Source organism: Argentina silus (genome assembly GCF_951799395.1).
Source record: "Argentina silus genome assembly, chromosome: 2".
Lineage (NCBI taxonomy): Eukaryota > Metazoa > Chordata > Actinopteri > Argentiniformes > Argentinidae > Argentina > Argentina silus.
This window is the reverse complement of record NC_139656.1, coordinates 12,622,135-12,766,313: the sequence shown is the minus strand read 5'-3', so window position 1 is coordinate 12,766,313 and position 144,179 is coordinate 12,622,135. Positions and strand designations below refer to the sequence as shown.

The 144,179-nt window shown below is 40.8% G+C and overlaps 1 protein-coding gene across 1 annotated transcript; it reads left to right on the top strand.

Annotated features, from left to right (window-relative positions):
- Positions 1-42,602: 42,602 nt before the first annotated feature.
- Positions 42,603-132,174, top strand: ntm (neurotrimin; the record flags this gene model as incomplete). The annotated part of the gene is made up of 9 exons (XM_083689259.1): positions 42,603-42,766; positions 87,085-87,317; positions 108,097-108,222; positions 125,417-125,545; positions 126,438-126,558; positions 126,994-127,145; positions 128,145-128,180; positions 131,645-131,722; positions 132,074-132,174. The coding sequence occupies 9 exons, from the start codon at positions 42,603-42,605 to the stop codon at positions 132,172-132,174; spliced, it is 1,140 nt and encodes a 379-aa protein (XP_083545385.1).
- Positions 132,175-144,179: the final 12,005 nt, after the last annotated feature.

Sequence of the window (144,179 nt, the reverse complement as noted above, 5' to 3'; positions counted from 1 at the left end):
ACACTCATTCAATTAAAAGATATTAAGCTATTAGTTATCTCACTGCAGCTATTACTTAAATCTCACAGCAAAACGCAGTGACATCTATTACAAGAGTTTAGATCCATTACCATTAAATCAATAACTGGGACTACGCTGCATCCTGAGATGCAAGTAAATGAGCGGAAAGCAAGTTTGGGATTAATCACATTCCCAATGGGGCCTGGGGACATCCTCTTGTAGCACGCTCTCTCTCTCTCTCTCTCTCTCCCCTTTCTTTAATGTTGGTTATTTATATTGGCGGCCCCCTACTCCAGGAGCGTGGGAGGGGAGGTCTCTGAGGAGTGCTCAACAGGGATCCCTCTCCATGATTCCTGGCAGGTCTCTCCATCCCCCTGCTGTCACCATATGGATGTATGCCGCAGCATAAAGAACCCAGTCATGTCACTGTCACAAATGCTTTATGGAGTGGAAACCTGTGCCTTGTATGTCAGTTCGATGCCTCCCATTGGCTGATGTTCAACTGAACAAACCTCCTGCTCCTCAACCCTCTTGCTGAGCACAAGAAATAGGGTTGTTTCAGTCTGAGCACTCATAAAAGATACATTTCTATTCAGGAACATTGGCCCTGATAGGAGATGAGTTATCAGTTAAGACAATGTTCCATTTCATTTAAAATGGCTGACAGCAGTAGTCAAATAAACCACCAGAATGTTGTGTACATTTTTCCCCCTCTCTCTGTGTAACTGGTTATGACCCACCCACAGATGACTACAGGGACAAGCTGTAGAGTCACAAACCCCAGGGCCACAATGAATAAAACAATGTGTGTGGGTGGTAATCACAGGCTCCAGTGTCACATGGGGCAGCTACTGTAGTCCATGGCTGTAAAATGCTGTATTATCTCAAATGAAGGGCAGTATGAGGCTCTAATAAGAAGCTGATGTGAAAAGGCTTAAAGAGGTGCTTTATTCCAAATCGATTGTTCTTGTTGTTTGCCTTAGTCCACTCCAGATGCCTTCTACAAACATTCAATGCAGTTCAAAATGTCCACATTTTTAAGATATCTTGCTTATACCTCCTTTATACCAAAACTTACCCATCTGATTATTAACTTAGTACAATACCCACAATTCCTGAATCATAACCTGGTCCAGATGCAGTAGCTGTTTTGATAGTCTAACTAGCTAGTAGTTGTTGGAGATGTCCAGATCAACATCAATTCCCTGCGATCTATTTACCTAGTGCAAGAGGCAAAGTCATCAGCACAGAGTTGGCAGGCAGTGCTCTCTGGGACCCGCAGGCAAGGTCGAGCAGGGTCAAAAGTTCATTGAGTGATTTGATGACTACTCCAGGATGTTTTGCATGGTGGAATGATCAGACATATACATAAATATTGATTGAGTAAAGTTCCCCGTTTACAAAGTCATCAACCCCTAGAGCTATTTATTTTATTCAAGAGCATGTTTTAATAGTTTTAATAATAATTAGAATTACATGTACATGGAACAGAACGATCTGTGGATGGCATGTTCGCTATAGAGTAAATATAACAAAAACAACAAAACTCGAAAATGTCCCCTATCATCTTCAGCTTCCTGTCCGTAATCAATACTTTGTTCAATGATATCCTAATAAACCACTGTCTCTTGTCCATCCATCTCTACTCCAAGGCAATTAGCCCTATATACAGTACATTAGCCCTATTAAGCATTCCCCGAGTCTGTGTTTGGTGTAGATGACAGGGTTGATTTTGCTCCACTATCATCAATGAGGTTGTTACCTCACAGCTCCATGTTGGGTTTCGGTCATATAATTGAGCATGTAGGATGCAACTTTTGCCTCTGTTGCTAGACTAAAACTTGGAATTCTATCTTTTTCCTCTTTCATAACCCACCTCCCTTCTGCCTTTCCTGTATAACTATGTAAAAAATAACAGTTTCATGTATCAGTAAATGGGCCTTCGCACTGAGCTGAGGAGGATGACAGTACTTCTTTCTATTAGAGTGACAGGAGATGTACGCCAAAGAAGGAATATCCAATTCAATTACTCTGAGAGACACTGGCCACGGCTGGGATGTGTCTGAAGGGGAGAAACGTTTAACTATCCCTTCGGAAGGATCAGCCATTGTCCTCAGACAGTCCCAGCACCTGCTACTGGCCTATATCACATATACTATATGCAGATGACAATTTCTCTTTGATCATTCAAAGAATCCCCCACTCAGAATAAAACATATTCTAATAATGTGTATGTCTCTTTAAAATGTACGGCATACATGAAAAATGAAAGTAGAAAGGCAAAGAAGGAAGTCAGAGGCAACAAAGAGACTTATGGGAAAAACAGATCGATAAAGTCAGATGAAATATGTTGTGGATTATTCAGTAGTTTCACTAGGTCATTAAGAGGGTGTTTATTGACAGCGTTATCAGGGATCAGTGTCAGAGTTTGACTCTAATACACAAGCCTGGACCTCACCTTGGGCTGACTTTGTTTGGGGATTTATTACGCCGGGATTGCTCCTGACTCCATTTTTTTAATTGAACATCATCTGACCTTAACTCACCCTGTTCTCCATGAAAGAAGCCAGCCAGAAGGAAGAAAAATAGGTCAAGGTTGTGGGAAGTAGGAGCACATTTAGCATATTGATAGTGTGGAGGAGAAGTGCTTCCTCCTTCCCCGTTTTTGCGAGTAATGAAAGATACAGTGCCTTCGGAAAGTATTCAGACCCCTTCACTTTTTCCACATTTTGTTGTGTTATAGACTCAATTTAAAGTGGATTAAATTAAAATAATTTGCCAGCAATCCACACAATACCCCAGAATGACAAAGTGAAAACACGTTTTTTGAAATTTCAGTAAATTTATTAAAATTGAAATACAGAAATACCTCATGTACATAAGTATTCAGACTATTTGCTATGACACTCTTAAAATTAGCTAAAATGCAAAACATCATCAACAAATCACTTAATAAGTTGAATTGAGTCCATCTTAATGCAAGGATAATAAAGTTCATGTCATTTTGGAATTAATATATTTGTTTTTATAGGGTCTCTGATTTGCATAGGAATCAATTTCACACTGTGTAGATTAGGATTTAATTTATTTTAAATGTAATCCCCCCCCCCCCACACACACACACACACATTTAAAGCATAATGGGAAGATCTCATGAATTTCAGATACATTTCAACTCCTTATTAATGGAAGTAGTAATTTAATTGCAGGTGGTGGTAGGGAGAAAGTGTTGTAATTCATCAGAAAACATCCAATACAGTTGTATTTAATTTAAGAAATGGGCCATATACATATACTGCATAAGTAATGGGACAGTGAAGCATTTTTTCTTCTTTTGGCTCTACAGTCCAAAAGTTTGGATTTTAAATCAAACAATTACTATGATTTAAAAAGAGATTAAAGTAGAGATTATCAGCTTTTATTTGATGGTATTTGTTTACATATTAGTTTCACCATGCAGAAATTACAACACTTTTCATGCATTGTCCCCCTATTTTAAGGTATCCAAAAGTAATGGGACAATTGGCTTGACAGGTGTCTCTGGTAAGTCAGGTGTGTTCTGTCACATCATTTGTGCAGGCATATGAGAGCTGTCAATGTGTAGTATTGATTTTTGGCTTTGGATTTGCTTTTGAAGTTTGCTATTGGTGTCTGTCAACATGAGGACCAAAGAAGTGTCAATGAAAGTCAAAGAAAAAGGAAAACCGTTCAGTACCACAACTACTGTATGTCATAAAATTACTTCGGGAACAAATGTGGCGTTAGGACGTATCTTCACCCAAGAGTCACCAGGGGCAAACTGAGTACATGAAGGATGAACCGAGACCAACAGCCTAATCATTGCCTCTTTGACTATTATTGACACCTCATGTTGATAGACATCAATAGCAGACACTCCAATGGCAAGAGCAAAGCCTCAAATCAATACTAGACATTGGGATGGGGCGCACTCCCCCCCCCCCCCCTTTTCTTGGGGACCTATCAAGAAAGGCTGTAGAAAGGCTGCCGAGGGATGAAGCTGGGCACCAGACGGACAGCTCCCTTGTCCACAGGGACTGTATTTAGTCACTGAGGACTCGGGCAGTGTTCCCCTGCGCAGTGGACTGCACAAAACATGTGAAATGCAGTGGAGGGCAAACTGTAGTCAGTACCCCTGGTCCACTATAGGACCCAGGGAGAGACTGTGCACACACACCACTACTCTGTACGGAGCATCAGGGTAGCCACTCATTCCCCATGGGAAACAATGGGTACCTGCAGTGACTGCCCCCTTGGCAGGGTCGTGCGAACAGGCAGGCTGACCTGCCTGTGAGAGTTCGGCAACAAATTATTCTTTTGCAGAAACTCTTGTTTGCAGAAGCTCCTCTCACCAATGGCCTGTGCACCTCTGGTGTGCGCCCACCTACACAAGGCCTAACAGGGCTTGGGGGTTTGTGAATTACACCGGAACAAACAGTGTACCTGTGTCTGGGGAACAGTGTCTGGGTTGGGGGAGCTGGGGAGGTCCCAGCAGTGCGAGAGGCAGAGTGACACCCATGTCCCAGTGTGTCCTGGCATGGCTGCTGGGTGGTCTGAGCCGGTCCCTGTGCCACTGCTGTCAGAGATGGTTGCGGCGCCTTGGAGATCTTGAAATATGGGAGTGGACTTCATAGTCACTACCTGTGCAGCCCGAAGCATGCAAGGTTGGTGAAAGGCCTCTGCTCCCCTCTTCCTGGATTCGACTCTGGGGTCGAGCTACTCAGCCATGGTCTCTACTGGAGGGAGTTCCAGCTCACTGACTCCGCATCACTCATGTCTATGACATTGGTGGTGGAGAGGGGCTTTAACCCACAGAGACTTAACTGATGATCTGGGAACAGGCAATCTGGGAAGCCAGGCATACGCATATGCGTGGATGGGGGCTCGTCTGCAGAGGTAAGACCAACCAGCCTGTTTTTGTATTTTTAGAATAATCTCTATATATAATATAAAAAATAAAAAATAAAAGTGTTCTTTACACACATGTTGAGTGGAGGGGAGGGGCTTCTACTCCACCGTCTTATCCACTGTGAGGTGAGGGGTGAGACCTGTAACACAGGTTTTCAGCAGCTCAAAAACACTCCACAAAGCTGGGTCTCTCAGTTACCAAATGCTGTGAGGTGAGGGGGAGACCTGTAACACAGGTTTTCCAGCAGCTCAACAGTCCACAAAGCTGGGTCTCGTCACAGTTCCAGACCCAACAATTTGGAGCAAGCTCACCAACTGAATGATATAGAAGCTGTCCTCACGTACGTAAACGTTGAGGCAAGCAAGACACGAAAGATGAAAAACCCCACGGAGCCTCCGCTATAAGGAGAGCATATGTCTTCTTCAATCTGTTTCTCTGCCGCTGATCGCATTACCAGGTGGCGAATTTGATTGACCCGGAGTATGAGAATACAGAGAAATATGAGTTTCGAAGCAGATAGTCCTGTCAACAACCCACCCCTAACCATTTCGTAAGCGACCAATCGGACCACGATAGGAGGAACAGCGAAGACAGAAGCTTACCACCGATAAGTGTAAAGCCCCCTATGGCTAGGCCCACAGTGACTCCTATGCTAGCTAGCTTGAATGCATGCAAACTAGTAGCAACATATGCAACATGTCGAAGTTGAACCTGAAAGGAACGACGAGAGAAAGTAGCGGTAGTGGTTCATAGTAATTACCTTGTGTGGGTTTATTATTAGCCAAGCACTCTCCAGCTAGCGTATCAAATGCTAACGAGCCAGGCCAATAACAGTAAAGTAGGGGAAGCAGGCTAACGGTTGTGTACCATTGGGTAGCTAGTAAAGTTTTTCAATGCTGCAACCAAGTGTTCACACATGCAGAAAACATGAGGGGGCAAACTAGGCTCTTTCAGAATCAGAATCAGAATTCTTTTTTTTGGCCAAATATATTTGCACATACAGGAAATTGACTTGGTGAAGTTGGTGCATGGACATAAAAAACAAATAGCAAATATTGACAAGAAATTTACAAAATAGCAAAGTATTAACAAAATAGCAATAACAAATTTACAAATTTACAAAAAAGAGCAGCAGAATAATACATCTTGTAGGCTGTGTGAGACTAAATGGCAATGAGGCTAGAGGCTGTGAAATGGTTGTGGGGCATGTACACTATAAATTAGAATAATTTTAAATAATTATATATTACACTGCCATGGGGAAGAAACTGTTCAGGTGGCGCAAGGTTTTAGTCTTGATTGACCGGAACCTTTTGCCGGATGGAAGTCTCTGGAAGAGGTTGTGACCAGGATGGGAAGGATCAGCGATGATCTTTCCTGCTCTCTTACTGGTCCTGGAGTGGAACAGGTCCAGGAGAGATGGCAGGTTGCAGCCGATGACCTTCTCGGCTGACCGAATGATCCGCTGCAATCTGCCTTTGTCCTTGGCAGTGGAGACAGCGAACCAGACGGTGATTGATGAGCTGAGGATGGACTCAATGATGGCCGTGTAGAACTCAACCATCACTTTTTGCGGCATGTTGAATTTCTTCAGCTGCCGCAGGAAGAACGTCCTCTGCTGGGCCTTCTTGATGGTGGAGGTGATGTTCTCCGCCCACCTGAGGTCCTTTGAAATTATTGTCCCCAGGAATCTGAATGACTCCACAATGTTAAAAGGTGAGTCACACATGATGAGGGGGGCGGTTGGGGCTGGACTTCTCCTGAAATCTACTACCATCTCAACAGTTTTTAGGGCGTTCAGCTCCAAGTACTTCTGGCTGCACCAGGAAGCCAGGCTGTCAACTTCCTCCCTGTAGGCGGCCTCATCACTGTTAATTAATCCAATGAGGGTAGTGTCATCCGCGAACTTCAGGAGTTTGACAGAAGGGTGGCTAGAGGTGCAGCTGTTGGTGTAGAGGGAGAAGAGGAGAGGAGAGAGCACACAGCCTTGTGGGGCTCCGGTGCTGATGGTCCGGGGCTCAGAGACAAGCTTGCCCAGCCGTACCTGCTGCTTCCTGTCTGTCAGAAAGTCAGTGATCCACCTGCAGGTGGGCTCAGGCACGCTCAGTTGGGATAGCTTGTCCTGGAGGAGAGCTGGGGCAATAGTGTTAAATGCAGAGCTGAAGTCCACAAACAGGATCCTGGCGTAAGTGCCGGGGGAGTCTAGGTGCTGTAGGATGAAGTGAAGTCCCATGTTGACTGCGTCGTCTACAGACCTGTTGGCTCTATACGCAAACTGCAGTGGGTCAAGGAGGGGGTTGGTGATGGCCTTGAGGTGAGTGAGCACGAGGCACTCAAAGGTCTTCATTACCACAGAGGTCAGGGCGACTGGTCTGTAGTCATTAAGGCCTGTGATCCTCTGCTTTTTGGGAACTGGGATGATGGTGGATGTTTTGAAGCAGGCAGGTACCATGCATTCAACCAGTGAGGTGTTAAAGATGTCCGTAAACACTGGAGACAGCTGGTCTGCACAGTGCTTCAGTGTGGAGGGAGAGACAGCATCTGGTCCAGCTGCCTTGCGGGGGTTCTGTTTCTTTAACAGTTTGTTGACGTCTCTCTCCTTAATGGAGAGAGGTGCGACGGGGGGGAGGGGGCTGTAGAGGTTAGTGTCTCTGTTCAGGCTGGGAAGGAGAGGTGTGGGGAGGGTTGGTTTTGTGGGTCAGTCAGGGCTGCTCCATTGTCTGTCGAATCTACAGTAGAAGTTGTTCAGCTCATTTGCAAGTCTGAGGTCTTCCATAGAGTGGGGGGAATTGGTTTTGCAGTCTGTGATCACTCGAAGGCCTTTCCAGACTGACGAGGAGTCGTTGGCTGCAAACTGTTGTTCTAGCTTCTTTGAGTATTGTCGTCTGGCCTCCTTAATCTTCTTGCCAAACGTGTACTTAGCCAGTCTAAACCTTTCCTTGTCTCCACTCCTGAAAGCCCTCTCCTTCTCCAAACAAAGCTGTTTGAGTCTTGCTGTGAACCAGGGCTTGTCATTGTTGTAACTCACCCATGTTGTAATACATCTGTCCTCACAGAAGCTGATGTATGACGTCACAGACTCTGTGTATTCGTCCAGGCTCTTAGAAACAGTCCTAAAAATGTCCCAGTCTGTGGTGTCAAGGCAGTCACGCAGCTGCTCCACTGCTTCTCTGCTGCTCCAATTGTTTGATGTCCACACAGCAGGTTTAGAAAGTTTTAGTTTCTACCTGTATGCCGGGATCAGATGAATAAGAGCGTAGTCAGATAGTCCCAGAGCCGCGCGGGGAACTGCGTGATAAGCTCTGCTGATGGTGCTGTAACAGTGATCCAAAATATTCTCCTCCCTGGTTGGCCATTTGATTAACTGTTTATATTTAGGGAGTTCGTGAGTTAAGTTGCCCTTGTTAAAGTCCCCAAGGACAATACGTGGGGAATACGTGTTCACTCTCTTTCTCTCCACTCCTAATATTTGGTCGGCGAGCTGACGTTGAGCCACTTTCACGTCAGCTTGCGGTGGGGTGTAAACTCCAGCTAATATAAAAGAAGTGAATTCACGTGGAGAGTAGAACGGTCTGCAGGTGATGAAAAATGATTCCAGGTCAGGAGAACAAGTTTGCAAAATTACTTTCACGTTGTTGCACCAGCGTTGATTTATATAGAAACAGATCCCACCTCCTTTCGCCTTGCGAGTAGAAATCGGGTCGTGATCTGCCCGTAACAGCTGATAGTCGGGCACATGTACAGCAGAGTCCGGTGTCGATTCCATCAGCCACGATTCCGTGAAACACAAAACAGAAGAGAGGGAAAAGTCTCCATTTGTTCTGATAAGAAGACGCAATTCGTCCATTTTGTTGCACAGTGCACAGATGTTTGAGAGGACTATTCCCGGTAGAGGCGAGTGTAATGCTCTCTCGCTGAAGCGCACTAAAGCCCTGGCGCATTTGCCACGGCGCCGCCGCCTTCGTCGCACTAATTTGCCAAGGGCCAGCGGACCCAAAAACAAACAAAGAAGTGCGCACCAACACACCGTGGCAGCCGTATGAGGCGCCATCTTGGTCTTTCTTTCATTAGTGTAGTAGAAGACATCTTTCACTTTGTGGAGTAAAAGAGGGGAGCACCTCGACGGTCATGTATACTATGAGAGTTCACCCATCAGCTAGCAACAAAACTGGCATGGCACCCGAGGGGCAGAAGAGGAAGTAGTGTGGTGGAATTCTTAAAATACTTTGAAATAAAATGTCAAAGACTAGAGCTGATGGTTTATTCAGAGACTTTCATCACAAGTAACAAAAGCAGAGGTGGTTCGCGAAGCATCTCCTGTTTGTCTCTGCGTAGACCATGTTTATACAGTTAAAATGTAGGTTCCATCCCCCATATGCAAATCTTTTTACACTTCCTGGGTGTTCGCCACCAATATCATTCACCCGGTTTCTATACCTCGTCACGGCCTGGTTTGCCCTCCCATTTCTAAAGATAGTTCTCGGGTTGCTACAATATTGGTGGTAAGCTCATCGTATTATCACAAGAATAATAGTACTGTGTCTAGTGCTTGGTACTGATGAACCTCCCTTCACTTACCGACCGCACTGTTATCAGTGTCTCCATAAATCGTCACTCCCTCTATCCCTTATTCTGTTTTCTCATGGAATATGTGTATTTGGTTTCCATAACTCACGTTTGGCTTCTTTGTCCTGTCCCACATGGAATGTCCACAATTGGTTAACATTACATCACCCCCTGCACTCCTCACCACCAACTCCTGCTCTCCATGCTCTGGTCATCTGCCTCCTCCAAGCTCCGATCCCCCCATGTAACCTCCAAGAACCTCTACACATCACTCCCCTCACAAATCAACCTCTGGCCATCTCCCGGTCCTACTCCCTCTCTACATCAACCTATCCTCCCATGGGACATCCACAGTTGGCCTCCTTGTCCTGTCCTATGTGGAATGTTCTCTCTTTATTTGCTATAGAAATTTACCATAGTAGCTAGGCTAGTGACTAATTAAAACTCTTGTTGGCGGACCGAACTTGAGAGAACTTTACTCGATAAAGTGGTGGGGGAAAAGCTGTGAACTGCCAAGCTAGGTAGCTAGGTTCTACACTGCAGATGGGCTTGTGAATAAGCTAGTGGAGAGTGTAAAGAATGCAATGGCAGTGCATTGCAGTAGCCTATATGGGCTGGGGCAGGCTCAGCCGTGCAAAGTGCTCCCGGCCTGTTCCAGGTGTGATTGAATAGGGTTTCATCGAATAGGATACGCAGGGGTGCATATGTCATAGTGAGATGTCAAATTGAGTCAACTGAAAGAGAACCACTAAAAGTACACAATGTTTGGATTTCAATTGTGGGTTATTCACCATCCGTTGCCTCCAACCTGCAACCTACCAACGCATTACTTCTTCTGTATCCGAGTATTCCTTTCCTATCAATAGTTATGAGAATTACTTATTATAATATGAGGAATAGGAAGGTACGAGGCTGGCGAGCGCTACGAGGGGGCTCAGTTTTAATTTTGTGCACCCTCAGTTTTGTGCCCCACATTTTTTTGATAAATCTGAAACGTCTTCTGTCAAATCGTTTTATCGCTCCACAAAGGGTTAACTGTCTCAAAATCCCATCCCGTGCTCCTCCCGCCTCCAAAAGCAACGCTAATTTGATTGATTTAGGCTGGACTCTGGAAAGACGCTCATCTGAAATTGACGCTGACCTATCTAAAGACTTAGCCAGCTAACTATAACCTAAATATTTTGGTATATGTTTGAGTACAATAGTTTTAAAAAATTTTGAAATGCGTTCTCTCTTTGTAAAGTGGAACAGTAGCCCACTCTCCGCTGACAAGACAGCTGTCTATGGCTGCACATTGTATGTTATTGTATGATCAAATACACTTAACAGTGTGCCCTGACAGTGAATGCCGCTCATGCGTCGCGCAGTGAGAGAACCTGAAGGATTAAGCGGTGCGGTCGAGACTCGACTCCAGATCATAAAAGATCAAGTAGGTATGCTGCATGCATCGTTAAATTAGCTGATTTCCGCTAGTTTGTTAATTATGCTATAATTGTAGTTAACATTCTTGATAATATTTTGTTCGGGTTATAACTGATGAGTGACTTACAAAGTGAAACAACCTAATTTAGTATTCCATCACAGGCTTATTTGTTAAATTAACGTGCAGGAAAAAGCAGTTTCAGGTGTTTGTGAAATGCAAAATGTCCTTCTCCCCTCTAAAATATTGAATGTATGAGGCCCCCTACTTTTTTTTTTTTTTTTTTTTTTTTTTTTACAAATACACTTGTGAACATGTGCAGTACTGAATACATTAGTTGACAATTAATCTCCCCCAACCTCAGCCATATGTCCTATCCCAGGCCCAAACCACCAATCCCTCAATTGCGATTGCATGCCCTGAAGTCTCTGGGTTTGACCCTGCCAGCTAAAGACTGGTTAGTCTCACCAGTTTGATTGAGCTAGAGGGACGCAAACGTCTTCAGGGCAGACAGGACGGCAGAGGCCTCAGGTAAAACAAGAGGCGGGGGACTGTGCATTTATGTCAACAAAACTTGGTGTACGAACACTGCTTTTACTGAGAGTCACTGCTCTGCCAATCTGGAGTACCTGATGATCAAGTGTAGGCCGTTTTACCTGCCTAGAGAGTTTACAGCTATTGTTGTTACTGCAGCTTACTGTATATCCCTCCGGATGCTAATGCTAAGCTAGCAATGAAAGAACTTGCTTGCTGCTATTAGCAAACAACAATTAGAACTTGCATGCTGCTATTAGCAAACAACAAACTGCACACTTGGATGGAGCCTTTATTGGTGGAGGGGATTTCAACCACTCCAACCTGAGAACTGTACTCCCAAAATTCCACCAACATGTCTCCTGCCCCACTAGAGGAGACAACACTCTAGGTCATGTGTATACAAACATTGCTGAGGCATTCCACCTCGGCTGCCTGCCTGGCACCGCTGCCTCTACGTGGATGCAGTGGCCGCGCCACTCGGTCATGGCTTTTCACTGTCCTGGCGCCCCGCTGGTGGAATGAGCTTCCCACTACTGTCAGGACTGCAGAATCACTATCGATCTTCCGCCGTAGATTGAAAACACATCTCTTCAGGCTACATCTTAACAGTCCCTCCTAAAGACCTCTTCACCCCCACTACCCCCCTGTACTAACCCTACCCCATACCCTAGAGACCTCTTCACCCCCACTACCCCCCGTACAAGTTCTGTCCTGTTAATAATGAAAAAAATAAAATAATAATAAAATAAAATAAATAAATAAAGGCTTCTGGCATTACGACTGCCAATGGCCCCTGGTATGAGCATTGGTTACTTTGTCTTATGATGACTGTTGGATAGATGATTCACTTACTAAAACAAATGTATTTGTTGTAAGTCGCTTTGGATAAAGGCGTCTGCTAAATGCCATAAATGTAAATGTAAATGCTTACAAAGCCATTCCCCTCCCCAACCTGGGACAGTTTGATCATTGCTCATTGTTCCTACTCCCCAAGTACACAACACTCATCAAACGTGTGAAACCAACAGTGAGGACAGCCAAAGTCTGGCCAGAGGGAGCGGACTCTACACTACAGCACCAGTTTCAACACACTGACTGGAGTATGTTCGCCACTCAGGCCACCCTGGACTCCCACACGGACATTGATTCATATGCTTCTTCTGTTCTGGATTACATCAATACGTGTCAACCGTGTCACCACCTACAAACAGATAAGAACTTTCCCCAACCAGAAGCCTTGGATTAGCAGTGAGGTCCGCTTATTGCTGCAGGCACGCAATGCCGCTTTTAGATCTGGCGATGCAGAGGCCTACAGCTCATCCATGGCTAACCTGAAGAGGGGCATCAGGAAGGCCAAACACAACCACAAACTGCAGATTGAGGAGCACTTTCAGAACAACAGACTGCATGCCCAAAAACACAGCATCCCAAACCAGCACTGCGTCCCTCTCCGACGAGCTCAACCACTTCTACGCTCGCTTCGACCGGGACAACAAGGAACCAGCCATCAAAGCTGAGCCCCTCTCAGATGACCAGCCCCTCACACTCTCCACCACTGATGTGTGCTGCGTACTGAGCAAGGTGAATGCATGCAAGGCTGCTGGCCTTGTGCTCAGGGCGTGTGCTGGGCAGCTGGCCGGGGTCTTCACTGACATTTTTAACTTGTCACTGGCCCAGGCAGTTGTCCCCGTGTGCCTCAAGTCAGCAACCATTGTACAAGTGCCAAAGTATTCTGCTGCAGCGGGCCTGAATGACTCCCGCCCCATTGCACTCATCCCCATCATCATGAAGTGCTTTGAGAGGTTGGTCCTGGCTCTCCTTAATGACCACCTACCCCCCACACTGGATCCCCGCTAGTTTGCCTACCGCCCGAACAGGTCAACACAGGATGCCATCTCCACGGCACTACACTCCCCCCTGACCCACCTGGATAACAACCACACCTACGCAAGGATGCTGTTCATTGACTTCAGCTCAGCATTCAACACCATCATCCCCTCCAAGCTGGTCATCAAACTCAGTGACCTTGGCATCAGCACCTCCCTCTGCAACTGGACCCTGGACTTCCTGACCAACAGACCCCAGTCTGTTAGGTTAGACAACCACACCTCCTGCACCCTGACCCTGAACACCGGTGTCCAGCACCTGGCGTTGTGGTGTGCCGACAACAACCTGGCCCTGAACACCAAGAAGGCCAAGGAGCTCATTGTGGACTACAGGAAAGCTGGGGGCTGCAGACACACCCCCATGTACATCAATGGAACGGAGGTGGAGCGTGTCTCCAGCTTCAAGTCCCTGGGTGTCCACATCTCCGAGGACCTCTCTTGGACCCTCAACTCCTCCACCCTGGTCAAAAAGGTGCAGCAGCGCCTATATTTCCTGAGGAGACTGAAGAAAGCCTGTCTGTCTCCTAGGATCCTTGTCAACTTCTATCAGTGCACCATCGAGAGCATTATGACAAACTGCATCACAGTCTCAGACTGGAAGGCCCTGCAATGGGTGGTGAAAACTGCCCAGTACATCACCGCTGCCCAACTCCTTGCCATCGAGGTCCTCCAGCGTAGGGGGTGTCTGCAGAGGGCGTGAGGCATCAGTAGGGATCAGCCTCAGACTGTTTGCCCTCCTCCCATCCGGGAGGCAGTACAGGAGTCTCCGTTCCCGCACCAGCAGGCTCAGGAACAGCTTCTTCCCTGCAGCTGTTACTCTGCTGAACTCAGAATCCCGGCGGTAGCCCAGCCCCCGCCCCCCTCCACCCCCCAGCAAGAGGAATGTTGACTCCCAGTATCAGTGTACCCTCCCCCCATACCTCTACAGGCTGCACACTCATGACTTCAATTTAGCTACTGCTTGTTTGCACATACCATATTTATTATATTGGTCTCTAATTATACATCCTACATATGTAACATACCTCAAGACCTATTGCCCTTGTTCAACTGTACATATCATATTGATATTCATCTCATGTATATTCACTTATTATATTCATTAATTTATACTCACTGTAATACTGTATACTGTAATACCATGCACTGTCTACAATTTCATGTCTTTTGCACTATGCTACTGTTTGCACCTGGTTAGATGTCAAACTACATTTCGTTGTCTCAGTACTTGTACTCTGTGCAATGACAGTAAAGTTGAATTTAATCTAATCTAATCTAAACCAGTCTGTGTGTGTGTGTATGTGTGTGTATGTGTCAGCTGGTGAGGGACTGGGGAATTAACTTGCCCTTTACAGTTTTATGATGTGTAGGTTACAGTATGCTTCTTTAAAAATCCTGATTTTGGCAACACTTCTGTTTTAGCCCACACATTAACGATATACATCCCCTATGAAATCTAACATTATCTAACATTCTTATGAGAGCATGGCCTTTTATTATGGTATAATATAGTAGAACCTTTCTCCATGTTCCTCTCAAAGTGAACCAGAAAGCTGCATTTAGCAGTGTAAATGTAAAAAAAAAGAAAAAGAAAAAGAAAAGAAGAAGATGCCCCTGTACGACCATACAAGGGTTTTTCCCTGAGATTTTATTCTCTCACCCTTTCCACACCTCACCAGTTTGCGTCCCTCATACAACTTCTTTTCCTTCTTTTGTGTGTTCGGATTGTGAGTGATACTCAATCAACACCCTCCTTCATTGAGTGCTCATTGTGCTTGAACATCTTTTAGGTAACAAACATGGAGATGGACATTCATATCTTGTAAACCATACACTATTCTCTAGCATCAATCTACAAGTCTATTCAATAACCCACTGCTATAGCTCTACCCAAAGCCATGGCCACGTGGCCCACTCGTTAGTGACAGCGGCACTTTAGAATGTTTCAGACCGCATGAAGTGCCAATTGGCCACGCCATGTGAAATGCCCTGTGTTAGTAAAGGCCTGTTCTCGGGTCCAGCCTGTATCAGTCCCCACCAGCTTGTACCCTATGCAATATGGATTTGCCCCATCTGCTGAGGGTTTGAGCTGCTCCTCCCCTGTCTGTCTGTTGGGCTGACATCAGAGGACGGGGTGTCAGCAGAGTGATAGGGCTATGTAGGCCACTGAGCTCTCAGCGGCAGTATCCAATGTTAGCTAGTGGGAGAGTATGATTATTTATTTTTATTTTTTTTACTTCTCCTTTATGTATACAGGGAGATCTTACTGAGACCTTTCACAGTAAAAACCCCTGTAAGGCCCAGGCCTTACCAAACTATCAGAAAACTGAAAAGATTTATATCCATATTACCATTTGATTTGATCCGTGGAATTTGTGACTTTTGAAACAACGTAGGAACTGAACAATGCAACATAGCAACTCCATATGAAACTTTTCTAAGTTTTCTAATGTTTGTAATTTGCTAAATGGGCAAACGGACTGTGGAAAGTTAAGCTCCTTAGAACTTTTTTGTCCATAAAAAAACTGCCAAAACTTATGAAACGGACAGACTCCCATAGAGAAACCATTGGCTCAATCCGTAATTAACAGATATCATAGTTTGGTGTGGCTGGGGCCTAGAACAAGGTACATGGCAACAGGAAATACGATAAAAGAAACATCCGACAAAATCACATATCCAGATAAACATGAAACAAGCGACTGAAAATGATAGAGCAAGTCACATATACTTATTTTTAATTGTATTAAGTACCAATTTAAATTTAACAAGGGCTTTCTGAAGAGCAGCCTGAAGCTAGAAAAAATCTGTTCACCTGTAGGGGCAACAGAATATATGACAGTATCATCGGCATACGAATGGAGGTTACAGTTTTGTACAGAAGTCCCAATATTTTTAAATAGTGAAAAGGACTGAACCAAGAAACAAGATTTTGGGACACCCTTTGTTATATCCAAAAACCTGATTTAACACCATCCCATCAGAAGATATAGTGCCCTCCGTTATATCCAAGTATTGGAAAGAGGAAGCATTTAAAAAGTACAGTACAATCATTTTTTTACATAATCCCCCTATTTCAGGGCTCCAAAAGTTTTGGAAAAAATCATATAATGTTCTCAAATAAAGTACTCATGTTTAGTATATGGTCGACAATCCTTTGCATGCAATAACTGCCTGAAGTCTGCAACCCATTGACCCAGTGCTTTCTTTCTCTTTTAATGAGGTTACAAACCGTTGACCGTAAGTACAGTGCATTCGGAAAGTATTCAGACCCCTTCACTTTTCCCACATTTTGTTATGTTACAGCCTTATTCTAAAATGGATTAAATTATTTTTTTCCCCTCTTCAATCTACACACAATACCTCATAATGACAACAGGTTTTTAGAAATTGGTGCTAATTTATTAAAAAAAAAAAACTGATATCACATTTACATAAGTATTCAGACCCTTTACTCAGTACTTTGTTTGAAGCATCATTGGCAACGATTACAGCCTCAAATCTTCTTTGGTATGACGCTACAAGCTTGGCACACCTGTATTTGGGGAGTTCCTCCCATTCTTCTCTGCAGATCGTCTCAAGCTCTGTCAGGTTGGATGGGGAGCGTCAGTGCACAGCTATTTTCAGGTCTCGTTAGTTCGATCGGGTTCAAGTCTGGGCTCTGGCTGGGCCACTCAAGGACATTCAGAGACTTGTCCCGAAGCCACTCCTGTGTTGTCTTGGCTGTGTGCTTAGGGTCGTTGTCCTGTTGGAAGGTGAACCTTCGCCCCAGTCTGAGGTCCTGAGCGCTCTTGAGCAGGTTTTCATCAAGGATCTCTCTGTACTTTGCTCCGTTCATCTTTCCCTCGATCCTGACTAGTCTCCCAGTCCCTGCCACTGAAAACCATCCCCACAGCATGATGCTGCCACCACCATGCTTCACCGTAGGGATGGTATTGGCCTGGTGATGAGCGGTGCCTGGTTTCCTCTAGATGTGACGCTTGGCTCAGGCCAAATAGTTCAATCTGGGTTTCATCAGACTAGAGAATCTTGTTTATCATGGTCAGAGTCCTTTAGGTGCCTTTTGGCAAACTCTAAGCGGGCTGTCATATACTTTTTATTGAGGAGTGGCTTCCGTCTGGCCACCTTACCATAAAGGCCTGATTGGTGGAGTGCTGCAGAGATGGTTGTCCTTCTGGAAGGTTCTCCCATCTCCACAGAGGAACTCTGGAGCTCTGTCAGAGTGACCATTGGGTTCTTGGTCACCTCCCTGACGATGGCTCTTCTCTATTGATCAGTTTGGGCGGGCGGCCAGGTCTAGGAAGAGTCTTGGTGGTTCCAAACTTTCTTCATTTAAGAATGATGGAGGCTATGGTGTTCTTGGGGACCTTCATTACTGCAGATTTTTTTTGTACCCTTCCCCAGATCTGTGCCTCAAAACAATCCTGTCTTGGAGGTCTACAGACAATTCCTTCGACTTCATGGCCTGGTTTTTGCTCTGACATGCACTGTCAACTGTGGGACCTTATATAGACAAGTGTGTGCCGTTCCAAATCATGTCCAATCAATTGAATTTACCACAGGTGGACTCCAATCAAGTTGCAGAAACATCTCAAGGATGATCAATGGAAACTGGATGCACCTGAGCTCAATTTCGGGTGTTATAGCAAAGGGTCTGAATACTTATGTAATGTATGTCATATTTCAGTTTTTTATTTTTAATAAATTAGCTAACATTTCTAAAAACCTGTTTTCGCTTTGTCATTATGGGGTATTGTGTGTAGATTGATGAGGAAAAAAATGAATTTAATCCATTTTAGAATAAGGCTGTAACATAACAAAATGTGGGAAAAGTGAAGGGGTCTGAATACTTTCCGAATGCACTGTATAAGGTTTTGGCTATATTTTTGATAGATTTCAGCCTCATAATGATGTCCTTGACTTTCATTTCAGACGTCTATTTGGTCCTCATGTTGACAGACACCAATAGAAGACTCCAAAGGCAAATGCAAAGCCAAGAATCAATACTAGACATTGATAGCTCTCTTATGCCTCCACAAATGCTGTGACGGAACACACCTGACTAACCAGAATAACCAGAATACTTTTGGTGCCCTGAAATGGGGGGACTGTGTATAAAAAGGGTTGTAATTTCTAAGTGGTGAAACCAATTTTTAAAAATAAAACATTGAATTCAAGCTGTGAATCTCTACTTTTAACCCCATAGTAATTTGATGAAATCCACCTGTTGGGAGTACAGAGCTAAAAGAACACAAAATGCTTCCTCTTTCCAATACTTATGGATGGCACTGTATACATTCTGTTCTATCCATTAAATTGCTTTCTAACCATCCACATCGAGCCTGGTTGAGACCTATTTCAGATAACCTCTGGATAAGTAGATAATGGTCGACTGTATCAAATGCCTTGGAGAGGACTATGAATAAGGCAGCACAATGATGTTTTTGGCCTAGGCAATTTAACACACCATGTAAACAAATGTAGCACCTGATATTGTGCTATGTCCAGGTGTATAGCCAGATTGGTGCACATTTAAAATAGAATGGGAAGTTAAAAATGTTCTTAACTACGAGTTGACCAGGGAAAACTAGAAAGGCAGGATAGCTTTGATATTGGACGATAGTTATCTAGGTTAGAGGGTTCACCCTTATGGAGAGGGAGCACATGGGCTGCCTTCCAAACCTTGGGGATAACACCTGAGATTAAAAATGTCAGATTACAAATATGAGTTAATGACTTCGAATCAACAGAACGTAATGCTGTAACAGCAAAGAATCATGCATATCAGCCCCAGTGGTTTCCTTAACATCAATCTTAAGCAAGGCATTAGGCACATCACAATTAGAAAACTGTTGAATGAAAACAATGTTTCGCTAGTAGTTGACTGAACTCCCGACAAGCCAGCATGGATCTGGGGAAGCACAGAGGGAAGCACAGTCAACTGACCAAACATCATCAGCTATACAACCATTTCTCTCAAACAATAAACCTTCCGAGATAAAATGCTTCACTTATCCTATTTTTCTTAGTAACAAGGCCAGAGTCTGTCATAACTTTCTTAGGCAGGGAAGAAGAGGTATTCCCACCTTTCAAAGTATTAACTGTTTTCCAGAATTTAGTAGGATCCCTGGGGGTACTGTCATAGCCATAGCCTTGTCGTAAAGTGGGATCAATATGGTTATGATCAAAGTTATGGAAATACTTTGGGGCAATGAATGTTGTCTGGGTGCTAGCAGGCTTTTCACCATCCTTGGTGAGAGTGGACAATATGTCACTGATGTTGCTATGTAGGCCTTTAAAACAGACAAGACCAAAGATACTGACGCTGGTTTCTATAGGTGTCTTTCATCTAATGCTGGGGTGGCTGTGTGTCTATTTATTGTTATGTATGTTATGTTTAGGAGACAGGGTTTGAGCATAAGGATTTCTCAAAGGATTTGTATGTCTTGTATTTCAAGTCTCTTAAAATGTTGTTCCAATGAGCGAATGAAAGGTAAATGCTTTTAATTCAAGCATCATATTAAATCAGGAGTGTTTTTAACAGCTTGAGATTAGTCACTGCAAATGTGTCCTTGGTGGCTTTATTATTGGGGAGTGTAAATATTTCTGTCTTCTATTTTAGGATGCATTTTAACACTATATCTCCACTTTGTAGATTTGGATTCAGATAGCCTAGTTAACACAACTTAGTAGGATACAATGTTACGCATTGTTACCCCATGGCATATTTGTAAATACCTGCTAAACAAGGACTGTGAAAGTGTTACCAATAGCATTGTGTGCACATATAATGTGTTGTGTGTAGAGGTTGTGTGGGAGTCACTTCGGTGTGCTCTCTTCCCCAAATGGGATTCAGCTCAACTTGGTGAGGTTGCATTCACATAACCTGTACTATTATATATTATATAGACTTGTGTTAATATTACAGAAGGTATAGGGTTATACTTGAGAGCCAGGTTTTGAAAGACCCCTTGACTTCCGTCACAGAGGTCAAATGGAACAGGGTAGACATACATTAAGTAGGTGCAGGTTGTTGCTTAGGCTTTTCAATATGTGCTCCGAGCTCACTGACCCTTCATAAACATTAACAAATCAGTTTAACACAATTTTTTAATATTATTGGCAAAATGATCGCTAATGTGAGGAAAGTCTCTGAGAGTCTGGCTCACAATCCATGGATTTGATGTAGATTAAGTATTGGGACACACATATACACACACACATACACACATCACAGCACAGCACACCTACAGTGGATTTGCACATTCTGCCCCAGCTCTGTGAGAGGAAAGTGTATTCCATCTGTCTTCCCTTCGCTGGGGCAACTCTGGCTCCTCCAGAGAGAATACAGGTGGGTTGCAACGGTGACACACATCAGAAAGCCACAAGATGCCCCCCGGAGGTGACATGGCTGTCTCAAGTCTGCCACACTCAGACCTAATTCCTCCACCGCTTAATGAGCCACTTGATCATCGTGCCATCTTCAGCCTGATCAGTTTAAAGAACAGAGAATGTTGGTAAAATCTTTCCTTCATTTTAACTAGGCACAGCAGAGTTCAACAGGCCTTGCTGACCCCAATGGCTTTTGTGTACCACTGTGGATCAGTATAAGATGACACAGAGGGCAGAATGGAAGGGGTGGGGGGTTTGTTTGTGTTTTGGGAATTTCTACTGTCTGTAATTCTGGTTAAAAAGAGAAGGCCCCTACATTCTGGAATCTTACTGCATAATGGGTCTGAATTCTTTCTGAAGTATTTAGTCTTACGTAGATGCTACACTATGATTCAGCATTTGCAAAAGAAACGTACCCATCAGTGCAGTAATTTTACCTGCTACACCAGTCTGTTTCTGCAAGGAACTTCAAATGTTGAACTTAGGGTTAGGGCTGTTTTATGTTGAGTGTCCTGTAAAATCTGAATATTTTTGGAATCATCCTACACCTCCAAATATAAACTATACTGTATTTCTGCTAGTTTTTCATACAGGTACAGAACAGCTAGTTTTTCATACAGGTACAGAACTACTATTGTATGCATGTACTTCTATTATTAATGTTTCTATTAAATTGCCATACTATGAAGCTGACCGAATATGTTTTTAAGTGTAGAAAAAACATTGATACCTATCATTTCAGGCACTTTGCCTGGTGTTTACACATGATGCATGTGGATCAGAGAGAAATAGACTTCTAAATTTAATTTTACACTGCTCCTAAGGGAGGTGCGCTTCTGCGCTTCTACGCTTACCCACACGGTCAATGTAGCAGTTACAATCACTACAATAGGAATGTATCAACTGCGTATCACACAAGTTTTACAAACGTGGATTTATGCACGTGGTGTATAAATCCAGTATATATTGAAAGTATATTGGCTCACTGTTTATGAAATAAACATAGTTTAGATGGTTTGAGGTAAACACTCTTGTGTTCTCTTTAAGTCGACTCGGTTCGACATCTCACTATGGGATATGCACCCTCGCGGACCTTATTCGCTGAAACCCATTCAATCATGCCTGGAACAGGCCAGGAGCACTTTGCATGGCTGACCCGGCTGCAGCCAGCTTATAAAAGCTCATAAACAACGTGGCCATTTCATTCTTTTTATTCTTCACTCGCTCATTCGCAAATCTGTCTGCAGTGTTTTCCGATAGGTAGCTAGGTTCTATCTTAACTGTTCCACTGGAAAGTTAACAGCTTTCCCCGGGCGGTTATTCTTCCTCACAGGAATCCTGCTGATCTTACCGAGCAATTCTCTCTAGCTTGGTTCGCCAACAAGATATTACTTTCTGATCCTTTGTCTTGCGAGCATTGCTTGTATTACAAGGTCAGGGATTTGCAGCGGGGGTCCAAGTTTACTGAGAATGTAGAACTGGCAAATAGACCGTGGTCTCACAGCAATTCTCCCCCTCTCTCAGCGACAGCCCTTGTAGCACTGGGCGACCCTGGTCTACGGTGTATGAGAGTGATGAAAGCGACCACTCGCAGTGTACATCCAACAATGACTTCTCAGAGAGAGAGATGGATGAGGCTCTTGGAGAAGTGCTCAACACAGCAAGTGAGTTCCAGGGCACGACTTACAAATATCTAACCTCACCATTCGGTCTGTCTCTGGGCCCATGGACATTCACAAAGTGTACTGAAGGAGCCCTAACCTCCCTTTGGGAAAAGGTTTGAGGGTCCTCACTTCTGTCGATGACATAATGGTTGTCACACCTGCTCATCCTAGGCTTCAGGATAAATTGTGCCAAAAGCTCGCTCACACCAACCCAAAGGATACACTTTGTCGGTTTGACTCTGGACTCTGCCTTTCGTCTATGTCTCAAGGTGTTTCGCCCAGCCACGACAGTCTCCAACTGGATGTGTCTGAGGCTACTTGGGCTCATGGCCTCCTTGATTGTGGTAGTCACGCTTGGCCTCTTTTTCATGCAAGATTTCCAGCATTGGGTCATAGCCCTCCACCTTGCTCCCTCTCTGCATTGGCACAAACACGTCTGTCTCCGCAGTGTGCCTGATGGCACTATAGCATTAGAGAGACCCCTCCCTCCTGCTGATAGGATGCCCCATGGGGAAAGTCCTATACTGCAAAGTTGTGACGACTGATGCATCACTACAGGGATGGGGGGGGGGGGGTTCACGAAGGAAGTTCAGTGAGCGGAATATGGTCAGACTCTATGAGCACGGCCCATATTAATGTTCTCAAGCTCTACATCATGTTACTAGCCCTCAGGCACTTTACCCGTTCCTATGGGGGACTTCATGTGCTGGTCAGGTCAGACAACGCATCCTCAGCGATGTACGTCAACCGCCAAGGTACGCTCCAACTCTAGGGTTACGATATATCCTAACACTGCGTTTGTTACCAAAATAATTTCAATGGCATACAGCAGTCGTGCTTCTGAGCTGTTTGTGCACAACGCATCAACTTTTTGTGTTTTGACAACCTTGCACGGGCTAAGGCACTATCCAAACAGCGCCTTCTCACTGTATTGTGGAGGCGTACAGTTTTAAAAGCCTGCAGCCCCGGGCACATTCCAGAGGAATTGCTATGCCTTTGGCTCTGTTCAAGGGCATCTCTGTTTCTGAGATTTGTGCTGCAGCCAGTTAGGCTTCCCCTCACACTTTCGTGAGATTTGACTGCCTGGATGTCACTACACTTTCTTTGGCACATGTGGTCCTTGGCGCTGGAACAGAGTAGGGTGAACCGGGTACATTTCCATGAACTCACTCAGGCTTTCTGTACGGGCTTGAGTTCTCCTTCAGAGAACCGGGGTTACATAACGTAACCCAAAGTTTCTTCCAATGTGTTACAGTATGACTTGTTGCAGATTGTTTCAATAGATTGTCTGGAGCTCCATCCCTTTGAACGAACATCTACTCCTATTTTTACAGCCATTTTTATGTCAGACTGGTAGCGATAGCCTTTGTGCTTGGCTCATAAGTAAAACATTTATTTTCAAAAGGGAAAGGTTGAGTTTTGATGTCCCTGAATGTAGTCTATTGAAATGGCAACCAAGACCCGTGATGACACCTGCAATAAAAGAAAATGAATAGCTGCCTGAATATCATAAGTAATTGGATGCAGAACAGGTGCTATGACATTTGTTAATCTTTGATTGTTGTACAATGGAATTAGCTCTCACAGTATCACAGCCGTGACACAACTCTTCATCAAAACATACTGGTTGGCCAAGAACGCATGTAGCTGGAGGGAAAAGGTACAATGTAAACAACTATTTTGCTGTGACATCATTTAAATCTTTTACTGAATAGAATATGGAGAATATAGAGATGATTCTCATAACTGCCTGGGTAATATGACAGGAAGAGTAAGTACGTTTATTCTACTCATTAGTCGATTGGATATACCTACATGGCTATGTACTGTAAATACTGCATGTTGATAGTTATGCACATATAAAGCTATATCCAATTTGGTTACATACAGCATGTTTTAGAGGGCTTAACTTTCCCTGATTCCAGCATGGAGTCACTAAGTCATTACCATTCTCTTGGTACCGTAAGAGCTTCATCTGGCACAAGTGCAAGGTTAACAACAGTCAACGCATAGCTTTGACCTGTAATAAGTATGCCAAGGAACACTCACACTCACACTCACAGAAACAAACACACATACACACTCTAGCATCTGTCTCTACTGCCACTAACCAAGGTTACTGTCTAATCGATATGGTCTGCGAATCACCAGAATATGTGAATATAGAGGAAGGTCAGTAGAGAGAAAGAGAAGAGCATTGAGTATCACAAAAGCCTTTGAACATACAGAAACTGCACGCAAAAAAATTCATCTAAATACAATTGACCTGTTTTCTTTCTCTCAGAGAGATCAAAAGACTAAATGGATGCATGTTTTTCGAGAAAGCACTTGCAGTCATGTTGTCACACCTAACAAGCTATTTGTAATGGAAATTCATTAGATTTTTGGCCCCACCCACCATTCTGCACTGTTTAGACAATTTACATGTTTAGAATTCAAGAGAGTTACAAACTAGAATGAGAACCCTGGAATCAGATTTTACTGCTGAAGAGACAAAAAGAAAAAAACATCATGACATTCACGGCAGATAGCCTGGAGGTTAAAGAGGCCGGCCAGCAATCGGAAGGTTGCTGGTTCGATCCCCGCTCCAGGAGGGATCTGGATGTGAGCTGGTGACTGGAGGGTTGCTGGCATCATATCCAACAATCCCAACACTGCCGTTGTGCCCTTGAGCAAGGCACTTAACCCCGAATTGCTCCAGGGGCGCTGACTTGGCTGACCCTGTGCCCAGAGCCCAGTGCTCTGTTCTCCCTGGGGGGGTGTGCACGTGTGTTGTCTCGGAGGGGGGGTGTGCAGTGCGTGTGTGTTGTCTCGGGGGGGGTGTGTGCAAAAAGACCCATTCCAACAATTGATGTGAATGTTTATTTGCCATGCAATCAAGTCTTTCTTTTTTTCTTTTCTTTCACCTGGTTTACAGAGTACGGCATGATATTGTATAATTTTGTGTTGGAATGTAAACCTGTAATTTCATCTAGGTTTTTTTTACAGTATGCCCTCTCAAGGATAATAATCCCAGTGCCCTTGAAGGAGTGTTAAACGATGAGGTGATCAATGAATCACCTGATATTTTAAAGAGTGAGTGTTTTCTCAGATTTTCTTTGAATGAGAGATCCAGATATTCTGTGAAGGAGTGATCCATCCTGAAGTTTTAAGGAAGTTTCTCTCAGAGCAAACGTATCACTAATCAATCAACCATTCAATATGTTCTCCTCCTCTACTAAGAACAAATGGCTAGGTGACATTCAAGTCATATTAGATGATAATAACAACAAGCCATTCTCTAATTACAACCAGATTCAGTGGGTCCATGTTTTATTTGGCATGGTTAAGAGGAATGATGGAAACCAATCACCATTCTAAGTAATTGCAGTTTAAGTGTGTCTGTGCATGCGAGCATGGGTGTGCATGTACATTTGTGCAAACACGTATGCGTATTTAAGCACAAATATCCAAATATGTGAACACCCCAGGGGTGAAAATTACAGACATTTTCACACCTGCTGTTTTCAAAAGAAGCTACAGTGGTGTACTGTATGGATGCAATCTGACCCACTACATTCTCAAGCTTGCTAGGCCCTTGTCCGAGAATAAGATTTAATAGCACTTTCAGCTCTTTCCCTTCTTTGTCTGAAAAGGAGCTCTTTGTTTTATTTGAGGAGAGGTGGAAAGCAGCACTTAATAATGGGATATTTGGATGGTGACAATAGGAGTTTCTTTTTTTTTTATTGTTTTACCTCGGCTGCTGCAGTAGTAGAATGAGTTGTTCTCTCCCTGGGGGTATGACTGTCGAAAATAACAATCACTAAAATAGAGAAAAGCTAAGAAAGGATTTGGAAAGTGGAGATAAGAAAAGAGGTTGTGAGAGACAGATGTATATCCAAGAAGGAATGTTTGAATCAGTAAAAGCATTTAAGAATGACATTCATCTGCTCTCAGATTGGTTTCCCATCCGCAACCCTCTAGGTAAGACACCCAATGTTTGGAACATTACAGATAGAAATGTAATGTGTAAACGTTCGAACACGATCCTCCAGATTGTCTTTTCTACACAATTGATTTCTATGTGAACATTTTATAACGCTGCACCCTACTGAATAAACCTCAGCATACCTGCTTAAAACAAAAGGCTGTCATTATTGTTGTAATCATGTATTTTCACAAAGGTAACTATCCTGCTTTGTTGGAATTAATCTTTACCTACGGGATTGATTTATTCTCAAACCACCCCAAACAAAATGTATTGCTCTGAATGCATAATTTAGAATCATCATTTAGGTTTTACATTTCATGTTTGCACCAAATGTATAAAGGTCTTGATGAAAATTCTTAACAAATAAATTAATTGATTGTAGCGTTGTCATGATAAACAGCATAATCAGCAATGGTTTTGATGATTATTTCTTCCTTTGTTTGGCTGATTAGACTAGATTTTGTTTTATTTATCTGTTTTATATGATACAATTGGATATTTCAATTACCTGTTTTTTTTCATGTGAGATATCAAAAATATGTTCCGTTACATTTGGCAAAACATACATACAAACATTTATTATTCAATCAATACCATCAATCTCATGAATAATGTATAGGTATGAAGTCCCGCTGATATGCTGACATCCATTGGATATCACAGCACAATACTTCAGGGCTTTGATGAAAAATGAATAAGATCACATTTTTATCAAAGAATTAAGGCCATAAACATGGCTTTCACTGTAGTGTAAATATTTGATGATACAGTAGAAAGATATACATTGACTCAAGGCAGGGTAACACCCGAAAGGTTTCTAGGTTGTTGGGTTTTTTCAGTTTGATTGATCAACTCTAGCAACCCATTCCAAATGGATTACAGTTCTCTAAAGAGATTCCTTTATTCCAGTCTTTCAGAAACCTGCTGAAAAGGTGCATTACAGTAGGCGTATGTGATGGCACTAGTGAGTTTTATTTCAGGTCGTTCACCACGGCAAAACAACCAGGAGGCATTGTTGAGCAATTCTAATGGATATGCTTACAATGTGTTACAATATTGTGTTTACAAACATTTCTGCCTGATGAATTATGTGAAGAGTAGCTTATACATTTCAATTGGGAAAAGGACAAATTATTATCTGGTCAGAGAAATTCGAAATGATGTCCTTGGATAATCCTTGATTTAGAGTAAATCAAGTCTTAATGGACACTTCATAACATGATATCAGACATGAAATATGTGCCCATGAAATTGCATATTATTAACTCATAGTCAAATAATGTTTTGAGTTCATGTTGAACGTATTTCACATAATTGAAATGAGATCTTTCTTGAAACAATCAAAAATGTTTACATGCCATGCCAATGACGAGAATAAAACAAATATAATAAGAAATATTTTCACTGTTTTACTGCCCATATCCAACAAGTCATTTGTAGTTGCCTTCTGTCTGTATTTGACTGTTCTTTTTCGCCCATGTCCGTCATATCATGTATCATAGTTACAAATGTACTTTCATATAGGTGTCATATAATTGCTGTAGCCTTGGACAGTTGATTTTACTGTAGCCAAAATGTTTTAGAGAACTGTTCAATTCCATTTTACATCACAAAACTAATAAAATGGTTGTGTTCATTTATGCAGGGAAATAAGAAGTATATTTCTTGAGAGGTTGCTGCCTAAAATGTTGTGAAGGGGGGCTGTGCCTCCCATTGTACCCAGAGAAAATGTTACATATCACCTGTGAAACAAGCAATTCTGGTGACTTTTAATGGGAGAATGACGTAGTGGTTAGTGTGAGTGAAATGCATGATAAGGTCTCCGGTAAATGACACAAGGCCTACAGCTGCATCGTAACATGGCAACGTACGTAGGCTAACATTAGACAGATCACAGAACCATGACGAACATCTCTGCCGCGACAAGTGGGTCGGTGATGGGCAGTGACTTACAATACAGTGGGGGAAGATGTGGAGTGGGGGAATGTGAGTGAATTTGTCAGCAAATGTGGGCTGATGTCACAGTCATCTGCTGCTGTCCTATATAAGTTGTTATTACTAAGCATCACGATAGGTTCTGCCAAATCCATGCACACTTTATCACTATTATATCGCTATAAGTTAATTTATATGCAATTTCGTGGACACACTCCTACATAAAATCCATGTCTGACATAATTCTATGAAGTGTCCATGAAGACATGATTTGTTCTGCATTAAAAATGTTCCAATCACAACCCTCACAACATTTTAGTAGCACCCCCTCATGAAATATATTTCCTACATCCCTGATAACAACTGTAGGCTATTTTCTATCCAGTATCAATCCCACTGAAATCCTTCATTCTGTAATCAATACGTTGCATTATTAACGCCGACTCACACTTATTCATGTCAGATTGCGCTAAAACATTTCCCCACTTCTCTGCACTGAGAGAATGCGTGATGACTGTATGAGAGTAGATAAGAGTTGGTCCCATTGCTAGGTCCTCATTCAAATAACCTGATATTTAAACCATTTCCACTTTTCATCTTTGTAATTCACTATAATAAACTCAATTTTGAGATTTGGATCTCTGATGTAATGACACAGATCTGTTTGTTACAGTTGTCATTGTAGGTAGATTTTTTTTTAATCATAAGGCCATTGCCAACCTCTGCTGCACCTGGCCATTGTTAACAAATGGATGAGGGAAGGTGAAGGGGGAATTAAATTACACTGTGTGGTTGCGCAAGTTACGGTTACAACAAGGTCATCGTTTCCCATTATCAAACAAAAGCGTGACAATTTATCTAGCCACTACACTACAGAGATTCGAATGCTGTTCTTTATTTAATAAATTCCGTCAGTTCAAGATTGAAATGCAAACATCGATTGTACTGTAGCCAAAATGTATCATATTTTAGAGAACTGTTCAATTCCATTTTACACAGTTACAGATAGGCCTATTGCTAATTTGTCAGTTATCACTGGCTGGTATACTTTTATTTAATATCCCCCAAATATTAAATCATGTCACCAGTTATGATAGAAAGATGTTTGATTGAGCAGTGTTTTAGTGGGGGGTTTTCTTCACTGCAGCCTCCACTCACTTTGGGACACTCCCAAACCACATCAAAGAATCCAGCACACTCTCCTCCTTCAAACGATCCCTCAAAAAGTGCTATACAAAATAAATGCATTATTATTATTATTATTACATCGTGTGAATGAGAGAAGGTTGCCCTTGCTGAAAATGTGGACGTTTGCACCCTATTATCACCGTTTTAATGATAACAACTGTAGGCTACTTTTCTATCCAGTCTCAATCCCACTGAAACCTAAAATCTTGTCTCGCATGAAAGTTCCTAACTTCATTTTGTAATCAATACGTTGCATTATTAAAGCCGACTCATGCCACTTATTCATGTCAGCTGACGTATTCTGCAAATGGTAGTCTCTGACATATTCACGCCTACCTCCCGGAGAGTGTTCATGATCTGTGGGACAGTTGTTTTGGGGTTTTTCTTAATTATGGTGCATTTTTCAAGTCATCCACTGTCGAAGTCTAACTTGGGCCTACCAACCCGTTTGCTATTGCTGAGCTCACCAGTGTTTTTTTCTTTTTAATGATGTTCCAAACTATTGATTTTGGCAAGCCTAAGGTTTTGCCTGTGTTTCTGATTGATTTGTCCGATTCTTCAACCTAACAATGGCTTCCTTGACTTTCATTGACACCTCTTTGGTCCTCATGTTGACAGACACCAATAGCAGACCCCAAAGGCAAACGCAAAGCCAAAATCAATACTAGACATTGACAGCTCTCTTATGCCTGCACAAATTATGTGAATACACCTGATGTACCAGAAAGACCTGTTAAGCCCATTTTCCAATACTACTGGTTTCCTGAAATAGGGGGACTATATATAAAAGAGTTGTCATTTCTAAATGGTGAAACCAATCTGAAAAAACCTATTGAATTAAAGCTGAGAATCTCTACATTAACCCTATAGAAATTTCAAATCAGAGTTGGAGTATAGAGCTAAAAGAAAACAACATGCTTCCAATACTTATGGATGGCACTGTAACAGGAGACACTCGTCATTTTTGGAGACAGGCGTCAAAGTTATGATTGCTAACAAAAGTTAATCTGAGTGGTTGCTAATGAATGGTAAATATGTTCAGATTTTGCCCTAGGTTTACTAAGCTTGCAGGTCAGGTAAATTGAGTAATTTATTAAAATGTATCATGCTGACATTACATTTAGTGTTATTATTGGTTCTCTCAGAATTCCCAAGGTGAAATAAATACTTCTGACAGCTTTACTGCTGCATAGGCTGCGCAGTTATGTGTGACCTCAATGTGTTATTGCTTAGGGAGTAAGGAGACCAGTGGTCTTAGATGTGTGAAAATCTGAATATTACCATCACCCCATTGAGAAATATACAGCACAACAATCTGATATTTAGCCCTGGTATGGAAATATCCTATTGTCGCCACCTAGTAGATCAAAGGCCAAAGACGCCACCGCTCATGGATCTAAAGGTATAGATCACATATTCGGTTCCTTACCCTGGAAGGAGTCTATGGACAAGGACAGACTTCAATCCACACTTTGGTTCTGTTCACCTGGGAACTGTCACTAACTGCTAATGGTTAGCATTTTTAACCAAAAACCAATGGAAGTCAATATCTTAGCATGTTTGAAATGTCATGCCCAAATCATCCTAAATTCTCCAAAAAGACTCAATGACTTGATTTGAATATGACATTTCAAACAGGCTAATTTAGGCTCATTTTAATTAACTTCCTTTGGTTGTTGGTTAAAAATGCTAACCATTAGTGGTTATTGACATTGCCCAGATAAACAGAACTAAAGTATGGATTGAAGTCTGTCTTTGTCTATAGATTCCTTTCAGGGCAAGGAACCAAATTGAGACTGTGATTTTGAAATGTGGGTGAACTATCCCTTTAACCAACTGATGAAAGAGTAGATCCTCAAGTCACGGCAGTGACAAATACCACCACCTCCTCCATTCGCCCTTGGAGAGAAAGAGGGCCGAGGAGAAAATTGAGGATGGTGGTGGGGGTGTGTTAGTGGGTGGGGGAGCAGGTAAATCAAAGGGGGGTTGTGTGGATTTCCTAAACCAAACAAGTTGTTCCAAGCTGTGTGTAATTCACCCAACAGATGATGGGTTTTACAGCCTTTCTGCCTGTATTATATCCAGTGGGGATCGGTAAATCTGTCAGGGAGAGAGTAAATTCCATTCCCCCCTTCCATAATCTCATTTGCCTGTGGTGCCAATGGTGCATCAAATGCTGCTGACTTCTCCGGTGGCGGAGTGCCGGCGTGTTGCCTTGCCTGATGCTGTCGCGCTAGCAACCGAGCCCGGGAGTAAATCCCACCTGTCCCACATGAGCTGCTCTATCAACCACAAAAAATCCATTATCCCAGAATGTTTTAAGGGGCTAATGGAGTCCTTATCTTTATTTCACACTGGAAAAATTTAATTACATGCCATAATAAAAGTTCCCCGGTTTATCACCTCAGCCCACATTTACATATCTATGCGTTTTGAGGCTGAATGCGAACGTTTTGTGAAGGCATCAGGCCCGATGTGTGTGTTTCACAGTGCAGTATAGGGGCTGTCAATCATTATGCTGTTCTTGCATGTGTTATTGCACATTGTAGCCACCTCTGAACACAAGAGTTACTATCAACAAGATAAGGAAAAAAGAACAAGCATCTGAAAGTCATTTTTCTGACAGGGTAGTTTGTGAGACCTGCTGTGACTCTTTCATTTTTTTTTCCCCCACAGAGCATGGTGTGACATTTCTCTACAAACCTTTTGAGTGTTGTGAAGGAGCAAAAAAAACATAATTGGCACTGTGTGCTAGGATATATGGTGATGTGTACAATAGAGATTTGGAGATCAAGCAGTGTGCTTTTGCATTGTGTTCCTTCCTGCACTGAAAATGTCATAACAAGCTTTCCCACAATCCCTTGGTCTTAATGATTTTAGTTCCTTTTGCATGTTGCTGCATTCCTAACAGGGGTAGAGGATGCCATCCCTTCAGCAATACTGGTGCAAATGAAACAAAAATAATTACTAGTCACATTTGTGCAAGGACGGAAAAGCTGAAATGTGTTTTTAATTTGTCTGGAAGCAAATCTAACATGACGAGTCTATTTAAGTATATGCTATGAATTCAATAGGAGTAGCTCATTACAGCACACGACATCTCCCTCCTCTACTGTGGAGGGTCTCCATGGTGATTAGAGAGTGAGCTGAAGTGGGAGTGTTGCATTTTCCCTCAAAACGTCTACACAGTAGTTTAGTGTCCTTTAAGTCAGCCTCTCATCAGAGTGAGGATAAGAAAGGATATGACACATATTATTACTGATTATTCAGTGCCCTGCGTAAGTAATGGGACAGTGAACCATTTTTTCTTTTTTTGGCTCTACACTCCAAAAGTTTGGATTTTAAATCAAACAATTACTATGAGGTTAAAGTAGAGATTATGGGCTTTTATTTGATGGTATTAATGTATATATTGGTTTCATCGTTTTGAAATGACAACACTGTTTATGCATAGTCTCCCTATTTCAGGGTACCCAAAAGTGATGGGACAATTGCCTTGACAGGTGTTTCTGGTTTGTCAGGTGTGTTCTGTGCAGTCATTTGTGCAGTCATAAGAGAGCTATCAATGTCTAGTATGGATTCTAGGATTTTGTTTGCCTTTGAAGTCTGCTATTGGTGTCTGTCAACATGAGGACCAAAGAGACGCCAATGAAAGTCAGGGAAGCCATTATGAAATATCAGAAAAAAACTAAAACGGCCTGGTAAACCAAGGAAGACTTCTACAGTGGATGTCCGAAAAATGATTAAAAAAAAAGATTAAAAAAATAATTAAAAAAGACTGATCAAGATTTGTGAATGTGTCGAGTCTACCATCCTCAAAAGACTTCACCACAAAAGCAGGATGGCCAGTTTACGGTTTGCTAAAAAGTACCGAAAGGATCCTGCAAAGTTCTGGAAAAAGGTCTTGTGGACAGATGAGACAAAGAATGACATGTACCAGAGTGATGGCAAGAGTAAAGTGTGGAGAAAAAAGGAACTGCCTCATATCCACAGCATACCACCTCTCCTGTAAAATATGGTGGAGGGGGTGTTATGGCTTGGAAATGTATGGCTTCCACTGGAACTGGCTCACTTGTTTTCATTGATGATATAAATGCTGACGGCAGCAGCAGGATGAATTCTGAAGTGTACAGAAACATCTTGTCAGCCCAAGTACAAGCAAATGCCTCATTGGATGGAGCTTCATCATACAGCAGGACAATGACCCAAAACATACTGCAATGTAATAAAACAGAAGTGTATCCCACCATCATTAGACAACTTTGCAAAAAACACCTAAGCTGTTGAAATATATCTGTAGAAGTCAATTAAATCAATGGTTAAAGTGTAGATGAACTGAACCACTAGATGAAACTGCTCAGGCCAATTTATAGCAAAGTGCAGATGTGTGGTCTTCCAAAAATGTAGTCATGGTGTAATTTGAATTCTGCAATGACCTGGTGACACACAAAGTAAGGCAACACAGTATGTAATCCTGATTACGAAATGTAATCCTGATTGTAAAAGATGCCCTCATATCAGTGACAATTGCTCAGATAAGTGAAAAATGTGGGGAAAACTAGAACAGATCAAACTTTCCATTCCAAAATATCCATTTGATTAGGAAGTTCACATTACATCAATATTAGACTTTTAACATTGTATTTACGTAAATAGGCTACTATTATTTTCAACAATGAGATGGTCTGTTGCTGATTGCTGGTCAATGTTAAGAACATTTTTATTTTCATTCCATGTGCAATTATGCAGCAACAGTAGATGATGAGCATCAAATGTCAACCTTAAGTCAACATTGAAAAATAACCATCACATAACACATCTAGTAAACTGTTAATTCCAACCAACTGGTGACTAACCAACAACCATCAAATAACAATGTCAATCCAACATTGCAAAAGCCACAGAGCTCAAGTGGTTGCATTTTGACGTTTAAAAACCGTTCAAAAACAATATCAGTTTGGTTAGTTTTTGACTATTGTGAAACAATAATAAAATGCCTATGGGGTACGATGGTAAAGTGGAACGTCACTGGAGACACCCAAACGAATGTGGAGTGCTGCAAAACTGACATGGAAATTGTTATATATATCATAATATAATTGAATATTCTTCTTTATTTTGCTTTCACCATCATCCCCGAAATAGAGACAGTGTGTAAAACTGTGCAGGTTAGAATGGAGTGTTCTATACAAGCTTGCAATGTTTGTCTCCAGATATTTTCGTTGTCATGGTATTCTTTGACTGTGATGCAATCCAGTGAATTGCTGCACTATTTTGGTGTGTGGGCGAGTGCTTTCTCTCAAGGGAGATTTTACTCATTTTGGTTGTTGCCCTCACTATGACTGTCACACGTCTCCTCTAGGGGTCACATCTCTTGTGCGCACAACCCCGGTTGTGGGGTCGCCACTGCACCCCCCGCTCCTCTTTATTCTCCTTTCGGATCAGTGGCGCATGGGTTCACTGCACAGTGCCACAGGGCAACAGCTTTTGGGTCCACTGCCTGCTATCAGTTGCACACGGGAACACAACCCAAATCCTCTTTGGGTTGTGTTCCCGTGTGCAACTGATAGCAGGGTGTGGGCCTGCTATCAATCTCCTGTCTGCTGGCCAAGGGTGCAATCTGAGTGGTTCCCGCAGAAGAATCCCAGATGGGGTTCTACAGCTGGTACTTTGTGGTTCCAAAGAAAGGGGGTAGGGGAGGGTGCACACCCTATACTGGACCTACGGTGCCTCAACAGCCACCTGCAGACCGATCAGTTTCACATGCTTATGTACAAGGCCCTGTTGGAAGCTATTCGCCCAAACGATTGGTTCACAAAGGCCAACCTCAAAGATGTGTATTTCCACATCAAGGTTATACACACCAGGTTTCTTAGATTCAAGCACATGGGAGTGTATCACCTGTCCTTGTGTATCTGTCCCTGGCCCCAGGGACATTCACAAAGTTGTTTCACCCAGCTACATGGCTTTTGTAGGACACGTGTCTGAGGCTCTTGGGTTTAATTGCTTCATTGACTGTGGTTGTTCAGCTTGCTTCCTCCACATGCAAGATTTCCAGCTCTAGATGTCTTCACTTTATCTGGATCCATTTCGCCACAGGCAACAATGAGTGCTGATCTACACACAGACCTATTGTCCATTATGACTTCCTAGTCAGAATGGACAATATGTCCACAGTGGCTTATGTCAATCGTCAAGGAGGAACGCGCTCTCTCCAAAGCGCTCTCTCCAGCTGACGTGGAGCAGCAAACATTTGTTGTTCCTCAGGGCTGGTCATGTGCCAGGAAAACTGAACACAGGAATGGACTTACTGTCGCGGGGAGGATCCATTCCAGGCGACTACACCCGCAGGTTGTTCCAAGAGGTTTGGAGACACTACGTGTGGCAGCCGTAGAGCTGTTCGCATCGCTGGAAAGAGTGTGAAGAGTGGTTCACCTTGATAACTTCAATCTATCTCTCCTCCTGTGCACCTGTGTTTATAAACGTTCATGTGTAGGCTAGGTTGTGGCAACCTCATGATGGGTATAGGGTGTGCAAATTCTAGTATCATGCCCGGGCTGGGTATGCAATAGCCTGAACCTATTGATGTTACATTGAGCTGGGTGAATGGAATATTAATTACGTTTTTGCTGTAATAGAAATAAGGCCTTACTCATTAAAAATCTCTCTAATCTTGAACGGCACCAGCCACCACTGGTAGGAGGGGCTATCTGCCTGCAAGCATCACCGGCATGTACCAGTGGTGATTGTATAGGGGTCTTCAGCAAATAGGTACACAGAGTGTGTCCCATAAACAACAATGTAGGTGGCTGACATTAATTTAGTAATGAAATAACTAGACCTGCAATAAACATTCCTAAGTGAAGTCAATCATTCAATAATGATGTAATGATTATTCTGTATTGGGAACACATGTGCCTGCGGTGTTTATATGTTCATACAATGCCTTCGGAAAGTATTCAGACCCCTTCACTTTTTCCACATTGTGTTGTGTTATAGACTCAATTTAAAGTGGATTAACTGAAAAGAATTTGCCATCAATCCACACACAATACCCCAGAATGACAAAGCGAAAACACGTTTTTAGAAATGTCTGTAAATTTATTAAAATTGAAATACAGATATACATGTACATAAGTATTCAGACCCTTTGCTATGACACTCTGCAAAAATGTCATCAACAAATCATTAAATAAGTTGAATTGAGTCCATCTTAATGCAAAGATAATAGTTCATGTCATTTTGGAATTAATATCTTTGTTTTTATAGGGTCTCTGATTTGCATAGGAATCAATTACACACTGTGTGGATCAGGTTGTCATTACAAACTGAGCAAATGGAGAGGAACAAAACTGCGACCCTGAGGCCTGGAATGTGACCCTGAGGCCTGGGGAGATTTACAAAAATCTACAAAGTTGAATGGTGGAGAGGAAAAAGCAAGAGCATCTCAGTCACTCTACAAAATTGGTCTATAATCAAGTGGCCAAAATGAATCCTTTAATGGAAAATAATCTGTCTCATATCCATAATTGTGTTTGCAACAATGCATTCAAGTGGTACAGCAAAGAAAATGGCTGGAAATGTGTTTATTTGGTTTCACTACAAAACATTAAGTTTGGTGCGAATCCAGCACATGCAATGCAGTTTCCGTACCATCTCTCGTGTAAGGAATAGTGGTAGCTGCATCAAGTTATGGGTTTGTTTGTCACCCATAACTGATGTACCAGAAACACCTGTCTAGCCAATTTTCCAATACTTTTGGTGGGGGACTATGTATAAAAAGAGTTGTAATTTCTAAATGTTGAAACTATCTGAAACCTATAACCTATCTGAAAAAAGAAAACATTGAATTAAAAGTAAGTTAAATCTCTACTTTAACCTAATTTTAATTGTTTGATTTGAAATCCAAACTGTTGGAGTATAGAGCTAAAAGAACACAACATGCTTCCTCTTTCCAATACTTATGGAGGGCACTGCAAATATATATATGTGTGTGTGTGTGTACAACGACACTGACCATTTACATTTTGAAGAAGGTCTCTTGAACGAAACATCGGTGATTATTAAACACAGTGATTTTTGTAAGTAAGCAGTGTGGCATGGTGTTTTTCTTGACAGTTTCATATCCCACTCCGTTTGCACCTGTATTGACATAATTCAAAGTTCAAAGTAAATTCAAAGTAAAATTCTACTACCCTCCTTATGTATTCACACTTATTAAGACAGTAGGAATTTGAAGGGGGAGATGGAGGAAGTTGGATGACTTCACAGAAAGTTTGGAGTCAGTTATCGAACCCTAGTCGCTGAGATCAACCTTCATGTAGATGTATGTTACAGTGAGCATGTCTGTTGGACCAAACTGGATTTATTGTCTACAGAAATGTGTCCTGCATCCAATCCTGTTTTGATATATTACTATGCACCCACACATGATGCCTGGTAGTATTATCACTAGATATGTGGCTGCATCCAATGAGACCCAATCCTACGATTGCACTTTTAATATCTACTGCAAAGGAAGGGATCTTATTAACTACCTTGTAAGCGGTCCGTGTTTAGTCCCCTCTCATCCAGAAAAGCTAGACTTAGGCCTTTATATAAAATCACCTGCAGGTTCTATGAAAGGGTTAACGTCTGGACTGGCTTTTGTTGAATTTGTTTTCTCGTTCAGACTAAGGAGAGCAAATCAGATCATTCAAATAGAGATCATTCACTCAAGTCAAAGAATTAATTAAATTAAAAATCAATTGCAATTTGTCACATAAAATAACATTTTATTATAATGTAATTTCGTTGTTATTATAACTGCATTTCGTTGTCTCTGTACTTGTACTCTGCACAATGACAATAAAGTTGAATCTAATCTAATCTAATCTAATGTTGCTAACCATTATGCTAACCATTAATGACATGAATATGGACTGTCAATTGTAATAACACTGTCATATGCAATGGCTTGACATTTGTAAATACATAGTTAACCTCATAGAGACAAACTTTTGTGCAGAAGGTAATTTATGAAACCACCATCATAATAGTTGTAGATTGTAGTAGATTGACCATTGACAACAGGTTCAACCATCTCAACATGTAGGCCTAACCAAGTCACTGAATTATATACATATGTGTGGCCTCAGAAGTTATTTTTACTCGCTACCTCAAAGGGCAATGAGAAGAATGATGCAAGGTTGCTTTCAAATAGCAATTTCAATGTAGAAAATATAATTTCTTTTAGATGATGAAATGTGTCTGGAAAACCAAAATAAGTTCAAACCAAACTTTACTTAGCTTGTGAGTCAAAGTAAAGTAAAATAGCCATGAAAGTTTATATTTCAGATTTGGTTTATAGTGGTGCATTATTAGGGACAGAAAACACCTTGTACAAACTGCCGGTTTTGTGTCAATGATAAGAATATAACCACATAATGAATAGCTGTGTGCTCAGTGCCGCATCAAGCTGACACTTTTTACAGTGATATACCGCAAAAAAACCCTTAGAACAGCAAACTCTGTTTATTAAAGTGCAATTGTCAAGGGAGACAATACTGTTGGAACAGCTGTTGTGTCGCTAGATGTCGTTAACCCTCAAAAAATGTGGAGGTAATAATAACCCCCCCCCTCCATTAATCTGATCCTCCACTTACAGTATAGCCCCAGTGAACTCTCCCCTAGTCTCTTACACTCTATTAAAGATGCAAAGATAACGCTAAATACCTTATCAGTTGCAATTGAAATTAGATTTTGCTCAAGTGTGGGTAGATTCAAAACAGTTCCAGGCTGTATTTTTCTGTGATACACTCTGTTGACTGCCCTTGCCGGAGACATACAGCCTCCCAGTGTTGACAAAAATATGCTCCTATATCTTAATGTGCAGAGTGAATCTATTCCCTCATCCTACAAACAACATCCCCAAATCAGCAACACATATGAGAATGGCCCTTTCTCAATTATTTTCTCGCAATTCTTTGCATCCTCTCCTCCTGTCCTCCACTTGCATCCTCCTCAAAGTTTTCACAGGGAAACACGGAGAGGAATTGATGATAGGAAACAAGGAACCGAGGATTAAAGAAATAGTGGTCGTAAGATTTGAGATGTCCTTGTTTATAAGATAAAACCACTGGGAAAGAAAGGGGCCCTAAATGGGGAAGATTTCACATGTCCCAAATCTTGAAAATCTTTTGAAAACTATTTTTATGACACAGGCAGTGCCATGAAGTTGTACATACTAAAATGTTTTGAAACAGGGAAACGAGGAGTGGAATCAAAGAGAGTGAACGAGGAAATGAGGATGGAAGGGATCGTGGTCGAAAGAATTGAGATGTCTTTGTCCACTCCCGCAAATTGGGATGCCTGGGTGTTATGTTTATCGGTCTAATATGACTGAATACCGCTAGGCTGTTATGTTTGCAGTAAATCCTCCTAACTTTTGGGTTAGATTACTTTACAAAGAGAATTTCAACCTCATGACTCACAATAATAGAGCAAATTGCCTACATATGGTAAATGAGTGTGGGAATGATATTTATCATAATTTCCCCACTCAACAGAATACAAAAGAAATTTTTTTGTTTAAATTTGTTTATTTCTCGCACACATTTACTCATTTTGTTATTATTTTAATCTTCTAGAATGTATTCATTGTAGGAATTGTCTATGTTGTGTAGGCTGGTATGTTGTTGTAGCCTACTCTTTCGATTCATCACCCGTGTGGACAGACACACATTTGTGTTGTGCCTTTCTAGAGTCCCGTCTGGTAATAAGGGGATGTGGGTGTTGCACGTAAGCAGAAATCCTACAAACTCTTCTGCATGAGGATACACACTTGTATCCTTCAACTCCTCCTGGACGAGGCAAGGACAGGGAGGAATCCACCTGTTTGACAATTGATACACTCTTAAATATGGTGACCACTTATCGGTTTCAGGGTCATGGATAGCATGAGGATGGAGGAGTCGGGGACAGATTTTCTGACAATTGAGAAAGGGCTAATGTGTGTGTTCTTACTTTGAAAAGATTTTGGAACCACTCCCTCCACTGGCCCCTGTGATAGCTGAATATGTGTCACTGCAAAGTGCACTTAACCTGCATCCTGGATCTCCCCGATCTGGCTTGGATTGAACCTGGCCGGAGAGCTGTGAGAAGAACTCGCAATTTAATTGGGTGGTACATTCCACGAACCCTCCCCCACATGCCCATAGATCAGGGGTGGGCAACCATTTTCACACGAGGGCCACATTAAGCATTTTTGTACACCATTACAGGCCACATGGGCGGAGAAACTCACATTTGAGGGGTGTGTCTCATGAATATCATAGATACGCACATTATCATGTGATATTTTACGTGGAAAATCTCCATGTTCCCTGCACTCAGCGGCTGTCAGTATTTATACTGACTATCAGTATAGTAATACTACTATCAGTATTTTATGGATGATGGTTGACTAAACAGTAGGTTAATCAGCTAATCTCATGTCATGGCCATTTGTTGAACTGACTGGAAAGAATTTAAAAACATATACAGTGTCCTGCGTAAGTAATGGAACAGTGTTTTGTCTATATACTCCAAAAGTTTGGATTTGAAATCAAACAGTTACTATGAGGTTAAAGTATATATTCTCAGCTTTTATTTGGTGATATTAATGTAAATATTGGTTTCACCATTTCGAAAAAGTTTTTATATGCAGGATCTTGCAGGATGAATTATTTAGTAGGCTTATTTTAACTCTCCAGGTAGGAGACATTGCACTGCCATCTTTAAAAGGGTTATGCTGCTTTCATGCTGCTGTATAGGTCTGTAATAACATACAAACAAGAATAGCAGTAAAAACCTGGTGGCTCATGTTAAGCTCTTTAAAACTCAGACTCATTCTCTGCAGTGATCTGGTGTGTTATAAAGGAGTGACTGTGTGTTTATATTGTTCTTTGGCACCTGCTCTCTCTGTTTATGATTAAGGGTAAGGACACAGGCCTGTGATTAGCGAGCATTGTCAACCTCACTAATGACAATGGAGGACTTTCCCCTTTAGTGAGTGAGAGGCACTCAGCCACCACTGAAATGAATTTTCATTACCATTCAGCAAAGTGTCTTTTCTCAGTCCTAATTGCCCATTGCATACATCAACTGCTAATTGCTCACCTAAGTGGTCCTGATTCCTGACTGGCCTGTCTGTCATTGTGGCTGATGGACACATGTGGCTATATGATTTGACTTGATGAATGATTCAGCCCTCAAACCTGCATCTTTGTAAGCTGTGAAAGCTGCCCACTGAGCTATGGTAACTTGTCGATATTGCCATTTTGTCAACATTGTTTTTTTCTACACTGCTTTAGCTGGAAGTGTCTCCATGTTCAGCCTACCGTTGACATTGACATCCCAAAATAATCCTTATACTAGTAGTGCCTATCCGCACATATGTGTACAGCTATTCACCAGTATCCCTGCTGCCATGACAACCTTTTGCATTCCCTCCTTCCTCTTGCCAGAGCTTCTCTGTAAGATGTATTAACAAACTCGGATGTTGCGTATATTTACTTTGGAATGAACATGATAGGCTACGCGTTTTCGGTTTTGAGTCAAAATAAACCAGTGGTATCCCTCCTGCGAAATCACAAATCCCCAGAGCACGCCGGTAGCGCTAAGGGGATGCGGTGCTCACTAAAACTCGGTTCCATGGAGAACAAATAAACTCCGCATCTGTTTGTAACAAGATAATTACGCATATGTGTTCTCCTTTACGCAAACGGTGCCTGCGTTTAAAGTTGTATCACGTTATTTCAACCTGTTTCGGGTTTGCTCGGCGTGCTGTCCAAAACTGCACCAACCGTACATTTTCAGTGGATGTGAAATTGCATGCCCTCTGTCATCAACACAAGCAGCTAGACCCATCGGAAAGGGATCCGTAAATATTTCCATTCTACTCTGCACAAAATAGGCTGCTGATATAAAGTAGGCAGGATACATTCTCTCTTGCTGCACCTGGAAAGAAGATTTGGATTAACTGATGCACTGTATTTACTAACCCGCGCGCGCTCTCCACCGGACCGATAAACGCATTTCCTGTGAAAACCACGGACGTATTGTCTGTCCCGACAGTCAGTGGGATTTTAAAACGAAGATGGGTGTTTGTGGATACTTTGCTGTGTCTTGGAAGTGCCTGGTGGTACTATCTTTCAGGCTACTGTTTCTTCTCCCTGCAGGTTTACCTGTCCACAGTCAAGGGGATTCCCAATCAGTGATGGACAATATTACCGTGAGACAAGGCGAGACCGTCTTTCTCAGGTAAGTGACTTTCTGACTTCGTATGCCAGTTCATAACGTTTTAAAAGTTATAACTGTGCGACAGCAATTTTTCATTATTCTAAAAATTGACTGTGTATTAGAAGATATTGATATTTACTATCTCGGGTGTAATTAAACGACTTATGTGTGGTAATTTCACCGTCATGTGCATATGTGTTATTGAGAGGGATTTCAGGGGATTAGCATAGGCCATAAGGCATTTCATTCAGACGCAGTAATTGTTAACATGGAACTCACATTGAGTATTGTTGTATGTGTGTGTATGTGTGTGGGGGGAGGAGATGATATTGGCTTCAAGGCTTAACATTTGTCAGTTCAATAGCCAAATGTAGACATAGTGTGCAATGTTGTTTTCTGCTGTTTAGTTGCATTTTGTTTTTATACAATATGAATATGCAATTAGTTCAATGACTATTCCATAGTTGTTTCTGACCTGGATTTACTGACCTGCACAGATAGGACAACCTGGCCTACATTTTTCCCACTAACAATGAATGCCATCTGCTTTTTGAGCTCACGGATTTGAGTAGACTAACACACACATGCCCTTTGAACGAGTTGTCTCTTAGGGTTGCACAGGTGAGAAGCAATACCAAGTCACTCAACAAAAACAGCTCATTTAGAATTTTAACTTAAACAATAAATCTTAACTGAATAGGACCGTGATTGCGTATAGATCAGTTGTAACACACTGGTATGATATTAGGTTCAAGGCTTTTATTGATGGCTGGAACAAGAACAGGCTAACTTACAATAGGGCTTGATGAAAGCTTGTTACTGTATGTCTAGCGATGTAGCCCCATGTCCCTTTGTCTCAATACAATTACAATATCCTGCTGGCCTGTTAATACTCTATGTGCCTATTTTCATGTATTGAATGTTGGATGTATGTGCATTTCTTGTTTGTTATGTTCATAGTTTGTCCTGACATGAGTAATGTTTAATGAACTAATACACATTTCTGTGCAGATAGACAATACAAATGTATGTTATCTATTTGGTTCTATTCTGACCCATTGTATTTCACTCAACTGTTACCAACCACTTGTCTCACAAGGGTTTGCATACCACTTCATCAGGTTGTTTTTGTAAAAATAGATTAACTCATCACTTCACTAGACTGACTCACAACCAGTCAGTATAGTTAGCATTCTCTGAAGGACATTCATCAGATCTATTCATGCTCTCACCTTATGAATCATCAGGGATGTGGACAATTCATAGCTAATGCTAGGAAATGGGAATGCAATATCCAAGCGGTATCAGAGCTGGTCCAATAGTGCAGTCACCTGAAAAGAGAGGGTGGACATGTTTCTGACTTAAGAGCAGTGTAGATCTAACCGAGCTGAGGTCGTAAACTCACTCCTCCATGTCAAAAACCCCCACCCAGTGCTGTTGAATTGCTAGTTTTTTGGTGATGCAGCTGGTTTACATCAGGTATTCATGGTGTTGGCAATTCAGAGCTTGCAAGTTCGAGACTTGTGTAGAGCAACTCTGAGTGCAAGGCTACTGTTTGCAACAACTTGACGTCTGTTTCGTTTATCCCGTGACCCGGATACGTAGTTGCGCTCAGCTCAATGGCTTAGGTTGCTGTGGTGTCGTGAGTTTAGAGGAGTGAGTGTAACCGAGTTGAGATTGTAAACTCACTCCTCAAGTTCAAATACCCCCACCCTCACCATTGAATTGATAGCTTTTTGGTGGTGCAGCTGGTTTACATCAGGTATTTGGGAGACAATGGTCACGGTGTTGGCAATTCAGAGGTTGCAGGGTCGAGACTTGTGTGGAGCAGCTCTGAGTGCTAGGCTACTGTTTGCAACAACTTGACATCTGTTTCATAGAGGTTATTGAATAGAGGAAGTAAGGGTACAATTCAATTGAGTTTCCTTCCACCATCCTATTAGTTCAGTCTACGTCATTCCAGTCATGTTTTGGGGCTGTTGGTCTTTAGAAAGAGAAGAAAATTTAATTAATTATGAAACCCATATCAGTAATCATTGGATGCCGTCATTGCTCAATTACCAGGATTACACAGGTAGTCAGCCACTGGGGTATGCATAATTAAATATAATGCAAATGAAAAGATACTGTCATGATTTTACTTATAATTTAATGGAACAAGGTACAGTAGTTTAAACGTTTTCTTCATTACTGGGCAAAGCTTCACATTTTTCTCCAGAAAATGTGCCTCTTCCAAGTACTGCCTTTGTTTTTAACTTGAGCCAGCCTACAAGTTAACTGGCAGTTTTGACTCATCAGGTGCATAATCAAAATATGACAGAAAGATATAATGAAGCACATGGAGCTTCTCACGCAGATGCACTTTAGATTTTGACAACATAACTTAATTGCAGGTTGCCTTGACTGTGGGACCGAATGTCCTGCCATTTTCCTCTTGATGTAGAAGTAGAGGATATGACTTGGCTTGGCTGGGAAGCATTATGATCCACAACAATAACACTTTGACTGAGAAAGGCATTCAAACAAATCTAATCTTGATGTTTTCCAGGTTAAGACAAAACTAATAAAGTTCATGTCGATTATTAAAAAAAAAAGAAAAAATCATCAATGTCCTTTGTGTCAAACAAATAAAACTGCATTTACACCCTAACAATTAGAGAACTGGATTAATGTCTTGTTCCCGGAATAGGTCCCTCAGTTTTAACATAAGTACAGTGTAAGTACTGTAGCTTCTAACCAAGTGTATAGGCCTAATTGAAGAAGTAAGATCTCAAAGAAGTGCTCTAGGTACTTTATCTTAAGTTTGTGAGAAAACTATGATATATAGTGCAGGACTGGATAGGAGACTATCCTTCAGGGTGATCCTAGAATATTTGAATTATCATGCACTGAACTCCTCTCATATTTTGTCATTATTTTGTGATAGTGACACCATATTTGTTCTTTTACACACAATCAAGGATGTGTTTGCTCCTTGCAGCAAGGGAGACAAAGGTCTTTTTTCTTCCAGTGGGAAATGAGAAAGGGTTTGTTTGTGAATGGGCTACTGTAGATCTGATTGCAGTTTGTGACGAGAATAGTGGAGATATTGTTGTCAGTGGGTTTACTAAATTGTATGTTTACTTTAGCAGGCGACAAACCCCTGGAATGTTCAAACACTTTATACTGTATATTATGCTCTCATTTGAATGAGAAACTACTATGAGGTTTTGTTTCCAGTTTTAGAACTTATTTTAATACATGTAGAAGCTTATTTGCCTAAATCCTTAAAGGACAATTTCCTGGACACAGATTAAGCCCTGGACTAAACACATTTCCATTGAATATTATTTTTAGCCTAGGAGTATAGGCATGATTTCTTCTTCAGCACTCAAGTTGCAGAGTTCATAGTATCAGTATTTTGACCTGTTAGTCTACCACTCACTTTGAGTTTTTAGTTTGTTGGCAAGACAGGTGGCTGAGAATCTCTTCATTAATTTTATGGGCAGTTTTATTAATATGCGGTGCCCTGCGTAAATAAGGGGACAGTGAAACGTTTGTTTTTTTCTTCTTTTGGCTCTATACTTCAAAAGTTTGGATTTTAAGTACAAAAATGAGGTTAAAGTATAGATTGCCATTTAAGGGTATTTTTGTACATGTTGTTTTCACAATTCAGAAATTACAACACTTTTTATACATAGTCCCCCTATATCAGGGCACCAAAAGTAATGGGGCAGATTAATCTAATGTCCAAATTAAGCACTCATGTTTAGTATTTGGTCGACAATCCTTTGCATAACAGCCTGAAGTCTGCAACCCATTGAGGTGAGGTGGTATGCTGTAAATCTTGGTCAGGTGCTTTTTTCTGTGGTACATTTTTGTCTTATCTGTCCACACAACCTTTTTCCAGACCTTTGCAGGCTTTTTAAGGTACTTTTTTAGCAAACTGTTACCTGACCATCCTTTTTGATAACTAGTGGGTTGCACCTTGCAGTGAAGCCTCTGTAGTTCGGCTGACATGTTTTGTCATTTCTAAATGATGAAACCAATATTTACACAAATACCATCAAATAACACTTTAACCTCATAGTAACTGTGATTTTAAATACAAACCTCTGGAGCTAAAAGTAGTAATGCTTCACTGCCTCATTACTTACCGAGCGCACTATTTTTTGCCTCTGTCACAGTACAATATAGTAATCTGTGTGAGTCAGCAAGAAGGTAGATAAACACATTTTCATTGCTCTCCTGACACCCTCCTCTCATTTGGTAGAATCCTCCACTCTCCCTCAAACTCTCTTTTCTCAGTGATAGTGCTTGTTGGCACCTAATGTATTGGCTCTCCTTATCACCAAACTCAAAGTGACTGGACTGAATCAAATCCACACAATTGTCCTGAGGCCCTGTTCAAGTTCACTTAAAACAAGACAAGCTACCTGCCAATCAAGTTTGTGTTTTTTCTACCGTCATTTTGTATGTCGCACCGAACCAGCGTTCGAATGACACTGGGTAGATATGGACCCTACGAAGTCTATGTTGTAGCCGGTTGTTTGCACATGTGTGATACCAAATGAATGATGAGACATTTTGTGTTCATTTCACAATGCACTGAGGTTGTGATTAAACCAGGGTGGACTGAGGGTCTTCCTAGCTCCTTATCTACATGGACAGGCAAGTCTGGTCTCATAACTATGTGGTCTCATAACTATGTGACTTCTCGATGTGGTGTTATCATCCCTGTATCGCTGACCAGCTACAGTTTGGCCAGAATATTGAGGTTGCTACAATATAAGCTGCTTGAGACAGCTAAACAATAACTTCTGGATGCTATGTTCCAAACATCTTGGTACAGGCTATTTCTGCTTAATCACTTGTGCAGTTTCTGCAATATGCCACATTTTTTATGGAAACTGTTAGGGCGATGACCTGTAGGTTCCTCCATGATGCTTTTGATAGTGTTAGTGTTAGGGTCCCTGTGTGTTACAAGTGTTGATTTGCTTGTCAGCATCCCACTGTGTTGTATCTGCTGCCCAGAGAAGACAGTCCGGTAAGGCTTCTACCCTGGTATCAATGTTGATATTGAAGGACGCATGAGGTGTGGATCATAGTGCATCATAATTAGGCCTGTCAGTTGATGAAAAAAAAATGTCATCAACTGACCCAGTTTCCCTTGCATGAAAATTAAGCAGTGATTAGGGCTGCCCGAGGAGACCTCAATTTTAAAAAATCTGGAAAAAAAATAGAAATATCAAAATTCATATCAATTGTTAGGCATTGTTGCCCATATGCATGTTTCCATGGCTTTTTTTTTAAAGAAAATGTTTACAAATATAGGCAGAAAACTCTCAAAGAGTTCCAGACTTTTGAGCCACAAAAATATTATTTTGGAAGCCTATGAAAAGTGTACGCAAAATGTACACAACATTAGCATTTCAAGGATCTTTTTCTTAGAACGTTTTATCAGGACATCTTATAAGCATTTTGCATAGATTGAATTTGAGAAACTCACACTTTCTTTTGACCATGTACAGTACTCTTTCGGAGGAGCAGAATTTCTGTGTTTACAGCCATTTTTCTGACAGAACTTACGCTGATGTAATTACAAAAATCGGCCACCAGAAGATGCTTTATTGGGATTTCTTGTTCAAGACAGTAGTTTCCTTTTGCCAGAAACCCAGAAGTGGTCCTTTAACAATGGGTGGGAGAGTAATAGGGTACTTTACAAGTTAACAATAAAAATATGGCCTCCAAATCAATGGCGTGAATTGCCATAGATGAAGACAAATGGATGCTAATTGTCACTAAGTTTAGCTTGAACTTGTTGTGTTTGGTCTGATATATACAAATCAGATAAATGTTTTCCCAAAATGAGTTGTCAACTAAAGCATTAATTGATTAATCGGTTCAATTTATCTAATATACTTTACAGCCCTAATCATAATGCATCATAAGTATATAGAGAGCCCATAGAGAGTGTAACTGGATGTGTTAAAATCATTAAACGAATGCCATGATCACATGGTTACATTGGATTTGGTGTATGTTGATACTTTTAAGTGTTAATATCCATTTAATATCTTTTGATGTTGCAGATATGTGTGTAAAGACATCAAAGCTGCATAGTAATTAGAGCTAGAGATATCTGTTGGTACACAACTGTAGAACATGAAGACTGCTCTTGTCAATCCATGTTAGTGGCAGAGTAGTTTGAGCTTCCTTCAAAGGGATATTCAATGTATTCCCCAAATAACCCCTAGGCAAAGATTGAGAAGGTGATAATTTGATTTCACAGAGGGATGTTAACCATTCTCTTTGTAATTCTCTTTTCCCTCACCTTGCGTCATCTAGTGTTGTGTCGATCCACACAATTTCATGCATTGTCTTCAACACTACCAGGCAAGAGAGGTTTGGATGCGATCGAAAGGAAAGACTCAAGAAAGGGAAGTCAGAGATATTGAGGCCTCTACTTTTCATGTACATCTGAAAGGACAGGATATAAACAAGATTGTAGTGGTTCAACCTTGCCCCCAGATGATGGGTTTGGAGAAATATTTGCCATCTTGCTTAAACTGTACCTATCCAATAATTTCGGGTTCACACAAGTTTCTAGGATGTAGGGGGAGGGGTTGTTTCGAAACAGGGCCAGAGTGTAGCTACAGTATGTGGAATGTTTACTAGAATGGCTACTCAAGTCAACAACAAGGTTTTTAGCCATTATGCAAATTAATACTGAATTCAATTAATGTTGCATCTCTCCTATTCTGCTTATCATTAAAAGGAGAACCTGTTCTTTCTTGTAAAATCTTATCAATGATGAAGCAAGGAGAGGGAGTGTCGGTTTGCCCTGAGGTGTGTCTTTGAGACAGTTGTTCGTCAGCTATTTCTGTCCCCCATTGTCAGGGGTTAATGGCATTGTGCCTCCATTTAACATTGGTCTGGCTAGGAACCAAAATCTCTATCAAATCCAAGGCTAGAATTTGCCACGACTCCTGAGCTGGGGGGTGCCTGGCAGTTAAGGTATTAACCCACAGCAGCCAAAAATCACTAGTTGGCAACCCCTATTTATCCCCTCAGAGAAAACTCTAATCACAAAAACCCAATCATCATCTCCAAAAAGATTCCCTCCGTGGGGTTGGAATTTGTGTTGTTACATTTTTGTTTGTTTGTGTAATTTCCAGTTCCTGTTAACAAAATATGATCACTGTCAGAATTGGCTATATACTTCGCTACACCTTTTCAGGCGCTTATTCCATTGCCACAGGGCCCATTTGGCCCAAGCTCTAATGAAATGGGCCAGTTTTGCTGACAGCAGTTTCACCACCCATATGAATAAATGGCATCATTTTTTTCAGATTTGCGTCGTCTACCTTCCCTTATAAGCCAGAGAAGGGCTGACTCAAGCTATCAAAACACGTGGGTAAACATACCAAATCATATAAACCCCCTGTAAATTACCAATCTTAACAGCCAAAAGAGCAAGACACATTTCGCTGGCATTGTACTTCATTGCATTGTCTTGAGCATATGCACTGGGAAACAGCTTGGCCTACATTCATGTGCTTGCTTTTTTGTTGATGAAAATAATCTCATCTTCAGTGGATTACAGGAGTGGGGATTCACTAAACTGAGGAACAGGGAGCAGCGCACTCAATGATTTCTTGATGATTTACATTTTTTCTTTCCTTCTTTGAAGTCAATTTTATGGCCTCCTGTACACAATTGAAGAATGTAATTGAGTGTGGGAGATGGAAAAGTCCCTTTGTGCAAATTCATGTTTGGCTACCCAGGAAATGTTAGTTAGAGGATTGTACAATACAATATGTATGTTGGTGCCATACAGTAAGAATGCAACAGCTAGGCAACCTTTGAGTGCAGGAAACATATTGATCACTTGTGTACAGGCCTACTGTAATTAGTAACCATTTGTTACCAGTTCCGCAAAGCTGATCACACCAGTTAAAGCAGTCTTTAAAGTCTGCACTTATTTTCAGTGGCTTAGACTTTTGCATACATAACTGTATATACTGCATGTTTCAAGTTTTGTCGCTAGGCCGAGATCTTCAGCCATCTTCAACCACCACTTTGGCCACTTGAGTCTCCTCAGGCTAAATAAATGGAGAGATCAAAAACCTGCTCCCTGCTAGAGAAACTTCTCATACTGTCAGCATTTCTTCAGGCAGGGCCTGGGCTGCCGCATTATTGCAGTAAACAGCGCCAGACAGGACTGGCCCAGGTGCATAGTTCAGAGAGCGTATGCAGAGCTGTGGTGTAGCCTACTTAGCCACGGCTGGAGCCCTGCCCGGGTATTAGCTAGTGGAGGAGAGGGAGGGGGGGCACTGAGTCTAGATAATGTGCTTAAGAGGTTTTCAGCAACTCCACCTTCCCTTCAGTGCGAGGATATCAATGTTGAAAGACAAACAGTGTGTACACACACACACATATATATATTTACCTGTATATTGTAGTAAATATATGTAGAAAATACTGGATATTTACCAACAAAGAGATTCGCATTGGATATAGACAGACAGAGATAATACAGCTTGCATAAACTAACATGTAAAATCAAGCTCATACACCACACAGCATGTGTATGCACACACACGCACACACACACAGATTGACAAATCCCCGCCTGCAATTGAAGCCCCTCCTCGAATCCATGGTGCTGGCAAAATTCACTGGATGCAACCTCCTCCCAGCCCCACTTATCGATGGATTTGGCGTTAGACTCTTCATTTTGTACTGACATTTCAGTACTTACAGGCAGGGCCCTCTCCTGGGCCACATCTGTCTGGGGCCAGCAGACATCCTTATGCTCCAGCTACCACCTATTCATGAGGAGATGAGGGTATACGATCACACCGTCAGTGGATGCAAGGCGGCCAACAGGCTCCTTCAGCTCCACCAAGGCCTACGGAGTGTGGCGGACTTTGCGGTCGAGTTTCGCACCCTCGTGGTTGACAGCGGGTGGAAACTCGAGGCCCTTGTCACCGCTTTTCACCATCAAGGATTACCTGGCTTCACAAGAGACTGTAAATGGCTTTGACTCTTTTGTGGAATTGTCTATTCGTGTGGCTAATCGTATCTGGGAGAGGCTGCGAGAGAGTCGGCCTACAACTTCCTCACCTCCCGAGCCCTAAATAGCTCTCGCTACGTCATCACACGAGTACTGACGAGTCTAATGCCTTTTGAATTTGGCTGACGCCCCTGCGGTTTTTCAAGCTCTCATCAACAAGGCCCTCAGAGACATACTCAATCGATTTGTCTTTGTCTACCTGGACGATATCCTCATCTTCTCCAAGACACTCCATGAACACTTGCAACATGTTAGACAAGCCCTGAAACACCTCCTGGATAACCACCTATTTTGTTTATGGATCATAGTACACATATGTGAGTTGTTCTCTTTTTATTTGCAATAATATCAGCAGTAATCTATCTCCATATTGTTGTCCATAGTGCTATTCGAAGCAGTGATCTGCAGGTTGCAAGGCAAGTTGTTACTAACTAGAGTGCCTGGTGATGTAAGCTATTTATGCCCATGTGTGCTGAGCCCAATTTCATATCTGGGCCAAAACTTGGCTTGAATGTGTTAAAGACAGAAATGTGCATCTATATTTCAATATATTTCCACTGCATTGCCCCATATTGCAAATATACTGCAATACTATACTACTGATGTATACGTTATGATGAAATGTTTGCAGCATGTTTGCCAACAGAAGTAAAATGTTGATTAACAATACACAGGTTTACATTTTTCGGTTGAGGGTTGCATGAAGAAAAAAAGATCTCGCCCTTTCTATCCTGTACCCATCTGTCTGTCTCCCTCTACAATTCCTGCTGTATAAGAAGTATTGTTTCTAAAAAGATCCATAGCCATTGATTGTATTAAATAAACAGCAATTTAGTTGTATTCTCTCTAATGACCTGCACATGAATTATGAACCTTTGAGGCATTCTGGAGAAGGAGCATTGCTGATGACATTCAGTACATAATGACATTTCAGGCAGTGTGCTCTTGCCAATTTTATCAGATGCATGAAACAAATTATAACCCATTTTGAACTATGTTACTACTGTGACATATGCAATTTCTCAGATGTATAATTTGTATTGTGAGCAGGATGCAAAGCAGAAATTTGAAATGTCCTGTGCCTTAGTATTGGTATATTCCATGGGATGCAGCAGGCATGTGCCAGATCTATTTGACTGTTCCTTGTCCCATAATGCAGTATGGTCCGCCACTGTGGCATGCTGGGCTGATTGCAAAGTGTGTCCCCTCAGCCTTGAAAAGGGGCAATCCACATTTTGACAGCCTGTCAATGTCAATGGTGAGAGAAGGAGAGTGTGTGTGTGTGCGTGCATGCGCGCGTGTGTATGGATGATTGCTCACTCATTCTATGATCTTAGACATGTCAGAACAGCCACAACCTTTCTTTTACCCCAGTGTGCTTTTTCTGCTCAAAGATGAATCTCAAAGTAATTTCACCAAGAAGAGTAGTCTCACTAAGTCAGACTCTCCATTTAAATGGAGAGTCTGAAGTCAAAGCCATTACTTTGTGGGAGGCGGTTGCATTTGGTGAAACTTACCAGTGCCACAGATTCTATCGACGAATAGAGAGGAGTTGAGGAGGTGCTTAATAGAGATGAGATTCTGGGTTCCAAAAATTTCAAGAAAAGGAGACTAGGACTTTGTATTGCCTCTTGTATTCACAGTGTCACAGTGCTTGAAGCTTTTCATTGGTAATCTGTAGTTTTTTGTATTATTATGAAGCTGTGATGTTACGATGTGTTGGCCAATGTTCAGGCTTCAAGATGTCTACATCCTCAGTGTCATTAGCAGTGATAACATTATTTACATTATTTACAACAATCTATTAAAGCCATATATTTCATGTCCCTGAATTTTGTTTGTATTGAGCTCGGGATCTCAGATTGCTGATGCACAGCAGGACATTGTTATACTGTACCTTGGACTTGCACTGTAAGTTTGAGGTATACTGTATGGGTCATTCACAGAGCATTGAACTACCCCTCCACCAAGATTGGTTAAACTGACCCATATTAACTCCCTGAGTAAATTGGCCCTTCGGATTTGAGCTTTGCAGTATCTTTCTGTAATCAAGTGTATTTTAAGTCCCCTGTCATGGAGTCGACATCAGAAGAATCAATCTGGGAATTTCCACATCACAGAGGCCCTTGAGGCAAAAAATGCATCTGATGATTAAGATGAAGACCAAGTTTCTCTAGCCAGGTTCTTCTAATCAGCGAGGTCTCCAGGAGTGATGCCTCCTGTGCTCTCCCATGTTACCTTCTGATAAAAGCTACCTTTGTTCACTTATCAATGAGAAGAGAGGGGAGCTGCAAAACTAGATCTGCAGACTCTGCATGGTTTTAATGGGTAGAATATTAGGTAGTGTAGTCGCTCCCTCTTCGTAACGATATCTTATTTGTGTTGATGGCAGGATGACATGAACAGTTCTTGGGATAGAGTTAGAAATGGTACAGTGCATTGTCATGGTTGGAAGACTGACTTTCTTCACTTACTTTTTCTTTTCTTTTCTTTTCTGGCCATTATAGCGAAATATCTGATTTGTACTGTTATGAATCACACATTCAAAAGCACAACAGGTCAACTCCAAAGAATACTTTTAATGATCCCTCAATGCAGGTTGGAGAACAGTTAAAGCTTCGCTATTTTTCCACCTAGGAGTGCTTGTGAAACAAGAACATAAGCAGTCCTCAAATTTGGATCTCATTGGTGAAAAATGCTACTTTCACCACGCCCATGAGCAAAGCTTAGGCATTTATGTCCAAAAAGGCAGGCCTTGGACTGGACTGTAAGACTACTTTATGATTAAACTATTTTGTCTTACCCTGTCAACTTGTTCACTTCCATAATGATGCTGGTAGAACATATTTGTCAGTTGGACACCACTAACTTCCACCCAGGGTTTTAGGACCTTTTATTAATGAATTTAATATGGTGCTTCAGTAGCTAGTGTAGTTATTGGGTTTGAATGTTATACTGTAATATATCTTAATAATGATCTCATATGCTGCCATCCAGACATGCTCTTTTTTTTTATTATTAAACTGGCACATACTGAGAAGGCAAGCCAAACCCATAAGAACAGTTACAGGAACTAAGTATGAGTTATGAAATTGTCTTTGCACCATTCCTTGTCCAAAACTAACAACTGAACTCCTCAACTCCTAATTTTCAGTTTATTAAGTATTGAGCTCAGTTTTCTTTTTACTGAAGCCTTGGGGAGTGTTATGGGCCAGAAAAACCATGGTTGGAGAACCGCACAGTTCAGCCAGCTCGGGCCAGCACCAGGGGACCCTCTCGGAGAGTGCTTGTGTATTCTGCTGCGGTAGGCCAGGAGTGAGTACTTCCCTCTGTTGTTCTCTAACTAGTCTTGAGCCAGCTTCCCCCCTCTGCATGTTTCATGATCTAAATGTTGGCTGACCAGTAACAGAACGTTCCTGGGTATAATTTGGGATCCACCAGAGGGTTGGCTCACACCTCTTGTCCTTACTGCCTTGGCTGCATTTAAATATATATGAGGCGTCTGCCTTTGTGGGGGACTTATTTGTCTTTTTTTAGTTTAAGACTTTTTCAGAGATTGCTAGTTTGTGTTGGGTCTATTCATGAATTGGAAAATGTAATTCTGGCAGGCAATTCCTGCATGTTAAAGGTGGTATTCCAGTTGGAAATTAATTATTTCTAGATAGGAACAATACTTTTTTGTAGGCGCCAGCGTGAATATAGTACAGTATCCCCATGAGGGGCCAGCCTCGTCTCGCCTTGAAGGTTAAGTGTAAGCTTCACGGCGAGTGTCCAGTCTTCTGTTCCACATGGCTAGCTCCATCATTATGGGTTGTGCTCTTTTGACGTTTCCATTATTTCCTATCTTGTAACAGGGCCTTGCTCAGGAAGATAAGGTAGATAAGACATGTCACTCTGGGAATTTGTAATTGTTACAAATACATGCATGCACAATGGAAATCTCATTTGTGGTTTTAAGGGCACAAGCAGTTAGAGCACTGTGCAGTAAGTTATCACTCTCACTTCAAAATATCATGCATTAGATACATGTGGGCTCATTGATTATGTAGATTCACAGCAGAAATCACACCACAGAGGAATGTAATTTGAAGCCTTCGAGTGTGTTGCTTTTTTACACTTCCCTGAATATCACTCTGGACCTACTCCTATAAGCACTTGGACTGGATAGAAAGTGCAGGTCCAGTCAGCGTCCTTTCAGAAACTATGGGAGGCTTGGCCAAGCTTGTCAGGCTTGTCGGTGATCCAGTGGTTGGCTTATTTATTTTGTATGTGTGCATGTTTTCTCCAGCCCAGCACAAACACACATACTAACTCATCAACTAATCATGAACCTCAGTCAAGACCGTGATAGGTGTGTTAGTGCTGGAACAAAAACATCTTCACACACGCCCTCCAGGAATTTGATCTCCGTTTTAAGGCCATTGGATGCTTGATGCCTGATTCAACATGATTGCCACAAACAGTTCTCTTCAACTGAAACATTGAAATTAATGTTATTCTTTCTCCACTTATTATTGTACAGATTCTGCGTCCTTGGGTGAATATTCAATCATTCATGTTTGCAATACCTACTTGCATCATGGGGATTATTGGCTGCCATTACATGACCTCCATAATGTAATGGCTTGCGCGTGGAATAAACAACCCTGGGGGCTTAAAGGTGCAATCTGTAATTCTAACAACAACAGTGGGCTCCCCGACACTTTTGTGGTAAACAGCTGAGGGATGGGGCTGGAGAAATGTAACCACTCTCAATTTCATAGAGAGAGCTATGGATGCAATGACTGACCATCCATGAGATCTTGTATTTTGTGTTCTGATGGGGAATGGCAGTTGATCTAAGATCATGAGGCATTTACAAGTGATATTCTTCAAGAATCTGTGGCTATATAACATTAATTTAAAAGTCAAAAAATTGCCACTTTAAAATCCTTTGTGGTTTGCCAACAGTTATCATGAAAAAACAACTCTGTTAAGTAGCCATTGTAAACCTTTAAAGGCTTATAGAGACATAGCATGGTAATCTTAATTATAGAGAGAAATTGTGTGTGTGTGTGTGTGTGTGTGTGTGTACTCAAAAGCTGTCTTCGGTATCTGTGTTGCAAATGACTGACAGGATTTCAATGGTCTACAGTGCTTCAAGGATGACCTACATACCCTAAGCCAATTAGTGCTTACTGCATGAGCTCTTTCCAGCTATCAATGAGTGTAGAAAAAAGATCCCTCACCCGGTTGACAAGTCACTAGTGAACTCTTAAAGGAATAAGAGCCTCTCTTTTAGAATTCTAAAGCATACAGCTTTTTATTTTCTTTAACTTCTCCTTACACCTATGGAACTAAATAAAAGATGGAGTTCAAACTAGAGTTACTAAAACCAAGTGATGCTTACACATGGAGTGCAAACTAGACATAAAGGTGCATTCTACTTAACCAATGTTTTCCTAGAAGGATGCTGCTGCTGATAGATTGATATTGAAATTGAAGGATTGCTGTGTTTACGTTTGTTAAGATCCATGAAGTGTTCCAAATACGCCTTTCAACCTCAGCTGAGAACACAGACATGTCCAGTGCAGATTGCATAAGCAGGTGAATAATGAGGTGAAATATGGTATAACATTTACTGTTGTCCAAGGGACCAGGGAAAACATATTTGTTGTTGAATTGGTCTCTTGGTCTCATGTGGATATTATAATTTGACCATAGAGAAGGAGTAGGGGATAAGAGTTTAATTGACCAGTTTACGAGGTGGAAAAACATCTAGCCCAACCACAACTGATTTTGACCAATGAAATCAAATGAAAAATTGAATTCTGGCATTGACTCCAGACAGCCATTGTTTGTTGAAACAGATGTTGGCTAAATTTGATGAATCCCGATTGCAACTGTGTCAACGTTAGCCCACCTCTCCTTCAAATTAACTAAACATCTAATATGCTATTGGAACATCACTGGAGAAACATGTGTAAAGCACTGTAACACTGTCATGATAATGCCGATAATTTTCACTACTGTCAAACTTAATCCCACCGTAATAAAATTAACAAGTGTTCATTATTTTGCTGTCTCCATCATCACAGAAATGGAGACAGTGTGAAAAACTGCGCAGGTTGGAAGATTTATTTTCAGTGCAGTCTGTTACAGTGCACCTGCCAAGCTACTGCCCTTCTGCCTGAATTAGCTTTTCCAAAATGTTCTGGGCGTTTCTGGGTGTAACCTGTGACTTGTGTGTGTGTGTGGCTCATTGGCTACCTACTGTACTGCCTGGCAGTCAAAAGACGCCACAATCCTGCATAGGGTGTCTTTAATGGTTCCCTTGATGATAGCCTATAATATCTAAAAAAAAGGCACTCCAAGTAAAGTAGCCTCACCTTTCATAAGCAATTATTATGAACAGTAATGAATAGCTAGCTACTCATTATAGCCTCATTTGGCATTGATTTTAGCTAGCTAGTGTGGCCCCACACAGCATGTACCTAACTTGTCCCTCTAGGTAACTTTGTACTATCAGTGTTTAAACGACGAGCTGTTTGAAGCTTGCGATGAAGCATTTACATTTACATTTATGGCATTTAGCAGACGCCTTTATCCAAAGCAACTTACAACAAATACATTTGTTTAAATAAGTGAATCATCTATCCATCAGTCATCAAGATAAAGTAAGATAAAGTAATCAATGCTCAGACCAGGGGCCATTGGCAGTCACAATGCTAGAAGAAGATTATTATTTTTTTAAACATGAGAAAAACTTGCACGGGGGGTTAGTGTGGGTGAAGAGGTCTCTAGAGTTAATACAGGGGGGTAGTGGGGGTGAAGAGGTCTTTAGGAGGGACTGCCAGGACAGTGAAAAGCCGTGACCGAGTAGTGCGGCTGCTGCATCCACGTAGAGGCGGCGGTGCCAGGTGGACAGCCGAGGTGGAAGAGTGGAGTGATCGTGCAGGGGTTTGGGGGCTGACCATTTCTTGCAAGTAGGGAGGGGCTGTTCCCTTTGCCGCCCGGTAGGCGAGCATCAGGGAGCCAGTGGAGGGTGCGGAGGAGGGGAGTGACGTGAGGAGGAGGGGAGTGACGTGAGAATTTGTGGAGATTGAACACCAGACAGGCGGCAGCGTTCTGGATGAGCTGCAGAGGCCTGATGGTGAAGGCGGGGAGTCCGGCCAAGAGTGCGTTGCAGTAGTCAAGGCGAGAGATCACAAGTGTTTGCACCAAAAGTTGTACTGCTTCTCTGGTGAGGAATGGACGTATCCTTCTGATGTTGTAGAGGAAGAATCTACAGGAGCGTGCTGTCACTGTGATGTTCGCCACACAGGATAAGTGGTTGTCAAGGATCACCCCAAGGTTCTTGGCTGTATGGGAGGAGGTCACAGTATAATTCTCTACTGTGATGGAGAAGTCTTGGAGAGGGCAGGCATTCCCTGGGAGGAATAGCAGCTCAGTCTTGTCAAGGTTGAGCTTGAGGTGGTGGGCTGACATCCAAGCAGAAATGTCTGCAAGACACGCCGAGACACGTGTTGCCACCTGTGAGTCAGAAGGGGGGAAAGAGAGAAAGAGTTGAGTGTCATCTGTGTAGCTGTGGTAGGAGAAATCATGTGAGGAAATTACCGAGCCAAGAGATTTGGTATAGAGGCAGAACAGTAAGGAGAAAGGGGGAGGCGATAGGATCGAGGGGGCAGGTGGGTGCCCGCTTGGATGTGAACAGTTTTAGAACGTCATCAGGGGAGAGGGGGGAAAAATCTGATAAACCAGAGACCGGGTGTAGCACAGTGGGTTTGGGAGGAAAGGTAGCAGTGTTGGAAGCCACACTGGTGTGGAGCTAGCTAGGTAGCTCTACATTAGCCAGTCATGACAGTATCAGAACAAGCATGTAGCTAGCTAGCTTGTGTAGATAGTTATTAGCATCACCTTTGAAGTAAGTTGCCAGCGCTATGTGATTTACATCTTTCTTCTTTTTTTCGAAGGCAGCAGCTAGAATTAATCAACAAATGCAGGGTCTCGGTTTCAATCATGTCTGATGAGGGTAGTCATGCTGGTTAATGTAGGATAGATGTATAGAGTACATTAATTAAGAGTAATTACAACCATAACTATACAAATCTGGTGTAAAACCTAGCAAATACAATTTCCCAACTGTGCAACCATTGTGAATAAAGTTGCATGATTTCACATCAGGGTTAGTTTTTGAAGCATTTATAAGTGCATTTATAAAGCATTAATAACTGGCTCCTGATTGCAAGCTCCCTATTTGACAAGCACCAAGTGAATATCGAACAATCTTAACTAATGAGCTATAGCTGTTTGTAAATGGTTTATAATTGAATAATAAACTGGTTATAAATTATTTATGAACTCATAAGCCATTTATAAACCCTTTACAAAGGGTATCTTTGTTACCAGAAGTCCTAATCTTTTCCCCTCCTTAATTGGAAGAGCAGAAGGTATTACTTATTACAAAAAATTATAATCCAAGAGCCAGACATACAGCTGCGTCCCAGACGACCTCTCTGTCTAACAATTGTATTGTGGTTAATATTACCATCTTGCTGCTACAGAGATCTAAATCCCGTCCTGTTATGTCCCTTTCATCCGACTTGTTTCTCAGCGGTGCAGCCTGACATTGCAGGAGAAAATAAGAAACACTCTGCTGGCATTGGCCACTATTACAGTAATTTTACTGTCTGCGAATAAACGGCTGTCTGTATTGTGTGTGCCATATGGCACGCCAGAGAAGCATTTCTTTAATTTTCTTCAATGGCGCCCATCAGCGTCAGTGGCAGGCAGGCTCTGCCATTGTCCTCCACGGGAAGCACTGAGTGCCAATTTAGCTGGGGGGTCATGTGTGTGGGCATCAGATCAATGCCCAAACCCAGTATTCCAGTTAGGAAATACAATGGTGAATGACAAATACATGAAATGATCACCTTCTTGAATTCATGTGACACTGGTTAATATTTTCTCACAAACTAATGAGGCTTTGCAAAAATGATGAGGTGCCTTCACATTCACAAACAAAATGAGAAGAGGGTCTTGAGAGACGTCACCATTTTATTTTCACTTTAACAAGAGTGGAGTGCTTACATGGGTGAAGGGCGGTTAATCACATTATTAATTTGGTGCTTTTCTAGGGAGACCAATTAGTTGAAATGGAAGACTACATGCACAGTTGCCTCGATTACAGTGTCTTGCATTAGTTTATCTGTTTTTAGTTTAAATCACTGAAAACAGCTCAGAGAGAAAGGAAGTTATTAGGGTTAATAGGTGTTTGCTTGTAGAAAGAACCCTTCTATAAACGTGTACTTGTCAGTGGCAGGCAGGCTGTACGGATACAAGAATGTACCCCTTTTACATCACGCACGTCTCCAAACCAGTGCTGAGGATGGTATGCACCACGGAGGATGCAGTCTCATCAAGGCTGTAAAAACCTTGAAAGGTATGAGAAGAAGCCCAGCTGGCAGCAGCATAATACATAGCGCGTTTTCACGTGATGTGAACAGATCTATGGGTTAGCATCTTGGAATTCCCCAGGAAGGGGTCCTCCCCTCGACATTAAGTCTGTTCCTGTGTTCAGCTTTCCTGGCACATGAGTGACCATGAGTGACAACAAATGCTGCTCCACGTCAACAAACTCCATGCCACTGATAGGAGTTGTAGAGAGTGTGTTCCTCCTTGGCGAATGACATACGCCATTGTGGAAGTATTGTCTGTTCTGACCAGGACATAATGTCCCTGCAGGAACGGGAGAAAGTTCTTGAGCGCTACACACTACACACACAGTGTAGAGCTTGAGGACGTTTATATGGGCTGTTAGAAAATGACCTGACCAAACACTGCTGACTGCGCATCCATCTTGTAACGACACCCATCGGCAGGAGTTGGGGGGGTATGGGTCTTTCCACCACACCAGTGCTGCTAGACATTGAGTGGAGACAAGCTCTCAATGGTGGCTTCGGCACACTTCATGAATATTCTTGGGGTCAGGGACAGACGGAATGGCAGTCCGGTGTAGATACAACCAGTGGGCGTCGTCGTACCTCCAGTATGGGGTGTGCATCCCCCCCCCCCCCCCTTTCTTTGCAACCACAAAGTACCGGCTGTAGAACCCCAGTTGGGGCACCTCGTGCACTTCCTGCAATGCAGAGCGGTAGATGTGGTCATAGGTGTGAAACCTAAACTGATCCGTGTCCCTGGGAGCAGTAGAGGAACTCGCCTCTGGGTCGAGAAACTCGGCCAGTGAGGCTTCCATCCAAGGCAGACTGGGCCACCCAGCCTTCTCCTCTGCATGGGCTTTGTAGAGGCTTGTGCCGCTTGGAGTCTTGGCTGAGCCACAGGGCACAACAGCATCCATTCAGGCAGACCCTGGGGCTTGCCTTCTTGGTGTGGTGTCTCAAGGATCTAGTCAAAACCAGAGCCCGGTTTCCTGCGGGAGAAAACAGAGTGGTTATTAAGGGTCAACAGCCGAGTAAAATATCCCTAGAGAGAAAAAACTTACCCAGACACAAAAGTAGTACAGCACTTAATGGTGCGATACCAAAATGGTAGAAGATAGCTAGCATGCCAATTGTCTGAGTAGCATCACTATTTTGTGCTAGCAACTGTCAGATTAGCTGTGTGCTCAAGTCGTAATGGCAATGAACATGCTAGCTAGCCAACCATCACAGTGGTTAGCCAAAGCTCACACTAGGGACCTAGGTAGCTAGTTAGGAATGATGTTGAAGTAGTAGTAGAGCTCAGTAATACTGGGATTACGATCATGAGCTAGCCAACCCTCCTGGCAACAGGGTGGTAATATTTCTCACACAAGGTGAGGAAAAATGTTGATTGTCATAGCTGGCTGGAGACAACGTCTGGAGACAACGAGTCACTTAGACAAGAGGGACCTAGCAAGTTACAATATGCATTAATGCATTAATTTTGTAAAGCCCTTTCTTAGTACTCAAAGACACTACATTTCAGGGAGAGAACAAGAATAGATAGACAAATAAAAAGTACAAAAAAAAGCAGAGTCAGTAAAAACAACAATAAAAATGGTTAAAGATTAAAAGCAAGTTTAAAAAGATGGGTTTTGAGGGATCGTTTGAAGGAGGAGAGCGGGGTGGATTCTTTGACATGGTTTAGGAGAGTGCTCAGGAGAGGCAGAGGTGGCCAGTTGGTTATAGATTTTGGCCATCTTGGTTTGAAAGAATGATAAAAACTAGTTGAATTTGTCAGTGGTAAATGAGTGAGCGAGATTGTCAATTGGTTTAAGGAGTTTGTTAATAGTGCTGAACAGTACTCTGGGATTACCATAGACAGACTGAATGACATCAGAATAGTAGGAGGAGTTGACACTTTGGAGAGCATTTCTGTACAGCTGTTTGTGTTATTTGTAGGCCTTAGCATGTACAGTGAGACAGTTTTTCTTGAAGAGTCGCTCAAGTTGACGTCCTCTAGATTTGAGTTGATGCAGCTCAGGGGTGTACCAGGGGGCGGAGTGTGTGAATGACACACTGGTCTTCATGAAGGCTAGTTGATCCAGGCAGGTGGAGTGTCAGGCAGGTGGAGTGTCATTGTAGAAATTCACCAGTTATGTAGGGCAGTCTGACTCAGTTGGGGGAGAGTCAGTGTTGTTGGCCTTGAGATTCCGGAACTTGATGGTGCATTTCTGCTTTGGGTCAGGAGTGGGGATGTAAATATCAAAGAGAATGGCTTGGTGATCGGAGATAGTGAGGTCAGTGGCAGTCAGATTTCCAACGGTGATGCCAGTAGAGCAAACCAGGTCAAGGATATGGCCACGGTTGTGTGTGGGGAAAACAACATGTTGGGTGATTTTAAAACAACTGAGGGGGGGGGGGGCGCGGGCGCGGGCGCTAAACAATAGCTACAACCAGAAGTTTAGGCCCAGGTAACTTGATGACAAGGCATTCAAAAGATAGGGGTGCCTGGATGGATACAAGGCTTGTTGTTATGTCCCGACGATGGAAAATGGCAATTCCACCAATTCCCATGGTTTGTCCATGTAAGCATAACAGGCATTGGGAGTTGTCTCATTCAGGGAAAAATATTCAGAGGGTTTTTGCCAGGTTTCAGTCAAACAGAGCAAATATGGTTGTTCATGGTTGTCCATAATTAACTCACTGAGGATGGGACCCTTTTTGTTAATGGATCTGGTGTTAAACAGTGCCATTCTCAGGTGTGATCAGTTACTGGTTACAGGATGGTGTTGTGGGGAAGCAACAGAGGCAGGACACAGTCTCTGGCTGCACCCAGGGTTTCTCACCTCTGAATATTGTAGGCAAAACAATTAACTATCAAAAACATTAATTGTTCAAAATGAATTCTCATAAGAATAGTAGAAAAGTATTAAAATACAGTGAAATTAGTGAGAGCTAAACAACCAGGCAGCCATTACAGCGCCATGGCAACCATGGAAATGATTATAGACAAGCTAGCAAGGGTACAACGGTGAAAACCGTCAGACTTGGCTTACCAAATTCTTCGATAATCTTCTTTGATTATCTTCCTAGGATTCTTATTAGAATGGTAAAATTAAGTTGTATCTACCTACAACAAAACAACTACAATACACTTCAGACAGTCAGCGAGTGAAGAGTGGATGACGCATGATTGAATAGGGGTCTTCAGCGAAAGGTACACAAGAATGCAAGTGAACAGCAGACCAAACCTAACCAACCAGACTTGCACTATTTGACTCCAATGTTCCCTTGTGTCTCTTTGTAACATCATTTAATGTACAGAACTCATATTCAGTATTAAAGTCAACATGAGATGCTGTTTGCCCCGAATATGCTCTGCTTCCTCTCGACTTTTCTTTGACCTGGTGATGGAAGAAACCCTTCAGTGTACAGCAGGCAAATTGTCTCACTTGACATGCCAGTGGTGGGTGTCATGCTGCACCTTTCTCAGCAAGCATCTTGTAAGGAACATGAAATAGATGTTCATTTGGATTAACCTCTACAGTCAACCTGTTTATGCCCCTAAAATGCCCCTCCCTCCTCCTCTTCATCAGGCAACCAATTTTGATGACAACCACTTCTCTGCTTGACACAGATATTGGAAGGGGATCTCTCCAACAGTGTTTTTACTGCCACAACACACACGAAAATCTATATTATCTTTCGCCAACATATTCCTCATAATAAATATTATTTAGTAGTACCAACTCACCCTGTATTGTATAGTCGCTTCCCTTCACATGGTTTGAAATGCCTGTCACATGCTGTTATCTCATCCCTCTGCATTTTTTCTGTGCATCATAGGACCTCATCACTGCCTATGTAACAAGGCCACTATGTTCTGTCTTTTTTAATTTCAAGCCTATTAACAGGGGGATAAACCGAAGGGAGAGTATTAAAGGGTAGAATTAGCATTTCTATACATGATCCTCTGTGAAATTACATAGTAACAGGGGAATCTTATTCAGATTCCCCGGCTTTGTTGCTGATGAGATGCAATCATGTGATTGTCTCGCAAGTAAGCATCCTGGTGTGCTGTAAGAATGGCCATCCCACAATAATGTTGCACTTTAGAACCACTGGACTATTCTTATGTATTGTTCTTGAGGAGAACATGTTTGATTATAACTTGCTGTCCATTATTGTTTGTACTTGTATTATATGAGGTTACTTTGTGATCTGGTTTTGCCCGCTTAAATTGAAGAAGAAATACTAATCCTCAGGTAACACCATATACGGTTTTGTACTGTAGACCATCTAAACCTGAAAGAAGGCCCACATGATCACTTCTTCTCGGATTTGCTGTCAGTTGAATTGAGAGGAATTGAAGCACAGCCCTCAGTTTACATGCAAACATAGAGAGCTGCCTTTGAGGGATGTGTGAGTGAAGGGAAAATCAACAAGCTATTCAGGCTCCTTGATGACACCTCAGAGACAATTCACCAAATTGCTTGATTTTGTGATTGCACTGATTTGATTCGTCTGTCAAAGGTATTTTACTCGGTTGTGTTGGTTCTCTTTGGCTTAGGCCAAATCAAGTCCTTGTGTCTTTACCCAATTGGAGTGTCGATAGCCCCCAAAGTGAATTTATGATTCATATGGAAGTGATTGTCATTGAAGGAAAATGTGTTAAGGGAGACAGCATGACAGACTCATCTAGGAGACATTGAAGCTTTAGTCTTAAAGCGAGGTCAAAGGAAAAACAAATGTACAGTAAACATGTTGTCCCCGATGAATGATGTAGTGCCCCTCCATGAATTGATGACAATTATTCAGATGTATGACTAAAAAAGTTACGGGAGCTTGTAGAGCTTATTTGATTAATTTCCAAGGATTTGACAGTATTATTTGAAAACAGTCAATTAGCCAAAAGGTGTGGCCTGAGGTGTGCTCTCCTCTTTGCACTATTTATATTGCACATTTTTGTTTAACAACCCGTCCCTTTAGACGCACCATCACAAGATGAATCAGCGTCCCCTTGGAACACCTAACAATCTCTGGCAAGACACATCATTCACCCAAGTTTCATAAACATTCCCCCAGTGGGATAAAGTGTGTGACATACAAATGGACAGAATGTTGTCACATATGAACGGACAGAGTCCGTTTTAATAGTAAATCCTAGCTAAGGACCCAATTTTCCATACGGCCAATCACAAGTCAGTAGGTGTGGGGAAAGAAAGGATTGAAAAAGGCATGCATTGATTTAATGTTTTTTGCAACACTTTTCATAAAGGTGCCCTTTGTCAATGGTTTAATAAAATGTTTAAAACTTAGAACAACAGTTTTATGTCAAATAAAAGACCACACACAAATGTTTCATCTTTCACCTTCCTCAATGTGTATGTGTACATCTGAGTGGCAAGCACACCCGTAAGGCAGCTTGCTGCCGAAATGTTGGTTAAATAAATAATTTGCATCGGAGTGTGCAGCTCTCTTTCTATCTTTTACGTTTCATCCACCAGCCTGCAACTCACCAAACTATGGTGTGCGTTTTCTTGCTTTTTTAAAAGCACACACTTCATATCATGAAGTAAACTATTGTAGGCCTATAAATTTAGTTTTATTGAATTTTTCTAAAATGTCATCACATATTTGGAGATGGTCACACAACAAATAGACCCATATAGGTAGGTGAGTTTAGGGCAGGGGTGGGCAAACTTTTTGGCTCAGGGGCCACATTGACTTTTAAAATTTGACAGACGGGCCGGGCCAGCACCAGATGCATACATATCAAACATAAACATAAAAAAGGCATTACAGTGTTAATACTTACATTTACTTTTAGTGGGAACAGTGTTGTTGATCACCCTTTTTGACCAGTGCATCGAAGTCTGGTGTTAGTTTTGTTGTGGCAATTCTCAGAACAGATCTGAGGTGTTCATCACTCAACTGGGATCTGTGGGGTGCTTTGTTGGTGTTCATCACGCTAAAAGTCTGTTCACGCACATACGTAGAGCCAAACAACATCCTCTGTGCCATCTTCTGGATGTTTGGAAATTTGGCTGCGCTTAATAAAGCATAAAACTCATCCAGTTTAAGAGAGTTGAACTTCTCCTTTAAGACGGTGTCACATTGGAGATCAATCAGTTCCAACTGCAACTCCTGTGGCGCCGTTTCAGGGTCTTGTGTGAAGGGACATGACACCAGCTGAAGTGACTTGTCAATTTTTCTAAAATCAGAGAACCGACAGTAGAATTCTCCATGCAGGTTGTCCAGTGATTTCCTGTATTTTTTCACATGTCGAGGGGCCTCTTACAGCGTAGCCAGTGTGGGGAAATGAGCGAATGACTTGTTTGACATTTGCTTTGAGAATAAAGCTAGCTTGGTTTTGAAGGCTCTGACGTTTGTGTACATTTCATGCACAAACTGGTCTTTCCCTTGTAGCTTCACGATCAGCTCATGTGTGTCAGTATATCCACAGCAAAAGCTAAATCACAAAGCCAATCTGTGTCACTCAGCTCAGGAAAATCGTCAGCTTTCTCAAGTAGCTCCAAAAATGAGATAATCTCCTGTTTGAGCTCCCACGCTCATACTTTCCCCAAACGTAACCAACGGACATTAGAGTGGTAAAGCAAGTCCTGGTGATCAGCGTCAGTTTCTTCAAGAAACATAATAAACTGACGATGCTGAAGTCCCCTCGCTCGAATAAAGTTAACGAGTTTTACAACTGGCTTCACTACGTGGTCAAGCTGCAATACGGATTTACACAGTGCTTCCTGGTGGATTATGCAGTGTAGGAAAATTACCTCCTGCTCAGGGTTGTCCTCTTTCACCCTCTCCTGGATTCTTTTGAGCAGCCCGACGTTTTTTCCAGTCAGATTTGGCGATCCATCTGTGGTAACGTTGGCGAGTGTACTCCAAGGTAGCTTGTGCCTCTTGATGACCCCCAACACGCTGTCATACAAGTCCTCTCCGCGCGTTTTCCCCCTCAGGGATTCCATGGCCAAAAACTCCTCCGTTATCTCAATTGTCATTAATCCCTCTGATAAAAATTACAAGCTGAGCGGTGTCCTTTATGTCATTACTTTCGTCCAGTGCCAAGGAATATAATGTAAATGACTCCGCTTTTTTGTTTAGCTTGCTAGCTAAGTCTTCGTCAATTAGCTCAACACGGCGTGTCACTGTCCTGCGTGACAAGCTAATTTTTTCAAATTTGTTCTTGCTCTCAGGACACAAGATACCTGCTGTCTCTACCATGCACTCTTTGAGAAACTCCCCTTCTGAGAAAGGCTTGCTGGTCTTTGCTAATTTGAATGCCAGCAAACAACTTGCCTTCATGCTTGATTCTTGGATGGCAGTTTGTCGGATAAAGGTGTTTTGCTGAGCCTGCAAACTAGCTGCCAACCTCAAAGCGGTAGCTGTCCGTTCTTGCGTTGACTGGTTGTTAGCGTAATTAGCATGTTTGGTGGAAAAGTGACGGCTGATGTTGTATTCCTTTAAAACCGCAACGGTTTCTTGGCAAATAAGACATACAGCCTTTGACCGGACTTCAGTAAAAAAGTATTTAGTTGCCCATTCCTTATTAAACACTCGGCACTCAGTGTCGACTTTTCTTTTCTTTGGCCCACTCATTGTTGCAGATGGGTTCAGAACAGTAGCAGAGTAATAACAGAGAGTAGCCCGGGCTCCGCAAAATCAAGTCAATGTATCACTGCCCCTTAGTGCGCCACCTGGTGGAACGCCAGGCATTACAGGACAAGGTCAAATGAATGCAGTTTAGTAATTTAATTAATATTCAACCCTCAAATCTGTACCAATCTTCGGCGGGCCGGATTAAAAAGACAAACGGGCCGGATGTGGCCCGCGGGCCGTAGTTTGCCCACCCCTGGTTTAGGGGATAGTGGAGGGGCTTAGGTACATTGACAGGATCCATTTCAAGGATTGAAATATTAGGAGATACACAGTTACAAATGCTTCATGGCTCACCAATGTTAGTCATCCTGCAGCATGTTTGTCAAGTGCTGCATTAATATGCTTAACAGAACTGATTATATCAACATAATGTCTCATTCTTCTCTGCATTGCATAGCTTTTTTAGAGTTTTAAATTGTCACCTAAAAGACATTACGTGAAGAGACATTACGTGAAAAGATTCAGGTGTAGCTAACAAGCTACTGTATGTGTCCGGAGCAAGGTAAACTAGATTATCTTGAAATTCTATGGTATTATGTCCAATTGAACAGAACAAAGTTCCCATTATTATACCTCTAGGAATTTAAAGAAAAAAAGACGAAGCCTCTGACACTGAATTTGAACATTTTCTTTCCCGGTACCTGACATTTGAAGTGTTGAACTGTATTATTGAACTGATTTCAGGCCCAACTCTTCTGGAATGGCCTTGGTTGATTTGATCAGCGTATTCCCTGCAGTGCTCAACCGGTATTTGAATAGCATAATGATCTTGTTCACAGTGGGAAAATCATACCTTTGGATTATCCCTGATGTTGAATATAATGTTTGATTTATGCAGTCCTCTGTGATTTCCTTCCATCGATGGGAACATTTCAAAGCGATTAAATTAAGTCCAAATTAAACGTCTGATTCACTTCCTTTGGTTTGTTATAACGCTTTTAATGATAACATACAGGAATAAATGATACACACAACAAAAATCAAAGGGTATGAATGTTTATGAACAGGATTTGGTTGATGTATGAGAGACGTAATAAAACTCTTCTCAAAAGCTGTTTTATCACCAGATATTTCATAATTATTACCAAATGGGAGGTGTATTCTTGTGTAGGTTGTTTGTTTCGAGGTGATTCAGATGAGTATTAGTGATTTGTAAAGTAGTGAACATCACATTGTTTGTTTCCATTACCCTATTGCCATAATAACGCACAGAAGTAGCATAACATGCTACTTGCTATTATCTCCATTCTACAGCCAGAACCCCTTTAGTCAATATACTTGTGTGTTGAATGAGCACAAAATATCCTCCATATGTTTAGTTGTGAAGACGTGTTACATAAGCCATTACTTTCATTTGCGTGTACCTGGAAATGTCTTAACTATCAAATCCACTTGAGAGCTTCAGATGCAATTGTTTGTTTGTTTCAGGCTAGTGACCTGAGCACAACATCAGCAGTCACAATTATGTCTTCATTAATTCTCATGGAAAGGCAGGGGATGGAAAAGGAAAAGGCAAACCTGCTCTTTCTTAGCTGGAGAGGAATCTAAAATGAAGAAATGCCGACAGCAATCTAGCAATAAACATGAATTCATCTTGGGGAGGAAAAGCCCATATGCAAATAGACTTCAGATGAGTGTTAAACTTTAATCAACTTATCATACTTGAGGGCTGTGTTCAGCAGGGCACACAATTGTGGAAGAAACACAGCTCTGATATGTAGGGTAAGAAATCATGTCAGCTCTATCTGCAACATTCAGTATGTTGCACCACCCTGAATCATGATATTTTGTCAGCATCTCAGATAAATTCACCAACAGAGGGCGTCATCAGCACTATCCTGAGTTAACATAACAGGTTTATGTTCTGAAACGTTGTATGAACAATCTTTTATGGAAATGTTTATATCATTGTTAGGTTTTTATGTACTGGTAAGGGATAACAGAGGGTTACAATGGAGTGACTGGTTAAATGTTTTCTTGAAAGAATATAGTTCTAGTAATTAGGTCTAGGAGAGCAGGCACCATGAAACATAACCACACACAAACACTGTGTCATAGCCAAATGTGCTTAATATAGGACTGAAAGAGGTATTGCATATCAATAAGTTCACCTCTCCCACCCGTCTCTCTCCCTTTCCCACTCTCTCGTTCTCTCTCTCTCTCTCCCCCTCCCTCCCTCCCTCCCATGAAATCTAGGTCATAATTCCTACAACCTAGTGTGTAAGGGGACTGGATGGCTAACTCTCTCTATTATATATAGATTATGGACACTGTGGAGGATCCTATGCATTGTTTACAACTTTTCGGACACACATTTTGTTTTCGTACACATCTTGTCAGCACTCTACTCGTTCTGGAGCCCTCAGAGCAACAGTGCTGCTCCCCCTCATCGATTCCACAGCAGCTTTCCTCTTGAGGTTTGATCCAATGACCCTGAAGGACAGAGGCTAGAGTGTGCAGCGCCCTCCCTGTCTACCGTATCATTATCAATCGTCTACAGCGATCCCACAGCCCCCAGGACGCCTGGACTCTGGAGTTCAGATCAGTGAGGCCTCTTTAGTCTACATGTTGGAAAAAGAAAACAGATTGGTTACTTGTCATGAGTAAAGCCATAGCATATTGAAAAGGGATAACGAAATTAGCAGTGCCGACAGTACAAATGGTAGAGCCAATGGTAATGCTTCAGTTGTTAGCCATGCCAAACTGACTGTTCATGGAGAAAAATAACTGATATTATTTCTTTTGACATTGAATTAGGAGTAGCATTGGCTAAATAAGACATTTGACCTCCTCTTAGACTTAGGCCTACTATATTTGCAATAAATGATAAGAATGCTGCATTCATAAACCTGTCATATACTAGTAAATTGTATTTTGTGGAGAGTTGGCTGTTAATTTCATACTGTCATGAAAGGGTAATACAAGATATTTATTATCACAGTTATACAGTGTCTGTAGGTTAGTATTGTCATGCAACGTCGCCCACAGCATTCATATCCATCAATGTGGCAAATGAAACAACAAAAGGGCCAACCATGTAAAAACACCAATTTAAATTGCATGGCCTTGGTGCCTTATCCCTTTCTTTCTCACAAAATAATAGAACATGTCAACATAAGGCAGATAAACAAGCAGGCATTTTCGCCCGTTCCACTTGTATGCATATTTTTCCGGGAGAGTTGTTTACCTGCATTGGTGTACTGAGCTTCTTCACCCAAGTCCAAATCGATGCTCATCAGCAGAGGCCGGAGGTCACTATTAAGGCCTGACAATTGCAGGGTATTGATTAACGCAGACTAATTTAAACTACATATGGTATTATCAATATTGGGTGCCGCCATGGGTTCTGTTGCGCCGGCCGCATGCTATCACCAGGGTAAAGTGGGTGGAATAGCAAGTGGTTTGTTGCTGAATGGTGGGTAATTATAAAAGAGGGCGTGGCAATCCAAACCCTTTCTACCAAATGGATGGTGCATAATGAGGTCATGGGATATTGTGATTGATGAAAGAGATGTGATTGATTGAGTTCATAAATTACATTAATTGAAATGTCAGGTATGAACAACAAAAGTGCTCTTTGACTAATTTTAATTGTGGATTTGTATCTCTGTATAATGATTTGTTTGGTCCCCCTTATAATTTCAATAATATTCTAATGGTTGATTCTTAGATGTACTAGACGTGTACTGGCCTAGAGAGATATCTGGTCAAATACATGTCAAATTATTTCCCCACACCTCTGCATATTAGTGGAGAAGAAAGAGCAACGTGACATTTTTTTTAAATGAAATATTATGGTGATAATAGCAGCAACATCTCTGTTGGCACAATAGACTTAATTACAGTCCAGCTGGATATCTATAGCCTTATCTATAACACTGTCATGGCCCTACACACTGCTGATACGCCTCTAATCTCAAATAACTAGTAAAGTAATTCAACAAATTGCTAGCTACAGTACAGCACTTATTAACATGATATAAAAGTATGGATGCAGCAGAGTTTGATGAAACTGAATAAGGACAGAGAAAACCTTTATGAATAAGATTCACAAATACATAGAGCATTATCATTAGGGCGACCTCTGGATCCTATTTAGGCTCTGTAAAAGAAACAAATTAGCAGAAAACATCAGTATGCCTATCTTCAGTCACATAAAAAGAAAGTATATTGTAGGTTTGTCTGATTTCACTTGAAGTTGACATGCTGTATGTATTTGACCCAAGTATGCACTGTATGCATTTTTAGAAACAGCATCATACCAAAGTTGAATCAGCCAAACCATTCATTTAACTGCCATTTGGGAATTCATAAACTTGGTAATTGATATTTCATTCTATGGCATCATTTGGCCATAGACTTGACATTATCATCAAGTTAAAGTCAGACTGAAATGGAAATCACTAAATAACACTCATAGCAATGCCCTAACTTTTATATTGTAATCCTTGACTTTCAAAGGGTAAGTTTAAGTTGAGTTCAAAGGGTAAGTTGAAGTTAAGTTGTCTCCAAAATAATGAACAGTTTTACTTTCTCCAATCATGATAAGGCACTGGTGAAGTGTGGCCGCCTTGACCGGAAACAAAGTTGCGTTCCCAGCTATGGAGACAGAGTTAGACAGCTAGCTAAATTAATAGCTAGCAAAGGTTAGCATAAACTTCACAGATTTTAACTCAGGAGATTTTCTCTGAATATGAATACTCTACCAGTCAATATCAGGTATGCTAGGTGCAGTAGTGAGTAGAGTAAATTATCTGTGAACGTGTTGAACGGGTAGCTAATACTAGCTAGCAACCATCTGTAACATTGATTGGCTCGATAGCCTGTCAGTCAACCACCAAATATCCATGCCTAGTCAGTCCTGAAGCAGTCTGAGCAGAGGAAAATCTATAAATGAATTTAAGCTGATTTAATAAACTTTACTTTGAAAGTACTATATTGTTGTTACTCTGAGATAACAAAAGCACCAAAAAAAACTTGACTTGAACTACTTCAGCTATTAGAACTTAATTTCTATGGTTGCATTGTACAGTGTGATCTTGGCTTTAAAGTTGAGCATGAAGCTGTAACTACAAAAATGTAAGGGGGGGGGGGGGGGGGGGGTATGAGTGTCATATATTAACGAGGATGGCAATTATCAGAGTGAATGATCCTGTGATAGCAGATCCATAGAGTCACAAAACTCCATCATAATCCTCCTTAAACTTTTCACCAGCAATTATGGCATCTCTCAATGCATCCTCTTCAATGCCTCTTTCATCTTCCTCTGCCAACTTTTCCATAATCTTTGGCTGATTAAATGATGGAAGGGTGAAACAAATTAAAGAGAGGTCACCGAGCCAATGGAGTTACAGTAAGATGACTGAGTGGTAATGACTAGTAAAGAAACACCACCCATCACACAGACCTATCAGTGACACCTTATGCTCTGCCTAATCTAGAACAGACATATAGATACTTTGATGTGATACAGTGTTGCTTTACTTAAAGCTAAAACAGGTTAATGCTAATGCATTGTAACTTTATACGCATATATGCACCCTTATAATGGGTTATTATCAACACAATTTGTTATAGTCTACAGTATACAGCAATTGTGTGCATTATCACCTACTCTAATACCTGTCGACTTACAGTAAAGTGTTACTGGTTAATCAGGCCATTTCAGAAAGATCAGTTTTCATTAAAATATTATGTGAATATTTATCATTATTTATCAATTTAGCATTGTTTATTGCAATAGTTTTGCGAGACAAGAACGAAAGGCCCCCAGAAAATATGGTAGTAACATAAAGCAGTGCAGTAAAGAAATGTCCATCTTTTGCAATTTCGCCTTCCCATTTTAAGTCAGTGGATAAAATGTCTATGCTAATACATGGGATGGATACAAATCTAGTGAAAGCTAATTACAATGTTTATATGACAACAAACAGTCCCTAGCCAACCGCGCTGACAGTGGTGCGCTAACTTAGATGTTATCTTTACCAAGCTGTGTTTGTAGCTTGTAACATACAGTATGCCGTCATACGTAGCTAACGATATCTCACACAACATATGCCTAATGTTAGCTTGCTAGCTACTGCTGGCTAGTCTACAAACTAATAACAATGTAATAAGGTGTAACAGAGTGTGTAGAGCTAGCCACCATAACATATCTCTCCAATGGAGATTCATAGCCAGCAAATGATGAGCGCAGAACAGCCAATTAACATCCAGTGGCGTAGAACACTGCTTTCATCACACTCAAATGATTTTCTAGAAATTCTACCATATACTCCACTCCACACATGTTGTTGGCTTGATTATCTTGCTTAAAGATAGTGTCTACATGATTCAAATGCTTGGATTGGGAATTTGATCGCCAAGACAGTCCTCAATGCTTGATTGCCAACAGTCATTATGCTGTTTTTCTTCGTCGTTCACTAGTTTGTAAGTACATATGACTATGCAACATGCAATCTAGGCCTATATGCAGGGGTGTTTAATCACACTATCCCTGCGGGGCAAATGCGACACACAAATCGTTTTAAAACATCCTGCGATATACCTATAGTTGGTCAGAGTTGGGCTACCTCAATGCCTCTGCAGTGGCATATACTAGTTGTGAAGACGTGTGATGGTGCTTCCGAATTCCATTGCATTGCTGTGAAGGAGGGGTCCTTCTGTTGGTAGAAATTACTGACCCGCCCCTTCATCAGCATCAAGCCCGCCCCTTCATCCAGCATCAAGGAGAATAAACGTTCCCTCCTTCTAAAGTAAATAAAGAGCTAGGGGTAGGGTCACAATCAAATATAATTTGGTATCATTTACGCATTTCCTATTCGACAAAATCACATAAAATCGCATAAATGCATAAAATAATCAAGTATTCTGCTTATGACCATATGAGATTGGTTATTCATAAAAAATGTGGGGGATGTAGACCTATTCTGATTGATTTCAAATATTACTGTCCTTCGGCTGTTGATGAATCAAATCAAGATGCAACATGATCATACATTCCACCACCCCAGCTCTATGTTGTAATTCACTGCCCATTACAGACCCAATTGAAACAGACTCCCTTTCGGTAGTAAGACCGCCCCCCTCCTCCAGCATCGACGAGCATAAACGTTCAGAGCACGCGTTTTTTTAAACATGTGTTGCATAAATGATAGTGTCTTCAGCAAATTCGTAAAACATTTGAACAATTATATCTATTTCATTTTTACAATGACTGGTCACCACATTCTGGATGGGCCACCTTCCGGATGGGATAACCACTGGCAGAACCTTCCTTAAATGTACAGGCTGCTCTTGTCATCGTCCGCAATGCCCCCTCAGTTGAATGTTGTGTTTTTTTTTAAACTTTTTTATTTTCATTTTATAACTTGATGTATATCAAAAATGATATACCATCAAACAGAAACAACAAATGTAGAAAAACAAACACAACAAGCAGAAAAAGGAAAAAAAAGAAGAAAAAAATGCACATACAGAATTAAACATAAACATAGTGTAGAAATAATAAGAAAACAAATTTGTATGCAGTGTCATTCTGTGTCAAAAAATATTCTGCTGTAATTCTGCCTACAACAAGTGCACCCATCTCTGTGGCCTCATTGACGCTTTACAGACGGATAATGTCTCTTCTCTGAGTTCAATCTCGGAAAGAGCTGTAACGAAAACCTCTGACCAGTTTGTGGAGACAACAACTCTAAATATCTAACTTACAACATTGTTTTTTTGTATTGATAGTCTAGTGTGACCAACAAGGTCTATAATCAGGCACACGAGTCAATGCATTATACAGAATACTAATTGATTTGAGGTTAAAAGGGCCAGGGGGAAAATCACACGGTACAACATATTCTTTATTCTCTTTTGATATTCTACGCTTGCATAAGGCGCCAAGGTTTTGACCCTTCCTGTTAGGCATTGACCTCAAAGTGAATTTAGCTCAGTATGGAGCCTTCTGTGTGCAGCACAAGTAATAGTTACATTATTTAACAGTCAGGTAGCAGGGGGAAGCAAATAAAAAGCAGTCATTTATCAAAACCAAGTTCCACCCCAAGCTATTGTGTTTGAGCTGCATAATGGCTAGATCACATAATTAGTCCTTTGAGTGGCTTTTTAGAGGGAGTCGGAGCCAAGTGAATTTCACTCATGTAGGTACTCTGTGATGAAACCTTTGCTTCCACAAGTTGTATGACACAGCTCAAAACAAAGGCACTTTTTATATGAAGTTTCCACATGTTATGTTTTCACAAGTGTTTTTATCCCTTTATTATCTAGGTTATGTTCTAAATGTTGTTGCTAATCATGTGACCTGACGAGGAAAATGTCAGGGCCTCAATTACAGTGTAGGCTATAACTAAAGCCAAGAGTTTTCCTGGTCAAACTCTGTACCTAATGGCCCTGTAAATTACTATCTGTGATAAGTAGTGTCTGTATCATTTTACTAGGTTGGTATAACACCAAGCAGAGTACAAAGTAAGAAATCAGCCATTAATTGCACAGTTCAAGTAGTAAAACGTGATAAGCCACTGTACTTGGTCTACCATATGAAAAGTTTTGTTTGAGAATGATACTTACAGTATTGTTATGCTGATTCTACTCACCTGAAGTGGCACCAGCTGGCTGTGAATTTCCATTCAAGAGAGATGGTCCTTAGGACAATTCTTCTTCCATTTAAACATCTGGCAAAGCCCTCAAGTTCTTCCCACCCATCTGTTGAGCTGAGTGAGAGCTGCAAAGTCGGTTTTCCATCACAGAGGTAGCTGACAATCAGGCTGACAGGGATCGAGAGGAGAAGAATGATTTATTAACTGCAGAAAAATAATGAACCTGGTGGGGGGGGGGGCATGAAAGGTAAAAGTTCTATATACACATTACAATAAGACTGATAGCAGATGGCACAAGAGCAAAGCTAAGTCAAGTATCAATAAGGTGGTGCATATTTTGTTCCAAATGTTGATGAAAAAAAAGTGTCATCATAATTTAAACATATTCTGTAAATTGTTTCTCCCCATTCATATATGATGCTGGTCCTTCTACAGGCAAGGTAGAAGCAAGCAGACAAAGACTTACTTTTGATGTCCTTTATGAGATACTCCCTTAAATAAATAATACAACTAGCCAGCCATAGCTAGACTTGTGACTTATCAATCAACTATGAAGTTAAATTCTGATATTGTTAATATTTAATGAAACAGATCCTGATTTTCAGGAAATAAGAAATAGCCAACCATGCACGTGTTGAAAAAATGCCTGAATGTCTGATTTAAATCTCTTGAAGCTGGTTTCAGGTTCAGCAGAGTCCCCTCCGTTCTGGCTGGCTAGCGCTGTGGGTGCACACAGTCAAAGTTGAGCCTTTGCTTCACTCTGCAAACAGAGAGCTAGTTGTTTTTCCCCTCAGTCTTCCCAAATAAGTCTTACTTCACAACATGTGTAGCCCATCAACAAGCCGACGGCTCTGCAAACTTCACAACAACAAAAAAGTTGAAGTTAGAAAATAATCTGTTATTTTAATCCTCATTTGGGTTTCATACTTGATTACAGGTAGGCTAATGATTTTTAGAAAGTGGTGGGTTGTTACGTTGATTTTTCTTTGTGTTGTGGGCGCACAAGAAATCTGAGAAGTGGGTCCAATCAATGTTTTTATTGTTCGGGCGAGGCCTTGGGATTCAACCTTGCGGTGTGTCCCAGGATTTTGTGGTACGCCAGTGAAATTGTGTTGTTGATCCCTAAGCAATTGCTGCCATGAAACAACAATCTGCCTTTTACCATCCAAGTCATTATGTTCGCCTCATCTTGTACGCTTTAGAATTAGAGGAAAGGTAAGACGATAACTATTGCTGAATGCTAATGTAGCAGATTTTCTCATACAATAGGGCTGCCCCTATTCACACTTGCACCTTCTGATTTTGTAGTATGATATTCTTATGAAGTAACAGTCCACTATTTATAATATTCCTTATTGCTTTAATATAGGAAATCCGAGGCCCTGTTACAGTACAAGGCAAACGAAAACTGTACAGAGAAAGAACTTCCATGATAATGAGTGTGCAGTCTTCTTCCCTCATATCATAGTGGATCAATTATGATATGAGGGAGACTTATATACAGAGAGGTCACATTCTCACTTGTATCTCCTGTCTCTGACTTCTCCCCAGCCATGCACATCCTCCACCCCCTGGTTTCCCTCCACTTTGAAGGACACTGAGTGCGGTGCTTAAGATGCTTACCTTTGCCCCCATGGCCTTGACCCGCCACCGATGCTAATGGCCATGTGCAGACATCAGATAAATGCCAGTTGCATGTGAGGGCCTCTAAATATCCTCACTGACCCTGAGAACTGACATGAGCTGGCAAATCAAGAAAAATATGTCTGCCCGGACCTTTGGGGCGGAAATCATGTAGAGTGCTTGAAGAAAGGCAACCGGTAATGATCTGAATTACTTTCCCCAACATATCAAAAGAAAATACACACTAGACAAAATACACACGTGTGGGCAAAATGGTCAATTCTTTGGTTGTAGGAGTGAAGGGAAGTAAATGGGGTTAGGCCATTGAAAGTTGGCTCTATCCTAAGCACTGGAGTTAGTTAACCTTGTCCAGTGTGAACCATTCCCACTACCACTGTAACCCCAGGACCACGATGGACCTCTCAAAGCAACCAATTAGAGGGTGTCATTTTTTGAAATGTGGTAGGATGTAGTTTTGGTTTGATAGATCATGCACCAGGAGGGAGAGGAGGAGAGGCAGTCAGGCATAGACTCGGGTCAGACACACACACACACACACACACACACACACAGCTTGGCATCACAGGGCCAAGGTCTGTGATCGATGGAGGGGAGACGAACGGCTGTTATTTATAGGATCACACAGCCATTAGACTCAACTAGCAGCTTAGCCTTTGCCCGCTGCCTGTTGCTCAGTGCCAACCCAGAGAGAAGTGGAGATTTAGGACGATTAGCCAAACCATGCTGTACAGTAGGAGTCGCCTTGTTCTTTTATCATTGTGCACTTCATGGTCGGTGATGCCTTGTTGTGTGTGTGAATTCATTAGAAACAGACTGACATTTTTGTGGAATTAAAATGCCCAACAGCAATAGAAAAATCACAATCTCTCTTCAAAAAAAGTGTTATTCACCTATATTGGAGTATTCACCCTTTGGACAAATTAGTATTGAGGGTGTGGGGAATTTTAATTGCAACATGCTTTCAGTGATCATGATGTCCTTGTCTTTTCAATATTGAAATGGGTGTATGGGGGACACGCATGCCAACGTGAAACACAGTCAATGCCACTCCTAATTGAGCTGAATCATAATTGGCATGCCTCCCCGGCGGTGACCTGGTTCACTGGAGCATTGCAGGGGGTTTCAAGCGAGCCAACACACAAGTGATCCACTATGCCTACCACCTCTACCTACCCCGGACTCAATGACTTCACAGGCCTAATGGGTATTAATTGCAAAGGGCACCTTCATTTGTGTGTGTCTGTTCTAGAAAACAACAAGGTGATTTTCAGCTAAAGAGCTAATCTGACAGTGCTTTGAGCAACCTGGCCCATGAATCAAAAACACTGCTGCATAGACTATGCGGTCACACCTGATTTTAGGACAGGCAAATCCAACCGATTACTTAATTGTTAATTAATTGTGTGATGATTTTTTTTTTTCCTTAGTTTCCATGTGTTTTTTCCCTTAGTTTCCAGCCCTCCACTCGGTTTAATGGTAACAAGGTGACTTTCACGCTATGTATTGGATTATACAATTACAAGTTTGTCCACCGTCAACAGATGTTCTGACACGTCATGGTGCCAGGAAAAATGGGGGAGATGTTAATGTCACAGATATGGCTATATGTTATAATTGGCTCTTAGAAATACATTTATGAACCTGCCAGTCATTGTGTTTCTCTATTCACTCTCAGTGTACAATGTTATATTTCTCGGCTTCTGCTGTATGAAAAAGAAAATATCTGACAGCAACTGAGTTTTCTTTGGGTACCCAGTACCTAAGAAACATGTCTCTGAAACTCGAGTGCCATAATGCAGTGTCAAGCACTGCCTGTACAAACACATGCATTCAAATGTAATTGCTTCTATTTAGCCTACAAAGTAACACTCTAGTTCAAGTTAATAGTTTGTCTTTTGTATCAATGCTGTCAAATCCTCATACCGACTTCATTCTGACATATAAGTTCCTTTGAAACTAGTTGTAAAGCTGTAAAGCTACATGTCAAACTTAATTGATGTTTCACTTTACCGAGTTCTGGTCAGCTTTTGTTAAATGTATGAATTGTATTTTTTTTTATTTATCAGAAAGCACTCTGGTCATGGCAGAAGGCCTTAGCTTTTCTGGGTCAGTTGGATTGACCATGCTTAGCGGAGTTTGTTGTGGTGTGGGTTCAAATCCCATACTCATCTGTCGCAAGCAAGGACGCACTGTATGACACGCGCCTCAGCAATGTCTGATGTTTACAGTCGATGCTGTTAGAACACTAATACATTAGATTAACCACTCTAATTCACTAGTAACTCTCTGCGAACTGGGAAAGGCAAGCCTCTTGTCACTGACGACTGATTTATTGTATTTACTCTAGTGCTGTGTAAAATGTTCATTAAGGCGAGCACAAGTGAGCGCCCCAGTGGTTTAGCCCTTGAGTGGAGCTGAAAGAGACTTAACATGATTCATACGGGTGCATCCTCTTCTTGGCTTGGCTTTGTGTCCGGCTCAATTAACCAAGGCTCAGACTCCTCTCCTCTCTCTCTCACACACACACACTGAGCCTGGGATCTGATCTGATCAGATCAGAGGAACCATCACCACCAGGAACCATCACCAGCCACAATGCTTCGGGAACAAATATCCTATTCCCCAAGCAAGTGTACCGTCCCCTCATTTAAGAGCCCCTGCGAGAGCTAAAACAAGCAAAGTCCAACTCCACGTGACCCGGCTGTGACCCCTAGCTAGGAGGGGATAAACTGGAGCTGCAGTGTAGTGCATCCATCATGGAACACATGGAAAATTCAAGCAATACTGGCGCATTGCACTGTAGTCTTGTTTGCTAATTGATGTTTGTGTTGTGGGCCCAATATGGGCATTAAAACAATTTACAAGTTTTTACTACAATAATGTTCCTTTTAGCATGACTTGTGCCAGGAGTTTCTATCTGACCACATGACCTGACCAGGAAAAAACTCTGGCTCATAGTTAAAGGCATAGGCTTTAGTCATTATTTGTGTGCCGCCTTTGCAGTGATAGTGAGGAATCATGAGCGAATCGCGCTGTGCGCCGGCATGTGAATCCCTGAGTGACTTAAAGCGAGAGCTGCTAGACCAAACTATTGCCAGGAGATGTGTGGAGTTGAGCTCATGGCCTGTGTCTAGCCGCCAGAACAGCTCATCCACCATCCACCTTGCCAACCCTGTGTGAGAGCTGGAACAATCACCATAGTAACTAAAGAACAGAAGACGTGCAGGGTTCAACAGTGTAGTTAAAGGGAGAGAGAATCATAAGGTCTGGCTGAACAGCACCTCAACCAGTGAGGAATGCGATAGATGTCACTCATTTTAACTAGCTTTAACAGTCCAGTATTTCAACAAGATGTGTATTTCATCATTTAGTGTTCACATTTGAGTCATATAATGTTAATATAATATGTTCCATTTAGCAGATGCCCAATCAAAAGCTTATGTTTCATTCATCAAAATGTGCCAAAAGTGTATGCTCACAGTGTCTCACTGTGTTACTAACATGTTTAAATCCAATATAATCGGCACTCACATAAACATGCTGTGCAAGAGCATACCCACACACGTACACAAGATGATGGAGAGAGGCTCTTTGCTGCCCTCACTAAATAATAAAAAACAACAGGAGGTCCAACTTGTACTCATTAAAACACAAGTATCTGTTTTACATTCTACTTCTCTGCCCTACACGAAAAAGAAATGCAAATGCATGATCAATGGTGAATCAGTAGAATGGAGCAATCATATAAATGCCTCATCAGTTACAGGGACACAATCCAGTGACAGCATTTTGCATCAGCTTAATAAATATCCTCCATTATCACTCACGATTCCCAGTCCTAACCATAATCAACTGCCACTTTGGTTTAGTCTTACTTAGTTCATGCATTTTCTTAAGCTACATGATTTAATGTATATTTTTGTTTCCTGTCTGTAAACGCCGTCACGACTGTGGTTATTATTACAGTAGTCTACTGCAGGCCTACTTAGGGTCGCTGGCAATAGTGGTTGATATTTAACATGAAGACAAAAAAATAAATACATGCGGGATCATTGTGGAGCGCACACATAAACATAGTTGTTTGAAACTGTTAAGACAGTGATGCACACAGTTCAAATGATCAGTGGAGGCGAGACTAAGATAAGCGTATTGATTGATCGTTTATATGATTCCCCCTTCCCAATATTACCATGGATTTAAGTGGAATTTGATAACTTTCACGATGATTCTAACAACCATATTTTTAGTTTGTGTGTAAAGGCTCTCCAAACATATTTTCATAATCAAAGAATACCAGGACAACAAAGCTGTCTGGGGACAAACATAGAACGTTTATATTGTAAGCTCCATAGAAGACTAGTAAATAAAGCTATTTTAACTCAAGCGTAATAAAATATTTGTGTTTTAAATTTGAGACATGTGTACTGGTACAAGTAACGTGGCTACATTGACCAGTCACTAATATATGTGAAAAATGATTTTTGAAAATAAATCTTCTAACGTGCAGTTTTTCACACTGTCTCCATTTCTGTGATGGAGAAAGCGAAATAATGAACACTATTACATTTTATCACGGTGGGATACATTTTGATAGCCAAATATCTGCATTATCATGTCAGTGTTACAGAGCTGCGCGCTCGTTTAGGTATCTTCAGTGACTTTCCACTTTACCAGCGTATTAGTGAACGTGGGATGGGTAATTTGCCCACTCCCCACCTATATTGGTGCGAAGTTTGTGTTGGTTGGAGCAGACACAAAACAGTCTTTGCACATGGTTTTAGCACTGCGCGCCACTGTTGGAGCCAATTGGAGCCCTACAGTATATACGTATGTTATGTAACACATTCTTAGCTGTGTCCTTGAATGTCTTGGAGATTCCTTGTGTGGTGGATTCCTAACTAAGCAAACAAATGATAAAGGATTGGCTTTGACAGTTGTTTCATACTTTTAAAGTGCAATTTAAATCACGCTCACACTTTTCTGCTTGAGAGAGAACAAGTTCAAACCTCTGCATAAACAACAGTGATATTTTAAACCGGTAAATATAATTTTAAAAACCTCATATTTAAAATTGTTGGTTATACACTGTCTCAGCAGATGTGTCAGTAACCACCTATCAAACATCAGACAACTTTGTTTACCTTGGGGCATGGGTGGGCTAATGGGCCACAATGTGTACAGGTGTTTGTTCTGGAAGGTCATAGTGTATATAGATTGTGATATGCTGTCTTTGAAATGTTCTCTCCAATTATAATAAAGTGAAATTCAATCCTTATTATAGCCTTAATATAGCAAAACATTGTGTTTGAGATTCCCTTTCATTAAATAGCAAGCACAGCCAACAGTCAAATATAAAATGTGCATGTCATTGGAAATCCAAATTTTTCTAGTGGTTGTTTTACAAGAGAATATTCATTTTTCATTTCTATGCATGTCTCTTTAGAAGGGCTCTTTTTCTGCTCATCTTATCGATGTAAAATGAATCTATATTTTTCATAGTACAGTGCATGGGAAATAAATTGTTGTATACCCTCTGAACTAGCCTATCATGAGACAGCATTAAACATGAACCCTCTCAATCCATACTCTCAACAAAGCACACTTGTGACATCTAATTGTAATGAAATAAATGTAATGCATTTTTTATTATATTCCCACATAACTGTGTCAGAGTGCACATGAGTGGAGGGCAGAGGTTGTGTATTGTGATGCTTAATTTTCACTTCCTCTTCTCCCATCGTTGGATCCCTTTCATAGTGCTGAAAGGGTACACTTTATTTGGATTAAATTGGTTTGCCGTCTGTGCAACAGCGATAAGTGGTGCGGGATAAAATATTATTCATTCATTTCTTTGTTGCATTATGGGGGATTTTGTATGGGGGCTGAACTTACAGTACCATATGACGACCTCACATAGCATGGTTTCGAAAGCATCACTCTGGCTAACAACAACACCCCAAAGCAAGTGAGGGCTTTCCTTAAGTCAAGAGAGTGATTTTACTGTATAAAAATAACTCTCAACCAAGCAAAGAGTTGGTGTATGCTCAGAACAGCCACACAATCTCAAATACCCAGCAAAGTGCTAGGACATACTTAGTGAAGAAGGACCTTGTCTGTTTTGTCATCTTCATATCACCATGTCAATCATTTCTAAGCTGTACTGGAATTGTCTCTATTCAGCTTTGTAATTGGTAAGATTTCTGAACTGACAGATAAAAACCTTGACTATGGCACTTTTAACATATACAATTCAAAAGAAAAAAGGTGTTGAGAAAAGGCTGAATACTGAGTAAATGGTGGACTCCAGTGACATCTTTTCTATTTTGAGATGAGCTAGAACGCCCTCTGAGACTTGTTAATGCACAGTGTGGCTCTCTCTAACAACCTTGTACTTTTTGCACCCTTTGCATTGCATCTCCTTTAGGTATTACCAGCAACAAATCCTGGTTGAGGCTTTTTGGTTACAGTCACCATGGGACATATTTGTCACAGTGGAGAGGACGCAAGACTTACCCGATGCACTTCAGAATGAGAGTATAAAAATAGTTTCAGTACTCTGAACGTCAAGAAAATATATGTTTCAATGTTTTACAAAAACAAGAGAGAGAGAACAACTGATCTCCACACTTTTAACGCCATCTCAACACAAAGCATTGGGGGCACAGAATGCCACTGTTCCCCCGATGATGTGTGTCCTTGACTACCCCTTTGCCAACCAAAGAAAGGCTAAATCAGATGCGTTTACTTCAGCCTAATCCCCTGCGATTTTGTAAGTTCCCCTCTTTGAGATAAAGTAGTCCAACAGAGTAAAAGAAAGCAACAGCCTTCATGTTGCCTCAGTAACTGGGTCAGGGATTCATCAAGATCATTTATGATATGTAATGAAGGGTCGAGCCAACTTTAAAGTAACTTGAATGGATAAGACACTGTAAATACGTACACATTCTTCTTAAGTCATTGTTAGTTCAGTTAGGGTTCTCTAGTCAATGGCATAGCTGCCCGTCAGGTGACAGATGCACTGCACAGTCACATGTTCAAAGGACAAAGCTTATAAGCAACCAAGTCAGCGCTCCTCCATGGCATCAACAGTTTACGTGGTTGTACTGACTATGAGAGCTAGCTTTGTGTGGTCATCCCACCCACCACCCCCGATAGGTCGCTCTGTATGTGGGGTCTGTTAAGTTATGGGCTCCCTGCCATATTATATACCCGCAATTGCGGTCGTTAACTCAAACAGGGAGCTCTAAAGAGTGGACCCATCCGCTTCAATATTGGGCAAATTGATTTGGAACTGGGACTACGTGTGCGTTTATATAATCAACACCCTCTTGACCAATCACAATAAAGTATTCAACAAAGCTGTGGTATAAAACATTATAACAGTACAGATTTTCTTAAGGTTATCTGTGCATGCCTCGTTTGGAGTAGGCTATGCTGTAATGTTCCTTGGTTGCTAATTGAAAAAGCATTTTTCACAATTGGCTTAAAAAAATAAGAAAAAAGCAAGACCCCCAGAATGTTCTGGAATGTTAGTGGTTAGTTTGATGCAATGTATCTCACTTAAGAGGTCTAAGGACATAGCACACATATTTATGCAAAAGCTGCACTAGCAATAATAGTCAACATTCCTTTTTATAGCTTGGAAAGGTTCAATGGCATCATAAGGTGTTCAATCGTCTCTTACACTGTGCTCCGTTGATCTGACATCCATTGTCACTCGGTATCGATTCTCCATACACAGACCTTTTGTCTTCTTTTTCCTCCATGACACTTCAGTTCCCCTAGAGATACCATCATCCCAACTTTCATCACTGAAGCAAAAGTGACAGATGCCATAAGAAAAGCTGTGACACCGTAAATGGGGCCTGTGGTCTCACCCGCCACAAAGCCTTGCACTTTCATTCTTTCACCTCCTGTTAAATTTGGTGTTTATTCTTTATTCTTTTCGTTCCACAGGTGCGCACAGGGGGACGTGGTAACACACACAGCCTGGCTAAACCGGTCAAGTATACTGTTTGCCGCCGAGGACAAGTGGTCGGTGGATCCGAGAGTGAGTCTGGTTACATTCAACAGTGAGGAGTTCACCATCAAGATTGAGGACGTGGACATGACAGACGAAGGCCAGTACATATGTGCAGTGCAGACCAGCAGCAGACCAAGGACGACGTCAGTGCACATCCTTGTTCAAGGTAACAAAAGCCCAAGTTACTGTACTGGCATGATTTTTCTTTGTGGTATGTGTGTGTGTCTGTGTTTCTGTGTGTGTGAGAGAGAGAGAGGTCTGCTTGATGCATCAATCTGTGTTAAAGCCACTTCAAGCACTCTATCATCTTAACTACTTGTTACATTATGGTAGTAAACATCTTGATATGCATTAGTTGGTTGACTTGTTTAGGTAGCTATTATTTGCAGAGGCCTATACAAAAATCACTCATGAGCAGCATCCATCGAGTATTGCATGTTGCTAAGTGTAATTATTAAGGGGGATAGTATGCACACATTAAAGAAAAAAAACACGCAAAAAAGTGTAATTATACATTTGTGAATTGCTACCTCACTTTGAATACTCCAGCATGCATGACAAGCTTGAGAAGCTGAATTCATCGCTTTTTTTGCAGAACTTTGCAGTGAACAACATTCACCAGCATGGTGCTTGTCTGAAACTCCTGAACTTAATCACAGGATTTTCAGAGCCATATGTTCTAATGAAGTGGATAATGGTTTGATTAGCGCCGATCAAGGGCATTGCACCTCAGTGATACTGTATTTCTAATCAGTGAATCCTGAGTCTTTGTGATTGACGACAGTGTCATTCCTGAGCATTAGAGCATTGGGGCGGAACAGAACAAAGCTGCAGTGAGATACACAGCCAAGTGTGCTCTCTAAAAGCTCATTTCATTTTCTCAGTAGCTCATTTGACGGCACCTACTGTGTATGTAGAAAAAACCTGAGTGCCTGGAAATGTGAAAGTCAAATGTTGTAACATACTGGAAGGTGTGAATGGAGGCATTGGATTTCTAGGAGGCTCTGGTGGAGTGTGTGTGTGTGTGTGTGTGAAGGGGGAGTTTGAGGACAGGGGTCTTAGTGAATTGTTTTGAAATGGTGCAATCTGCCCACTGTGCACTGTATAAAAATGCATGGCAGAAATTAATCTGCATTCATTAGTTGACTGCTCAAGGAGATTAATCACAATTTACTTAGTCACTAAATTGCAAAATGCCATACCAATTTCTGCTACCATCTTACCATCCTACATGAAATTTTGTTCGTACAGCTAGAATTGTAAGACTGTTGTTTTAGGTGAGTGTTTGGCCCATATATAATGGCTTTTTCATGGTTCTGTAGACATATTGTAGATAAAAAGACAGCTGTATAACAATAACATTCTGCTGATTCAGACTCACCATTTAACTACATCTATAGGGTCTAATCTTAGACTAACACATTGTGTGTCCCTTTGAAAGCTCCAAGGATTTCTGTCGTACAGTCGAGGGTTATTTCATTTGTTAAAACGTTTTTATGGAGAAATATTTCCCGGTACCTTTGAAAATGTATGTTAAATAGGATAAAACAGACACTGTTTACTCCAAGTACAGTGGCTCAATAGGTATGAAACTTGGATTGTTTCAGTGTCCTCAATTTCACTGGAGTGTGTCTGTATGTCTGCTATAGTGCCACTACAAAAATCTGATTATATTGACATTATTATTTTTTTCTCCTATTAATTTCTTGTGTTCTTAATTACTAACATGTCTGGGTTTTTGTTGCTAAGTGAAAAAGGTCCTGACTATACAGCTATCCTATTAGTTGCACCATGAATGTGTTGAGTCTTGATAATTGTCAAAAAAGCAAAAGTGCCCATGTGAAAACCTAACGTGAACTAAGTGAAAGTAGCAATGGCTCCACACCAGTGGAGGCTGGTCCATTGAGGAAGAGGAGGATGGTTCTTTCTTGAATTTTGATAAAATACAAATAAAAACTTGATTCTGCTGCACAAAATGCGCGCACATACACAAACACACACAAAATCGTCTCAAAAAGCTCTTCTCCAACCTTATCCATCCATGATCCTGCACACTACTATTCCCTAGATTGTCCCCTTAATTGTCCCATTCCCTACAATATTGTACATTTAATGTCTTTAATAAACATTTTAGGTTAAAATAATTTGTCTTATACAATGATTGAAACATGCGTTGCCGTCTATGTGCGGTCCACGCCTATCTATCGAGTTGCCCATCCTCACTTTTTCAAGTCACCAGCCTCCACAGCTCCACATAGTCTTTCCCGTCTTGGCTTTTTTTTTTTCTTTTTTTTTTTTTACTTGGGGTCTCAAATTATGCACAACTGTTTATCAACTAATCATACAGTAGTCTTCAGTCAGGGCAATGATTAGCTTCATCAGGTATGTCAATGCAGGACCAGAGTTGAAAACTTATAGCTATTAACGAAAGGCCTGATTTCGAGGAATTTACTTGTGAATACAGTATCTTCAAACATAGACATTTCTCTTCAGAGAAGGGCTATAGCTACTGTCAGTGGATGTGAATGAGCTTGTAATAAAGACACTTTCCCTCACTTGTAGAATCATTGATCAGAGAGAGTTATTATTAAATGCCTTACGTGGATCTCCAACACAAATAGTTGAAATCTTTCTGAATCATCCCAGATCTTAATCTCTCCTCAGATCCCTGTGTGGTTATAATTAAGACAGACAAGTGTTTGTATTTACATTTTTTAATTTGTCAACCCTAAGTAAAAGTCAGATCAAAGAGTGGCTAGAAAGTTATGGGAGGAAATTACTGGGTAGGTCTCAGCAGGGAGTCATATTCACAGAGTTTGTCCCCCACTCCCTCTCAAAGTGCACTCCACCACCAACTGCAGGAATTAGTGTATCTTAACTACTGATGTGGATTTGGGGTGTCACTAATCAACTTGTCTTCAATGAAGGCTTTGACTAGTCAGGTGTGTCGTACTGCTTGGTTAGAACGAAAGCCTGCACCTACACCAGCTCTCTGCAGATAAGATTGCCCACCCCTTGCCATATACAGTATGTTTTCCTCTCTTTTTTAACACTGCTCTTAGCTACAGTACTGTAAATTGTTCAGCTAAAGCTTGGGTGAATGACAAACAGAAACCTGTGAGAGATCTGAACTGTTGCCTTGGTTACTCCACGGCTGCAGAATAGTGGCTTGATTGAGAGAGAGCCGAGACACTTGAACAGAAAGGTCAGGCATAACACAATGTAGCGGCCGCCACCACACCTGCACACTGCATCTGCAGCCGCACACATTCTTTCCAAACAGGAATGAAATAATTTTCCACCTGATTGAAGCTCCTGCGCCGAGCCTTGCAGCAGGTGATAGTCAAAGGAGAACACCTTGCATGTTTACTCTTGAATATAAAACTATTAGGAGTAAACTAATGTTTACTCTATTAACACATACACAGAAAGAGTATTTATATTAAAAATATATTATTTGTCTTCATCACTTACATTACCAAAACAAGTTGGTACTATTGCATAATAATCATGTGTTGGCTGTTAATGAGAATAATATTTAGTATTTCATAGACATATGAATATTCATAATTGTTGTGTTTGGTGGTCCTCAGCTGACTGTCAGCTGCGTGGCCTGTGGATATCGGTCTGATCACATCATATAAAGATTAGTTCATTATAGGTGATGCAAGGCTGTCAGCAATGCAAGGTTGTCAGTCCTTTGACAGTTAACTTTGCCAAGCACTAATTTCTGCTGCCTCTAGCACTAAATACCTTTCTGAGCTAATATGATATTGACAAATTCCAAACACTACCTCCAGGCCTTTGGACCTATTGCCTATTACAATACACTCACCCGCCACTTTATTAGGTACACCAGTTCAACTGCTTGTTAACGCAAATATCTATTCAGCCAATCACATGGCAGCAACTCAATGCATTTAGGCATGTAGACATGGTCAAGACGACCTGCTGAAGTTCAAACCGAGCATCAGAATGGGGAAGAAAGGTGATTTAAGTGACTTTGAACGTGGCATGTTTGTTGGTGCCAGAAGGGCTGGCCTGAGTTTTTCAGAAACTGCTGATATACTGGGATTTTCTAAAAGAGGGACTGTCTTGGGATGAGTGCATCGGTGTGTGTACAGACGGTGCTGCAGCAACGCTGGGGGAAAAGAAAGGACTAAAAGGAAGAGTCTTACAAGTGGCGCCCCACGTAAACTTTACGCACTGTATTATCCACAGAGAAGCTCTTGCGAGTAAAACGCTCGACCCAGAGCTTAAAAGTGTTCTTGAGATTGCGCTAAAAATTGTCAACTACATAAATTCACGTCCACTCAACACCAGGCTGTTTGCCACTCTCTGCAACGATCTGGGATCTGAGCATCAGGGCCTGCTGTTCCACACAGAAGTCAGGTGGCTTTCGCGGGGAAATGTTCTCAGCCACCTGTATGAACTGTGGGACGAGGTGCGCTTATTTCTGATGGAGCATGGGTTGCTGACCACCTGACTGACCTTGACTGGTTAACAAGCTAGCGTATTTGTCTTGCATATTTGACAGACTGAATGGACTTAACATGTCATTGCAAGGTGAAAACACAAGCATCATGTCGCTGAATGATAAAATCTGCGCATTCAAGAGGAAAGTGGATCGCTGGACTGCGCGAGTTGAAATGGGCAGGATTGACATGTTTCCTGAGCTGGAGGAATTCATGGAGGAAAATGATCTGAGTGTTAACACTGTGAAGTCTATCACGACCCACCTTCAAGCCCTCCTGAAACACTTTAACAAGTTTTTCCTCGAGGAAACAGCTCCGGAAAAATATGACGAGATAAGATTACCATTCACTGGTAATCTGAGTTCTGGATTTCAGTTGAGAGAGAATATCCACAGCTATCCAAGGCCGCGTTGGACGTACTGACGCCGTTTGGCTCTACATACCTGTGCGAAAATACTTTCTCGGCACTGACATATATTAAAAATAAATACAGATCGCGTCTAAACGTGGAGGATGATCTCCGAGTGGCCGTCTCCAAAATTAAACCCAGAATGGACTTGCTGTGCTCCACGCATAGTGCCCACCCATCTCATTAGGTGAGATTAACGCTGAAACATAGTAATTCCCAAAATGTAAATTTGCACTGCAACAATGTTCACATGTTTACTCAGTGCTACAGTTTATGGCTATTACTTTGACTGATATATTCTTCTGCTAACATGGAAATGAAAGTATTGTGTCAAAATTAAGTTTGACATGACAGCAACAATGTTCACTCATAAGTTACATGGAGATTACTTTGACTGACGTATTCTGCTTTTATCTTATAGTAAATTGTTATATGTAAAATCATATCATGGTTGTCAGGCTGTTCTGTTTGTTTGTGTTGTCGTTATGCCCGTGTTTGGATACGCCTATTAGTGCGTGCGTCCTGTGCGCACGTTTTCTTATGTTTCAGTCATCTCCGGGGATAGTGGGGGTCGCCAGTCTCTGGCACCGTTATTTTGGGGGTCGCGGGCTGAAAAGTTTGGGAACCCCTGGTCTAGTGGAGGCTGGGCTCATTGTAATGCATGGGATGAAGAAGAGTGTCATATGTTCAATGCATCTACGACCACCAGCCTTCCCTGTCGTTGTCATAGTTTGTAGAAAGCTGCTCTAAGGTTATGGCTCTAATAATTCTGACAATCTTGGTTTCTGCTAACAGTACCCCTTAGCATTGGTGTTAGTAATCTGAGGGGTGGGTCTCTGCAAATGCAACTGTCTATCATTTCAATGAAAGTTGGCTCTGTAAAAGTAAAGTGGACTGAGACCTCATCACTGCTGAAATAGACCAGCAAGAAAACAAATTAAGTCCTCATTCAAACAGAAGGGCAGTTTCAATACAAAAATAACTAAGTTGAGGGTATTTTCACACTTGGTCCCTTTCAGCCAATTTTGTGAACTCAGAGCGGTTCGCCCAACTTTTCATGCATGTGTGAATGCTCCAAATGAACTCAGACCCCTCTGACGTGAACCGAACTGAGACCATCTCTGGAGGTGGTCTGAGTTTGGTTTTCTTTAAGGTTCACTTTCTTGGGTGCAATGTGAGAGCAAAGCGCTTCCAATCCACTTGTCATTGTAAACGCTCTGTCCTGACTCTCTAGGCTCTCTGGGCTGGCCTTACATGTCACATGCTCAATTAATGTGCAATTACCCAATGTGCAAGCAAAGTGGAATGAGACCGCATCACTGCTAAAATGGACCAGAAAGAAAACATCCACATTCAAACAGAAGGGCATTGTGAATACAAAAATAACTTCTTTTTTTTAAAGTTATTTTACTTTGTTTCACCTCTTCGTTCACTTAAAGAGGACTAAATGTGAAAATACCCTAATTTTGCGCTTTTTCCCTAAGACTATACCCTAAGACCTCAAACAGTTCCTCAAATTTTTTGTTGACACGGGGATTGCATCATGAAATAGTCCCTTGTGCTGCCACTTCAAAAGAGTAGGCAGCAGCAGCATCACCTGAACAATATAATCAGACATCAAAGATCCTTGGAGTTTTTTTTTTTATGCCCTTTTGAAGAACCATAATTCTAGGCCTTGGGGATCTTGGATGCCTACTGTAAGCATTTTACAATTGCCAGGGCGGAGAAGCATTCAGAATAGCCCAGATGTGAAGCAATTACACATTGTCACATGTTTATTATACATATTTTTATGTTTGTGCTACTGATTTTAAATCTAGAGCCTGTTAAGTGCCTCAATGTATTTTCTATTCATGTGATAATTACACCCAATCCGATTTTTCTTGTGTGGGAGTGAACATTGCCACGATCATGTTTGCAGAGGTGGAGGAAAATGTAGGAGTTAATTTATGCCAAAATGTAAGTACTGTACTCATTGACGTGTCCCCAATTGTAAGTGGTGTAAAATAGCATGTGCTTGTGAAGAAACGTTTTGATTGTCTATATTTTTAAATAGTTGGTGGTTGTGTCTGTTAAGGTCAAGGAGAAACTGAGACAATTTGTAGTAATCCTTAGCAAGCACTGCCGAGATCCCGCTGTCATCTGCATTTATGAGGGAAGACAAGAATTGTTCAGGGCTAAGCGACTACATGACATGTTGTTTGGTCTGTCTTCCAACAGTTGTTTTTCCCTCCCTATTTGCACTCTGCTTGTGATTTGAACTTTGTATATTTCCTCAGTGTGTTTCATTTGTATTGTCCATATATTACATTATTAACTTATTAAATAGAGATTCAGTGCATACATTAGTCAAAGTTGATTATGGATAGTGTTGCCCAAGATAATTATCTTTAATTGTGCTTTTCTCAGGATGAAGTAATGATGTTTTGTCATATGGTAAATGGGTCGGAGATGCATTTTACATACAGTGCCTTCGGAGTAGTATTCAGTACTCAGACCCCTTCACTTTTTCCACATTTTGTTGTGTTATAGACTCAATTTAAAATGGATTAAATTAAAAGAATTTGCAATCCACACACAATAGCCCAGAATGACAAACTGAAAAAATGTTTTTAGAGATTTCAGTCAATTTATTAAAATTGAAATACAGAAATACCTCATGTACATAAGTATTCAGATCCTTTGCTATGACACTCTTAAAATTAGCTAAAATGCAAAAATGTCATCAACAAATGAATCAATAAGTTGAATTGAGTCCATCTTAAATCAAGGTTAAAAGTTAATGTAATTTTGAAATTAATATCTTTGTTTTTATAGGGTCTCTGATTCGCATAGGAATCAATTACACACTGTGTGGATCAGGTTGTCATTACAAACACAGCAAATGGAGAGGAACAAAACTGCTCAGGAATGCGACCCTGAGGCCTGGGGAGACTTACAAAATCTACAAAGTTGAATGGTGGAGAGGAAAAAGCACAGTCGATGGGACAACATCATCTCAGTCATTCTACAAAATTGGTCTATTACCAAGTGGCCAAAAAGAATCCCTTAATGGAAAATAATCTATCTCATATCCATAATCGTGTTTGCAACAATGAATTCAAGTGATACAGCAAAGAAAGTGTTTGGAAATGTGTTTATTTGGTTTTTACTACAAAGCATTAAATTTGGTGCAATTCCAGCACATGCAATGCAGTTTCCGCACCATCTCTCGTGTGAAGAATAGTGGTAGCTGCGTCAAGTTATAGGTATGTTTGTCACCGGCAGGGACTGGGGAGTTTGTCAGGATCAAGAGAAAATTATGAAATTTGCTGAGTTGGTAGTGACATCCTAATCTACACAGTGTGTAATTGATTCATATGCAAATCAGAGACCCTATAAAAACAAAGATATTAATTCCAAAATTACATTAACTTTTAACCTTTATTTAAGATGGACTCAATTCAACTTAGTGAGTCATTTGTTGATGACATTTTTGCATTTTAGCTAATTTTAAGAGTGTCATAGCAAAGGATCTGAATACTTATGTACATGAGGTATTTCTGTATTTCAATTTTAATAAATTGACTGAAATTTCAAAAAAACGTGTTTTCACTTTTTCATTCTGGGGTATTGTGTGTGGATTGATGCCAAATTCTTTCAATTTAATCCATTTTAAATTGAGTCTATAACACAACAAAATGTGGAAAAAGTGAAGGGGTCTGAATACTTTCGAAGGCACTGTATGCTGCTGCTGATTAGCTAACCTGCTGATTAGACTATTTAAAATAAGATGTTTGATTGAATGACATCAAATATCACCTCACTTGAAATGCAGAACCACAGCATTTGATCATATTGACTAAGATGGTTGTAAGCCATCATTCCTGTAATTTATCAAAATATTTGTCTCCAATTTTGGGATGTTACACCGTTTACCAGTAGGGCAGCTATTCAAAACACTTTGTTTTTTGTGTTGTTTTGCATCTTGTAAATGCATGTGATATTTGAAAATACAAGCTGAAAAAAACAGACATTTCTTTTAGGTCTGATGAAAATCAAATATTGATCATTAGCAAGCTGTGGTACCACAGAAAATGTACCATGTTTAATGACAAGCACTGTGCTGACGACGAGTCCACATATTTTTCACTTTTACTACGCAACAATGGAAAACAGAATTTTGAGGGAGGCGTGGCTTTCTCACTATCTGTCCTAGTGATCAGAAAAATAAAATATATTGGCATTTCTTTTTTTACAGCCACAACTTTTTTTTACCCACAACACAATTCCATTCTTTTTACCGAAAGGAAAAAAATGCTTAAAAATTGCTCTTTGAAATCATTGTGTATGCTTTTGTCTTTTAAAGATGTGTTAACAGGCTCTGTTCACTTTAACTGTAGCTGTTTTGTTTTCAAAACGTATTCAGATTGTTACACTAAATTTCTTTTAAATACAGTATAGTCTTTTTTTAAATAAGTCATGATCAATTATTTATTTCAGATACATCTTTTCAAAAACATTTACATTACAAAACAAAATTACATTTCTTTGAATACAACCTCAAAAGTAAATGTACATTATCATGCTTTAATTTTCCAAAAGTAAGAAATGTTGTTTTACATAACTTAGACGTGTGTATTTCTTTTAAACCGAAAAATCCAACCAACCAGAGTTTTTCTTTCAGAAACCCTCCTCCCACAATTGGGAGTGCCTTCTTTTTTTATCTGCCTCTCTAAAAAAATGTGTTCTTGAAAAAGTGAAAATCCTTTTCGTTGCAAGCAAAAGGCTAAAGCTAATGGTGTGCAAGGAGTTGTGGGTACACAAAGCTGTAGCCTGTTTTCATTGCAACGACCCCAACCTATAGCCATGTATTACTACAGTATCACTGTTCAGGACATTGATTGTAGCCTATATTCAATGATTTCATTGCTTCTACGAAACGTGTTAGCCTACACACTGGGACAAATGTAACAATAGGGCCCAAACTCACAATATTAAGTTCAAATAATATTTAAATTGACTACTGAGTCAACATGTGCAAAAATACAAAGACAAAGACAGTTTATTGGCCATGCAATCAATTAACATAAATTGTTGGAATGTGGTAATTTTTTAGGTGTGCGCCGGAAGGCTGCAGCCGAAACACCCTTGTGGCGGTGTCGCCTATTTCTGGACATGAAAGGGAATTAAGTATTATGGAAACTTGATCAAATGCTGGTGTAGTGGGTGGCTAGGATCAGCATTGCACTGGCGTTACCGACCTGAGACCTTGACGTTTCCGTAGCCCAACGAATACCTAGGTTTTCATAGGATGATGGTTATGACATTGCTTCTTAAGTAAGCTATGTTTTGATGGTATCAGATCCAGCCTGGGCATAGTGGTCAGCATCTTTGATGTCACTTAGCATACTGATTAGAGCCAGTAGATCTAGATACATATCCTTGATTAATTAATTTGTGATGTGGTATTTGCCTGCATTCATGAATGTCTGGAGTTTAGGACTCTTCTCTGCCATCATTTCAGAAAACTGCTGCATGTTGCGCTCACTGTCAGTGTGCCCTCTAACTGCAATACCCTGCCTAACTATATTTTACAGACAGCGCAGTTGCTCAAGCATACCCTCCTGTCTCTTCTCCTGTTCCGGAGCCTCATTTTATTAACTGAGTGCGAATGGGTAGGCTGCCAAGTGCAGGTAGGAAGTGCGCTTCTGCAAGCATGTTTGTCCAGAATGGAGGGGCAATTTTTTCAGTTATTGAAGCCGAATCTACAAAACTCTTCTCTGCACACTTTGAAAATGTGAAATCTCCTCTTCGGCAAATGAAATGCATGTTCAGTAGGATTAAAATCGAAAGATTGACTTTGCCAGTTATCAACTTTCTACTTTTTGGCCCTGAAAAACTCCCTAGTTGTGCATGGGCTGTCAATATGTTTCTGTACACTTCAGAATCCATTCTGCTGCTGTTGTCAGCAGTTACATCATGAATGAAGACAAGTGAGGCAGTTCCAGTGGAAGCCATACATGCCCAAGCCATAACACCCCCTCCACCATATTTCACAGATGAGGTGGTATGCTGTGGATATTGGGCAGTTCCTTTTTTTAATCTTTGTAATCTTTGTCTCATCTATCCACAAGACCTTTTTCCAGAACTCTGCAGGCTCGTTGAGGTACTTTTTAGCAAACTGCAACCCGGCCATCCTGTTTTTGTGGATAACTAGTGGTTTGCACCTTGCTGTGTAGCCTCTGTAGTTCTGCTGGTGAAGTCTCCTGCGAATGGTAGTCTCTGACACATTTACGCTTACCTCCTGGAGAGTGTTCCTGATCTGTGGGATGGTTGTTTGGGGTTTTTCTTAATCATGGTGAGCATTCATTGGTCATCCACTGTAGATGCTTTCTTTCATTTTAATGATTTTCCAAACTGTTGATTTTGGTAGGTTTAAGGTTTTGGGTATGTTTCTGATTGATTTTTTAATGTTATTTCAGCCTCATAATGGCTTCCCTGACTTCATTGATGTCTCTTTGCTCTTCATGTTGACACATACCAATAGAAGACTCCAAAGGCAAACGCAAAGCCTGGAATCAATACTAGACATTGAGAGCTCTCTTATGACGGCACAAATTATGTGACAGAACACACCACATGAACCGGAAACACTTGTCCCATCACTTTTGCTACCCTGCAATAGGGGACTATGCATACAAAGTGTTTTAATGTCTGAATGGTGAAATAAATATGGACACAAATACCATTAAGCATCTATATTAATTAATATAGAGAATCTATATTTTAACCTCAAAGTAATTGTTTGATTTCAAATCCAAACTTGCTGGCCTAGTAGCACCACACATCTTTATTGGATCAAATTGTTCCGTATTTATATTCAAACCACATGACACAGATGTATAATTGGATGAAAGGGCAAAAGACAACATTTCTTAAATATTTTAGTTTTGATAACCATAGAAAACATAGTAGTGGTGTGTCTCTTCTAGCATAGGGTCTTTTGGGGGGGAGGAATAGGACTATGGGTTCAGCACGTCCCATCTCCACTCTTACATACTGGGACACTCACTTTCCAATGCCCTTAAATTAGGTCTTAATCCCAAAAGCTACATGATTTCTTACATGTGTAATGTGCCCTGCATGATGTGATAATTCAACTGAACTATCAATTAACCATTTTTAACACAAGATGAGGCCCTCTGACAATAATGACTACATGTTCATTATAATCAAATAATCAAAGTATGGCCTGCTAATAAGTTAAAAACATCCTAGATAGGGCAATGAATCTACTATTTTGCATATCTTTTCAAGGTGTCATCATCATGTTGTCCAGCAACTTTTGCTTTGACTTTTACGTACGAGTGAGTAACATAGGTGTATCACAACTAGTGTTAATTTACTATACTGTACGAACTTATGGAAGCATGCTTTTTAGTTATTTGATAATGACATAAGAATGACATATTCTTTAAATTACAGTGCCTATAGAAAGTCATCATACCCCTTTGAAATAGTTACTATATTTGTCATACAGCCTGAAATCAAAACCCATAAAAAAAACCTTATTCCAGCTTTATGTACAAATTTAGCCATACAACATCAAACTAATGAAAAAAAAAATGTATAAAAAATGAAAAACAAGAATAACAGGGTTGGAAAAGTCATCAGTCCCCTGATTTAATACTTTGTAGAGCCACCTTTTGCTGCAATTACAGCCATCAATCTGTTTAGATATGTCTCTACTAGCTTTGCACACCTAGATTGGAGAATATTTGCCCATTCTTTCTTGCAGAATTGTTCGAGTTCAGTCAAATTCCGTCAAATTCCATTTTCCCTTCAATCCTGACCAATTGCCTAGTCCCCGCTGAAGAGAAACATCCCCAAAACATAATGTTGCCACCACCATGCTTCACAGTAGGTATGGTGTGTTTTGGGTGGTGTGCTGTGTTTGGTTTTCGCCAAACATAGCGCTTGGAGTTCAGTCCAAAAAGTTCAATCTTAGTCTCGTCTGACCATAAAACCTTTTTCCACATGGCATCATAATCTTCCAGGTGTGTTTTTGCATAGCACAAACGAGACTGACTGTGGCACTTTTTCAGAAAAGGCTTCTTTCTTGCTACCCTGCCATACAGGCCAGCTTTGTGTAAAGCTTGTGAGATTGTTGTCACATGCACAGACAGACCAGTCCCAGCCATAAAGACTCGTAAGTCCTTCAAAGTTACCTTTGGCCTTCTGATAGCTTCTCTGATCAATGTCTTCCTGGCTCGGTCATCGAGTTTGGACGGACGGCCTGATCTAGGCAAGGTGTTGGTGGTGCCATACGCCTTCCACTTCTTAATGATGCTCTGAACGGTACTCAGAGGGATAGCTAAAGCCTTCAAAATCTTTTTGTAGTCTTCACCTAACTTGTGCCTTCCTACAACTTTATCCCGGAAACCTTTTGAAAGTACTTTTCCAACCATGGTGAATTCTTTGCAGAACCATGCACTTCTAGTTGTGGAATCCTCAAGAAACAGCTGGATTTATTCTGAAGTAATCAAAACCACTACAATCGATGTCAGGTGGGGGCAATTAGCCTGGTGTTTGATCTGGAAGTTGATTAGTTGCACCTGAGCAAGTTTATAATGGTATACTCTAAGGGGCTGATCACTTAACCAAACCAGGTATTTCACTAATTAATTTTTAATAATTGTCCAGAATTTTTAAAATTGTTATTTTCACTTTGATGAGGGTTATAATGTGTATATACAGCTCAAAAAAGTTAGATTTGATTTATTTTAATTTCCAGGGTGTAATGTGACAAAAGATAAAGATTTCACAGGGTATGATGACTTTCTATAGGCACTGTATTTTGGAAGACAATGTCTGTTGTTAATGCCAGCCATGTAACCTGCAGTGGACAGTACTGATCTTACGCAATCTACTCCTTGAATAACGATTCTTGAATTCATTTATGAAACTATTGAGTCTGATAATGGTCTCCCCTGTGTGTTATTCACAGTGTCTGCATTCCAAAAAAATGTAACATAGAACAGAGGGAAACTCATGTGTCTGATATATTCAAACAAATGCATATTTATTTTTCTTCAGAAAGGCTATTCACTTCTCATATCAATGACAAATTCACAATGAGGACCTTACAGGAGTTTTCTCAGTAAGGCACATACTGTATTTGAGAAATTATGACAATATCTAGAATTGTCAACAATGCTCTATAACATGTATGCAACCACCACAAGGTTCAGTGGCTATGAGCGTAGACAACAGAACCTCTTGATTTTATAGAAAAGCATAATATCTTTCAATATTCCGTTATAGGGGCATGGCAGCCAGCCGCAGTCCGTTACAATGTGCAAGTAATGACTGATGGGAACAGTTTTGAGTTTTGCCTATGTCAGGATTTAGCCATTTCTGATGACCTTAAATTAAGCTACATCAGTATTTAGGTATGATATAAAAACTGAGCTATTTTCATAGACCAATGTGCCGATGGCTTGTCATTTGATACTCCCCAATGTGCACCCTGTCCCTGTGGGTAAAATTATACCTACGACCTGACCCGTCGGTCTCTGCTGGACTGCCTCACTGTCAGTGTTCTACCGACAATCTTGGGGGGGGGAGGGCCTCATACTTTGAAAAACTAATTGGCAATGAGGTATTATGCTATGATTTACAAAGTTTTTTTGTCAAATGACATGATGTTACAATGCAGGGGTGCAGAGCGGCTCGCCATAGGGCGGATAACAATAAGACAATGTCCATGCAGGCAAACTATCTCAGTAGGTCAAAGTAAGCCTTGAGTGGATATCAAACAACTTAAAATGTATGTAAGAGTGGAGATGGAACGCGCTTAACTCATAGGCCTTTTTGCACATGTTGACTAGTCGATTAAATATAATTTCAACTTAATGTAGTGAGTGCTGGCCCTATTCTTACATTTCTCCAAGTATACGCTAACACCTTTAATAGAAGTAATGAAATAATTTCCTATAGGCTACAATTAATGTCCTGAGCAGTGATAGTAGTAAGCAACTATAGGTTGGGGTCGTTGCAGCAAAAACAGGCTACAGCTATGTGTACCCACAATCCCTTGCACACCATTAGCTTTAGCCTTTAGCTTGCAACAAAAAAGGGTTTGCAAAAAAGGTTTCAAGTACACACTTATTTAGAGAGAGGCAGATGAAAAAAAAGCAGGCACTCCCAATTTCTGAAAGAAAGACTGTTTCTGTTCAGTTTTAAAGAAATACACACCTAAAGTAATACACATCTGAAGTGAGAACAAGTTGTGTAAAATTGTTTTATTACATTTGGAAAATTAAAGCATGATAATGTACATCTACTTTCGTAGTTGTATTAAAAAAAGCTACAGTTAAAGCGAATAGAGCATGTTGAAATATAAAGGCATGTTTTAATATTAAGGAAATTTAAAAGAAACATCGCAAATATTTAGCATGTTTTTACTTTTCTGTACAACTGAAAGAAAATATTTGCTTTTCTTTTTGAAACGGCAGAAACGTTTAGAAATTTAGCAACATAAAAAAAATAAAAACATTTAAATAAATATCAGCAAATATAATAAATATGAGCACGTCACAAAAAAAAACAAGTTCTTTTCAAACGAGAATAGGTTTTGAAAGTCACAACAACTTTGTAAATGGAGAGCCATTTTGAAAGAAACATAGTAACTACTTTATACAAAAGAGAATAATCAAACAAAATGTTATTTTCTTCAAAAACATGCTCTTTTTAATAAAACAAGAATATTTTAGTAGAAATATAGCTTTTTCTTTAAAAAAGAGAGCATTTAAAAAAAAGTCATCTCAAGTGAGCAAATGTTAATGAAATATATCATGTCAGTTAAAAAAAACAGCATCTGTGAAAATAGCAGTGTTTATGTAAAAAAAAAAAACTGGGAATCTAAATTTTTGTAATTATAATTTTTTTTTTAGTTTCAGTGTCGAACCCACATAGATTCTAGGATAAGTCTGGCCTACGCAGCCATATAGCAAATAGCCAATTGGGCATAGCAGCCTGTTGACTCAGGAAACCCTTTGAAGCTCTGAAATCCCCCATCAAAAGCGAAGGGCAGGTACAGCTCTATTAAAATGCAATTTAACATGCTTTACCTCATACAGAGGATGGAGAATACCAATCTGGTGACACACACACACACACACACACACACACACACACACACACACACACACACACACACACACAGTCAGATCCTTTTATTGGCTGTGTGACAGACTGAGTAATATAAAAGGAGTAGCCCCTCGCAGTAAGCATGTTATTGGCTTTTGTACACTGATGGTTATTCACATGCATAGAAAATATGGTTGGTAAAGATAGAACATTAAATTGAGAGTCTAAATACATTTAGAATAATCAGAGTGATGTTCATGTTGCCTTTATGCAGGGTATATTTGATCTACAAGAGTTATTTTCATTTCATTTTGAATTGCTGAATCAATTCTATATGTATTGATAAATGTATACACATAATCTAAAGTAAAACATTGTTAGAGCAATACGCTCTCAATTATCTGAATTGCCCGTGGTAAAAACCCTCAGGTCATAATCACTTAAGTCTTTTGGTCTTTTTGTTTGTGTTCACGTGTTTGGACCATTTTAGGTATTTTTTGGATGATGACCCCTATGATTGTGACAGTCACAGGTCTTTTACTAGAGATGGTTAATGGGATGGAGAGTTTGAGTGATTGTATCTGCCTGGAGTGCATGATGGGCAGGGCTTCCCACTTCATGGGACGCTTTATTTATTAGTCAAAATAAATAAAGCGTCCTTGGTGTCACCCTGGACACTGTGAAGGAGGTGGCCAATAGGAGGATGAGGACCAAACTCCTGGCCATCATGGACAATCCCTCCCATCCCCTACATGACACTGTGGCAGAGCAGAGAAGCTCCTTTAGCAACAGATTATTACAACCACGTTGCACTAAGGAGTGCTATAGGAGATCTTTTCTGCTTGCCGCAATAAGACAACTCCTCCTCCACCTGGCTCAATCGGGGTGATCAGAGTCACACTGGAGGATGTTAAATCATACTGGACTGTTCTTACTGTTTATAATGTTTCAGATGTCTATTTTATTTTTATTCTATTATTCTATCGTCACTTTATTTTGTTGTTGTTTGTGATGTGAGCTGCTGTAATGCCTTAATTTCCCCTCAGGGATCAATAAAGTACCTATCAATCTATCTATCTAAAACTTTGTTAGTCAAACTGTGCATTTTTCAGTCAATCCCATTTAAATTTGTGGTAAGGATAAACTGTTAAACTCATGAGTCAATGTCAGTGGAAGGGTCAATTCCATTCAATTGGGTGTGATGTTTTTCAGTTGAATTGACATTCATTTTCAATTATATTTAATATCTCCCTTGAATTAACACAGGTTGATAATGAACGAAACTGAACCCCCTAGTTACTGTATCATGTCTAGTGATTTGAAGAGAGTTAGTCTGTGGCCTGTGATATTGTATTCAGTTCATTAACTGAAGAAAACTCTGTTGTAACTCCACAGATATTTAAAATTCACATTTCACAAGCTGAACTTCAGTATGAAAGCCAACAAAAACAAAGTGTGGCTGAATGGCTCTCAGTGCACTTTGTCATTCATATGGGGGAAACCAGGGATTAAGTTGACATGCAATACATTATTCATGGAAATGTCTTGCAAAACAAGCCCACTGTGAATAAAACAAGATAAAACATTGGTGCTGCAGTTTGATACCCATTCAGTTAGTGATCCTCAAACTTTGTAGAATGTGATGTACCCTTGTTACTTTGAAATGTAAATGACAAATCTAAGAAACTGACATCTGTCATAAAAATATCTAGTTGAAATATGGGAACGATGATATCAAATCATTGAATTGCTTAGTTTCATACATCCCTTTCTAGGTAATTAGAGGCTTTTAATACAGTGTTGAAAGATACGAAGGTTTACAATAATTTCCATTATATATACAATTATCTATCAAATTCACCTTGAAGAGTGAGGGGTCTTGATGACACTCAACATGCCCATGCCCATTGCTTAATGCTGTTGGAAAGTCTAGTTTATGCTTTCTATCTTAAAACAAATACTTACAAATCATTTTTTACTTCTCAAAGAAATGTTAGAAGACATACAGTGCTGGGACAGTGACGACTGGGTAGAAAAGTAGCCGACAGTTATAATAGGGTGCGAACATCAACATTTACCCACTAATTCTGTTTAAATGTATTGAGCAGAGTGGGCATGCCTAACACTCTGGATTTGATAAGTGTTAATGTTTGGAATGTTGCACACAGCCTACCCACAAATTCTTTTGAAATGTGTTTAATACAGTACATTATTTAGTTAATACAGTTAATATTTGGAATGTCACTAGCAGCCCTACCCACTGATTTACAAAGCATTTACAATTGTCCACAATTGTAGACGTGAAGACATGATTTGTTCTAAATAAAGGTTTATCCAAGGACACTACGGGCACATGGCATGTAAAGACTTGTGACTGATTCAGGAAAGCTCTCAATTCAATCAACGGAAATCAACTGTGAAACATTATTTCACTATGAGTTAGTGTAATACTCTGCAATTTTGCAGACACACATATTCCATATCTGACATAATTTTATGAAGTGTCCATGAAGACATAATTTGTTCTAAATTAAGGTTTATCCATCGATATAATTTAGAATTTCCCCGACCAGACAATAATTTGTCCTTTTCCGAATGTGAGGTGTTCAAATAACTCATTGTACTCTGCAAATAACTCATCTCGACACTCCTTTACCAAATGGTCCTTTTCCAGACGGATATGTTTGAGGTGGTCAAACATATCCGTCATGCTCAACGATGCCTCCTGGTGGTTGTTTTAACGAGGTGATTGACCTGAAAAGTCACCAGTGGCATCGCAAGCCGTTGCAACATCGTCACACCGGCGGCTCGGCTCTAAACCTCAACTGTATTGTTTTCACTATTTAGAAATGACAACACTTTTTATACATAGTCCCCCTATTTCAGGGCACCAAAAGTAATGGAACAATTAACTTGACAGGTGTTTCTGGTAAGTCAGTTGTGTGCCGTCACATCATTTATGTAGGCACAAGAGAGCTCTCAATGTCTAGTATTGATTCTAGATGTTGTGTTTTCCTTTGGTGTTTGCTATTGCTACTGTCAACATGAGGACCAAAGAGGTGTTAATGAAAGTCAAGGAAGCCATTATTAGGCTGAAACATCCGAAAAAAGGATCAGAAACATAGCTACAACCGTAGGCTTGCCAAATGAACAGTTTGGAATATCATTAAAAAGAAAAGAAAACACTGGTGAGCTCAGCAATCGCAAACAGACTGGTAGGCCAAGGAAGACTTCTACAGTGGATGACCAAAGAATGCTCACCATAATTTAAAAAATCCTGGAGCTCCTGAAAACACAGGAGGTCCTATTGATAATAAGTATATATTGGTAGGTGCAGGCCAGTGGCTTCCCCATTCGTCTCTCACATGACATCTCCTGTTTGTGTAAAAAATACTGCGCTACCAATCAACAACAATCAGCAACTTCACAGGTCAGTCAGTTTTTTGAACATGCTGGCCCTCTATGTACTGTACTTCACCTTTCAATCCAAGACCTCCATCCCTCCACATATTTAATTCAAGTAAGCATTTATATAAATTATGTAATTTACACAATTGAGGTGCAAGGGCCAATTATTGGTTCTATGTAAGAGGCACATTTTGACAGAAAATAAATATTGTTTTGGGGGACTTTTATTTTGACATCCATTCCCGATTTAATCTGACATACTGTTCCACGTCTATTGATATTAAGTTTATTATTAAATTATACGTTTATTATTAGTTTATATATTAAGTATATTGAGTTCTGATAACTGTTGAAAGCTCAGGTTTCTAACCATCTAACCACCTGTTTTGTGTCTCAACGTCTAATAATGAGTTAAATCACCAATTGCGGCACCACGGACACTCGGACCGCAGTTCAAATGAAGACAGGCATCACATAGCTAGCTAGCTGACTGTGTTCACAGTTCAGCTAATGAGTTTGTCAGCTCGATTTTAGCTAAACTGTATTGCAAGACAGCCAATTAGCTAGCCAGTGAGTTTACAGTTGCTACTGTAAGGAGCTAGCAACTCCATCTCGAACTGAAATGAAAAGTATGTTTACATTATGATTTTGCTTTTAAAGCAAAAGTGAAATGGATAGAAAACATGTTGTCCTCATGAAATCTGTAAAAATCGGTTAAAAAAGATATTACTGTTTCACTGCAAGCTGCAGTGTCAAGCCACTTACACAAGGTAGAAATTTCAAACAACAGCTGTTTTTTACTACCAAATTGCCAACTCTAAATGGGACTTCGGCATTTAGGGAAAGTGCATACACTCGCAGCACATGCCATTATTTCCCCAACAGCTCACTGAATAAGATAATTTGTCACATACAGTGCCTTCGGAAAGTATTCAGACCCCTTCACTTCTTCCACATTTTGCTGTGTTATAGATTTAATTTAAAATGGATTAAATTAAAAGAATTTGCCATCAATCCACACACAATACCCCAGAATGACAAAGCGAAAACAGGTTTTTAGAAATTTCAGTAAATTGAAGGATGATTCGCATGCACCCACAACAACACACTGAAGTGTTTTTAATAAGCCATATTCCTCTCAAGGTGAGCCAGCTGCTCTGCCACGGTCACATTTTGATTGAGGAGATGGTTGAATTGAGAGAATAGTGTTGGCCTTAGTTCAGTCCACAGTACATCCATTAATGCCTTAAAGGGTAGGCCTACACAGGAATGTGAAAAGGTTATCCTTTTCTCTTTCTTCACTTTCTTGAGGGTGGCTTGAAGAACAAATTTGTATGTAGTTTTGCTTGCACTGAGTTGTTTGGATCTGTAATATAGAGTTTTTCCTTTCTAAGTGGCTTAACAAGAAAACAACTCTGGGCCTGAGTTTTTTTTCTTTTGGTCAGGTCATATGGGCTTGAAAAACAGGTGATACAAGATTTCATTGCAAAACAAATGAGCATTTTGTATTTTCTCTGCAGTACCACCCACAATCATCAACTTGTCGAAGGACATTGTGGTCAATGAAGGCTCCAACGTTACCCTGATTTGTCAGGCCAGCGGCAAACCAGACCCCTCAGTCACCTGGAAACTTCTCTCTCCCTCAGGTAAGACCAAACATGACAGTCTCTCAATATATCAGTCTCTATTCACTTCTCTCTCTCTCTCTCTCTCTCTCTCTCTCTCTCTCTCTCTAGCTGTAAAGTGGGGACAATGTCACCTGCTTTTTTTTTCGTGGAGGAATTACTCAATTGTATAGTTTTTGATGATGTGACACATGATTAGTACTCAATGTCTTTGTTATCAAAGCTACCAAAAATAATAATTATGCTAAAGTTAACCATGTCAAATTTCAGCCCTATTATATTGATCTAAAGTTACATAGAAGCCTTATGTGATATCAATATGAAAATACGAGAGAATGATCATGTTTTTCCATTATTAGAGGGGAATCCACTCATATTTCAGGTATCAGATTATTCTCCTATAAAAAAAATAGTTTTCTCGCTAACATTTAAAAAAAGAAACACCCATGGGTTGCATCATCTCTCTGTTGTTCCCACCTTTTTCCCACTTTTTTTCATGGGTGTATATACACCTTTTTCATGATCTGATGCTGTCACAGGTCTCACATTTGAAGAGGATGTTTTTGCCACCTCCTGTGGTGATTGACTGTAGTCTTACAACAATCATTTACATGTTCAAGGATGAATGCCACTTGCAAAATTCAAGGTGAAGAGTTACAGTGCATTCAGAAAGTATTCAGACCCCTTCACTTTTTCTACATTTTGTTATGTTACAACCTTATTCTAAAATGGATTCAATTCATTTCATTTCTCATCAATCTACACGCAATACCCCATAATGACGAAGCGAAAACAAGTTTTTAGAAATGTTTGCTAATTTATTAAAATAAAAAACTGAAATATGGTCCAAGCACTTGTAATCTCTCGCCTTGAGTACTGCAATGCACTCTTGGCCGGACTCCCTGCCTCCTCTATCAGGCCTCTGCAGCTCATCCAGAACGCTGCAGCTCGTCTGGTGTTCAATCTCCCCAAATTCTCCCATGTCACGCCCCTCCTCCGCACCCTCCACTGGCTCCCGGTAGCAGCTCGCATCAAATTCAAGACCCTGGTGCTTGCCTACCGGGCGGCAAAGGGAACAGCCCCTCCCTACTTGCAAGCAATGGTTAGCCCCCAAACCCCTGCAAGATCACTCTGCTCGTCCACCTCAGCTGCCCGCCTGGCACCGCCGCCTCTATGTGGATGCAGTGGCTGCGCTACTCGGTCACAGCTTTTCACTGTCCTGGCGCCCCGCTGGTGGAATGAGCTTCCCACAACGGTCAGGACTGCAGAGTCACTTCCGATCTTCCGCCGTAGATTGAAAACCCATCTCTTCAAGCTACATCTTAACAGTCCCTCCTAAAGACCACTTCACCCTCACTACCCCCCCCCCTATACTAACCCTAACCCCGAGACCTCTTCTCCCCTGCTACACCCCTGTACAAGTTATCTCCTGCTAATAAAATTGATTTAATTTTTAAATAAATTTTAAAAAATTAGCCTACTGGCATTACGACTGCCAATGGCCCCTGGTGTGAGCATTGATTACTTTGTCTTATGATGACTGTTGGATAGATGATTCACTTACTTAAACAAATGTATTGTTGTACGTCGCTTTGGATAAAGGCGTCTGCTAAATGCCGTAAATGTAATGTAAATGTAAATCTCACATTTACATAAGTATTCTTTGCTATGACACTCAAAATTGAGCTCAGGTGCATCCTGTTTCCATTGATCATCCATGAGATGTTTCTACGACTTGATTGGAGTCCACCTGTGGTAAATTCAATTGATTGGACATGATTTGGAACGGCACGCACCTGTCTATATAAGGTCCCACAGTTGACAGTGTATGTCAGAGCAAAAACCAGGCCATGAGATCGAAGGAATTGTCTGTAGACGTCCGTGACAGGATTGTGTCGAGGCACAGATTTGGGAAAGGGTACAGAAAAATGTCTGCAGTATTGAAGGTCCCACAGAACACAGTAGCCTCCATCATTCTTATAGAAGAAGATTGGAATCACCAAGACTCTTCCTAGAGCTGGCCACCTGGCCAATCTGAGAAATAGGGGGAGAAGGGCCATCGTCAGGGAGGTGACCAAGAACCCAATGGTCACTCTAACAGAGCTCCAGAGTTCCTCTGTGTTGATGGGAGAATCTTCCAGAAGGACAACCATTCAACCAATCAGGCCTTTATGGTAGAGTAGCCAAACGGAAGCCACTCCTCAGTAGAAAGCACATGACAGCCCGCTTGGAGTTTGCCAAAAGGCACCTAAAGGACTCTCATACCATGAGAAACAAGATTCTCTGGTCTGATGAAACCAAGATTGAACTCTTTGGCCTGAATGCCAAGCATCCTGTCTGTAAGAAACCAGGCACCGCTCATGACCTGGCCAATACCATCCCTACATGGGAATGTTTTTCAGTGGCAGGGAGACTAGTGGAAGATCGTGGGAAAGATGAACAGAGCAAAGTACAGAGAGATCCTTGATGAAAACCTGCTTAGGACCTCAGACTGCAGCGAAGGTTCACCTTCCAACAGGACAATTAGATTAGATTCAACTTTATTGTCATTGTGCAGAGTACAAGTACAGAGACAACGAAATGCAGTTAGCGTCTAACCAGAAGTGCAAAATAGCAGAAAGTGCAATGAACAGTATTTACAGGTAGTGCAATATATGATCAGTAGTAGTGCAGTATGATATAGTATAATATAAGCAGTATAATATAGCAGTGCAGTATAGCAGTATGTGAGTAGCAGTAGCATTATAGCAGAATAAATAGTTACAGTATGAGCAGTGTAGCAGCATATGAGCTGTATGGGTAATGCAGTCTAGCAGTATATATGTATTAACAGTAACATGAGGTAGATGCAGAATAAATATAAATATGGAATGCCGTATAAACAGTATAAACAAGTATGTACAGTATGTGCAGTAGTATTAAAGAAAATATAGGATATGTGCATTATGTGCATTATGAACAGGTATGTACAGAAGAGCAGTGGTATTGAGTAAGAGCAGGGGAGGGGAGTAATAGTGCAATAGTGCAATTGTCCGGGTGGGGGGGGTGGGGGTTGCGGGGGTAGTAGGTTGTCAGGTAGGTGTAGTGTTCAAGTTCAGCAGGGTGACAGCCGCAGGGAAGAAGCTGCCTCTGAACCTACTGGTTCGGGTGCGGAGAGACCTGTAGCGCCTCCCGGAGGGGAGTAGGGTGAAAAGTCTATGGTTGGGGTGAGAGATGTCCTTGACGATGCTGCGTGCCTTACGCAAGCATCGTTTGCCCTGGACAGCCTCGATGGAGGGGAGTGAGGAACCGGTGATGCGTTGGGCAGTCTTCACCACCCTCTGCAGTGCTTTCCGGTCTGATGCCGAGCAGTTGCCATACCATACTGTGACACAGTAGGTAAGGATACTCTCGATGGTGCAGCGGTAGAAGTTCACCAGGATCTGTGGAGATAGATGGACCTTCTTTAGTCTCCTCAGGAAGAAGAGACGCTGGTGAGCCTTCTTTATCAGGGTGGAGGTGTTGAGGGTCCAGGAGAGGTCCTCAGAGATGTGGACACCCAGAAACTTGAAGCTGGTGACTCGCTCCACCTCAGTCCCGTTGATGAGGATGGGGGTGTGTGCGCCAGCTTTAGACTTGAAGTCCACAATGAGTTCTTTGGTCTTCTTGGTGTTGAGAGCCAGGTTATTGTCGTTGCACCACACTGTTAGGTGCTGGACCTCCTCCCTGTAGGCCGACTCATCGTTGTTGCTGATGAGACCGATCACCGTTGTGTCGTCTGCAAACTTAACAATGGTGTTTGAGCCATGTACAGGTGTGCAGTCGTAGGTGAAGAGGGAGTAAAGGAGGGGGCTCAGCACACAGCCTTGTGGAACGCCGGTGTTCAGGGTGAGGGTTGAGGAGGTGTGGTTGTGAAGCCTAACAGACTGCGGCCTGTTGGTCAGGAAGTCTAGAATCCAGTTGCAGAGGGAGGGGTTGATGCCCAGTTGCCTGAGTTTGGAGATCAGTTTGGAGGGGATGATGGTGTTGAATGCTGAGCTGAAGTCAATAAACAGCATTCTCACATAAGAGTTAGTCTTGTCGAGGTGGGACAGGGCGGAGTGAAGTGCCGTTGAAATGGCATCCTCTGTACTCCTGTTCTGCCGGTAGGCGAATTGAAAGGGGTCCAGTGTGGGTGGTAGGCAGGTCTTGAGTTGAGCTAAGACCAGCCTCTCGAAGCACTTCATGATGATGGGCGTGAGTGCCACTGGTCGGAAGTCATTTAAGCTCGTTGCAGTGGAGTGTTTTGGCACCGGCACGATGGAGGTGGTTTTGAAGCACGCGGGGACAGCTGCTTGGGCTAGGGACAGGTTGAATATGTCAGTCCAAACCTTAGTCAGCTGCACAGCGCAGGCCCTGAGGACGCGTCCGGGGATCCCATCAGGACCAGCAGCCTTGCGTGCGTTAGTCCTGCTCAGTGCCGCACACACGTCGGTGGGGGATAGAGTGAGGGGCTGGTGATCCGCAGGGAGCACAGCCTTGATGGCCACCTCCTTGTTGTCCCTGTCAAAGCGGCCGTAGAAGTGGTTCAGCTCATCAGGGAGGGAGGCGTCAACGGAGAGGGGTGAGGTGTTAGATGGTTTGTAGTCAGTGATGGCCTGGATGCCCTGCCACATGCGTCGGGGGTCAGAGTTGTTTCTGAAGTGATCCTCTATCCTCAGCTTGTGGTTGTGCTTGGCCTTTTTGATGCCCCTCTGCAGATTAGCCCTGGATGAGCTATAGGCCCGAGCATCCCCTGATCTGAAGGCAATGTCGCGTGCCTTCAGCAGGAGTCGGACCTCACTGTTCATCTATGGCTTCTGATTAGGGAAAGTGGTGATCCGCTTGAGTGTGGTGACACTGCTGATGTTGGAATGTTGGACAATGACCCTAAGCACACAGCCAAGACAACGCAGGACTGTCTTGGGGACAAGTCTCTGAATGTCCTTGAGTGGCCCAGCCAGAGCCCGGACTTGAACCCTGGAGAGAGAACCCTTGAAATCTGGAGAGACCTGAAAATAGCTGTGCACCGGCGCTCCCCATCCACCTGGAAGAGCTTGAGAGGATCTGCAGAGAATGGGAAACTCCCCAAATACAGGTGTGCCAAGCTTGTAGCGTCATACCCAAGAAGACTTGAGGCTGTAATCGCTGCCAAAGGTGCTTCAACAAAGTACTGCGTGAAGGGTCTGAATACTTATGTAAATGTGATATTTCAGTTTTTTATTTTTTAATAAATTAGCAAACATTTCTAAAAACCTGTTTTGGCTTTGTCATTATGCTGGGGTATTGTGTATTGAATCCATTTTAGAATAAGGCTGTAACATAACAAAATGTGGAAAAAGTGAAGTGTCTGAATACTTTCCGAATGCACTGTTCATAGAGGCCCTATATCCCTGCTCCGAAATAAGTCATTTTAGTTTTCATGCTTGATCTTTGGTAGGTATTTGATAAACCTTTTTTTTATGACTTAATACATTCCTTTTTACAATATACAAGGGTGATTTATAAATACATTTTCTTAAAACAATTTTACCTGCTAATCAACATGTAAAAAAATAAATAAGGCATCCGTGACTATAACCCTAATCTTCTACCTAATCTTCTAAAACTTTTCACACAAACTATCATACACCCGAATGATACATCCTGAAGCAGAAGTGGGTAGCATTAAGAGATTATAATTTAAAGAGAGCCTTTATTTGGTGGAAAAAATGTCATTTGAGGTAGTATATTAAAGGAAATTAAAGGTTTACAGTTTGGATTATTTGGAGGTATAGCTTTGTTATTATAAACAATCTATCGGGGTAGTACTAAGGATGACACAGTTCAATCAGAAGCTTGGAGCATGAATGTTTTTGACCTTAGGATGAGATGAATATGCCTCCATTTGTTGTCAATCCTCTCTGTCTGGATGGGAAGTGTGGATAGAGCTAGAGGTCTGTTTTTTTAAATAATATATCAGACATACAGCAAAAATGACATCCTCTAAGAAGAGGCTTCTTGTATTTAGGGTTGAGAATGTACAGGCAGGTCTAGTATTGCATTCATGTCCTTTACAATGACCATGTCTATCAAAAACAAAATAAGCAAAAATCATGCCTTTACACTTCAACTGTCTCCTCATAAGGCTGATTATGCTCTGTCAACAAGGGAAGCCCACATCAAACCGTTGGAGTTCAGCAGCCAGGTTTGTGAGCATTTTTTTGTCTCCTATTGAGAGACCATGCATAATATCTCTCTGGCTGGATTGGGTTTGGCGAGAGCTAGAGGTCTGTTTTTTTCTTCTTCTTTTTTTTAAAGGCATGGTTGTTTTTCATAGACAGGCCCACAATTGCTCTCCTTTCCCCCCGACTGACTTTGAATGGAAGAATAGCAAACCTCTGGTCTCATTTTTTTGAAATTCCACAGTATATATGTGTCTCATTGACTTTTTACAATTGAGGATGGTGTATACTTTGATGTAGTCAAGGTTTGAGGAGTGTCAATTTCATCATTTCCTTTAGAAGTTGGTGAACTCCTATAGAACTGGTAATCTTAAAGGGCATGAATGGATGCATACTACACCTGCCTGCAAATTCTCAACCCTAAATACTATAAACCTCTTCTTAGATTATGTAATTTTAGCTGTATCTGATATATTATTTAAAAAAAACAGACCTAGCTGTATCCAAACTCCCAATCCAGCCAGAGAGCTGTTATGCATGGTCTCTCAATGGGAGACTGCTACAATGTAATGACAAATGTTGTTTTCCTATTCAGGATATATTCTCTTATGTAAGTTGAAATGCAAAGGCAAAGGCCTGAGGTCTGAAATACAGAATTTTCTGTTTCCCATTTACTGCCATTGACTTCTGATTAAGTAAATGTTACAAAGAATCCTTACAGGTTACAGATGCCCTATGAAGTTTTATGGAAGCGCTATTGGTTACTTGGAGTCCCTTCAAGTTACACGGAAGCCCTAAAATGTGTTACATAGAGTCCTTTACAGATATCTCTTTCTTTCTTTCTTTCTTACTTTCTTTCTTTCTTTCCTTCCAACCAAACCTCACCCCCCTCTCTCTTGTAACATTGGGTAACCCCTGATGAACCCCTGCATCACACTCCTTATTTGAAGACCTCATTACCTGTCATCATTACCTGTTTCCTAATCATCATTACCAACTAATGACATGTATAGAAATACACTCCAGTTAATGCATTTGGGATTAATTAGGATAATTGGATAGATGTAAATGTTTTGGTGGCAGAATGAATGGCATTATTAATTCAGAGATAATTTACATTGTTTGAAGCATCAGGCTAAGACAAACATGTCACAGTTGATCATGTCTGACTATGTTCACAGAGTGGTTTTGGTGCATTGTACCTACTCAATACTGGCTAATACATGTTTTCTTATCTCATCACGAGAGGGGAAAACACATTTTGGTGGGTTCATCTCCCTCTCTGTTTGTCTATATGCCTCACTTGATCTGGTAAGAGCCTTGCATCGGTAATGGGTACATTTCATGTGGAGCTATTGGGCAATTGTTTCCTCCCCTCTCTCTCCTTTGTGTCGCTACAAGGATGTGGGAATTGAAATGTTAATGAGACAAGGATGTGACTGCCCTGTCTTTTAGGAGATAAGTGGAGAGAGAGAGGGGCTTTGATGGGCCTCCATTTTTCCAACACAGCGAGTGGCTGACTGGTGAAGTCGTAATTGTGCAGCCTCCTCACTGAAAAGAGCAACTGTCACTCGAATTGGAGAATTGGAATCCCGAGAAAACACACACATTTATGTCATTACTGCCTCTTTCAGTTTCGACCATGTTCCATGTTATGGATCTGGGATGAGTACAAAACATGTCTGTGAGGTTGTTTTTTTTTGTCACCAAATAACTTTGAAGACTTGCAGCCTGTTGGATGATTTGATTTAGTTCAATTGAACCAGTTATGACTGTAGTGTTCTATCTCAGGTATCTCCGTTTGTTGCACTGTACTATTTAGATCATACCTCAATAATCAAAACCTTTTCTGATGTCCTTCGACCCCAGCGATAGCTAACTATCTAGCTAACTCCTGTAAAGGCAGTGGGTTTGGCTCCCATAGACTATCCATATACACTCACCGGACACTTTATTAGGTACACCTTGCTAGTACCGGGTTGGACCCCCTTTTGCCTTCAAAACTGCCTTAATTCTTTGTGGCATAGATTCAACAAGGTGCTGGAAACATTCCTCAGAGATTTTGGTCCATATTGACATGATAGCATCATTGCTGCAGATTTGTCGGCTGCACATCCATGATGCGAATCTCCCGTTCCACCACAATCCCAAAGGTGGTCTATTGGATTGAGATCTGGTGACTGTGGAGGCCATTGGAGTACAGTGAACTCATTGTCATGTTGAAGAAACCAGTTTGAGATGATGTGAGCTTTGTGACATGGCGCGTTATCTTGCTGGAAGTAGCCATCAGAAGATGGGTACGCTGTGGTCATAAAGGAATGGACATGGTCAGCAACAATACTCAGGTAGGCTGTGGCGTTTAAACGATGCTCAATTGGTACTAAGGGGCCCAAAGTGTGCCAAGAAAATATCCCCCACACCATTAGATATTTGCGTTAACAAGCAGTTGAACAGGTGTACCTAATAAACTGGCTGGTGAGTGTATATCTATAGAGTCTATATAGCCCCCAAACTTGTCATTGCATTGTATAGGTTGATTTTGGCATCATAATGGCATTATTGTTACCATTATTAAACTCAGAGTGTTTAAAAGAGTTCAATCTTTACTGTATTAGAAAATCTGCTGTCTGCTATACATGTATTTATGTAATGCCTAGATGAAAGCAGAGAAGGACTTACAGCACTAAGACCCTTGTTTCCGAATGAGAGCACCCTCCTTTTTTCACATTCTACAGACATGTAATTTTCAGGGCCGCTAGTGTCCAGTGATTGCAAGGCATAAGTGCACATTTTTTTAAAGACAATGTTTTGAAAAATAAGTAGTTATAGTTATGTTTCTCTCTTGCATGTCAACGTTTCAAACCTGACATTGCCTGCTCTTGAGATCTGAGATACTGACCATTATGAGTGCTACGCACTGGTCTAATGTAAATCGAAAGAGGATATGAGGTCATGGCTCCACTCACTGCAGAGTGATTATGCTTCCTGAGTGCAGGAGGTTTTGTGGATTTATTGCATTTTTTATCTTTACACAAAGATTAGACATGTTTTTTTCACCCTCAATTATATGAGCTACAGTAACCAGGTGCAATTCATCTTCTATATGAAATTCCTGCAAGATATGTTCAATGGGTTAATGGGGGATAGAGATCTACGATTACAATAAACAATACAAGACAAAAAAAGGCAGGCAGGCAATATCTATTTATTTTTTCAAAAGTGGGGGGGTTGCTGAATTATGAAATTTGTAAGAAATTGCTTAATGGAAATAGCTTTTTTATTTACCACAAAAAGAAGGGATTTAGGCTAGGGAAACACTGTTGCAGCAAATACAGTGCTCTGTCAGAGAGTTCATTGTTAATTTTGTAAGATTATTTTTCTTCGGTACACAGGGTTTCAAGGTAAAAGCAGATATAATAAGATCTGCGCTTTACTAATGTTTCAAGCAAAAGTCTAGTCAAAAGTGTAGTCGGATAGTTTGTTAGAGTAATGTCATCATGCAAGTGAACTACAGTGTAGGCCTAATCATATCTATCTGATATATGCCTTTTATATATATATATTTTAATGAGGATATTTCTAGATGCTCAATCCATAGTAAGTAATAGCAAAAAAAGTACACACAAAATGTAAGAATTGTGTGTCGCTATCAATAGTTACCTCCTTATTATTCGCTCTAATCAAAACCAACAAACTGGGCTATTTAGTGATTTCCAGAGACATGGGGTGTTTAGATGAGCATGTAAGGGAGGTGGGTGTAAATAAAGGCACCATTTGTTTGCGTTGAAGTACTGTATTGTTAAGACAACTGTGATTTAATTGTATCTTATTGTTTTTGTATCTCCATTGTTAAAATAAGTATTTTTGTTATCCAGGTGTGGCTATTCACATTAGTCTTGTTCCAAGTGCAAACTGGGATTGATTGCATGATTGATGAGAAGTATGACTATTACAAGAACGTCTTTTGTCAAGGTATGCACAACCTGAGTCTTGGTGCAGCCGAACACACAAACATAGTGAAGCAGAGAAGCCCCAATGTCCACTGCAGCACAAGCTTCAATCTCGTCCGACACAACTACCAATTCCACTGCACTATCCTCTGGCTCGGGGCCATTCAGTGTGTGGGCCCCAGTTATTGCAAGCTTTTCAGGGTGACAGAAATATAAAATGAAATAAATATCCAGAGGGGTGGTGGGGGGATTGATGATACCCCGGGCCCTGTCTGGGCTCTCGTGTAGTCATGACCCAGCTCAGCGGCCTGCTCGCTGCAACCCCCTGCTTCCTGATAGATAGATGGCTTAGGGGCTTCTGCCGGATCAGTAGAGATCCCCGGTATCTCACACAGACCACAGTACCTGACTGCAATGTTTGTCAGACCCAGGCCACCAGCGAAAGCCCTGCCACATTAATGCAGCCAAAATGAATACATACACGATGGAAATAGTCATGAACTCAATAAAAACCCGGAATTTAATTGACATGGTTCATTGGAAATATTCATTGAAGTCAGAATTGGTTATGAAGTCAGTTTGGAAAATGGCCTTCTACTAGCTCTTACACGCTGTGTATTGACTTTTTGGGGTTTGTTTTGCATATTTGAAACTTGGAATGAGGAAATGGAAAGAGCTATTGTCTCTGATGAATTTAGACATTGCAGTTCATGATTCTATTGTCGGTGAAATAATGGATTATTTCTCTTAGCTAAATTAGTTTGGTACTCTGACCTGGCATGTGATAAAAAAGTGATCTGATAGCACAGGGTTGTGAGGAAATACTGAGACTTCATCAATATCAATACCACGTGATAGAACTAAATCCAGAGTATGATGATGGCAGTGGGTAGGTCCAGTTACATGTTGTGAAAAACCAACTGAGTCAATAAGTGAGAAGAAAGCTTTTCTGAGCAGGTCAGCATTATCATCTATATGAATGTTGAAATCTCAGAATATCACAATCCAATCAGCCTGAGTTACCAGATCAGACAGGAACTCCGCAAATTGATTCAAGGAATGTTGAGTACGGCCCAGGGGGTCTATACAGAGTAATCAGAGTGAGCGACTGCGGAGTAAGTACCGTGCTATAGCTACGCGTACGGGCCTGCTGCAAAGACATCATTACTACAACCTCATAAAACGAGAATACCATCTCTGTTTTAGGCATTAGACCTAGAATATATGAATTTCTTTTCAGCCAAGTTTCTGTTAGTACTATCACATCTAATTTATGGTCTGTAATAAGTTAATTAACTAGAACTAGCCTTAGAAGTGAGCGATCTCATCTTTAGTATGCCCAGTTTAAGCTGATTGTTGGAAAGAGACAGAGTGCATTTTACTATCAGCAGAGGGGCAGATTTCTATACCTACCAGGTTACTAGAACAAGGACCTGAAGGTCTATTTAGCTTAATAATACCAGATGCATGACGGGGGACAGAAACAGTCTCAATATCATTATCTAAAATGCCCAAACTGTTTGTACTAATACTACTGGCAGACTCCTCGAAACTAGCAGACTTGGAGCGAAAAGTCTGCTGCCTGGCGTGCGCCCTAGCATATCATAGTTGATTAGACTGACGCAAGCTATCATCTATGCTTCTAGACAGGAGATGAGCACCACTCCAGCTCGGGTGGAGTGGTGGCATTTCTGACTCAGTGCGGATTACATTTTGAGCTACAGGCGGCGTCATTTCAGACGGAACGAGCCAGGGTGGCGTACATCATAGCTCATGTCACCGGCAGAGGCGAGGCCTGGGCCACTGCTTAATCGGCCAGGGATTCTCCCATCTGCAATTTTCTAGAGGAGTTCAAGAACTCACTCCGCATGATTTTTGATCATACGACCCCCGGTTGAGAGGCAGAGAGAGCGCTTATGGGTCTGCGTCAGGGTAGAATACAGGTGTCAGATTACGTCATTGAGTTCCTCACCTTGGCAGCGGATACCGTCCGCCCAGTTTGACGCGTTTCTCTTTGGGCTTTCAGACCCCATCAAAGACCAGTTGGCCCCGCTTGAGCTTCCTCCTGACCTGGATTCTCTTTTCGCTCTGGCCATCAGAATTGACAGTCGTCTTCAGGAGAGAGAGAGGTCCAGGTCGGTGATTTCTCTGCCCGTCTGGAGGCCGATGCACCAGCGACACCTACAGTTTCTGAAGAACCTATGCAGTTGGGGAGAGCCCGCCTCACTCCTGAGGAACGTCAGCGACGTATGCGAGAGGTGCATCTACTGTGCAGAGTTAGGGCATTTCACGTCTGGGTGTCCGATAAAAGGCTTGGCTCATCAGTAGGAAAGAGGGCGCTGGTGAGCCGAACTCTTTTTTCCGCCAATCCCTTTCGCTGTTTCACTCCAGCTCAACTTGACGTGTCATCTCATACTCTGAAACATCCTGTGTTTGTGGACTCCAGAGCAGATGAGAGTTTCATCTGCTCTGGAGTCCAGGTTAGCTAAAAGATTTAGACTAAACGTTGTTCCCCTGCCCAAGCCATTAGAGGCCAACGCTTTAGATGGTCGCCTACTGTGCCGAGTCACTCACCACACTCAACCAATTCAAGTAATTATCGCCAATAACCACATAGAAACCACATGGAGTTTTTTTTTGTTCAACTCCCCTTCACAGTCTCTAATTCTGGGTTATCCCTGGCTCGCTAAGCATAACCCCCGCATAGACTGGTCCACTGGGGAGGTTATGGGGTGGGGCAAGGGATGCTCACTCATGTTTTTCATCCGTACTGGCACTAGTGTCTCCTCAATTGGCTTGTGTACCTCCAGCGCCTCCTAGATTTCATGTCTCCTCACATTCTCTGATTTCTTTGGATTCCGATTTCCTGGACCTCTCTAGTGTTCCCCCCTGTTACCTCGACCTCAAAGAGGGTTTTATCACCTCTAAGGACAACATTCAGATGGATCCCGCCAAGGTTAGTGTGGTTGCTGAGTGGCCCCTGCCTATGAGTCGCAAGCTGGTACAGCGGTTTTTAGGGTTTGCTCATTTCTATAGGTGTTTTATCAGGAATTATAGTACGATTGCAGCACCTTTGCATGCTCTCACCTCCTCATCTGTTAGATTCCAGTGGTCTCCCTAGGCAGACCAGGCGTTCCAGAGGTTGAGGGAGAGCTTCACTTCGGCACCCATTCTCGGACGTAAGCATCAGACGTGGGCGTTGGGGCTGTCCTCTCCCAGCGGTCTTCAGAGGGCAACAAACTCCATCCCTGTGCCTTCCTCTCCCGGAAACTATCTCCTGCCAAGAGGAATTATGATTTGGGGAACAGGGAGCTGTTGGCCGTCAAGGCGACGTTGGAAGAGTGGCGCCACCAGCTGGAGGGAGCGGAGCATCCTTTTTTGGTTTGGACCAACCATAAAAACCTGGAGTATATCCAGACCGCCAAGCGGCTCAACTCCAGGCAAGCCAGATGGGCCCTGTTTTTCAATAGACTTGAGTTCTCCCTATCATATCGGGCTAGTTCCAAAAATATTAAACCCAATGCTATGTCTCGCCTGTGAGACCCAGTGTCATAACCCAAGGGCTCCCACCAACATTCTGGCATCTTCCTGTGTGGTGGGGGCTGTGACATGTGGTTGGTGTTGATGTTCAAGTACCAGAAGTTGGTCCCTGTCTCCCATTGCTCTCAGGTGATCCATTGGGCCCACACCTTCTCTCATCTCCTGTCACCCTGGAATACTGAGGAGAGAGAGGTTGATCACCCCATGTCTGACATCTCGCTGGACTTTGTCATGCAAAAAATGCTCAATTGGTACTAAGGGGCCCAAAGTGTGCCAAGAAAATATCCCCCACACCATTACACCACCAGCCTGAACCGTTGATACAAGGCAGGATGGATCCACGCTTTCATGTTGTTTACGCCAAATTCTGACCTAACCATCTGAATGTCGCAGCAGAAATTGAGACTCATCAGACCAGGCAACGTTCTTCCAATCTTCTATTGTCCAATTTTGGTGAGCCCGTGCGAATTGTAGCCTCAGTTTCCTGTTCTTAGCTGATAGGAGTGGCAACCGGTGTGGTCTTCTGCTGCTGTAGCCCATCTGCTTCAAGGTTCGACGTGTTGTGCATTCAGAGATGGTCTTCTGCATACCTTGGTTGTAACGAGTGGTTATTTGAGTTACTGTTGCCTTTCTATCATCTCGAACCAGTCTGGCTATTCTCCTCTGACCTCTGGCATCAACAAGTCATTTTTGCCCAGAGAACTGCCGCTCACTGGATATTTTCTCTTTTTCTGACCATTCTCTGTAAACCCTAGAGATGGTTGTGCGTGAAAATCCCAGTAGATCAGCAGTTTCTGAAATACTCAGACCATGCCACGTTCAAAGTCACTTAAATTACCTTTCTTCCCCATTCTGATGCTCGGTTTGAACTTCAGCAGGTGGTCTTGACCATGTCTACATGCCTAAATGCATTGAGCTGCTGCCCTGTGATTGGCTGATTAGATATTTGCGTTAATGAGCAGTTGAACAGGTGTACCTAATAAAGTGGCCGGTGAGTGTGTATATATATATATATATATATATATATATATACAGTACCAGTCAAAAGTTTGGACACACCTTGCCAAGAGTGTGCAAAGCTGTCATCAAAGCAAAAGGTGGCTACTTTGAAGAATCTAAAATATAAAACATATTCTGGTTTGTTTAACACTTTTTTATTTACTACATAATTCCATACTTCCTTCATAGTTTTGATGTCTACAATGTAGAAAATAATAAAAAATAAAGAAAAACCATTGAATGAGAAGGTGTGTCAAACTTTTGACTGGTACTGTGTATATATATAAGCACCTGTGTGTTTTCATGTACTCCTGACACCCCTCGTCAGGTGATCCAGGCTTCAAGATGACTCCTATCATTAGGAACCCCCTCCCAGGTGTGAGTCGCTGTCTCTCCAAAACCCACCAAAGTGAATACATGTGCATTCTATTACTGCCATTGACAACACCTATGTTTTTTTTGCTCCTCAACATACTCTGAAGTGAAGTAATAATTTTTCTTTGACATTAAGTGCTGTACAAGAAGGATTAGCATTCTCCCTCAAGCTTAAATCAAACAGAAGAATTGTACAAAGTGTTGCGTTTTCTTCCTTGATATTTAATTTGCAGTACTGATGTGACAGTGGGTTTGTGTTGCGAAAGGAGCAGTAAGAGGAACATGAACACTCAGGCTGAGTAGCGATGGCTGAAGCAAAAGGCTACAAAGATGGCTAATGCTAATCAGCTAGTCATGTTTTCCTACAGGAAAAAAATGTGTTTGCTGAATTGTGGCAGACTGTTTTAAATGTAATGGTGACATATAAAAGGTGAACACAGAAATAGGCAACACTAAAAGGATATGTACAGTGTCCTCCATAAGTATTGGAAAGAGGAAGCATCTTCTTTTAGCTCTATACTCCAACAGTTTGGATTTGAAATCAAACAATTACTAAAGTAGATTAGTTAAAGTAGATATTATCAGATTTAATTAAATGTTTTCTTTTTTCAGATTCACCATTTAGACATTACAACCCTTTTTATACATAGTCCACCTATTGCAGGGCACCAAGAGTATTGGAAAATTGTCTTGACAGGTGTTTCTGGTTCGTCAGGTGTGTTCCATCACATCATTTGTGCAAGCATAAGAGAGCTGTCAATGTCTAGTATTGATTCTCGGCTTTGCATTTGCCTTTGGTGTCTGCTATTGGAGTCTGCATTTGCCTTTGGAGTCTGTAATTTCAGAAACACCTATCAGAAATGTAGCCAAAACCTTATACTTACCAAAATCAACAGTGGATGACAGAAGAATGCTCACCATAATTAAGAAAAACCCCAAAACAACTGTCCCACAGATCAAGAACACTCCCCAGGAGGTTAGCGTGAATGTGTCAGAGACTACCATCCGCAGCATACGTCATACGTCACCAGCCGAACCATAGAGGTTTCACTGCAAGGTGCAAACCACTAGTTATCCTCAAAAAGGATGGTCAGGTTACAGTTTGCTGAAAAGTACCTAAAAAGCCTGCAGGAAAACAGTCTTGTAGACAGATAAGACGAATATTATCATGTACCAGAGTGATTTCAAGAGGGAAGTTAGGATAAAAAAGGATCTACCCAAGATTTACAGCATACCACCTCATCTGTGAAACATGGTGAAGGGGTGCTATGGTTTGGGCATGTATAGCTGCCCAAGAGCTTACTAACTCGTCTTAATTGATGATGTTACTGCTGACAGCATTGGCAGAATGTATTCTGAAAAGAAAACATTGAATTAAAGCTGAGAATCTTTACTTTGACCCCAATTTAATTGTTTGATTTCAAATCCAAACTGTTGGAGTATAGAGCTGACAAAATGCTTTCTCTTTCCAGTACTTTTGGAGAGCACTGTATGAAAAGACTTTGTGAAACATATCATATTCATTGTGCTTGATGGGATGTTCCTACAGTAGATGACATATCCTTGTCCAAACAGGTCAGATAATTGAAAGACGGATCTGAATCTTTAAAATTCTTTGTGCTTTATGCTGCTGCTGACCTTTCATTTTGGATGTTCATGGTTAGTCTGCAGTTGATTCTGGCTTTAACTTTCACTCAGTTGCTTGAAACACAAAGAAAGGCAATGAACGTAAGTAGCTGTGTAGTCAAACAGGTGGTGAACGATTTTGACTCCCACATTTGAATATATCACTCTTTAGCACACACACACACACACACACACAACAATGTTATTGGGGCAAGGTTGGCCTTCAGGTTAGGGAGGCTAGCCTGTAACCTCAAGGTTGCTGGTTCAATCCCTGGATGTAAGCCAGTGATTGGCGAGCTGCTGAAATCACATCTAACTGGCCAGCTACTACATGATTTACAGTATAACATGAGAATAAGAAAACACTTAATAAACACAGAATAAATGGCTAGTAATACCCCAAAATTGCCCAATTAGCTACAGACCACTTACAAGCTACAAATGAGTGCCTTATAAGTGTTCCCCATACTAAAGTGTTACTGAAATTCTGATTGAAAATAAAGTGATTGATATAATGTAATATGACCACCCCCCTTAACTCACTTCCATGTTTTTGCTCTACAGGGGACCTGGCATCAGAGGACGAGCTCCTGGACATTCCAGTCATTTCCAGACAGAGAGCGGGGACGTACGAGTGCACTGCCGTCAACGACATCGCCACAGACGTCCAGACAGTGGAGATAACAGTCAACTGTGAGTTTGAAAGTTCCCCAGCCCAAAACAAATTGACTAAGCATACCTCAAGAAAACATTCGAAGGGAGTCAAATTAGACAAAAAAACTGGTTCAACTTTATTTTTATACAATTCCAACATAAAAGTTATAAAACTACACTGTTTCTATTTTGACATGCTTCATCATGTGCGGTATACTGTATCAGTAGATAGTACATTGAAAATCTGATGTATTTTCAAAAGAATTACATTGTTGATCCCACTCTATCCTTATACATTTTTTGTATTGTCGTATGACTCTGCAGCATTATTGCACAAGGATATTGCATAGTATACAGTGTGCGTTTGTTTTGAAAAAATATTATTCATAAATATTGAGGATTTATTTTTCCAAACCTCTATTTCTCTTGGAAATACACAGTCTGCCATTGTGGGTATGTTTACATCAACCATGAATATGAATCTTCCACAGTCCCTGATTGGTTGACAGTACCAGTCACACTGCTCAGCCCCTCAACCAAAACAGACCCACCATGTTAAAACGGGAGCCAATACTCTGTCTTAATCGAAACGTGTCATAAAAAGTAGCAGGTTTTTATAAGCTTTATAAAACTATGCAGAACATACATTTCACATTTTCATGTTGTTTGTTCAATATCTCAAAATTAAATTCATTTAGTACAGAATATTAACTGTGTTCTGTTTATTATTCAGGTCTTGTCCCCTAAACTACTGGTTTAATTACACTCCACTGCATGAAATTATTCACAAACAAGATTCACCATTCAACTTGATTATAAATATATATATATATAAATTCACTCCACTGTTGAAACGTTGACCCACCACCTAACCCGTCTCCCGCCTGCCGATCTGATGAGTGTGCCCTCTTGTGTGCCCACATGCCCACAGATGCCCCAAGTGTGTCAGAGGGCAGAGATGTTGGTGTGACCCTTGGCCAGAGAGGGGTTCTGCAGTGCGAGGCCGATGCAGTGCCTGAGGCAGATTTTGAGTGGTACAGAGACGACAGAAGGTAATGGTGTATACATTTGCATTTTAACCATAACATTTTTAATAGTTGTATTTTGGGGGAGAATTGCAGACATATGCTAAAATATGTGATATAATATGTGGCACATGGGCCTTTTCAGTAATATCAAGTGAACATACTGTAAAAGCACTGGAGTTGATTTCAACATGTCAAAGGTGAGTGCAGTAATTGTACATGTAGTAACAGCGTACTGAAACAGTTATGTAACTTTGTGTAAAACATCATGCTGTTGTGTGTGGGCGAACCCTGTTAAATTAGGCACGATAATGACAGTGAATGACTAAAAGCATACTAGTTAAGATAGCACTTATCCTAGACCTCCACGAGACCCAAGCTGTAGTGAGGTTTCCTCAAGGAAGGGTGCAAAGCATGTGATCAGTAAACACAGTTGATTATGGTGACCTTCCTCACTTCCAGGATCTTCAACGGCTTTGATGGCATGGAGATCGAGGATGGCGGACAGCTTTCCAAGCTGACATTTTTCAACGTTTCTGAGGTGGATTATGGCAACTACACGTGCATTGCCATCAACAAACTGGGAAGCTCAAACACAAGCTTTCTCCTGTATGGTGAGTACATGATATAATGCATTCTTATGCCATATACATACTACCAACTTTTGGCTTGACAACCGTTGTTAACTGTAGTCAGACCCATTATTTTTCTGTACGTACATGCATATCATAGAGGAGAAATAACGCTTCCTGTATGAACTAGAAACAGGATTCGCTCCTGATTGAGAGTACTGCCGCCATTTATTTTTGTTCTGTGGGTGTTTGTCACAGATCACTGCACAGATAGTCACTACACATCAACTAACAGTTAACTTCGATTGTCGTACACACATGCATAACTTTGCTCATTTTAATAGTAACTGGAGTGATTTTCGGTAGTAACTACCTGCATTTTTAAGGACTTAACTTAACTGACAACCAAATGTAGGTGTAGTGCGATAGAAATTACAACATTTCTGATTGTTTTATTTCTACCTATACTGCATGATTCACATTTAATAGACACACTATGACTCATCTTTACATTATCAGGATAACTGAGGCAATTTTCATGCTAACACCAAGCCTCAAGCAGGTTTTCAGTAAGAAGCACTGTGTTTATATATACTGTATATAGTATTCTGTGCCTCTATGTAAAGCAAAATCATGATGATGATTCCTTCCACATCCCACATACAGTGCATTCAGAAAGTATTCAGACCCTTTCACTTTTTCCACATTTTGTTATTTTACAGCCTTTTTCTAAAATGGATTCAATTCATTATTTTCCTCATCAATGACAAAGCCAAAAAACTTGTTTTTGTGTGTAGACTGATGAGGGAAAAGAGAATAAGACTGTAACATAACAAAATGTGGAAAAAGTGAAGGGGTCTGAATTCTTTCCGAATGCACTGTATGCCTAACACTGCTCTCACAATGCCAAAAACCCATCCACCAGCTTACTTTTCATGTTGTTCACAAGACAGCATTGCCAATGATTTTTTTTTTTTTTTGTTTGTTTGTTTGTTTTTTATATATATATTTCGCTTTATTCTTTTCGTTCCTCTGGTGTAGAGGTAATTGAGCCCACTAGCTCAACACTATTGCAAGGTTAGTATCCGTCACAAGCATGTGTTCTAACTTCCAGCTAACAGCATGCTAAAGCATGATAAACATTGCCATTTTCCACAAACTGAAAATTAGGTACTTATGTCACTTGAAGTAGCACTTCTGCCAATACTAATAAGTGGCAGAGATATAGTTCTGTAACCAGGATTGGGCAGATAATTTTTAGGGCACTGCCTGACGAAATGAGATAGTCAGATGCTAATTTGGATGCAGACAGTTATGAAAAAGTTAACCTAAAATTCCAGTTAATAACTAGTTAAAAGGTAGGTCTGACAAGTAACATTTCCGGAGAGGAGATTCTCCACTGCCTACGAGGAAAACGTGAATCTTTGTGGAAATGGTCAATGAAGCCTGTGTACAAACTAACGTTTGCTAACCGTGTTTTGTTTTTCTTTTTGCAAACCTAATTGTCTCTCTTTGTGGCATGGCTTGATTTTGCATATGTCCATCTACTGTGTAAGTATTTGTCCTAAAACTATAATTTGTGTTGGATCATATGTCTGTTTTGTGCTTTTGTCTGATTGTTTAATTCATGTGTTTTCCCGCTCTGCACCTCCCCCTCATACTTAAAGGTAGACTGCAAGATGACATCATCACACTTCCTACTTAAGAACATTACACAATTTCAAATCTAGCATTATTTGTTGTCCCCAAATGCAAATAGAAAGAGCCAATATTAGCAGCCTTGGCAGATTTGTAATACTGTTGATATCTAAGTAAAAGATAGTCCCCTCATTGACAATGCCATCTTGCTTAGTCTACGTTTCACTAGCACTAGTGTAATGGTGGTTACCGCTATAGCAAAATACAGTACCCTGCATAAGTAATGGCAAAGTGAAGCATTTTATCTTCTTTCAGCTCTACACTCCAAGAGTTTGGATTTGAAATCAAACAATTACTATGAGGTTCAAGTAGAGATCCTCAGCTTTTATTTGATGTTATGTGTGTGCCTATTGGTTTCACCATTCAGATATTACAACATTTTTTTATGTATAGTCCCCCTATTTCAGGGTACCCAAAAGTAATGGGACAATTGGTTTGACAGGTGTTTCTGGTAAATCAGGTTCCTTTGTGCAGGCATAAGAGAGATGTTAATGTCTAGTATTGATTCTAGGCTTATGCATTTGCCTTTGAAGTTTGCTATTGGTGTCTGTCAACATGAGGACCAAAGAGGTGTCAATGAAAGTCAAGGAAGCTATTATTAGGCTGAAAAATCTGAAAAAAACAACTTTTGAAAAAAACTATCAGAAACATAGCCAAAACTGTAAGCTTGCAAAAATCAACAATTTGAAAAGACAAAAAAAAGCACTGCCGAGGTCAGCAATTGCAAACGGGCTGGTAGGCAGACAACTGTCACACAGATCAGGAACACTCTCCAGGAGGTAGGCGTAAATGTGTTAGAGACTACCATCTGCAGAATATTTCACCAGCCGAACTACAGACGCTTCACTGCAAGGTACAAACCACTAGTTATCCTCAAAAAGAATGGTCAGGTTACAGTTTGCTAAAAAGTACCTAAAAAGCCTGGGAAGATACTGGAGAAGATACCCAGCATCTGGTGGGGTCAGTGAGTCGCAGCCTTCAGGCAATTATTGCATGCAAAGGATTGTCCACCAAATACTAAACATGGGTGCTTGATTTGGACATTTCATAAATATGTCCCATTACTTTTGGGTACCCTGAAATAGGGGGACTGCATAAAAGGTGGTGTAATTTCTGAATGGTGAAACCAATATGTACACAAAAACCATCAAATAAAAGATGACGATATGTACTTTAACCTCACAGTAATTGTTAGATTTAAAATCCAAACTTTTGGAGTGTAGAGCCATAAGAAGATAAAATACTTCACTGTCCCATTACTTATGCCACACACTGTATATATTTATTTTAGATATTTTTTTTTTAACACAAATCACCTGCAGCAGATTCTGGATTTTTGACAACGCTACGCTAAATGTGTTTTATGTACAACATCTAAAGACCTGCATCACTATACTGGGAATTTAGCAGTTTCAAAAATGACATATTTAAGTGCTTTTGGAGCCTTCGTTCACGATTTAAAGTTTGCCCCTATTTTTTCTATTGTAGACTGATGATGGAATCGCTGGTGCCCAGTAAATTTCTCAAAACCAAGCGAAATCACAAAACAAGTGTCTCTACCCTTCCACAACTTGCAATTTACAACAAAAATAGAGATTTGGTTAAAAAATCAGACACTTTAACCGTGTCCTCTTCAGAGATGCATTAATTGCTTTGATTTGGATCAGTATTATTCTAATTATCCACGTGCAGGATTAGGAATAATCTACAGTGGCAGCATAATTGGATAGATGTCCCAATAGAAAGGATGATGAACTCAAGAAAATCCAAGGGAAATTAGAAGTCATTGTGATAGCGGCTTCAAAGTAAAAACTTCAATAATCTAGTCCTTTCTAAATAATACCCATGCTGTGTCATATTTATTTAGATGGGATTTCTCCCATCTCAGAAAGCCCTTTCGAACCATATGACCGCCACAAGGCCACGGAATGCAAATATGTTTGACTCATAAACCATATTATATAGATGTGCTTCCACATTATGTTCCACATTTAAATTAAATATGAGAGTTGCCCAAAGGTTGTTGCAGAGTTTCCAAAACCATCTTGAAGAGAGACATAATACAGCAACATTGACATTTGATTCTGGAATTACTTTGCACAACTATTGCCTCATGAAAAACAAATCCACATTGACCAGGGGAGGCTGGTGGAGGTAGAAATCAGAGGACGCTCATTGTAATGCATGGGATGGTATCAGAGGAATGGTATCAAACACATTTGATACCATTCCTCATTTCATGCATTACAGTGGGCCTGTCCTCCGATTTCTACCTCCACCAGCCTCCACTGACATAGACTTTGATATCTATACCTGTATGTAATGTGAAGTTCCAAGCACTTGTTTAGCAACGTTTTATAGAGTTAGATGTGGCTGGGATTAAGTTGTTGTCCTTTAATGTTTAGAGCAAATCAATAGTTGTATCTCCATTAGAGGAGGCTAGTTTCACTGGTTTCTTCGTTTCTCATTCCATTCCATGAATTACAATGAGCCCATCATCCGATTTCTACCTCCACCAGCCTCCCCTGACCTCTAAGTTGTCTAACTGGATGAGTATAGTTCCCATTTGGAGTCTAGTTTAAACATTCCGAAGACAAAGAACGACCTAAATCCATAAACTAGCTGTTAGCCAGACACTTGGACAATGACAATATTCCACTTTTGAATTGGGTGGCTAATCGCACCAGCTAGTGTTTAACCTCAGAGGTAGTTTATGCGAGTGTTGAGTGTTGATGACTCAGATAATTGCATGTGAGCTGGTACCCAATTGTTTATTTATTTATTTTTCTCACAGCCTTTGTTGCATTTTTTGAGTGCCTTCTTTCATATAATCTCTCTTTTAGAGGGGTCTACATCTGTTTTAGAATTGACTTCATCTGTTTTAGAAAAGACAACCTCTGAAACCATTGCAATACGTGCAGGTTTGTGATGAATACACATTTAAACCTAAACTAATACCCCAAACTAACGATTAAACTTTTTTTTTTTTTTTTACATTAAAAAACCCCACTATAAATAGATCAATAAACCACTAACCCTTAGATTTTAACAAAACATATACCTGTAGGAAATGTTAGGAGAGAGTAGTTTCTGTTACCACACAAAAGTTGAGTATTGGCATTACACCACTCTCCTTGAGCAGACAGCAAGTTAGGTATTAGAGCACTTGCTATCTGCAGATCAGAGGTTCATACAAGTCAATATATATCAGCTGGTTTAGGCAAGAGGAATGCCAAAATTCATATAAGTGTTTTCTTCTCCCCCAACGGCAGGACCGGGAGCAGTGCAGGATGGGAACAGTGGTTCAATGGGAACACACGCACACACCTGTCTACTTTTCATCATCATTCTTCAGTTTCTGCTCAGGTTTTGATGCAAAGTGGGTTTCTTTCAGGGGCAGTTTGCGAGTTTTGTGTGTTTTCTCTTACCCAAAACCACAAACGTATGCACATAGTGCATGGGCTACCCTGCTATGTAATGTCAAACTGCTAAAAACAAGTATGTAACATATGAGTTTCTTTGTTAATTTTAACATTTTAAAGACATAACAATATTGTCACTTTTTGTTTGGATATGAGTTATTTGGTTTGTTTCTCCCCAATTATGGTATTATTGTTAAATGTTTCCTTTCGCATCTCTAAAGGAGAGTGTTCTGATGTGATTTGTTACTTATTTAAATGTATTTGTCCCAATTTACACCAATTTGCAAATTCATCTTAGTCCCTCCAAGAGTCAGAGTTGCAATAGGTGTATGAGGTGAATAAACAAACACCTCAAAGTCAAACACAGGCTTTGAAGCAGAAGCACTGAAAACACTCTCAGGTGTAACACCTGTTATATTTGATTTTATAGTGTAATTATTATTTCAAAACTATTTCTGACACATTGACAAACCACAATAATGGTGAAGGAGAATTGGTATTAGACTTCCTTTTTTTTTTTAAAGTCTTTTCTTCTTTCTTCTCAGCACTGTAAATTGTGAAAATGTTTTCAGTTGTTTGTGCTATGTGATCTTTTCTTTAGTTTTGAATACTTTCCCTTTTTTGAGAGTGGTCAAATTGTTGAAGTTGTAATTGTTGAGGCAAAGAGACAGCTTTTATTCCCTTTTAGTGGGCTAACTATGAACAAGGTGGTATGAAGAAATAATTACTGGAAAAGAAGAGTATTTCCATTTTGTGGACATCTACTTAAGTGATGTAATTTCTTGCAAAGTTATTAATGCCATTACAACTAGTGTTAAGGTAATTTAAGTTATAATGCATTACATGCGTCATTTACACACTTTGGGGTAAAATCCCAAATGTTCCTATCTGAACTCACAGTGCTGGCAACTAAGAGGCCATGGAGTAAGAACCTTTTCGATAGCAACTCGCTCTTTGTGGACCTACAGTCCCTCAAAAAGAGCCCAAAGACTTCTTAGCAGTTAATATCTCAGTATTTTTTGCATCATCCTTGTTTGTTCTAAATACTCTCTCATAACCAATAAGTATTAATGGTGTGGTGGTGTTGAACTATATCATGACGGGAAATGCATATATGCATATACTGTACTGTCAGATAATAGTGCATAATACATAATATATTACCACAGAAGTTAAATAACCAGGATTGAGTTTGAATTTGTGGTAAATTGGGCATATATTGGTCTCCTCTGTGACCTATGCTATCAAGGACCCACCCACGGGCTAGAGCTACTTTTTTCTAACCTTTAAATGTACTCACGCATACTATCCATTTAATGAAGACACTACAGGGGGGGGGGGAGAATCTACTGCAGATGCTCTATTGCTCAATAATGCTTTGTTTGTTTTGTACAACAGCCCAGCACACACATTTTCTGTGAGATCAATAGGTGATGATTTTGTCAATAGGTGAAGTTTTATGCATTGCTGCACCCCATTGCCCATTACAAACTACATACTGTAGCAATGGCTCCTCATTATGAATTGTTAAAACTATATCGGAATATCTGGTCGTGATTGCATTCAGCATCTTCTCCAAATGCTTAATGTTAGTAGATATGTGTACTTTATTGAAAATGTAAGAAAGACAGATGTTCAGAGGGGCTGTCACAAATTAAAGAAATGTATTGCTACTGTTCCACAGTTTTCTTACAGGACATTGCAGACACCTAATTGTTCATCTCTGCTCCACTCAAAAATGATAAATCATTATTGTGTTGGTTTAATTCAGCCTTTGTTGATTTCATGAGTAACATTTAATTCATGATGAGAAACTACAGTGGAATAGTTCACTGTGGTAAAGGGATGATCATGTGAGACCAATGCAGTAGTAAGTCCTGATTTAGAGGTCTTACTATCTGATCCACTGATGGAGAGGGAGAGAATGAGAGTGATACATATTGATGATGGTGCTGTCATCAAAATATTCTATAGTACCTCTGATAATTTGCAACATCTCAAATATACAATGTCTGGTATGGTAGGATTGATTTCATACAATGTATTGAATTAAGCTAATGCATGTTCATGTAAATTAAGCAGTGTAACTATTTCCAGATTCATTTCAAAATAAATAGCATTATTAACAATAAAATAGGGGCATTTTGGTTACAGCACCATACATTTTTACTAATGAACAAAACATTGATATGTATAAAATGGGTCTTACTGTCTGTTCGAAGGAATAATGGAATGCCCAGTTACTCTCTGCCCAGCGACTCAAAGTAGACATGGGCTCATAAACGTAAAGGGATGGTTCAGCCTATTTTAATGTTTAGGTGAAATATCATCTTACCCTGAGTTGTCCACATAGGCCAGTAGTGACAGTTTCTCTGGTTCTCCGTTCTCCACTTTGCTACTGCAGTATAGGCTAACAGTTAGCAGCGCCCTCTCCAATAGACATGATTCCAATGGACCTTAAATTAGCATAGTTTAAATTACAGTACATGCCAACATTTCTTCAGAGGAACTTTAAAACAAAGAGATTTTGGCATGTAATTTAAACTTAAAGTCCTTTGGAATCCTGTGTATTGGAGAGGGTGCGCTAACTGTTATTCTATGTAAGTGGAGAACAGAGAACCGGAGAACCTTTCACTACTGGCCTTTGAGGACCATCACTTAATTTAGGGTAAGATGATATTCCACCGAAACATGAAAAAACTGTCGGCTGAACCATCCCTTTGAAGCGAAATGCTTAGGGTAGATTCAATCAAAGATATTTTTTCTTGTTGACGTTTCTAGACATATGTACAGAAAACAACAGCTGAGGCTTCTGGGAAGTCCGCGGTATAACCATCACAAATGCATATTTCAGTTGTTCATTTTGATGGAACTTATATTGCACCTACCCTATAGTATAGTGCTGTTTGTGATGTGACATTGTTGATTATGCATTGGAATTAAGAATAATTCATTTTAACTTTTGACTTGAAATAAAACAAGAAATGGTACGATATCATTGTGGACATGTCTGTGCATGACCAACATTTCATGATTTACTTAAAATTTATCTCTGATGATTTTGCACCCACATTCCAAGCAACAGTACCATCAAAGTTCCCAATTATTCCCTTGAATCTGGTTGATTCCAAAGTGAAGGGGAAATGACATTAGATTTGACTCCCCGTAATGTAAAGGATTGTTGGTTCATATGTATTTTCTTTATGAAGATTGTGTGTTCATATTTAAGACTGACAATAATAAAATGTTGTACCTAAATGCCCTGCTTTGGCCATCTTTGTTCTGGCATGGACAATGCCATCCTTAGGAACAGCTATTCAGCCAGTCTTGTTTGTTTGCTTACTTCATTGCGTAATTGAACAAACCTGGTGTCTGTAACCTTTTGTATCACTCCTCCTCGTGAGTCTTACCTCCCTAAGAACCACATGAGAGACTCCATATTGTATTCCTCAGTTTGTGAAACATCTCTGTTTGTCTTACCTACATGAGATTAATCTAATAACCTACCATGCGAGTGGTCTGACAGTAGATGGTTAGTGAGTGCACTCAGTGCAGTGTTCAAGTGTGGCAATTGTCACAATGACCAGATCACCCCATTGATTTCTCAAGCCCTCAGAAGCTGTGACCACGGCCTCCTCACACTGTGGCCTGCCCACCAAAGTGCCAGCCGCCTCTAATGGCTGTACCCCAAATTACTTGATTCTGCCTGTGAGTACATAGCAGTGCAGATTCAAGGGCTCTAATCCATCAATTACAGTATGTATTTTACAGCAGGGGTCTTCCTTAATAGGGTAAAGATGTGTCTCTGCCCTCGCCATACCGCCATGATACGGAACTGGCTACGCTAAAACTATTTCTTATTCTCAATCATTTCCTATCGATATACATGTGACCAGAGCACAAAAAAATGGAGTGTTCCACTCAAATATATCACTGCCAGAATAGCTCATAACTCAGGAATGTTTTGCAAAGAGATAATTATTTAAAGCAGCCATCGAATTGAAGAAGTGTATTATGTATTTCAGGTTGTGCGCTTTTTATACTGTAGTATTTTTCAAAACCGCTTCCAAAATGGAGCTTTGCAGTTTCTATCCCGCTGTTCTACTGCATCCTGAACAGATTTCTAATTCATGCAAACATCTGCTCTCTGCAATTGTGGAAAGTATACTGTAGAACTGCACAGTTGAAAAAAGCAGACCTATCTATCTGTGCATGTTTGTGTTTTCCTCATATTAAATATGGGGTCAATTTTCAGTACTGGACCATTCTCTAGAAAATGTGAAAATTGGGGATCAATTGGCAAGCTATACATGGAAGTAAATGCATGTCTGTAGCCATGTTTACTGATAATGAGAAGAGTTTTCATGCTGTTACTTACTCTTGATCAAGGCAAACGGTCTATTTTAAATCCTCAATCAGCAGTCAGCACAGCTGGCAGCCATCAATAGCAGACAGTTAGTTTGACAGTCAAAATGGCCTTTGTAAGCACTGAAGCAGTTGTTGGTTCTGAATTTAAGGAAAAAATCTATAAAGCAAAGTTTAAAGGCCCACTAAAGTGACTTGGATTTCCATAACAATTCATTTCTGAGTAAATGTTAGGTTACATACTTTAATTGTTTAGAATTAAAATGCTTAAAAAGAAGCAAGAAGTAGCTTGTTTGCTTATCACAATTTCTCAAGCCAGCAGATTACAGGATTGACTGGGTGTGACGCTCGGTTTTTTGATCGACAGTTCACATTTTTGATTGACAGTTTGTCTCATGAGCTCTTCTTTCCTAGGTTCAATGTTTTGCAGCTGGTTATAATGTTGACCAATTTGTTAGCAGCCTACAGTGTCTCTTATGTGGATTTATGCAGCATTTATTTTTACAGTTGGATGCTATTACATTTTTGGTGAGTTACTTTGAAGCTACCTTTGTAACATTGTTAGCAATTCTACTAAAGTAAGTTAGCGAACAGGTCCTTTTTCTAGCTTGCGAAATAGAACACTGGTAGCTCCAGTGTTAATTTCATCAATTAAATTAATTCAGAAAATATTCGTCAAACACCTATTTTTCTGTGGCAAAAGACTAGATGATAACTGACTAAATAGACCCAGGAAAAGCGATAACTAAACGAAAATAAATCTTCATTTTTGTTGACTAAAACAAGACAAGACAAAATTATATATACAGTGGCTTCGGAAAGTATTCAGACCGCTTCACTTTTTCCATATTTTATGTTATAGACTCAATTTAAAATGGATACAAATAAATTAAAACAAATGCCATCAATCCACATACAATATCCCATAATGACAAAGACAAAACAAGATTTTAGACATTTCTGCAAATGTAATGTGAAATACAGAAATACCTAATTTACATAAGTATTGAGACCCTTTGCTATGACACTTTTTAAATTAGCTCAAATACAAACATTTTGTCAACAAGTAATTCAATAAGTTGAATTGAGGCCATTGTGCAAGAATAATAGTTAATGTGATTTTGGAATTAATATCTTTGTTTTTATTACATGTTTTTATTATAAATTACACACTGTGAGGATCAGGTTGTCATTACAAACTGAGCAAATGGAGAGTGTTACGGCTGTAGTGTTACGGTTGTGTTGTGCTATAGCGCTCTTTTACTACGGTGGTAGTGTGTACCGGTGTCGGTAAATCTGACTCTCCTTGAGAGTGTGTTTAATTACGGTGTTAACCTTATTTTGCTATAACTGCTATCTTTTGTTACATCAGTCCTCGCTTTCTCCCCTTTTCGAGAAGGTAGTTTTCAGTTTGTGTATGCAAGTTCTCGGAACTTTGCTATTATTTTGTATGATCAATAAATGATTGGTTTATCTGTATTCTCCCATCTGCTTCTTTGTCCCCTGGTCCACTTTATTGTTACTCCCCTCATCCCCTAGACCTTACTTGGGGACGTAACAAGTGGGGGCTCATCCGGGATCTGCGGACAAAAAGAAGATTGGTAGACAAGTTTATTGGATAAAACTGTTTTTTGGTAAGTTTTGTGTTGTTTGTTGATTTTGTCTCCGGTAGCTAGCGTGGTGAGTACTGTTGTCTGGATGTCTGTGGTCTAGCCGTCATTAAGTACTCAAAACAGCTTCCTCGGTTAGGTAGGTGGGTGTCCAGCTAGACTGTATCAGTTTTTCCTTCGGGCACCCGTTTATTGTTTTACCTTTCTTATTTTCGGAGCGAGTTCCCCGATGGAGGTAGGCGTTTCAGGGCTCCGGCCGCTGAAGTTTAGCCTTTGAAGTCGCCTCGAGCCCGGCAAGCCCTAGAAGACAGGTAGTATAGTTTGGGATTAGGCAGGAGCTGGGGAAGTTGTTTTGGAGAGGCTGTGCTGGATATATGGTGTGTGTGTGTGGCATCCGGCATCAATGGTTATCGCGTTCGCTACAGGTAGATAAATTCAGGTTGTGAGTTCTCCCTATTGGTGAGTTGTTGCAACTAGGCTACTTGTTTTTAGCTTGTGGAGGTTACTTGGATCAGGGTGCTACCCCCCCAGGGTGCTACCCCCTTTCAACACTAAATTCTTACTAAATAGATACTAACGTTATCTCTTATAGCAGCCCCAAATACTGCTGGGCATTCAGCATAGCCCATAGGGGCTCTAGGCCATGTGTATATATTGTATTATATCATATGACTTATCCTTAAAGCGAAATGTGAACCAGAACTGGGAATCTTTATGTACAGGAATACTGAAGAACGCATTAGCTAGGTCGACCACTGAGAAATATGTAGCATTACTGGGTATATGTGTAATTAGTATATGGATCCGGAACAATAGGGGCGTGCGCTTGGACTGCTTCATTAACCTTTTTAAGATCCCAAACAATCGCCAGGTCTGTGGTTGGCCTTTCTGTTTCGCCTTTTTTTTTTTACGGGGAATATGGGAGTACGACAAAAGGCTGTCAGGACATGCAACAATAATGCCTTTCTCCAATAATGCCTCAAAAGCTGGTGTAATATCATCTATGGTTTCTCTCTGAACCAAACTTTTTCAACACTCTCATCCTGACTTTCGGAGACTTTGAAAATTATCTTTATCTGTGAACGTACAATCTCTAATTCTTAGCTCGGCTTCTGCCACCAATTTCTGTGCAATTGATCTCAGCCCAGAGACGGGCAAGTTCCACCCGTAAAAATAATTTAGCGGTGCATTACCCAACAACATATTTTGATTGGTTTTATCTCACCGGGTAATGCCGTTGATGGGACCTCTCCCGCCTCCTCTGACCGTCCATAGCCCTCTTCATGCCCCTCGGATTGTTGACAGTAATTCCGTGTTTATAGCTCCGTTTCTCTCCTTCATCAGCCTGGGGTGCCGTCAGAGGTCGGTGCCGTGGTGGGCGGACAGAGAGGCAGTCGAGATCCGCATCAACCTGCTCAGACAATGAAACTATAGGACACTGGTTAGAAGACCCTATCCTACCTAACTTGCAGTTACTTTCCTGATTCAACTTTGCGTTTATCTTCTTGATTCAACTTGCTTTACCTTACCAGCAGCATGATTTCCAAGCCTATCTTCTAGTATGCTAATCTGTCTCTGGCTAAAACTCTCGTTCAATGGAAAACCCAAATCTTCCACATAGGCAATTGTTTGCATGTCCATCGACCATATTTTTCAAGAAGAAGGGATCGTCGAGATTGTCGTCACCTTAAATGTAGGTTTCTGGAATTTATTTGAAATTTTAGCAGGAAAGGGTAAATAGCGATACAGCTTGTCCTGATCAAAATAATAAATCTAATTAAAATAATAATAAAAATAATAAAAGTGGTTTGAGAGAGGGTAGGTGAGCTGGCCTGTCTTGCCTAGCCTCCCTATCAGCTTAAATTCTGTATCTTTATTGTCCTGGGGGTAGTTGAAGGAGCCCCCTCCAGGGCCCGCCGGTCTTGTCCTGGATCTATCTTTGTGGCAGTTGAAGGTCTTTCAGCAAACCGGTCACTCCTGGATCTTTAGGCCTCGCCCAATTGTACAAAATAAAAAATAGGGAAGCCTGTTGTGTACTGTGTCTTCTGTCTCTGAGTCACAGGAAAACACCCTGTCAGCCAGTAGGATGTGTGGAAACAAAGGCATGAAACATTACTACGTAACAGTGAACAATGAGAGGAAAATGATCCTGTGTTACATGGACTGAGTGCAATCTACAGTACATTGGACTATATTGTGTTGTCTGTTTTCTATTCATTGCTGTGTATGTCAGTGAATGCAGAATTTACCACCATGCTGTACCGAAAACCTAGGTTAGGTGGCAATAAAAGGAACTTGTATCTTGTTATGCAAAATGTAAATCACCATCTTGGGAGAAAACACACTCAAGAGTATGAATTAGGCTGTTTGAGAGGAGCATTGAATCCTAAGCAACCTGCTCAGTAGTGAACACGTTGTTTGGTTGTTTCTTTTGTGGCTTTTGACAAACCATAACTTCTCACTGAAAACACAGTTTTTGGTCATAAATAGAGAGTGTAAGGTGTTTTATTGGGGTAGAACTGGTTGCTGGGAGAGCGCATTGTTGTGTAATCATTCTAAGAATGTGTTGTGTAGGTCTCATGCTGTTTTTATTCAAGAGTTCTGAAATTGCCAAGGCAGTCACAGTAACAATGGGGCTCTCAGAATGTTGGCCTAAATCAACATTCCACCATGTTAATGCATAGGAGTTTTTGAGTTACAAAAAGCTGAATATTTTAAAAAGTATAAAGAGTTTCAAAAAGTTGAATCCAAGCAACTCAAGTTAGATGCCTCTTATTCTGATAGATCAGAATATGACTGCACATGTCCTGAGAGGATTAGATACATGTTTGGTAGTGATGCACCCCACCATGTCTGATTTCTAAGCATGTAAATTATAGGACACACTGTTATAAAAGTTAATTTGCTTTGATAAACTTTGGTCCATAGATGCTGCATATGAATGTTCATGCAGATCTGTCCAGCGGTTGCAGAAGAGATGTAATTTGATTGTTTTTCACAAAATTCAAAATGGAGGAAAATCCATCATGGCGGAAGTTATTGTTCCTTGTGGCAAATTTGTTCCATGTGAAGACACAATGTATGTCTCAAATTTCAGGATTCTCAGTCATACAGGGTGAGTGTTGTGGCCTTTCCACATTTGCATTTTCAATTAGATTTTCTGCTTAGACCTCTAACAATAGGCACATAGACCCATAATAATAGCCAATGCTAACAACACAACAGGGTTCTGCACAGCTTCGCTGCTTAGACCCCTAATGATAGGAGAGTGGACAGACAGATTTGTTCTGCTTGACTTCCACTGAAAAGCCTTTGATAGACATTTAAACACAGGAGAAAAGTCACAGCTGTCTACCTTCCAGCTCCCCATGGAAGCAATCTCTTCCTGCACTTTCTCCCAAGTATTGCATTCGAGCCTAATTAATGTCAAAATTGAGTCACAAAGTTAACGATCCTTTCCCACCAAATTGTTTATTTCTCCTTCCACCTTCCTAATTTTATCACTCATCAAGGCAAACAGATGATCTTAATGGCTGGCAAATATTTTTGATTTGCCTGATAAATATTGCCTCACAGGCCCGTGCAGAGCTGACTGAAGCACAGAGGGTCACAAGCTGTGTGGTGCTTTTCAAAACCAAAGTAAATACCATCTGTGCTGAAAGAAACCAGGGTGTGGCTTCTTCCTCATAATTACAGTGGGAGCTCACTCAGATGAAACAGGATTTTCATATTCACACTTTCAAGATTTTTTCTTCCTAAAATAAGAAAAGAAAAAATAAGCCTGCTCTCACCTGACTGTAGAGCGGTAATGATCTATTAGGTAAGGATAGACAAACAAGGGAAGAAAATACTTGGGTTAATAAATAAAAACATAACATGTTAGATTGGTTAGTTAAATTCTGTTAGATTAGATATTTTTCTCTCTTTCACTCTCCATGTCCCTCTGTTAATGTCTTAAAAATCTTGTCCCATACTTAGTTCCATTACTCGTCAAATTGTTGCACTTTCTTACCTTCTGTTGCTACAATTTGCTGTTGTGTGCTGTGTGTGTGTCTGGCGGGTTTATGAATTTGATATTAGTTATGAATGGCTTACCCATTTCAACCATAATGGTGATATCAGCAACATAGATAGACAGACAACTGTTATTTGCTGTGTGTGTATGAAGCCTACAGTAGCCTATGTGTGTCTGATTGATGATAAGGGAATGATATCCACACGCAAGGAGAAGGAGAAATTCACCCTGATTACAGACATTTGGAACACTTTTATGCCTAACTCGGTTGCTTGTTATAAGCCAGGAATCAAAATCAATATTTGTTTTGAATGTGGTTTGCATGATGGAGCATAAATGCCGACAGATTTGTCAGTGGACTTTACTGAGGCATTTGAGTAAAGGTGCATAGACAATGAAAGAAGAAGCGATGATTTTGTGTCCACTTTCACTTTTCTTTTTACTTTAGCAAATGACTGGTGTATTGACCTTCTTGCAAGTATGTATAGTTATATTTCATTACATGTCAGTATTGCTTTAGATTTGTGTTCTGTTTTACTTGTTATCAAGCATTCTCATTTGACCACAGATTATTATTTTTTTTTTTTTTTTACAGTAGGCTATGTACATTTACACCAATTATGCCTGTCAATATGTTATATTCAATATGTAAGCTCATTAAAATACAAAATACAAAAACAATTCTTAAATCCTGACTAAACACAACCAGTTCATTATTTTTTGCATGGTTTGAAATCTACATAGGTTCAGGCAGGGCGCTTTATGGAGAGGGCAGCTGGCCGTCAATATTGTCAATATTTAATGTTGTTTAACTCAGGCGGGGAGCAATATCAGAGCAGAGCCATCAAATTAGGCCAAACCTTATGTATTACCATTTTCATTAAACTTATTAAAATAACATAAGTGTCCTGACTGAATTGATTTAATAATTCAATGATTACACTGTTACACTAATGTCAAGAAATTGAGGTCTCCATACATTTTGGTTAGTATTTTGGTTAGTAATGAGGGTCCGGGGCTTCTAGTGTTAAACAACTCTGAGCTATGGATTACAGTTTCTTGTGGTCCATGAGCTACTTTCAGGGTAGGGAACTGTCTGACTATGAGGTGAAAAGAAATCCCCCCTTTACCCTGTAATCCATGCAAAAAACACATCTGAAAACATAATTACACATTTGAAAGCACTAAAAGTGGTAAATGATATTTAAGGTGCAAAATTAAGGGATTCTGTTTCCTATTGAAAGTAGGGTTCAAAAGCAACACAGTGAAGGCTGGCTTAATTTATTTTCTTTAGATTCATTGTCCACATTTACACTGCCTCAAAACTAAAGGTGATATGAGTAAAGGCATACATCAGGACTAAAGCAAACTGAAAAGAGATTCTCTCTTTAGGGAGAAAACAGTAAACATGATTAATGATGTGACAGTCATCTACCTTTATCCGCATCCTTGTCCCTTTTGTCCGAGGCCAATGAATGTGCTGTTGGAGCACAAAAGACAGGATCCAGGGAATGATCATCCTTTGTGCTCCCAATGTATTCCAAACTCAAACAAAATTCCAACCGAACATCTGCCTGTGGTGCCTGTGTTTGCCAGAGCTGGTAATCCATGTAGAATTCTTTATCTAATGCCACAGGAGTGATCCGTAGGGCCAATTGCAGGGCGGTGAGATAGTCACAGAGCCAAATGCAAAAAGCCAAATAAATGAATGAACAAGCATTTGAGGGGATTTAATTGTCTGTACATGGCATTTTTTTGTTTGGCTGAGACCTACTCTGAATATTGGTCTAACTGCATGGTGGTCTTTGGCATTGGTTTAATAAAAAATGTGCAAGTGATATTTTCAGCATTTTCTAATTCTAAAATATACTCCTTCCTTAGAAATATAACTTATAAGTACCTTAATGGGAGTAGAGCAACTGTCTCACCTCATTATAACCAAAGCAAAAAGGACCTGTTATAATGC